The sequence below is a fragment of the Nelumbo lutea genome, chromosome 2 (assembly GCF_056320005.1).
Source record: "Nelumbo lutea isolate HS-2025 chromosome 2, American lotus-T2T, whole genome shotgun sequence".
NCBI classification, from domain to species: domain Eukaryota; kingdom Viridiplantae; phylum Streptophyta; class Magnoliopsida; order Proteales; family Nelumbonaceae; genus Nelumbo; species Nelumbo lutea.
The window spans coordinates 107,722,616-107,866,794 of NC_142685.1; the positions used below are offsets into that span (position 1 = coordinate 107,722,616).

Genomic DNA, 144,179 nt, shown 5'->3' on the forward strand with positions numbered 1-144,179 from the left:
GCTATTCCGAACTACTTGTGGCGAGCTCTACCGAGCTGCTTGTGGCGAGCCATGCCGAGCTGTCTGTAAGTGGCAAGCTGTGGCAAGCTCTATCGAGCTGCCTGAGCTGCCTATTTGTCAAGAGGCTACACTTGGTTTGCATGAGGTGTCAGGTGTCACAATTTCACTAGAGGGCCAAATCCACCCTCATCATTTGCCCCCCACTCCCGAGTTGAGAGTAACTCAGCGAAAGGAGTAGATTCCTTCTTTTGGCCCGTAAGTCAACAAGCTAGTAAGTGCTTATCCAATTCCTATGATTTTGGGAGCTACCTGTATGTGGCAAGTTGCTGGCAAGTGGTGAGCTGCCTACAAGTTGCGAGCTGCCTATAGGGTGAGGAGGTCTCTGCCAGTTCAGTACTCTTGCCCTTAGGCTCTGGGCAACTTATAGTTTACTTTTGTTGATTTTGCCCATGCTCATGAAGCGACTAGGTTTTTAGCAATAATGTGGCCCGAAAGCTTTGGGAGTGACTCGTAGTCCACTCTTCTTGACTTTGCCCATGCCGAAGAGGCAACTGTGTAGTAATGTTTCCAGTAGGCTTTGGGAGTGACTCATAGTCCACTCTTCTTGACTTTGCCCATGCCGAAGAGGCGACTAGGTAGTAATGTGGCCCGTAGGCTTTGGGAGCGACTCATAGTCCACTCTTCTAGACTTTGCCTATGCCGAAGAGGCGACTAGGTAGTAATGTGGCCTGTAGACTTTGGGAGTGACTCATAGTCCACTTTTCTTGACTTTGCTCGTGCCGAAGAGGCGGTTGGGTCTTAAGCAGTAATGAGGTGCCAAGCAGACCAGGTGCCAAGCTACCTGTGAGGTGTCAAGTTGACCAGCTGCCGAGCTACTTGTGAGGTGCCGAGCTGACAAGGTGTCGAGCTACCTGTGAGGTGCCGAACTGACCAAGAGCCAAGCTGCCTATGAGGTGATGAGCTAACCAGGTACCGTGCTACCTGTGAGGTACCGAGCTAACCAGGTGCCGATCTACTTGTGATTGCGTTGCATCAGCCTCGTAATGCCAGTCACGCACTCCTACAAGAAGCTACTAGGAGGTCGACCTTTGGGGGCAGCACTACTAAATTTAGGTCACCAGTTCACATGAGAACCTTGGAAGGCTCGATCGGCAACAACGCTCGTAGAGTCTATTGGCCGTCAACTCCCGCGGAAGCCACAAAGAGCTCATCGTAGTAGGGGGGACCTCACAAAGAGGACTGATGAGGTTTTATCCGAACTGAAAGTAAAGTTGGTAGAGTTGCTTAGTCTACTAGTTCCTTGCATGGTCTTTCAATTCATAAAAACTGTAAACTATAAAACGAGAGCTTCAATTTCTAAATTTTGTAGCATGTTCCCACAGATGGCGCTAATTGATGTAACCGGTTCTGGTCACATACCAATTTTTTGTGATGTATCAATTTTTTTTTGGGCTAAGTACCTCGTCATTTGACCTACACCCAGGAGAGGATGGTGGAGCTCCCTGGTGGTGAATTGCCTGTGGGAGAGCTATGCCGATCTGCCCAATCTATGCCGAGCTGGGGAGAGCTATGCCAAGCTCCCTGGTGGTGAACTACTTGGGGGAGAGCTATGCCGAGCTCCCTAGTGGTGGTGAACTAACTTGGTGGACTCGTCATTTGACCTACTCCTAAACGGCCTCTAACTCATAGGATGGTGGAGCTCCCTGGTGTAGTGCAACCAGACTGCCCTCTGCATGAGGTGATCTCCTCTCCTCTGTAGGCGGCGGGATCTGAGGGACTTGCGAAAACTCCATCTTTTCCTCCTCTTTGTAGGTGACGGGAGCTAAGGAACCTACAAGAACTCCATCTTTTCCTCCTCATTGTAGGCGGCGGGAGCTGAGGAACCTACGAGAACTAAATCAAAGGACCCGGGGGTATTTACACGGCAGGGACTCTCCGATGCCTAAGTTTACATTCTGATTGTAGAGAGTTTGGAGAGAAATGAGAGAGCTAGAGAACAAGGATTACCTCAATTTTTCCATTCTCCCTCCTTTGTCTTTGGGGGTCGGAGTCCTTATATACCGGTGTCCTATCAAATCAAGCGTAACTGCCTCTGTCAAGTCAAGCATAACCGCCTCTATCTCTCTATCACAGTCGTTACCACTAGAGCTGAGGTGGTGGGTGCAAGCAGTTGTTGTAGAGTACGGCTCTGCCAGGCAAGGGACAACTCTCAGGTCTGGCAAGCACGGCACCGCCTAGCGAGAGACGTGGGTGCAGGTCTCCAGATCTGTCAGGTATGGTTGTCAGGTAGGAGATCTTGCTGCGATATGCCAAACTGCTCTTCCGCGAGCTACCCTATACTGAGCTACCCTGCAAGTGGCGAGTTGTGTATGGCGAGCTGCATATGGCTAGCTGCCTAGGGGAGAGCTATGCCGAGCTCCTCAATCTATGCCGAGCTGGTTGTGGCGAGCTCTGCTGAGCTACCTGTAGCAAGTCATGCCGAGCTGCCTGTAAATGGCAAGCTATTGAAAGCTCTGTCGAGCTGCCCAATTGTCAAGAGGCTGCACTTGGTTTGCATGAGGTGCCAAGTGTCACAATTTCACTGGAGGACTAAATTCGCACTCATCATTTGCCCCCCACTCCTGAGCTGAGAGTAACTCAGCGAAGGGAGTAGGTTCCTTCTTTTGGCCAGTAAGTCGACGAGCTCGTAAGTGCTGATCCAATTCCTTAGGTTTTGGGAGATGCCTGTATGTGGCGAGCTACCTGCAAGTGGCGAGCTGCCTACAAGTGGCGAGTTGCCTATAGGGTGGGGAGGTCTCTGCCAGTTCAGTATTTTAGCCCTTAGGCTCTGGGGGCAACTTATAGTCACTTTTGTTGACTATAGGTTTTGGGAGTGACTCGTAGTCCACTCTTCTTGACTTTGCCATGCCGAAGAGGCGACTGGGTAGTAGTGTGGCCCGTAGGCTTTGGGAGTGACACATAGTCCACTCTTCTTGACTTTGCCCGTGCTGAAGAGGCAACTGGGTAGTAATGTGTCCTATAGGCTTTGGGAGCGACTCATAGTGCACTCTTCTTGACTTTACCTGTGCCGAAGAGGCGGCTGGGTAGTAATGTGGCCCGTAGGCTTTGGGAGTGACTCATAGTCCACTCTTCTTGACTTTGCTCATGCCGAAGATGTGGCTGGTTGTTAAGCAGTAATGTGGCCCATAGGCTTTGCTTGTGAAGTGCCGAGCTGACCAGGTGTTGAGCTACCTGTGAGGTGTCGGGTTGACCAGGTGCCGAGCTGACTAGGTGTCGAGCTACCTGTGAGGTGCCGAGCTAACCAAGTGCCAAGCTGCCTATGAGGTGACAAGCTTACCAGGTACCGTGCTACCTGTGAGGTGCCGAGCTGACCAAGTGCCGAGCTACCTGCGATTGCACTGCATCAGCCTCGCAATGCCGGTCACCCACTCCTACAGGAAGCTACTAGGAGCTCGACCTTCGGGGGTAGCACTACAAAATTTAGGTCATCAGCTCACATGGGAGCCTTGGAAGGCTCGACCGACAACAGCGTCTGTAGAGTCTGTTGGCCGCCATCTCCCACGGAAGCCACGAAGTGCTCATCTTAGTAGGGGGGACCTCACAAAGAGGACCGATGAGGTTTTATCCGAATTGAAAGTAAAGGTGGTAGAACTGCTTAGTCTGCTAGTTCCCTGCATAGTCTTTGAGTTCGTAAAAACTATAAACTATAAAGCGAGAGATTCAATTTCTAAAAAGTGAGGACTTAGCTTTTGGTAGCATGTTCCCATAGACGACGCCAATTGATGTAACTGGTTCTGGTCACATTCCAATTTTTGTGATGTATCAATTTTTTTTTTGGCTAAGTACCTCATCATTTGACCTACTCCCAGGAGAGGATGGTGGAGCTCCCTGGTGATGAACTGCATGGGGGAGAGCTATGCCGAGTTGGGGAGAGCTATGCCGAGCTCCCTGGTGGCGAACTGCCTGGAGGAGAGCTATGCCGAGCTCCCTGGTGGTGAGCTACCTTGGTGGACTCGTCATTTGACCTGCTCCTAGAGGGCCTTAACTTAGAGGATGGTGGAGCTCCCTGGTGTAGCGCAACCCAACTGCCCTCTGCATGAGGTGATCTCCTCTCCTTTGTAGGCGGCGGGAGCTGAGGCACCAGCAAGAACTCCATCTTTTCCTCCTCTTTGTAGGTGGCGGGAGCTGAGGAACCTGCAAGAACTCCATCTTTTCCCCCTCTTTGTAAGCGGTGGGAGCTGAGGAACCTGCGAGAACTGAATCAGAGGACCTAGGGGTATTTACCCGGTGGGGACTCTCTGATGCCTAAGTTAGCATTCTGATTGTAGAGAGTTTGGAGAGAATTGAGAGAGTTAAAGAGCAAGGATTACCTCAATTTTTCCATTCTCCTCTCTTTGTCTTTGGGGGTCGAAGTCCTTATATAGCGGTATCCTATCAAATCTGGCATAACCGCCTCTGTCAAGTCAGGCATTACCGCCCCTCTCTCTGCCGCAGTCGTTACCATTAGAGCTGAAGTGGCGGGTACAAGCAGCTGTTGTGGAGTACGGCTCTGCCATGCAAGGGACAGCTCTCAGGTCTGGCAGGCATGGCGCCGCCTGGCAAGAAATGTGGGCGCATGTCTCCAAATCTGTCAGGTACGGTTGTCAGGCAGGAGAACTTCCTGCAATATGTCAAACTGCTCTTCCGCGAGTTACCCTATACCGAGTTACACTGCAAGTGGTGAGCTGCCTGGGGGAGAGCTATGCCGAGCTCCCCGAGCTATGCCGAGCTGCTTGTGGCGTGCCATGCCGAGCTGTCTATAAGTGGCAATTTGTGGCAAACTCTGTTGAGCTGCCCGAGCTGCCCAGTTGTCAAGAGGCTGTACTTGGTTTGCATGAGGTGCCAGGTGTCACGATTTCACTGGAGGGCCAAATTCGCCCTCATCAATGACTATTCTAGATATAAAGGAACTATATATAGAGTCAGACACGGCATGGGTCTTGGGACAATCTGAACCTGATAATAAGCACCACCATCCCTTGAAAATTTGAATACGGTCAAATATTAAGTAGCTAGGGAGACAGTAAATTACTTTTCTTCTTTTTCTCCCTTGAACTTGAAATGCAGTTGGAGTAAAATTGTTGGTGTTGTATCTCGTATTTCCCAAGTATTACTTTTAATTGGTGAGAGTGGAAGAACTCTCAAATATATAAGTGAGAGTGTGAGACTAAAAGAGAATCTTTTCTCCCTAGGCACTGCTCTTTATAACCTAAGATTAGGGCTGCCACCTAAGCCAAGTTTGAGAACCACTCTCATGCAATTGAGAGATTGGTTAGGTTAACTCTTACACATGTTTTCTTATATAAGAATTAGTGGTTTTGCCAAAGGGCCCACACCACTACAATATGATATGAACCTATGTGGGCTTGTTACAAATAGATTCCTAGGCCATGAGCCATAGGCCCTCGGCCTACCGAGGCCCATATTGACCGACTTATTTGGCTTAAAAAATCACTTGTTTCCACGGTGGAGGAGTTGTTGGATCTATAGTTGATACTTGATCCCATTTACACATTTGAGAATCTTACCATTGAGTAAAACTAAAATCTTTAGTTTTTTCTATATATTTAAATATTAATACTTGGATCTCCCTTCGGAAAAGAAATGGCTAGTTGGGCTTCTCATTTAGAAAGAAAAAGTTAATTGGGTTTGTTAATATCTTTGTCCCATTTTGGTATCTGGAAGTTATCATGCGTTGGTTCCATTGTTTCATTTTATTATATTTGATATCTGATAATCAGTTAATCACACTCCACACTCCCTCACGCAGAAATTGAGGAAATAGGGAATCTAATTATCATGGTAGTGTTTATGATATGTAGATTATGCTCAGTAAGTGTGACAAATCACTTTATAAGTTGCCTTTCAATTCAGTCTTACAGCCACTTCCCTGAACTCAATTCCCTGAGCTCTACCTGGAACCATATCTCCCCAGTATTAATTCAGGCTTTATCAACTACTCCAGTCTTTGATACAACTCGATCGGCAATGGTGGTCATCAAAGTGGAACACTACGATAAGACATACACAATCGAGAAGAAATGCAAATCAGTCTTAGACATACGCTTTTATCTTCAGTTTCATGTACCCTTCGATGATCAACTTCTATTATACAACGGAAATCTTCTATTAGATGGGAGGACGGCTTTATCTGATCTGGGCATTGAGGAGGAGGATGATAATGAAGTGAGGATGAAAGTCCACAGGAAGATTCGGCCTCAGATCATCACAATCACCGTTCACACTGGGTGCGATGTGTTATTCCTTGAGATATCAAGCGTCGACACAGTTTTCAGTCTGAAAAAGATGATCGATGAGCAGGTGGGTATATCTCCACGGCGCCAGAATCTGAGAACGCTGGGAGTTCCGATGTATGACCAGTGGAAGCTGGAGAGGTATGCAATTTCCACTACACCCACTGTTTTTGTGTCGGAGACACCTCAGGACCCACGGTGGAATGTAGCCATTACTGTGGAGGTTCCATCCACTGGGCAATCAATGGTCATAAATGTGGAGAAGTATGACACAGTTCACACACTGCATGGAATGATTCGTCGTGCGGGATTAGCAGATGAGGGACGTGATTTCCATCTTGAATGTGCAGGCACGCAACTTGATGGGACACTGGACATAATTAGTTACGACATTGAATCTGGGGACACTGTGACTTTGATTTATCACTGATGAGATTAAGAAGATGGTGATTCATGATGGGCAATATGAGAATACTAGTAGTAGTATTAGTAGGAATGATGGATCAGACTGATGGGTCGAGCTTCTTCTTTATCATATAATCCTTGTAATTCACTTCTCAAAGAGGTTGCAAGGATTATATGATAAACAGGAAACTCGACTCATCAGCCTGATTCATCATTCGTTCTAATTAGTAATAGTAGTAGTAGTATATGATGAATAAGATAACATGGTGAGAAGGGTTTGATTTAAGTTTTAGATATATCAAATTAAAATATGGTGTTTTCAAATTATTAAATTATCTTCTTATTAATTGATGAAATGGTTTTGGAGCCCTTTTAGTTTGTGAACATATATATGCTCTTACAGATAAGTTTCTAATAATCCTCGCTACCCAAATAAAAATGGTTGATGATGATGCATTGATGATAATGGTGGTAAGAAGAAGATCTAATTCTGATCAGTGAGGTTCTCTCCATTCAAGGAAAGAAATTTTTTCTTAGATATACAAAAAGAAACAGAAAGACAGTTTAGAACATCTCATCTTTCAGGGATATCTCCATTCAAATAAATAGCTAAAATTGTCAATAAAACTACCATCTTTCAGGGATATCTCCACCAGTTTAGAACATATTTACATTCTTGGAATTCCCAGATGACTTATTTTGTAGTATCCTTGAAATGGCAAGGCATCACCTAGATAAATTTAGTTCTTTATTTCTTTTCAGATTTATGACTTCTCTTTAAGCTCTAGCCTAAGAAACGAGCTCCAGCCCAACATTCTCCCGCACAAATGGGTTGTTGGTTTCATTCACTGTTGATGAAACTCTCCACAACAAGCTCGTGCATTCTAGCTATGCACTCCCCTCCAATCAGCCGTTCCAACTGCAGACAAAAGGTGGTTGATGAGTCTAAGGAATTACAACTATTTTGTTTTGTCAGGAAATGCAAATCCAATGCTTCTGATTTTTGAAAATGAAAGTTAAGTCATCCGAACAATAATGAAACAGTTCTTGTATTAGACCTTTCTGTGAAAGCAAAGATCGATCCACAAAAGTAATAATTTTGAATGGTAGCTCTGTATGCCAAGCTAACTCGTTCTGGCAAATTCTCTTTTTCTACTTCATATCAACGTTTTTAAAACCGAATCAGACAACGAACTGGTCAGGGGTCCGGTTTTCAGGTCGAACAGTCTGACCGCTCGAACCAAATGGACAGCCTGTTCTGATAAAAAATTAAAAAAATTAAAAAAATAAAAAAGGCCCAAACCGTTGGATGGTTCGAATGGTATGACCGCCTGGATCAGTGGTTTGCTGACTAAATCAACGGTTTTTGACGAAATAACGATTCTGGGGTAAAACGAAACCAGTCACCTGACCGATTCCTGGTTTTTTAGGTCCAACTATCTGAAACGGTCCGATCTGGTTTCAAAAACCATGCTTCATATTATCATATACACAAGGAAATGTCGTTCAGAAAATAACAGAAATTTGAACTTCATTGCAGTGTTCTGTATCCATGCTTCATATTATCATATACACAAGGAAATGTCGTTCAGAAAATAACAGAAATTTGAACTTCACTCCAGTTTTTTTTATCGTGGTGATGCATGTCGGCCGCGGTTCTGTTTCAGTCAGTGTTTTTGAACCATAATTGACCCGGATGGTCAGACAGTTCAGCCCAGGAACCATTCAGTCAACCAGTTCCATTTCACCCTTAACCCATTCTTTAACCAAAAACTGATGACTTTGGTCAGTGACCCGCTGACCCAAGCAGTCAAACTAAACCCGTTCAACCCAAACAACAGTTATTTTTGACATCTTTATTTTTTAAATTAGAACAGGCCATCCATTTGAACCGGATGATCAAACTACTAACCCAAAAACTGGTGGCAAATGTAATTCCGGTTCCGGGTTATTTTTTAAAACATTGGTTTCAGTTATACATCAGTGCCACATAATCCCTTATGCTTAAATCTTTTCTTGTAGACTACTCAAGTGCAAACGTTTTATACTTTGACACACAATACCACCATACCAAACATGGCACCATATTTACTTAGGGCTACAACTTGAGACTAGGGCTGCAAGTCAGGCCAGGATAGGTCGGGTTGAGGCCAACCCTATCCCAACCCTAAGTTTTAAATCCCAACCCTAACCCTAACCCAACCCGACCAGCCCAACCCTAACTAAATTCCTTCAACCCAACATTCTTCCCATCCCTTAAAGCCTCATAGAATATCTCGATTTTAAATCTTAACTCAACTTTCACTACATATATTAATCCTATGTTTCATTAGTATTTGTTTGTAGACATTTTTTTTTCTTTTGGTACAAAATTCAAAAAAAAAATAAGTGTTAGAAATGACTATAGTTTATTATGAATTATGGATTACGATAGATCTTTCTTGGGCGGCAAACAACATAGAGGACATGAATAAAATTTTTAAAAAAATAAAATAATGTTATTAAGGTTTTAATCTTTCATATTAGGAGTAAGTGAAGTGATGTGATTATCTTAAAAGAAATACATGATACTATGTGGTGGGGCTATACAAATATCATGCATCTAAACAAACCAATGTATGTTATATATTACATACAACATATATTTATATATTACATGTACTATAGAGTCAGGTTTGGTTTGGGTTGGGTCGGGTCAAGTTGGTTAAGGGGTCAACCCTTAACCCAACCCAAAGTAAAGTCGAGTTCATGAATTTCAACCCTAACCCTAACCTGAACATCAACCCAACCAACCCAACTTTTTCGAGTTGGGTTTTGGCCAACCCGGCCCAAGTTGCAGCCTTACTTGAGAGGATCAAACCGGAACTTTTATACTGGTTGGGTTTCAATTTTTAGGCCCTAGCAGGGTTTGGCTTAGAAAACATGGGACTATCTGAACTCAAGTTAGGGTTGGGTTGAAACCTTGGATAGCCAATCCCAATTTGATCCAACCGTGGACCTGTTAGACATTCAATAATATACATACATCTACACATCTACATGTACATATATATATATATATATATATATATATATATATATATATTAATTATTTTAGGATACTTTTCATTTACATATGTATATGATTAACCTAAACTCATACAATGCAAAAGCATACGAAAATACACATATTATGCACATTTTTTCTCTGCACACACATATTATGTATGTTGTCTATACACAAACATCTTTATCTAAAATATGTATATCAGTATATATAGTATTGATAGTATTTGTATATATTTTTAATGTGCATTACTTCTGATTTGGTCTATAAAATGCACTCTAAAACCTTTTAAACCCAACCAACTCATACTGGCCCAAACAAGTTCACCCAAGCACAATCAAGCCAAAGGCTGGCCCAGGTTATGTTGTGTTAAGCTAAGGTTTATGAACTCAGGTTGACCCACAACCTGGTCCAACCTGGATTCTCAGTTTGCAAAACAAGGTAGACTCGAAAACCTTGAAAATTCATGAGTTTAACTCACAAATGCGCCACCTTAGGTATATTAATTGACATCCCTAACAAAAATTTGACCCAACGTGTATGGTTTTAGATTCTAGATTTAATTAATTTTGAAACTGCTTACAATTGCTTTTACTATTAGGCAATAGACATAATCCTATTAAGGGACATAGGAACTACTTTTTGGTCTTGGGCCCCCACGACTTACCACCTGTCCCATATTTTAAGAATCAGACCAGCCATTGAATGGGCAATCAAAAATTATATGGCCGTATTGCCTAATTGATGTGGCTCAATTGGTAGGATCTCTAGTTTTTTGTAGTAATAGGGGGATTCGAGTCAAGCAAAGCCAAATATTTGGCTAGTCAAACTCGATTCAGCAAAAAATATGGCTCAAACTTGATTCAAGCTATAAACATAAGTTTAAATTTGGTTTGACTCAAAAACTTATATGTTCAAACTCAACTCGGCTTGAGCTTGACAGTGAGTCAAGTTTCATATAAAAAATAAAAAACTGTACATTTAAAAGGAGAGGCATAATTTTGTGTCTTTCTTTTCTCCCTTGAACTTGTAATTTATTTGGAGTAAACTTGCAGTGAGACTCAAAGAGAAGCTTCTCCCTAGGTACGGCTATTTATAACCTAGGATTAGGGCTGCCACCTCAACCCACTTCATAACCACTCTCATGCAACTATGTAAGTGGGATGTTGGTTAGGTTAATTCTTACACATGATTTCTTATGCTAGTAATGCCCCATTCGCTTTTTGGTAAATCACTTACCCAGGTAAATGTATTTACCCATGTTCTTTTATTTTCCATGTAAATAGCAATGGCAATCTTAGCCATAAAAAATCCATTATTAGAAGGGGCATTTTTGTCCCATCCAAGTCTTGGCAACTTTCCCCTAGATGGAAAAGTTAATTTACCCACCTAGGAGATGGATATCACTTACCTAGGTAAGTGATACCAAGGAAAATAAACTTTCACTAGTCCCTACATAAATCTGAAAAAAAAGAGCATGGGTTTTTTGGTCAATGGGAATCAAAATCCCATTAACCAACTTTCCCCTCTCAAAATCCAAAAAAAGAACACCCCCTAAGTGCACATGTGCTTTGATACATGGTAATTCTAGACGATAATAATGATAGTAATAATATATCCAAAACTTTCTATAAAATTCTTGTATTTTTTGTTTTTATATTTTTTCATTATTATTTGGATGCAGATTGCAAAACCCAAATCCAATTATGTAAACACAAACACCTCATATTGGGCTGCAAAGTTTTAGGTATCAATGACAGGTCTACCTAATTGGATGAACTCTTCTTTTTGTAATTTCTTATTTTCTTAGTGTATCCTTTCTAATCATTTAAAAAAAACAGTAAGATATAAAGAAAGAATTAAATGAAATGAAAAGTAGTAGTTCAAATTATTCAAAAGAAAGTTTCACAATCTTATTCATATTTGAAATAGTAGTGTAAATATAGAATTATAGATGTGTTTAATTTTTTTTATAATTTTGTATTTCTACTTGTGTAAAAATAATTTTGTTATGTACACTTATTTTTTATTTAATATAATAAATACATAATATTATACAAGTGCCCAAATGTTTTTTTTTAATTTATGTATTTTTCCATTTTTGTGTTTTCATATTTTATTATTTTTTATTATTTAATTATGACATTAAAGGTTGACACATTTTGACCCAAAAGTTGAACTATTGATCTCCGCCAAATAGGAAAATAATTTTGTTTTTGGTTACTTTTAGATTATGTATTTTATTTTCATCGTTAATAAAAATAATTCTTGTTTATTACACTTATTTTTTAATTTGAATAATAAAAATATCATAAATGTGTCTAATTTTTTCTAAATTTTTGCAATTTTCTATGTATATTTCTATTTACAAATTTTATTATCTCACTGTGACTTCATGGATTGGTCAACTTTAAAACATATGAGTTTATATTGTTAAAAGTATTGGACATAGATCTAATTAGTAGCATTTATTAGTGTAAAGATAAATTAAGTATAGGATTTAATAAGTGAGAATGAGAGTTAATACCATAAATATAAGACTTAGTGAAAGATATTAATTGAATTACATTTTTAACCCTCTCACTAAATACATTTTTTTTTTAATTTGCTTAACAAAAATATCATAAATGTGTCTAATTTTTTCTACACTTTTGTAATTTTCTATATTTATTCCTATTTAAAAATTTTATTATTTGACTATGACTTCATGGGTTGACTAATTTGAATTCGATGGTTGAATTATTTAGACATCACTTGGATAAAGAATGGTTTTGTTTCTGAGTAAATTTTAAAATATATGGATTTATATTGTTTAAAAGTATTAGACATAGATCTAATCAGTAATATTTATTAGTGAAAAATAACAAATATTGGATTTAATAAAAAAAGAGTGGGAGTTAATATATTAAATATAAGACTTAATGAAGCGGATTAAGAAGCATATAAAATGAAATTGAAAGCATTAATTGAAATTATATTTTCAACCCTCATAATTAGAGATGGACTAAATACACAAATATGAACATTTTAGTCAAGAAAAGTTTCACATGCTCATTGGTACTTTTAATAATAGTATAGATATAAAATATTATAAATAAGAATTAGTGGTTTGACCAAAGGGCCCACATCATTACAATAAGATATGATTCTATACGGGCTTTGTACAACTAGATCTCTGGACAATGGATCATTTTAACATAGGCTTAGCCCTGGGCCTATTGAGTCCCATATTAACCTTGGAGGTTATTATATAAGTTGAGCCCACTTATTTGGCTTAAAAACCACATGTACATCCATAGGCCTTACTATCCATATTCGATACTTGATCCCATTTACTTGAGAATCTTACCATTGTTTTTTCTACACATTTCATTCAATATTAATAATTGCCAAAAAAAAAATTAATAATTTGATTCTCCTTTCAGAAAAGAAAAATGCTAGTTGGGTTTCTCATTTAGAAAGAAAAAAAAGTTAATTAGGTCTGTTAATATCTTTGTCCTATTTTGGTATCTGAAAAAGGTATCATGCGTTGCTTCCATTGTTTCATTTTATTATATTTGATATCTGATATCTGCAGGCAATCAGTTAATCACACTCCACACTCCCTCACGCAGAAATTGGGGAAATAGGGAATCTAATTGTCATGGTAGTTTTATGTAAAAGATGCTCAATAAGTGTGACAAATCACTCTATAAGTTGCCTTTCAATCCAGTCTTTTAGCCACGTCCCTGAGCTCCGGTCACTGAGCTAGCTCTCCCTGCTGGAACCATATCTCCCCGGTACTAGTTCAGGCTTTATCAACTCCAGTCTTTGATATAACTCGATCGGCAATGGTGGTCATCAAAGTGGAACACTACGATTAAAACATACAAAATCGAGCAAAGGTGCCGATCAGTCGGAGAAATACGCTTTTTTCTCCAGTTTCATGAATTCTACGATGAGCAAATCCTGTTATACAACGGAAATCTGCTAGCAGATGGAAATACGGCTTTATCTGATCTGGGTATTAACGTGGAGGATGATTATGAAGTGGTGATGAGACTCTACACGAAGGTTCAACCTCAGATGATCATAGTCACCGTTCACACATTGTACAGTGTGGTGATCCTGGAGATATCGAGCACCGACACAGTTTTAGGTCTGAAAAAGATGATCGACGAGCAGGTGGGTATAACTCCACGGCGCCAGAATCTGACTACGCTGGGAGCTCCGATGCATGACGAGTGGAGGCTGGATAGGTATTTAATTTCCACAACACCCACCGTTTTTGTGGTGGAGACCCCTCAGGACACACGGTGGTTGGTAGCCATTGATGTGGTGGTTCCCTGCAGTGAGGAATCGGTGTTCCAAACAATGGTCATAAATGTGGAAAGATATGACACAGTTTTCACACTGCAAGCAATGATTCGTCGTGCTGGCTTAGTTGATGAGGGACGTCTTTTTCATCTTGAACATGCGGGAAGGCGACTTGAGGGGAGAGTGGACATAATCGGTTACGGGATTCATTCTGGGGAAACTGTGACTGTGATTTATGACTGAGATGAAGAAGATGGTGATACTAGTAGTAGTAGTATATGATGAATATGAAAACATGAAGTGATGAAAAGGGTTGGTTCTAAGTTTTATTGGGTAGATATATCAAGTATCTGGTGTTTTCTAGATGAGAGTAGCAGTAGTAGTAATAGTAGTAGTAATATATGATGAATATGATAATATGGTGAGAAGGGTTTTTAAGTTTTAGATATATGGTGTTTTCAGAGTATTAGATTATCTTCTTATTAATTGAAATGGTTGTGGAACCCTTTTAGTTTGTTAGCATTGTTGTTGATTTACAAATTTGCACGTATATATATATATATATGCTCTTACAGATAAGTTTCTAATAATCCTCACTACCCAAATAAAAATGGTTGATGATGACGAATTGATGATAATGGTGGTAATTAAGAAGAAGATCTAATTCTGATCAGTGAGGTGCTCTCCATTCAAGGAAGGAATTTTTCACTTCAGAGAACTACACAGAAAGACAGTTCAGAACATATCATCTTTCAGGGATATCTTGTCGACAAAATTATCATCTTTCAGGGACATCTCCACCAGTTTAGAACATATTTACATTCTTTGGGAGTTTGGAATTCCCAGGTGATAAACACAGACAAAAGAAAATCACTTGGTTCTCATGAGGCCACATTTAATTATTCTTATTGCAATGTAGATTAGTTTTCTCCCTTATTTTCCTTTAAGATTGATTATTTCTTTATCTCTACCCTAACAAAAACATGCTCTAGCCCAACACAAACGTTCCCAACATGTGAATCTCTAGTTATTTGTAGCGAAGACCTGGGATCAAAATCAAATACCGGTCATGGGGAGTTCAGATCTGCTACCAACCAGACGTTCCCAACATGTCTCAAACGGCCACTACATTGGGAGCATTTTGTTGATGGCAGACACCTAATTGATTATGGGTATGAGATGGGAGTTCGGATCTCCCGTCCACACGAATTCTTACTCACGTCTACCCACAACACATTATCCCCCCTGAATTGGAAACATCTCTCCTCCCCTGCATATACTATACAGAGGATGAAATGTTTTTTATGTATGGCTGCGATAAATATGGACAGAATTTGAGTGGGCAGGAGATCCGGACTCATCAAATGGGCTATACGAATGACCTTTAACCATCTGATTTGATCTCAATTTAGTTAAAAATTAACTTAATATCCACCAAAATGCATTAAAATCAGAAGATTAGAACTTCGAACCTTCTGTCTTGTGCCCAACTTATCTTCAAAGTATGACCCATTTGATGGTAAGTTCTGATTGATGCTCCAAACATAAGGGCAGGTGGCAAGTTTTGGAGCTCCTAGAACTTCAAAGGTCTGAGTCAACCCAAAAGACCAAAACAAATCCAACCCTATAAAATAAGTTAATTTGGGACATTAACAGGCCGGTTCTGACAATACCCAATAGTATTTGGGTCAATATTGGATCTATCCTACCTCGATCCAGACCCATTGTTGCATGTATCCATAGAAACCACACCCATTATTTCCTGAATATAGTTAGGATGCCTTTGAAAGAAACAAGAACCACAGTATCATCACAATATCTTTGTGTTAAAACTGGATAAACCTGGTTAATAATAAAACTTCAAAATGGAATAGTGCTAAATTAAGGAAAAATTCTAAATATCTTCTGTAAAGTAATGATCAATGATGGTTTAGTTTACCTTTTCTGCTATGTTCTTAAGATTTTCTTATCCTTTTCACTAGGGAGTAAAACGGGTTGGATCTGGATCGGATCGAAGTAAATCCGTATCCAAGTCTAATAAAAGCAATAGAGTGAGGTCCTGATTCGGGTCCTAGTCAGATTTTTAGGAGTTGGATCTATGGTCCATATTAGATCCCATTTACACAGCATTTTGGTGCCACTGTCGCTACAATCACAATCAGTAGTTCAAACCTAAGCCCAAGAAAATCACTGCACCCAATGACTCTACACCAACAGCTTATAAATTCTTCTTTGAATGTTTAAAATGAGTATGACTATTGGTACCTAGATTCTGGGGCAATTAATCATATGATTTCAGATTTGAGCAAACTACAGTTGCACTCAGAATACACGGTCCTGATTAGGTCACTGTTGGCAATAGTGAAGGTTTGACAATTTTTAATACTAGTTCTAGTATTATACCATCATCTATTCGTTCTTTACTTTTGAAAGACATATTGCATGTGCCTAATATTCAATGAAATCTGCCCTTTGTGGCTCAATTTACTTCTAATAATGATGTTTATTTTGAGTTCCACCCTCACACTTGAGTTATTAAGCATGTAGACATTTGGCACTCTCATCTTGGTTTTGGACTTCGATAGACATTTGGCACTCTCGTCTTAGGCATCCATCATCAATAGTAGTTAAGCACATAGTGAGTTGTTTACGGCTCGCAATATCTAGCATGACTTCTTTTTGTTCAGATTGTCCACAAGGGAAAAGCCATGAGTTGCATCTTCCACCAACCAATTCAGTCTACTCTAGGCTTTTAGAATTAATTGTCTCTAATTTATGAGGACCCTCTCCTTTTACTTTTGTTCTGGGTTTCAAATATTATATACTACTAGTAATTAAGCACATGCATTTCACATGAAATTTTTTTCTTCATATTAATTACTTGAATTTTATATATAGCATAGTTAAGATAGAAATTGAAAATTAACAAAAGTAATAATATGATTAAAAATAAACTTAAATGCTTGTAGCAAATAACGTTTATTATTATTATTATTATTATTATTATTATTATTATTATTATTATTATTATTATTAAATTTTGTATTTCATTTCTATCATAAATAAAAATAACTTTTATTTTAACAAATATTTTTATTTAATATGATGAATATATAACATTAGAAATGTTTTCAAATGTTTTCAACAAAATTTTGTATATTTTCATTTTTTGTACAAAATTTTGTTGTGTATGACATGGATTAAGAGTCTCATGTTGACAACAGCTACATAAGCCTTCGATGACATGGCAGGGGTTTTATAATTTAAAATGTGGAGCCAGTTGTCAATGTTTTGTTGGTTTCAGGACCAACTTACGACCTAATTTTAAATGTACAACCGGCTTTGACTATAATTTTTTCTTTAAATTATATGTTTTATTTACATGATATCATTTGACCGGCTTTGACTATGATATCATTTGACCCAAACCACTAACTCACCATGCAAAAAGAAAAATAGTTTGATTTCTAGGTTGACATTAAATTTGTATTACATTCCCATCATTGATAAAATTATTTTTTATGCTTAATACTTATTTTTGTTCAATATAATGAATGCATAATGTTAGAGATATAACCGGTATTTTATTTTTTATAAATATATAACATTAGATACATGCCCAAATTTTTCTCTATTATTTTGTGATTCTTTGTATTTTCTAATTTTAAAAATTTTATTATTTGACTATGGTACCATTTCAATCCTAGGTAAATTTTAAATTTGGCATTCCATTTTCATCATTAATAAAGATACTTCCTACACTTAATACTTATTTATTTTATTTTTTATTGTTTAATTATTACATTATTTATTAATCCATTTTATCCCAAATGGTCAAATTGCTTGCCTACCACCAAGAGAGAAGAAAATGGTTTTGTTTTTACATTACTTTTCAAAATATTTATTTTTATACTATTAAAATTAATGTTGTAGATTTGATTACAAGAATTTAATTTTGAGAAAAATATATTATAAATATAGGTTTTAATGAAAGAGAATAAGAAAATATTTTTATTTCCAATTGGTTTTAAATTTTGCATTTCATTTCCATCATTAATATAAACATTTCTTATTTATCATACTTATTATTGTTTAATATGTATTTTAAAAATGTATCATATTTTTTCATTTTATCCATTTTTGAATTTTATTATTTAATTGTGGCAACATGGATTGAAAATGGTTTAATTTCTTACCACCACTTAGATGAAAACACTATTTTCCCTAGGTAGATTTTAAAAGTATAAGCTTTTATGTTATTGAAATTATTAATTTATTAAGTATGGATATAATTAATAAAACTTAATGATGATTGATGAGAAGAAACAAAAATGGCTTAAATATAGAATTCAATGAACATGAATGCAAGTTAATAAATTAAATGTTGGATTTAATGAGAGGGAATTGAATACATTAAAATTATTAAAATTATATTTTCAACTCATTTAATATCAATAACCAATTACCCTATTTGCCCTCATTTTTATCAATAAATTTAAATATAAAGGAGGTAAATTTTGTCCTAAAAAATTCCAAAAATATTCTTAAGGCCATTCATGCCTTTTAAAGTAGTATAAATTTATAGATTGTTATAGTTGGGGGTGGAAACAAATTGAACCTTTCACGAGTTATAAATGCTTGGATCTTAAAACTGAGCGCTACTTCATTAAATGAGTATTCATTCCCTTTCAAAGACTCAAGGTCCTCTTCAGTCCCATCCACCTCAAATTCTATGAGGTCCACAACACCATTATTGCTGCTAGCTTTATTGCCTTTGTCATCTAATGGGCTGCCCCTGCTATTGATTCAGCTAATGGGCCAACACCCAATCTGAATTTATCTTCGTCCAACCTGGATTTGTTCTCCTCCATGGGTCCATGCATGTCACCTATTGACAACACTTCATGTGATGAGCCTACACAGCCTGCCTCCATAGGCCCAAAATGTTCATCCTATGACTACATGGGCCAAAACTGGTATTTTTCAGTCCACCAAGAAGTATTGTTTGGTCTCTACTAAGTATCCTTTATCTGAGGTTGAGCCCACATGCTTCTCATCTGCTGATCAACATGACCATTGGAGAGCTATTATGAAGGATGAATTTTATGCATTACTATGGAATGGTACATGGGATTTGGTCCAACCCAAGCCCAATGCTAATGTTTGGGCTGCAAATGGTACCGTTGACTGTTACAAGGCCCAAATGGTTGCTTAAGGATACAACCAGCCTAAAGGCCTCAAATATAGTGAAATGTTTAGCCTAATTATTAAGCCTACGACACTTCAGGTGATTCTCAGTATTGCCATTTGTCAGCATTGGCCCTTGCACCAACTAGACATACAAAATGCCTTTTTACATGGATACTTATCTGAAGTGGTTTTTATACATCAGCCCCCAAGATTTATTGATCCTGATCATCCACATCATGTGTGTCATTTGTGCAAGTCCCTTTATGGACTCAAATAGGTCCCTCATTGGTGAAGGATTTGTCATGTCTAAGTTTGACACGTCATTGTTCATCTCTGCTCATGGTACTACATCTCTCTACGTATTGATCTATGTTGATGGCATCATTGTCATTGGGTTTAGCTTGCCTGCCATCTCTACTTTATTCCAGCAAATGGGCTCTCACTTTGCTCTCAAGTATCTTGGCTCACTTCACTATTTCTTGGGCATTGAAGACATACGCACAAAATCTAGGTTCTTCCTCTCTCAAAGAAAATATATGCAAGGTCTATTGCAGACCCTCCCTACGGATGGCATTAAACCAATTCAAATGCCTATGGCATCATCCACTCAGCTCTCTCAAAAATGATGGTGATCTTCTTCATTGGTGCTCTTCAATATCTGATGCTCACTCGACCTGACTTGGCTTATGTAGTCAATAAGGCGTGTCAATTTATGCACACTCCCACTACCACTCATTGGGCCTTTGTCAAGCATATTCTACGTCATATCAAGTCTACTATTGGCACTAACCTTTGCATTCAACCATGTGCTTCGTTAAAAATCCAACATTTACCAACTTTGATTGGGTTGTTGCCCCGACGATAGGTCGCATGGTGGTTTTTGTATTTACCTTGGTAACAACATTGTCTCATGGTCTTCCAAGAAGCACACCATGGTGCCACATTCCATCATAGAGGTTGTGAGTATCACAGCCTCGCTCTTGCAACATCTGAAGTAATTTGGCTATGTTCCATACTTAATGAGTTGGGTGTGACTCTCATGGGTACCCACACTCTGGTGTGATAATATTGGCACCACATACCTAGTGGCAAACCTAAATTTTCACGCATGCACCAAACACAGAGTTAGACTTTCACTTTGTGCGTGAGAAGGTCACCTCCAAAACCTTACATGTCTCTTACATCTCCTCTCATGTTAAATTGTGGACACTTTCACAAAACCAAGGTTTTAAGTTTTGATACAATACATCTAATACGGGACGTATCTTTCAAATCCCGATACGATACAATACGATTTAAAATTGGTGGTATCGTCTTTTTTCTACTATATTAGATAGTATCAGGCCACATCAAGGGTGTGTCAGATTGTATCGTGGTTGTATCAGGGCATATCGGTAATGTAACGATCGATACACTACAAAAAAGATACTGACAAAAAATTAAATAAAAAAAAAGTAAATTGAGAAAGAAAGTTTCTTTCCTCTAAAATAAGCCTTCTTTTACCCCTAAATAATTCTAAAACTTCAAACCTCATTCCTAGAGTATTAGATATGCAAAAATATGCAAGAAACAAGTGTAAATTGTTGATGTTTTTTAAAGATTTTTTTAATTTGAAAAAATATGGCAAAAGTAGGTAATTTTTTTTAGTTTTTCATAATATCTTGTAATTTTTTTTCTTTTCTCGAATGTTTAAATCTATTTGATCTACATTTTCTACATTCAAAATCACTATTTTTTTTGTAATAAGTAGATCTATGGAAATTTAGTAAAGAGACTTAGTAAAAATATAAAATAATAAAAAAATTAAAAATGTAATTTTTTATCTACCTATATAAAGACTTAATATGTTTTACATCTATGGATTTATCTATCATATCCATAGAGCAATTGAAATTTCTTTGTAATATTTTTTTTTATATTTTAGAATTAAAAAGTAAATAATATTTAATTATTTTTTATCACTTGATTAGAATGATTGAATATATTATAATTCTATGGATGACCTATCATATTCATAAAGCAACTGAAATTTCTTCTTTAATAACTTTTTTTTTTGCTTTTATATTTTTATAATTAAAAATTAATAATAATTAATTATTATTAATCATTTTATAACAAAGATTGAATATATTATAATTTTATAGATGATCTATCATATCCATAGAGCAATTGAAATTTGAATACATTATACAATGCTTATTTATTTTTTATTTTTATAATTTTTTAAAATAAAAAGTTAAATAGTAATTATTTAAATAATAAATAATTATTAATTATATTTTCACTTAGAAGTTGTGTCAATGCATCTTTTATGATTGGATAAGATAGTTGGATCATTCCCGTTGAAGAATTATAATTTATAAATTATAGTTAAGCATAGGTTTTTTAATGAAATTATAATTAACCAATGTATTTCTTCGTATAACCATTAAAATATATTAATTCAATGTATGTACTAGCGGGGACACGTGTGATGCACAGGATTTGTTAAGTGAAAGATAAATAATAGAAACACATAAGAGTATACAATTGTTTTATATTTTTAACTTTTTAAATAATTAATAATTATTTATATTTTATATACTACTCTTAATAAATTTTTTACAATACAAAAATAACAACAACTAATTTCAGACAAGGTTGTTAGTCAAATAGATGAAACCGATCAACTCAACCCAAGTTAGTTGGTTTTCTAGTATTTCTAATTGGCTCTGGTTCAATAATTTCCCAACCTGACCAATTTGGATCAGTTTCGCTTTGGTCATTTGTAAACCGACCATAATCTAACAACTTAACCATAGATATATATTAATATTTTATATTTTAAATATACTTTTTTAATATGAGAAGTGTGAAAATTCTCATATTTCTTAGTCTAAAATATTTTATACTAAATTTATTTTCTAATAATGCCACTATATTTTTTTTAATTTAAATTTCAGTTTTTAAGTTTAAATCTTTTGAACCGAATGACCAAACCAAAAATCAACCCAAATTGACATAACCCAAGTGAGTCAGTTTTTACAAATGGTCAATCAATTTCGGGTGACCAACTCCTCAACCTAACCAGGTCAATTTGGTTAGTCAAACAGCCTACAACCAAATCAAACCAACCCACGAAGACTCCTAATTTCAACTAAATTAATAGTTTAATCTCTAATACACAATAATAGTTTAATCTCCAATAATTATTAAAAATATATTGATAACGAAAATACAATAGATAACAAATAAAAATACAATAAATACTAAAAATATATTAAATTAGTAAATAAACAGTATAATCTCTAATAAATATTAATCAATAAATTATAACAAAAATAGAATAAGTTAAATTTAAAAAGTTACATAATAGTAGTTTAATCTCCAACAATTATTGAAAATTTTCACCTAAATAACAAAAATAAAATAAATCTAATTATATAAATACTTAGTGTAATACAATAAATATAAATTTTAGTATACATACTTATATAATAAATATCGATTAAGATTTTCAAAGTATTATTAATGAATATTAATTTTTTGAAAGTTATGTTGTAGAACTATTAATTCATATAAGCAAACTTAGTTATTTACAATATTATATAGTTATTTAAATAATATAATCATTTATATTTTAAAATATTAATTATTTAATAATCTGTAAAATTATAATTTATACTATTGTTACATAATTTCACTTTATTTTTTAAAATATTAATTAAATATTGTTATAATTATTTTTCTATTTTTAATATTTTTTTAAAATTTATTAAATAATTTCGTTATTTTAACTATTTAAAATCTTGTTATCTTAAATATTTTGTTATATATAATATTTAGTTATTTAAATATTCAAATGCTCTATAAAATCTATATATTTATAAATAAATAAATATTTATATATATATTAAAACAAAGCGGTCAATAAATTTTCTCATTTTTTTGAATTTTTTGTTTTTTTATTCTATGTCCTTTTTGAAATAACCAATGAGAAACACTTTCCCAATAACCTAAATAATCTCTTCTCCTAAAAATTATCCTAAACTACCTCCCCCATTTTCTCGAGAATTGTCTCTAATTCCTATTTATCTTCTAAATTATCTCTAATTCCTATTTATCTCCACAATTATCTCTAATTTAGTAGAGAGTTTCTCTCCTAAATTATCTCTAATTCCTATTTATCCTCTCCCAAAATTTTTATCTACATATCTAAAGAAAGTTTGGATTGAAAATTTTAATAACTATTTAAATATTCTAACAAAATTATATAATAACTTTAAAATATTTATTAAAAACATAAAAAAATAACTTTATATTTTTACAAAATATATCAGGAAATTATGTACTAACAATTTAAGTTATGTTTTTCCAGATTATCAATTTAAATGATTTTCAAATATTTAAAAATATGTAATAGCTTCAAATAAATAAAATTCAAATAAAAATAAATAAATATTTTGTAAATTATTTAAATATTTAAATTACTAAATATTTATCATTACTATTTTTTAAATAGTTAAAATAACGAAATAATCTAATAAATAATTTTGCATTTGTATAGAATATATCATGAAATTATGTACTAACAATTAAAATTATGTTTTGTTGGGTCATCAATTTTTCAAACATTTAACAAAAAATTCTATATATTTTATAGATTATTTAAATATTTAAATAACTAGATCTTAAATAGTTAAAATAACGAAATTATATAATAAATTAAAAAAAATCTTTAAAGCATAAAATTAATTATAACATAATATTGAAATTAATAATAATTTAAAATATTACAAAAATAATAATGGAATTATGTAATAATAGTATAAATTATGATTTTATAGATAATTAAATTCTATAAATAACTAATATTGTAAATTTTAAATATTTTACATATTAGTTAAGTATTTAAATAAATGGGTGTTTTAAATCCATTGTTTAAAATATTTTACATATTATTTAAGTATTTAAATAAATGGGTATTTTAAATCCATTGTTTAAAATATTTTACATATCATTTTCCAGTGTCATGTAAGGGAAGATTGATTAAATCCATTTCAAAGTATAAGTGTTGTTTTAGTAAAATGCTAACTATAAGGTAGATTTTAGTAAATCCATGAAATTATAAGGGGTAGTTTTGTAAATGACCATTTTCTATTATTTAGCTTTTGCTTAATAAATTACGTGCATTGCACGGGTCCTCACTAGTACTCTATAAAATATTTATAATTCTTTGTTATTTGAATTTATTTTTTAAACTATTACATAATATTAAATCTTTTGTTATATAATTATTTAGCTATTTTAATATTTTGTTATATAATTATTTATCTATTTTTAATATTCTGTTATTAAGATATTTAGTTATTGAAATATTTAAATAATATTTTATTTTTTAATATTAAATTTTTATTATTTGAATTACATTTAAATTGAACAATCCAAAAAATCATAACTTTGTGATGAATTTTAAGTATTATTTGAATTACATTTAATGTTAAATTTTTATTATTTGAATTACATTTAAATTGTTAGTACTTAATTTCGTGATAAATTTTGTAAAAATACTAGTAGGGACCCGTGTGATGCACGGGAAAATCTAAAAGATTTAATAATTTTATTTTTCATTTAATGTTGATTTATAAAAATAATTATTGTTAATTGAATATGAACAAATATTTTTAATAAATTTAGTTTTATTGATAATTTGTAGTAATTTTAAATTCTTTTTATTATTTTTAAATAAAATTTTGATTAACTTTAAATAAATAGAAATAATTATAAAAGCTAACATTTTTATTAATTCCACTAATAATTAACAATTATATAGGAATGACAACAGGGTGGGTTCAAGGCAGGGCACCCCATCCCTTTCTCTGCCCATAGTCAAGACACTTTACCCCATCCCTGCCCTGTCCCTAGTGTCACGTGGGTTCAGGGCAAGGTAATCACTCCTCAATGTTGGGCGAGTTCAGGGACAAGGCACCCCACTCCTCATCAAGGATGGAGAGTCCTCGAATTTTTCTGCCCCGTCCCAAGTATTGGGCAGGTTCAAGTTGAGGTGTAAATTGGGTTGTACTGGGTTGACACAAGACAACCCGCATGTGGCCCGCACAAAGTGCGAGTCGTGCCATGCTGGCCCACAAGGCGTTCCGGGCCATGCCTCCCTCTAGGATAATTTGGGGGCCGATTTGGCATGGCCCACAACCTAAGCCCGAACGAGCCCGTGCCGTACCGTGGGTTGGGCTGAGCATTGGGCCAGGCCATGCCGTATACCAAGCCAAGCTCAAGGCAAGGCACCCGCTCCCCATTCAAGGTTTTTAAAATTGGACCAGATAGGGAACCGTTCTAGGGTCGAATGGTCCAACTGTTCAGTCCGAATGAATGACCCGCTTTGACAAAAAAAAAATAGAAATATAAAAAAATGACAAAAACTATTGTCCAGGTTGACGGTTTAACCGCCCAGGTTAGCAATTCGCTAACCAAATAACCAAATAAACAGTTTTTGCACAAAAAGCGATTTTGAGGTGAAATAGTGTCCGGTTCCCAATTTTTTCTGTCTAACCATCTGGTTTGATGAAACCAACCCAATTAACTCAACCCGAGTTAGTCAGTTTTCTAGTATTTTAGGTTGGTTTTGGTTCAAAAATTTCCCAATTCGACCAAGTTGGATCAGTTCCACTTTAGGCATTTGTAAACCAACCAAAATCGAATGACCTAACCATGGATATATATTAATATTTTATATTTTAAATATAATTGTTAATATGAAAAAGTAGGAATTTTCCCATGTTTCTTAGTCTAAAATGTTTTATATCATAAATCTAATTTTTAAATTTATTATTTAATAATCATATTGTAATTTTTAAAATTAAATTAATTTTTTAAGTTTAAATCTTTTGAACAAACTAACCAAACCAAAAAATTGACCCAAACCAATATAACTTGAGTGGGTCGGTTTTCACAAAAAGTTAGTCGGTTTAAGCTAACTAAGTCCCTAACCTGACCAGGTCGATTTGGTTGACCAAATAACCTACGACCGCACTGAACCAACTCATGAACACTCATATTTTCTGATAAATTAATATTCTTATCTTCAATAAATAACAATAGTTTAATCTCCAATTATTATTGAAATTTTATAGCAAAAATACACAATTATTGAAAATATATATAATTAAATCTACAATAATTACAAAAATACAATAAGTACTAAAAATATATTCACTTAGTCAATAAATGATATAATCTCAAATAATAGTTTAATCTCTACTAAATATTAATCAATAACTTATAACATAAACACAATAAATACAATAAGTACAATAAATTAAATTTAAAAATTTCAACAATAGTAATTTAATCTCATTGAAAATTTTCTATTAATTAACTAAACAAAGTAAATTTATACATGCTTATTGAAAATACATTTTTCACAAAAGACAATAAATCTTAATTTTAGTATATATAATTATATAATAAATATAGTTTAAGAGTTTCAAATTATTATTAATAGATATTATTTTTTTTTGAAAGTTATTTTCTCAAATTATTACTTGATATAAGTGAAATTAATTATTTACAATATTATGTAAAAGTATTAAATTATTATTAATTTAAATATTATGTTATATTTATTTTTCTACATTTTATATTTTTTTAAATTTATTACATAATTTATTTATTTTAACTATTTAAAATCTAGTTATGGTAAATATTTTGTTATTTAAAATATTTAGTTATTTAAATATTTATATAATATTTAAAATATTTAAATTTTAAAATATTATTTGTTTATTGAATTTAATTATCCATAAAATCATAATTTATAATATGATTACATAATTTCATTATTAAATTTGTAATATATTAAATTATTATTAATTTAACTATTATGTTATAAATATTTTTGTACTTTGAAGACATTTTTTAAATTTTTTACATAATTTCGTTATTTTAACTATTTAAAATCTAGTTATGATAAATATTTAGTTATTTAAATATTTAAATAATCTAAAAAATATTTAAATTTTTTTGTTATTTGAATTTTATTTATTTAAATCTATTACATATTATTAAATATTTAAATTGATAATTTAGAAAACCATAATTTAAATTGTTATTACATAATTTGGTGATATATTTTGTAAAAGTATAAAATTATTTTTTGTGTTTTTAATAAATATTTTAAAGTTATTTTATAATTTTGTTAGAATATTTAAATAATTCTTAATTTTTTAATCCAAACTTTCTTTAGATAGATATAGATAAAAAGTAGGGGAGAGGATAAATAGGAATTAAAGATAATTTAGGAGAAAAACTCTTTACTAAATTAGATATAATTTTGGAGATAAATAGGAACTAGAGAAATTTTGAAGATAAATAAGAATTAGAGATAATTTTGGAGAAATTGGAGGAGGTAGTTTAGGATTAATTTTAGGAGAAGATGTTATTTAGGTTATTGAGAAAGTGCTTCTCATTGGTTGTTTCAAAAATGACATGGAATTAAAAAGATAAAAAATGAGAAAAATGAGAAAATAGATAAATAGCTTCTCTCAAAGGAGACACATGTTGTTTTTAATATATAGATAGATAGATAGATAAAATTAATAATAATAGGAATATTATTAAATCTATTAGAATTATTTTTATGTTATTAATAATTATTTTAAAGCTATTATATACTTTTATTGAATATTTAAATAATTCTTTTTTTTAAATCAAACTTTCTTTGTAGACAAAAAGTGGGGGAGAGGATAAATAGAAATTAGAGATAATTTAGGAGAAAGTAGGAGATAGTGGGGGAGGTAGTTTAGGAGAAATTTTAGGAGAGGGAAGTGTGTGTGGGGGGAGAGAGAGACAGGTTTTAGGTAACTTTTTATGGGGAAGGGGAGTATATCATTGGTTGTTTAAAAAATGACATAAAATTAAAAAAATAAAAAAAGAGAAAATTACTAAAACTTCCTTCTATATATATACACTTCATTGAGGTTTTATATTTAGTGTTAATGACAGACTTTTATGTTTTATTTAAGTATTTATAGTGTTTCCATATGTATCTTTGTGCATAGTAATTTTTCTCCAATACACATGCATATCCAAGGTGTGATACTTCCCTTAAAATTATTTTCGAAACACTTGTGTTTCTCATACTTTGAACCACAAAACCTCTTGGCGGTCCTTGGTTTTCCTTCCTCCGTTCCAAGCTTTGAGTAGTTTCACCCACCATCAAGTTGCATGGTGGTGTTGAAGATAATGGGCCCACGCCCAATCCAGCTCAGTCCAAGGCGCCCGCGTAACTAACTGGATTAACATGTACAGCTTAAACTTGTATATCAGCTAACCAACAATAGTAAATCTCTGAGATTAATTTGTTGTAACTTATCTACCAATACCAATATAAATACATCATCAACCGAATCACCATTTTCTGTGATCGATTTTCACTCCAAATTCCTTTGTCTTTCAGTCTTTCAATCCAGTTACAGCCACATCCCTGAACTCCGGCCATTGAGATCCTTTTCCCCATTTCAGGCTTCACTTCTGGTCTTTGACATAACTCGGCAATGGTAGTCATCAATGTGATGCACAACGATAACATATACAGAATCAAGCAGAGATGCAAATCAGTCAGAGACGTAAAGTATCACCTCCAGGATCATGTATCCTACCACGATCAACTCCTTGTTTACAAAGGAGAACTGCTAACAAATGAGGAGGCTCTATCTGATCTGGGTATTCTGGAGGATGAAGATTATGAAGTAGAGATGTATCTTTACAGGAGGCTTCGCCATGAGATCATCACAGTCATCGTTGAAACAGAGGATGGTGTGTTATACATCGACATACCAAGCGACGATGAAGTCTTAAAACTGAAAAATACGATTGACAGGAGGGTGGGTATAACTCCAAGGCGCCAGAATCTGACTACGCTGGGAGTTCGGATGTATGAGCAATGGAAGCTGGAGGATTATGCAATTGCCACTAGACAAACCGTTCAACTCAGGGAGAAACCTCCAAACCCAGAGTGGTTTGTAGCCATTGATGTGGAGGTTCCCAGCACTGGGCAATCAATGGTCATTAAGGTGGACCGATATGATACAGTTTACACATTGAAAGGTCTGATTCGTCGTGCTGACTTTGCTGAGAAACCTGACTTCCATCTTGAATATAAAGGCAAGCGGCTTGATGGAACAGTGGCCTTAATAAGTTATGGTATTATTGAAGATGAGGATACTGTAAATTTGATTTATGACTGAGATTTGGAAGATGGTTACACTTAGTATGATTTGAGTATGACAAAAAGTGAAGATAGTATGCGTTTGATTTCAAAATCCTTCTGTCTAATATCTTCAATCCCTTCAGTAAGTAGAAGAAATTGTTAGATTTTCTGTTTTTCAAGAGAGAAACTAGCTGATTGTGTGAGTTTCTTCTCTCCTTACCTCCTGAAGTGGGAAACAAAACAAGTCAAAAGGTCACAAATTTTCTTTTCTAAGGCATCAATGCAATGAGAAAGAAAGACAACAAAATTCAGGCCACTTTGTGATTTTCTTGGTTACCCTAATGTAGTTGGGTCCAGTTTCTTTATTGTCACAAATCTTGGCTACTCTTAGATGAAATTGTATACCCTTTAACTTCAGTTTTATTCCTGCAGAATCAACTAAAATACTGCAAATTAAAACTGGAAGTCACGAAATTCCTGCAAAACCCAGGTTCTGTAAGCATGTGTGGAACATGGAAAGGAACCCAATCGCTGGGAATTGGGATCACCTACTTTAATTTCAACCTGGGATGTTCTTCAGGATTCAGGAATCATGATTTAAGAGGGTAGCAACAGAACTAGTTCAGATGACAAGGAGGCACTATATTTCCATGTTTGCCATTTGAGAGAGTCGCTCTCGATCACCTCTAACACTGCAAGTTGTGTAAACAACCTTTCCAACCATATGACTCAGTGTATTGAATGAATAGTTTGTCATTGAGAAAACACAAAAGCTGATGACTTGCTAGCTGCCTTGGTTGCCAGCTGCTTACAGGGAGCCTTCCTCCTGTTGATTTCCTTGCTGTCTGCTTTTCCAGGATATCTCTGTATCTCTCTGAGCGGAAGAGAAGAAAAGAAAAGTTGATAGGTTTGTCAAAGGAAATGAAATGAAAGCTCGAAGAGAGACTGAAGCCGAAAACAGAAAGGGCCATCCTTGTGCACTTCGCACGCCGAAGTAGTCCCGCTTCCACGCCGGGACCTTGTTAGGAAGATCGTGCAAAAGCTTAAAACCCTGGCGAGGAGTAAGGTAATACGCCCGTCTCCCCCCAGGAAGAGGACCCGCCTGTCTCTTGAGCATCAAGATAGAGGAGAATATCTCTAAGTCCAAGGGGAAGTTTTGCTCGCAAAAAAGGGATATTGTCCCCACCAGGTTCCGAATAGAGTTCGGATGAAGCTAGCCAATGGTGACACCGAAGTGGTTTATGACTTCGATGAGGAGGGGATGGAAAGGAAGTCGCAACCCTGCAGCGAGCTGCTCTCGAAAAATCACGATCTCGTCGGAACCGTGTTCCCAAGGAAAGCTACCCGAAGGAATGAAATATGTGTACCCCCCAGGAAGATTGTAGGACAGAAGTATGGATTGAAGCCCCTCAGGCGTCATGGTCGAAGGACCAAACCTGTCTAGCAGCCGACCTCGGCGGGAGGTATACGCCAAACTGCCCAAAGCGACTCGGCCCACTAGTTCATAGTCTTCAGGCTCCACCTCAGGATCACTGAGGCAGTCTGGGGACACGGCTCGGTTGGTGGAACCTACGTCGGCCCTACTCGAAGAATCGTCTAAGCTATCAAAGCTAGACATTGGGGAAAAGATAAATTCAAGAAAGTACTCACCGGAAAGTTTGAAGAACAAGCCAAAGAACCGTGAAGACTGTATAACCAGCCTTGACGCGAGCTGGAAAAGACTTGGATGCAAGTTGAAAGGTTGGACGCGAACTCAGTAGACACCGCAGAAGTGACAAACCAACTGGGGTCCCCCACTATTTATAGCTACAGTAACCAAGAATCGATCGTGCAGACTGAAGATGACCCGACGGCCCACGTTCTTACCGACCGCACAACCCTTATTGTCGAGACGTGATTGGCGCACGTCTTTCCGAAAAAAGTGAAACGTCAGCACGTCTTTTTGAAACCGACGTCGCTTCGACACGCGTCTTTTCGAAACTGACGTGCCGCACGTCTCCCTGACAGTCAACTGCGCACGTACAGCAGTGGTGTGCCTTTTTGAAATGACCCGCTGTCACGTCCTAGCGGCGCGAGTTGGTTTGAAATTTAAAATGCACGGTCACAACCACCAGCGTTCTTGAGTAAGCACGTTTCCAGCCTTCTCAAAAACTGAAAAAAACCTAGCAAAAGCGTCTCATACAGTGAAGGTTTGAAGGACGGGACAAATCCACCAGCTACCTCGTGAAAACTCCCCGCACCATGGCAAGACCCTCGGCGCAAGGAGTGGGGGGCAATTGATGAAGGAAGATTTGGCCCAACCTCTTTATTATGAGACACGTGGCAGAAACGACAGCTCGGCAAAAGGGGACCAAGCCTAGGCGGGAACAAGGGCACACTTCGCCGAACTGACCCACCTTGTAATAGCTCGGGATACACTTCGCCGAACTAACCCACTTTGTAACAGCTTGGGATACACTTCGCCGAACTGACCCACCTTGTAACAGCTCGGGATACACTTCGCCGAACTGACCCACCTTGTAACAGCTCGGGATACCTCCGAGCTCAAGACCGCCTCGCTCAGCACTTCGCATCATCTTCTGGGCACCAAAGCCAAACAAGTCGTACCATGCCTGACACTAGGGAGGTCCATGCCCGAGGGCGCCACGCCTGACTGACTTGGATCCGACGTTTGGCAGCAACACTCTAAACAGCCACCTTCCACCGCCACTGACGCCGCCATCTCCAGTTAGACGGTTAGGCAGTGACGGTTCTGTCTCAGCAGAAGGGACGACGGCCGAGTTGACAAGCGCAAGGGTAATCATACCCGATCTGACAAGGGCCTCGAGACGAGTACACGAAGTGACTATAAGAGCCCCCTGCCCCCCGACAACGGAGGTATGCAAACTTTGCGCTATCTGGTATTTCCTTGCTTTTGAAGGATTCTAACTTGAGCTTCGAAGCCTCTACACCGGGTTCCCCCCAGAGCTTTCCCATCTCTTCCATTTCAGGTTCCCTGCTACCCTGTTCAGAAGCAAGGCAGCGGACAGCTAAGACTAGTCGGATCGCGCTCCATCACTTAACAAGCAATCTATGAGAATCAATTTATCCAAGCTCTAGAAGATCAACATCCAATTGATTCTTAAGGCCCAACAAAAGATAAATAAGCTCTACCAAGTCATCAGGTCAACACCATGCAACAAAAGATCCATCCATTTGATCCTACCAAGTATATAAAGTCCATCCAATTAGTAGAAGTTGTATCAAAAGCCAAGAAAGATGAGGCTTTTGATCCGATCCAACTCATCAAGCCAATTCAGAGGTCAATAAAGGAATCCTCCAAAATGGTAATGCACATTATCATTGTAATGCAAAAGAAGATTGAAGAAGATCTGCCCTTTGATCTAACTCAGTTCATTAAGCCTATAAAGCATATACACAACAATGAACTTGTTGAAAATGAAGAGAACGGTGTGCAAATTTACCAACTAGAATTAGAATAAGGTTCTATTGCTTCAATTCAAATAATTCACATAAACCAATGGCAAGAAGACCCAAGTGTAGATCTAGACCAAGGGCAAATTTCTACTTTGAAATCTTAGCAATCCACCTCTAAATTTGAATCAAAAGACTAGATAAACTTAAGCCAGGTCAATCAAGACCCTATCATTGAATCAAAAAGCTAACATGGTGTATGGCAGGAAAAGCTAGGGCCTAAACAAGGTGACTTAGAGCCTATCTTAAACATATACACTGAATATTGGCATGACACATGGTAGGTAAAACAAGATCCTCAACAAATAAATTTAGAGCCCAACCCCATCATTGAATTAAAAATCTGGCATAGCACAAGGATTTTCAAACAAGACATAAACTAGGTTGATGTGGACGCCATCATTGGCATAGAACCTGAAGGCAAGCAACATTAAGAGTAGGTTAACCATGACCTTAATCGGCCTAACTTAAGGGTAACTTTCAACTCAAGTCTAGAGATACAACATGGTACCCATCAGGATGTAGAACGAGCTAACCAAGGCTTGGATCAATCCAATCTCAAGCCCTATGACTCAAATGTAGAAGAAATGACCATGGATCTCCTATAATAAATTAAGCAGATCAAGCTTCTCCTAGGCTGGACTCATTCAAATCTTGTCATTAACTTGGACATCAATGTAGAACTCTTGGATCACCAACAATGTGTGCCTCTCAATCCTCCTGACTCACCATGGATGACTCCTAAGTCCATCTTTGATCAAGGGCCAAGTCTAAGGCCTCTAAACTCTTTACAAATACCAGAGCAAGGTTGCCTACTTCTTGACCTAATTATGGGTAATCTAGACACTGATGCACCACAGGCTAACCTTAAGACCACATTTGCCTTTGGCCTAAGCCAAGGAAGGGCCTCATAATTTCTCACAATCACTTGGTTCAACTGATCCACAATGGGTTAGTCACCATCCCACATTTGACTTCAACGCAAGTCTAAGGCCTTACAATTTTTCACAAGAAATTGATTCATTAGACCTACCATGTCTATCTCTACCATAGGCCCAAATCCAAGGCTACATAGCTTTCATCTACATCAAAACTTCAAGTGAGACTCCCTTTACACAAACATGAAGCGGTACACCCAAAGAGCCATTACTAACTTAGGCCCAAACTTGGAGCCTTCACACTTTTTGCAACATGAAAATACTATCAATAAAAAAAGATCAAGATCCAACCGGATTAGAATCATCAAATACAAATACATCATCATTGCCAATCAAGCATAATGCAAACTCATGCATGATCTCATTTTTCTGGTGGTTGTTTCTTATCTTTACTTTCATCCCTTTATGAGGCATAGTCAACAACTTTCATATTCATATTGTTTTTGCATTTCTTCACTATTTTTCTTTATCTATTATGCAGTAGTCAACTTGGATCCCTCATTGAGTGTAATGAGTTAGTTATTCCTCTAAGTATAGATATCTTCAACTCTAGAGACTCATTTCTTGATTTAAAGTGGTTGAATTTCCTCAAGCATCCCCCAAGGGAATTCTTCATCTTAATCTTCAAACTAGGTGGTTACCATTTTCTGAAAGGAGATATTTTTTTCTTACCATTAGTTTCCCTCTTAAAAAACAAAAAAAAAAGCGAGAAAACTACAGGGCATGCTAGCGCCCAACCAAGGTAGGGGCTTTCTTTGCATGCTTTCATGCCTTGCTCTCAAGCCACTGCACGTTAGTGCGGCCAACAAGATGCGACTGAAAAGCTTTATCGTGCTAGTGCGCTCATGTTTTTTCAATAGGGTACCAATCATTATGTTTTCTTCACTCCTTCTCGGCCCAGAAGTTTGCTTCTAGCGACTAGCTTCTACCACTAGTGCTTCCAAAAGGTTTTATAATACAAAAAAAAAAATCAAAATTTTTCAAAATAAAAAAAATAGAACAAAAACCTTAAAAACAAAATAACATGACAGTCATCGATCATCAATCCAGTCATCATCAGATCAACATTCAACACAACAAGTCATCAATCATTATTCTAATCTATATTATCACAAGTCATCAAATTATTTCCCAACATGGCAAGGCACCTTGGTTTGCATCATGACAAAATCACCAATCATCAGCACATTCAACGTTTGATAAACACTTGGCATATAATCAATCATCAGTCTAGTCCACATCATGGCAAGCCATCAAATTTCTCAACATGGCAACATGACAAAACATCCTATCAGCATGATAGATCAGCATTCCAATCACAACATCGTGAGATCCTCAACATGACAAGTCAACCTATCAACTTTCTGTGCAATTCCTCAGTATGACATCTCAATCGAGTCATTTGCAGCAAGTCTTAAGCTCAAAGTGCCTAGAAAAAAATGAAAAAATAAGAAAAAATTAAAAATTAAAAAATAAAAAAAAATAAAAGATATCATTTCCATCCCTTCCCAACTCATTTAATACTAGAGGCAAAGTAGTTTATTAAAGTTCACTAAAAGAGAAGCCACCTTTGGTCGATTATTACTCCCACTGAGCCACCTATGTTTACACATTCACCACTTGCAACCCATGATGGACATTAGCCCTTCCTTAATGAACCGTAAAATATGACGCCTAAACCTTTTTCCTAAGTGAATAGATCACCTTCTCAATCTCTTTAAGCAGCATGGAAAAAAATCCAAAAGAAATTCAAGTGATACAAGGATTCTCTAATTTAAGCACCTATGTCTTAGGCAAGGGGCAAAGAAAGGCTTGAGGGATCCACAAAATGGGAGGCCATCTTTAGCCTAACACTTACTCGGAGTCACTCATGATCACATATTAATCCCTTGTAAGCCACTTTGGACCTAACCTTTCTTTTCTAAAACATCAAAAATTTTCAAAAAAAATAAAAACCCAAAAAAAATCCAAAAATCTTTTCCTTTTTATACCCCTTTCACCTTCCCTAAAGTCCTTTTGAGGAATACTCACCCACCTCCATCCAAACTAGGGGCAACATGGTCATGAAAAAAATAAGTTCTAAGTCTTAACCTTATTTTAAAGAGAAGCATAAAAAAGGAAAAAAATACAAGCAAAAAATTCAAAGAAATAAAAGAAAAATACAAGTAGAAACTAAGTCAAAGTTGCAATCCATCATGACCCCAACTATCCAATCACTCAAGTGAGGTCATACAATGCACTCATAACCCCTTAAAAGGCCCCTAAGTGTCACTCTCAATTTGAGCATTTTATCCCTTCCTTTATTCACCCAAGCCTTGTGCCACATTTCATCATAAGGAAACATTTTCCTCAGATCCTTGGGCAACAAAAGCCTCAAGTCAAAGAAGATAGGTGGTATAACTTTGAGAAACCCCTTATTCAAAAAAAAAAAAAAAGGCCCTACAATTATCAACAAGAATGTGAGTCCTAAACAATTACACCCCATTGTCCTCTTCATAAACCGACAAACCATCAAAGCAACTTTATATCCTTTGTTTTTTAGCATTTTTATCCCTTCCTTTTCTAACCTAAATGCCAAGCCACATTTTATCTCAAACAAAGTCATCTCCGAATCTCATCAAACTATCCCAAGAACTATGTTGGCTTAATCCCACATTGGGTACGTATGTAGTCTAGACCCTTATTCTAGATGTAGTCATTCCGAAGGAAGGGGATCTCCATAGCCCGTTAAGTTGAAAACCCGAATGGGAAATTCAAACAAAAGATAGGGCACAAAACATAAAAAACAAAAAGAAGAAGAAAAAAAATGGAGAAATAAACCTACTAAATGAAAACCTAAAAGGGCATCTAGGCAAAAGATAAGGCATAAAAAATAAATGGCATGAGAAATGAAGTTAGTATCCCTTCAAGATGAGCTTACAAAGGATAAATGATACAAGCTACATATAGTTGCGGATGAAAGAACCTCAATCTAAGGGTGTGACTTATGTTGAGCTTTGCTACATGATACAAAATCAAAGAGATCATCATGAATAGCTAATCTTGTGACAAGGCCTAGACTTAGATAGAATTGGTGACATTTATATCTTGAGGAAGTGGTAAGATCCTAAGTCAATAGTTTTAGATCAATTCTTTGTGTGCAACATGTGTTCTTGGCATCTCATGTAGTCCATCACCGCCATCTACCCCATCATACATTTCCAAGGCAGATCAACTACAATTAATGACATCAATACCAATCATCGAACTTCAACCAAGGTAAGCACAAGGTATGCAATCATTAACTACTTCATCTCTTACATTGCAAATCATGCACCTTTTCGTTAGAATTGCACCATCTCATCTTCACTTCAGCATTATCACAATCATTGCATTACATCCATTATGGGATGTAATCATGCATCCCAAAATAAATCTCAAGGAATTGGCCAATGATAAATTCCACGCAATTCCTCTATTGCAAGGATGGGTATAGTCCTAGATAGCCACACAAACATTGTGGGTGAGAGATTTTATTTCAAAATCCCCTTTGAAAAGATCCAAGGATTGGCTTGCATATGACAATCCTTCTATTAATAGTCGAACAAGTGCTAGATAGCTATGGGAGCATACTATAGGAGGAGATTCCATGGGAATCATTTCAAGTCAAAACAATCAACATCTTTCAATCAACCAATACTTTTGTCATGAAAAAGTTTTTCAAACAGCATTCTTTTGAACTAAGAGTGTCATTCCATCACATTTCTATGCAAAAATGAGTTCTCTCCTCAAGCTCTATTGTTCAGATCATCATCCTCCAACAAAGAGGGGCAATTTGTACACACCCCATTTTTGCACTCTTCAATCATACTACAACACTTCGAGCTTCAACCATGTTTCAGCTAATCTCTCAGCTGACTTAGGGCATTTTTAAAATTTTACAAAAGTTAGGGCCTCAAAGATCTAAGACCATAGGTACATAGAGACCAAAAATATGAATTTGACAACACTAAGATCACCAAGCTCTGACACTATTTACCCCTCCATCTTAAGACCCAAAGTTGGAACTGATTCTAATCATCCGATTGGGACCATTTTGATCCTAACCTTATCTCACATCAAATCAAAAATCCGAGACCATAGGTATGTAGAGCCTAAGAATCCAAATCCGACGACACCAAGATCACCCAAATCCGATATCGTTTACTCCATCTTAAAACCCAAAGCCGAAACCGATTTTGATCATTTGATTGGAGTCATTTTGATCTTGAACCTCATTTCACGTCAAATCAGAAATCCAAAACCATATGTACATTCCAGCGACACCAAGATCCCCTTCTAGGCTAGGTAGCCACAACCCTCAAACCGATTTTTGGCCCAAAACCATTGATTTGGTCAACGACCCGCTGACTCAAGCCGTCAAACTATCATCCCATCAACCCACATAATGGTTTTTGTCTGTTTTTTATTTTATTTTTTAAGTCAGAATGGACCATCCGATTGAACCAGATGGTCAAACCATTCAACTTAGGAATTGGTCCCAAAACGGTTCTGTGTCCGGTCCGATTTTTAAAACCTTGGTTTAGTTTACCTTTCTCTGCTATTTTATTAAGATTTTCTTATTCCTTTTACTAGGGAGTAAAAGGGGTTGGATCTGGATCGGATCGAAGTAAATCCGTATCCAAATCTAATAAAAGCAATAGATTGAGGTCCGGTTTCGGGTCCTAGTCAGATTTTAAGGAATTGGATCTATAGTCCATATTTGATCCCATTTACACATTTGAGTGGAAAATCCGAAAATGTATACATGGTTGCAACACAAATTAGTAATCGAATTAAAATCTTATCATCAATAAAATTAAAATCATAAGTTTGTTTCTATTTATCTCATATTAATAATTGGATTTCTCCATTCAACAAAAGATAATCAGGCTTCTCTTTTTTTTAATTAGAAAAAGATAATTAATTGGGCGTGTTAACATCTTTGTTCTGTATCGTGCGTTGCTTCCATTGTAACATTTTATCATCTCTGATAATCACACTCTCTACACCTCCTAACGCAGAGATTGGAGAAATAGGGAATCTTATCATGGTAGTTTTATGTACATTAACGCTCAATAAGTGTGACAAAATCACTTTATAAGTTTTCTCTCAGTCCAGTTACAGCCACTTCCCTGAACTCCAGCCACTGACCTCCTTAGTCATATTTTCCCCAGTTGAGGCTTCAACTCTGGTCTTTGATATAACTCGGCAATGGTGGTCATCAATGTGGTGTACAACCATAATATATACAGAATCAACCAGAGATGCGAAACAATCAGAGACGTAAAGTATTTTCTCCAGCATCTTGTACCCTGCCATGATCAGCTCCTTGTGTACAAACCTGAACTGCTAACAGAAGAAATGGAGGTTCTATCTTATCTGGATATAGATGAAGATAGCGAAGTGGAGATGTTTCTTTACAGGAAGCTTCGCAATGAGATCATCAAATTCACCGTTGAGACGGAGGATGGTGTGTTATACATTGACATACCAACCGACAATGAAGTCTTAAAACTTAAAAATACGATTGACAAAAGGGTGGGTATAGCTCCAAGGCGCCAGAGGCTGACTACGCTGGGAGCTCGGATGCGTGATCATTGCAAGCTGGAGGATTATGCGATTTCCACTAGACAAACCGTTCATCTCAGGGAGAAACCTCCAAACCCAGAGTGGTTTGTAGACATTGTTCTGGTGGTTCCCAGCACTGGGCAATCAATGATCATAAGGGTGGACCAATATGATACAGTTTACACATTGAAAGGTCTGATTCGTCGTGCTGACTTTGCTGAGAAACCCGACTTCCATCTTGAATATAAAGGCAAGTGCCTTGTTGGAAAAGAGACCATAATTAGTTATGGTATTGAAAATGAGGACACTGTAAATTTGCTTTATGAGTGAGGTTTGGAAGATGGTTACACTTATACATGGGCAAGATGAGTGCTATTAGTATTAGTATTAATATTAGTATTAGAATAATTCTGTTCTTGGAACAATTCAAAGATGGTATGTGTTTGATTTCAAAATCCTTCTGTCTAATCAAGTTTAGTAATTCCACTTATTATATCTTCAATCCTTTCGGTAAGAAGAAATATGATGATTGATGACTATGCTTTTGTTATGAAATGGATAGATTTTCTTTTCCCAGAGAGAAACCAGCTGATAGTACTGTGAATTTCTTCTCTTCCTACCTGAAGTGGGAAATAAAAAACAAGCCAAAAGATCACAAATTTTCTTTTCTAAGACATAGAATGCAATGAGAAAGAAAGACAACAAAATTCAGGTCTTGGCTAGTTGCCCTAATGTAGTTGCACGGGTCCAATTTCTTGTAATAAATCCTGGGTACTATTAGATGAAACTGCATACCCTTTAGTTTAATTCCTTCAGAATCAACTAAAATACTGCGAAATTGGAAGTTATGAAATTCCTGCAAACCCAGGTTCTGTAAACATGTGTGGAAAATAGACAGAAACCGAATCATTAGGAATTGGGATCACCCACTTTAATTTCAACCTGGGATGTTCTTCAGAATTCAGGAATCGTGATTTAAGAGGGTGGCAACAGAACTCGTTTAAATGACATGGGGGCACTCTATTTCCATTTTTGCAATACAACCTTCCAATCATAGAATTCAGTGTTTTGAATGAATAGTTTGTCATTGAGAAAACACAAAAGATGATGACAGAGGGAATGAGATGAACTCTTCCAAGATCTAATCCCCTGATAGGAAGTTGGGACCCCATGCACACCTGAGTCCATTTCAGAAACGTGTAGGCATTTATAACTTTTAAGGCACGCTTTTTCTTGTATTTGTATTTGTACTTCTTCCAAACTGAACCTTAATATAAGGTTTTGCATTCTATATATAAAATATAAGGTTTTGCACTCTACATACAAAATATAAGGTTTTGTATATTTATATTTGTACTCCTTTCAAACTGAGCCTTAATACAAATACAAATACAAATATGTATAGAAATACATACAAATTAATACAAAACGCAAGGTTTTTCTGCCCACATATTTGTATTTGTATTTGTATTCTTTCTAAACTGGGTTTAATTTGCTTAATTGTAAGGGTGCAACTTGGGCATACTTGGCGGGAATGGAGACGGTTCCCGTGAGGACTCGAATCCCCAAATTTTTTTAATCAATATTGTTTTTAAGAAAAATAAATTTATCCAAAATAAAATAAATAAATAAAATATAAATAATATTTTAAATATATTTTGATATATAATATAAATAATATTACATACATACAACAATGTGTTACGCAAATAGAGACTAGCAGAGAGGAGAGGGCTAATCTACTTCCTACAAACTTGACCTAAAAAATAGGACAGATGCCAGAGGGACAATTCTTCATAGCTTATCCGTACAAGTGTAAGGCCCCCACAATTCCAGTGGATTACTAGCAAAGGTGAAAACCCAGCGGAGCACATATGGTGCTACATGGACGCCTTGGGACAGTAGTACAAATAGGGAAGTTGCGCCAACCCTCCATCAGTGATGGTAAGGATATCAAGGGCGAGGATGATTGGCGTCGGGGACTGATTATCTCAGTAAGCTATATTACTGAGATAAGGGAGGCGTTTTATTGTGTTGCATTGGGCTAAGAGCATAACCGATGTGTTGAGAGAAGCACACCAAGCCACTTGCTCCATCGGCGCATTCACCGGTTGGGGGTTTATTGGCCAACACTTGTGGAAGATTCACGATTTCTATAAAGAGGGTGCCCCGACTTGGGGGTTGGATTTTATAGGGCCAATTCATCCCACATTGGGGCAGAAGCAATGAATTCTTACGGCCACATAGTAATTGACGAAATGGGTAGAAGTAGTAGAACTGGCAAAATCGACAGGAGAATCAGTGTGGTATTTCATCAAGGAAAACATTATTTGCAGATTCAGAGTCCTTCCTTGAACGAATTGCATCTGATAATGGGATGAGACCCCGTTTGTCAATAGAATAGTCGAAGCCTTTTTAGAGAGCTATTGCAATGCATTGGCAATGGACAAGCACAAGCAACAAACAGGGTGTTGTTGCCATTTCTTAGCCGATTAGTAAAACTTCAAATGGAATTCTTAGTCAAATATTTTTGTGTTAAAACTCGATAAACCTGGTTAATAATAAAACTTCCAACTTGGAACAATGGTAAATTAAGGAAAAAGCCTATATTTTATGTTAAAAGGAATGACTAATGATGGTTTAGTTCATGGTTTTGAAAACTGGACTGGACCTGGCAGTCCGACCAATTTACCCAGGAACCAGTCAAGTAATTGGTTCCATTTTACTCAAAATCGTTGATTTGGTCAATGATCCGCTGACCCAAACAGTCGAATCGTCGACCAATCAACCCAGATAATGGTTTTTGGTTGTTTTTTATTTTTTTTTTAATTTTTTTAATTTTTTTAAGTTCGAACCAAACGGTCAGACCATTCAACCTGAGAACCGATCCCCAGAACAGTTCCATGTCTGGCCTGATTTTTAAAACCTTGGTTTAGTTTACCTTTTTTCTGCTATTTTCTTAAGATTTTCTTGTTCTTTTTACTAGGGAATAAAACGGGTTGGATCTGGATAGGATTGAAGTGTAAATCCGTATCCAAATTTTAAGGAGTTGAATCTATAGTCGATATTTGATCCCATTTACACATTTGAATCTAATAGAAGGAAAATCCGAAAATGTATACATAGTTGCTACACAAATTAGTAATTGAACTAAAATCTTATCATCAGTAAAATTAAAATCTTAACATTGTTTTTGTTTATCTCATATTAATAATTGGATTTCTCCATTTACACATTTGAGTCTAATAGAAGGAAAATCCGAAAATGTATACATAGTTGCAACACAAATTGAATTAAATAAAATTAAAATCTTTAGTTTGTTTCTATATATATATAATCTTTAATAATTGGATTTCTCCCTTCAACAAAAGATAATCAGGTTTCTCGTTTTTTTTTTTTAATTAGAAAAAAGGTTAACTGGGTTTCTTAATATCATTGTTCTGTATCATGCGTTGCTTGCATTGTTCCATTTTATCATCTCCGATAATCACACTCTCTACACCTCACGCAGAGATCGGAGAAATAGGGAATCTTATCATGGTAGTTTTATGTACATTAATGCTCAATAAGTGTGACAAAATCACTTTATAAGTTGCCTTTCGGTCCAGTTACAGTCACTTCCCTGAACTCCGGCCATTGAGCTCCTTTTCCCCATTTGAGGCTTCACTTCTGGCCTTTGATATAACTTGGCAATGGTGGTCATCAATGTGCTGCACTACGGTAATATATACAGAATCATGCAGAGATGCAACTCAGTCAGAGACGTAAAGTTTTATCTCCAGGATCATGTACCCTACCATGATCAACTCCTTGTGTACAAAGGAGAACTGCTAACAGAAGAAACGGAGGTTCTATCTTATCTGGGTATTCTGGAGGATGAACATAACGAAGAGGAGATGTATCTTTACAGGAAGCTTCACCATGAGATCATCATGGTCATCGTTGAAACAGAGAATGGTGCGTTATACATTGACATACCAAGCGACGATGAAGTCTTAAAATTAAAAAGTATGATTGACAGAAGGGTGGGTATAGCTCCTAGGCGCCAGAAGCTGACTACGCTGGGAGCTTGGATGCATGATCATTGGAAGCTGCAGGATTATGCAATTTCCACTAGACAGACTGTTCATCTCACGGAGACCTCTCCAAACCTAGAGTGGTTTGTAGACATAACTGTGGAGGCTCCCAGCACTGGGCGATCAATGGTCATAAAGGTGGACCGATATGATACAGTTTACACATTGCAAGCTCTGATTCGTCGTTCTAATTTCGCTGAGAAATCCGTCTTCCATCTTGAATATAAAGGCAAGCGGCTTGATGGAACAGTGGCATTAATTAGTTATGGTATCCTTGACGATGAAGATACTATGAATTTGATTTATGACTGAGATTTGGAAGAGGGTTACACTTACACATGGGCAAGATGAGAAGGGGGAGACAAGGGTTGGCATTGGAATAATTCTGTCATTGGAACATGTCAAAGAAAGTATGTGTTTGATTTCAAAATCCTTCTGTCTAATCTATTAATTCCACTTAATATCTCTTCTACCCTTTCAGTATGAAGAAATCTGATGATTTAAGAAATCTAGTAATTCCATATTTCCCATTCACAACAGTGCAAGTTGTGTAAACAATCCTTCCAATCATATGACTCTGTTTTGAATGAGTAGTTTGTCATTGAGAAAACACAAAAGTTGATGACAGAGGGAATCAGATGAACTCTAACGAGATCCAATCCCCTGATAGGAAGTAGGAATCCGCATTGCACGCCAGAAATCCATTTCAGAAACGCCAGGGATTTATAAGGCACTTTTTCTCGCTTCTTCTGATACTCCCAATTAGACTATTCACAATCTATCTCAAAGGCATTCATCATAGATCAATTAGAATTCTGTTGCCTCTTAAACATTTCAACAAAGAGAGAAAAAAATTATGGTTCCACCGAAACAGGAGGTATATATAGTTAAAAGGTTAATCAAGCGACAAAAGAGAAGGACCAGTTAATCAACAAAAGCGAATTTCGTATTTTTCATTTCCCACAAACGGTTACATACGCCGATATGCATCCCAAATTTACAGTCCTAGGCATTGAAGCATGATCATGAAGAACAAAGAAAAAGACGGCAAAGAGAAAAAAATGATCGACAAGAAGAATGGCCTCAAGAAACTAGCCCAATCCACTTCTAGGCCCTCTCACCACGGATCCTGCGAGCAAGCTGGATGTCCTTTGGCATAATGGTGACCCTCTTAGCATGGATAGCACAGAGATTGGTATCCTCAAAAAGACCAACCAAGTAAGCTTCGGCAGCTTCCTGGAGAGCGGCGACAGCGCTACTCTGGAAGCGGAGATCGGTCTTGAAGTCCTGAGCGATCTCACGGACAAGGCGCTGAAAGGGTAACTTTCGGATCAAGAGCTCCGTGCTCTTCTGATACTTCCTGATCTCACGAAGAGCCACGGTTCCGGGCCTGAACCTGTGTGGCTTCTTGACTCCTCCGGTTGCCGGCGCCGACTTGCGAGCTGCCTTGGTTGCCAGCTGCTTACGGGGAGCCTTTCCTCCCGTCGATTTCCTTGCTGTCTGCTTAGTTCGGGCCATCTCTGTATCTCTCTGAGACGAAGAGAAGAAAGGCTGATGGGTTTGTCAAAGGAAAGGTAGAAGAGAGACTGAAGCAGAAGGCACAGTCGTGATGAGAAGAGGATAGCAGGGACAAGATGTGAGAAGGGTATATGTAGAAAATGAGACGGTGACGCGGGAACTTCAACTCTTGTTTTGGTTTTTGAATTTTTTCGGCATAATGGTCCATCAATCATGACCGTTCGATTTAGGAAAGCTGTTGACGGACTAGATTCGAAATTGCGGAGTGACACGGATTGCGGTCCATGTTTAATTGTTTACCTCCTTGCTCATATGCTTTATGCTTCGGGTAAATTACAAAGATACCCCTGTAATATGGGATCAGTGTCAGTGACGATGACCCCTGATCCTGAACTTTCATTGAGACTAAACTTTTTACTTTGAGACAAATACCCTGTCAGCTGTTTAAAAATTTTAATAAGGGCTCTATCACCAAAAAAAAAGTTTACAATTTTAAAATTTCTAAACTACCCTTTTCTTATTTATTTAAAACAATTTATAATTTAATTAACTTTTTTAAATACAGCATTAAGTCCTCTCCATTGCTCTAATAAATCCTTGCAAATTTTTGTTGGATTCAATATAGTGGAAATTACTTTTTGATAGATATAAAGGACAATAACGCAATCCATTCAATAAATTTTAATCCCTCAAAAAATAATAAATTAAATAGGGAGCCGCTGCAAACCTCCTCAAATTTCAAAATGCCTGACCCCCCTCCGGTTCTATGTCATCAATAAATTAACGCAACCCACACAATAGACATTCCATGCCATCTCTATAATTTTTTGGACAAAATTATCCCCAAATATTTTAGTCATATTTTCATGGTGGTTACGTCTCCAAGACTCCAACCTCAACTATACACAACTCCCTCCGGTTCGAAGCCAACTGCCAGAGTATTCTACGTTGACAACCCACTTCACAATTTTCAATGTTTATCCCAAAATAAAGGGCAATGGAGAGTAGAATGTTTCAATTGATCCCTCTGTTATACAACATTGTCAACAGCCTTCATGTTCGCCATTTTCAGTGTGCCTTCCCACAAAAAGAACCAACAGAGAGAGAGAGAAAGCCCTTTGTTATAAACCATATTCACATTTTCAATGTTCCTCGGCTTCAATGTTTCCTCCCAGAACAAGAGGCAACAGAGAGATACGTAATTCGTCATGCAAGTATCTTCATTTTCCTTGGACTCTCTCCATTGACAATAGCCTTCACCATTTTCACTCTACCATTCACTCTTTTTATTAGTTTTGAAAGTTGAGATGGATTTCAGAACGGTTGGGCGAATCGTCTAAATATTCTTCATGTTTTTATTGTTTCACTACATATGCCCCTCAAGGTACCCCCACTCCTTTTTTCCATCCAACTTCGGCCCTTTCAGCTTCCAACTCTGTCTTCTTTCTACTCTATTTGAGAATTATAGGCACCTAGTTTTGATTTTTTTTATCTGATTTGTTTCGTCACTGTGGAATCATTAGATAGAGCTTCTTTCTGTTTGATATTATTCAGCTTCTATTTTGAGAATTCGATATACCAATTTTGTTATGTTGGGTTCTTTGTGTTTTTCAATCCTTGCTAGTTCGAGTTCAAATTGGGTTCCTTTTCTTTTTGATGGAGAATCTACAATTATGTGCCAGTGTCTCTGTTCTTCTACTTTTTTTTTTTTCTTTGTATTTTTTGGTTCAAAACTTTATTTTTAGTCACTGGGGGTAAAAGGGAAGGGATAGTGTTGTTTTTGTTACTTTGTTATCTTTGGAAGCTCAAAAAAATGTGAAATTATTAGAAGACTAATATTCAGGATTGATTGATATTAACCCCCTTGTGTTGTGCAATTGTGTTTTATATGAATATGCATGATGATTAATGAGATTTGTCGTTATTATGGATAATGTTTGGGATTTATTCGTTCAACTTATTGCTTTTTGATGAATTAAAATTTGTTGGGTGATTTATGCATCATTTTTATCTATTTTTTTATAATTTTGCAAGACTAATCATATCTTTTTCATGTTTTTTTTTTCAATTTGAACTACAAAACATCTTAGATTTTCTAAATGGGAATGATTCAATCAATGTCCATTGTGCTATGCCATTTTCAACCACTTTTTAGTTCATCATTATCATTATTTCCCTCGAGAATACAAGGCAACAAAGAGACAAAGCAAGTCCTTCTGGAATCTTCATCCTGATAGTGGAAGAGGAATTTGTGATTGGGTTTGGATCCCAGGCTATCATTAACCAAGTTATTTCATCTTGGTTTGATCCTTCACTCCAAATATGTTTCTTTCATGATGTACTTGAGTTGCGGTCTTATTTATAAAGATCTCCATTGAAGTAGTACAACAAGATTTTATATTTATGAAATTTATAAATATTGCACACTTTTTTACTCTAATAAAATTTCATTTCTTACTTATAAGGAAAAAGAAAGAAAAGATATGTGTGTGTTGTTACATAGAATTGTGTAACCATTAAGTCTACACACAATTTGTGTATTTTTTGTTTATTTATGTCTATATTGAACCAATATGTATAGAAAAATAACCCTCAGACTAGAAAAATAGAACCTGAGCCACTTGAATGAAAAATAGAAAAATAACCCTCAGAATAACTAGCATTGTTAGTTAAGGGGCTATTTTCAATTTGGTAGTCTAAAATATGATACGAACTTTTGGTCTCTTTTTCTTTGGCATTTTTACTTGTCTATAATACTTGTTACATGCCTCTAGTGTTGGTTTTTCAAGGGCATTTAATATTTTCTCTTTCATCACGTGTATTGCATCTTTTACGGTCTAAGTATGTGTCTTGTTTGGATCTTATTCATAGTAGTTTCAAAGGAGTAGAACTGAAGAAGATAAAGAAATAATAAAAAAACAAGTGTGCCAATTAAGCAAAACTAAAAATAAAAATGAAGGTGAAGTATGGATTCGCTAGACGTTGACAACAAGAAGACTCTCAATGAGGGAAAATTTAATATATGAAGAAGTTTGGGCACTTAAGGGCATTTCAATAAAAAAAAAAATGTTTTATAAGACTAACTCATTTAAGGATAGTTTTGTTTGTATCCACATGAATCCATAGCACATCCTAATACATCTCTTAAAATTACCTTTCCAATACTGTGTTTTCGATACTTTAAACCTTGTTTTCATTACCCATTTGTGAGAGAAGTGCAAATAGATCAAATCGAATTGGATAAGATGCATGTACATTCAAATTTGGATATTATCACATGAAAAAATCTATGATGTGGAAAAGATATGATATGAAAAGAGTTTTGACCAATCAAAACCCATGCATGAATTTTGATATACAAGTAAATAACACCTTATTTGCTACCATGTTTATAATTTTAATTTATTGGCCGGTTGTTTTTTCGATATGATAGTGGAACTCTATCACATCCATCGGATTTGAATCAAACCAAACTTTATAAATAGATACAAAATAAATTCTAAGCATATATGAACATATTATATTAAATCGAATGGAATTGGATTTTATCGAATTGTACGGGTGGATCCATATTCCCTACAATTATAAACAGATGGAATTAGGATCACCTTAATGGTGACATCTCTGGTCGTAGCAGAGATTTGGTTTCCAAACCCTTCCCACCTTAGGTCCATTCCCAATTTAGAAGTATTCCACCCGATACTTTGAACCTTGCTCAGGACAAGATAACTGAAAAAAATGGTCACATTTATAGAACTTTCACCAAAAATCTTAAATTAGATGGAGAAAACAACCTAAACTATATAAATTGCAAAAGGAAACATGACATTCTAATCCACTATCTTCTTGGAACCAATAAAATCATATCATTATATTTACATGATACATACACAAACAAGAAATCATAGTTCTGTCTGGCAACATGGAGGAAAAAGATCCTCATTGATAAGTTGGTTCAATCACCGCAAAAGAATATCGAACCAATTTTTCTGTAAGAGAAGCAAAATCTACCATATGAAAGAAATATTAATTTGTGTAAGACAATTCTCAGAGAGCAGATATTCACAGATTATTGCTAATCCAGTCCCATATAACTTCATAATGGTGAACGTCGTCTCTGTAAGACTCATCCACCTGATGCAGAGGCCCTCTCCTAAAGACAGCAATCTGAGATGCAAAACCTGGTTCCACGTCAGCAGAACCGCCTACACCACTGAACTCAACACTATAACCGTGTCTCATGGCAAGGTCTAAAGCCCAGCTATTAAACTGTTCTCGGGTCCATTCAAACTTATGATCATGGTTACGAAATCTGCAAGGCAGAGACTGTGTTTTCTCATCTGCATCTTCCTCTCTGTTGGCAAGAGTCGTTCTCTGGAGTATTGAGTTGTACTCATAGTTTGGCGTGGAGACAATAAGAATATGTGGGCAGAAAGAGCTAAGCACGATATTCCCAAATATGCATGCTTGTTCCTCTTCCATATGCTCAATTACCTGTAGTTAGTGTGTAAGCCAACTGTTAAGACTATATGAAAGTAGAAATGTAACAGTCTCAACATCTACATCACAAGCGTATGGAACTCAGAAATGTAACAGTCTCAACATCTACATCACAAGCGTATGGAACTCAGAAATGTAACAGTCTCAACATCTACATCACAAGCGTATGGAACTCAGACCAAAAAATGACACCATCCACATCTTCACGAATTTCCAGTGCAAGTGATACCACTAGATTACACCAGCAGATTAGTCGAGATGATATCTTCCAACTTTAGTATATTATACACCTGAGACTGGGAATAAAGTGCTTTAACTTAAAATGCTGGAAGGTTTCATTTTCAATTTTTCACTACACATGGATGTGGTTCAAGCCATTTGATCAGAATATATTCTGCAGAGATGAACTTCTAAGGCAGTCTGAAAATTTTACATTGTTACGGATACACTTGCAAAGTTGAGTAAAATTAGGTTAAGCATACGTTAAAATTTGAAGCGCCACAGGCTGAGATACCCTAACCATTAAAGAAAAATAAAAAGAAAAAGAAAAAGAAAGAGGAGAAGTTTATAAAGCTTCCTACATCTCATGCCATCAATTCCCAGTCAATCCAGTCAATCCCTTTTAGTGATACATGGAAAATTGTGGTATAATAAGATTAACCATCAAAACTGGTTTTATCCGGGGCTAGGGCTGCAAGTCTGCAACTTGGGCAGCATGGGCAGGGCTTAGGACATCAACTGCTGAACTTCAGTCATGGAGACCTGTTGACATCATGCTGTCACCAGATGATGTCATTAATCCATATGTTCGATGGCAGCTGAACTTGGTTTTGGTATGGTTTGATGCACCCTTCTTTTAGGAGGTTTTTGGTACAAATATTATGGTCATTTAAATGTGTTCAGGTATTTTCTGTACTTTTTGGACTGAAATTACAAAAGAAAAATGGATATAGGATCTAACTTCTCTGAAGATGGGGAGTGAATCTCATGCTTTTCCAAGCCCTAGAAAATATTTGGGGATTTTTTCTTCCCTTTTATTTTGCTACCTGATGGAGGCGCATGTGGTAGGGTTAGGATGGCACCACGTGGCAGGGCCAAGATGCAATCTCGACCATCCACTACTAACAACCTCCAACTCATCCCAGGCAAGCTCAAGTATAAATGTGTCATTCCCTAGGTAAGTTATCTTGGCTCTTTCTGCTTTCAAGCTCTCTAGCTCTCGGGTGACCTCATCTGAGCAGTCTCTCCTCAGGCCTCGTTCGACCCCCTGTTCGGGACTTGACTAACTTGACCGTCAGAGACTCCGCCCCTGGGATAACACCTGGGGCCTTTGACATGCTCTCTTGCTCCCAGGTCGGACACTTCGGCCCTCGAACACTACTAACCCTCAGCTAAGGAAGTATATTTACCTTGTTGCCCTCAACCCATCCTTGGTAACAACAATTGGCTCTGTCTGTGGGAACCATTGCTAAGACTTTCCCCCTAAGTGAACACTTAATTCCAAACTACTAAGCTTCCAACAAATGGTTGATAAGCAAGATAACATGTCCAACGCTCAAAAATTGGTTACCATGGACCAATTTAGGTTGGTCCTCGACAGGCTTGACAACATCACGCAGAGATTGGACAAGGTGGGGCACCTGACAAGAGGCCACCCACAAGGCAGCCACCCCATTGGAAGCCAAGGGCAGTGGACACTCCACTTGTGCTCCACTGGTCCAGCACCCCTTTGGCCCTAGGAAAGCTGACCCCTCCATGTCCAATAGTAGTCAACGTGCCAGCAAGCTGTCCAAGACTTCCTACCTCCCCCCCAACCAGGGGGGTGATCCAGTTAGGTCCCGCAATAACTGTCGAGACCATGAACATCATTACCGTGTTGAGAACCCCTGGGACAAAGCCGGGCACTCTGGCCACTACGGTCCTCCTCCAAGGGTTGGAGGCCAACACCACACCTCTCCCTCACTCGTGTCGGACCACCGCGACCTCCTCAATGATCGTCGAGTCCAAAGAAACCAAGATATACCAACATCAGAGAACTATGGGAACCAATCTGACCCGTTTCACGTCCAAGAGGACCAGGCTCCCAACGATAGAAGAATTGGCAATCTACAGGTGCAGATCAGCACCATGAAAGATGAACTTCGACAAGTGGAGGGCCAAGGTGATACCTCCACCAGTCAAAACCCCTCGTCCAACAAAATGGATGCCTTCACAGACTCCATCACATCAGAGCCTCTCCCACTTCACTTCAAAGCTCCCACACACTAGAGATGTACGATGGAACAACCAACCCCGACAACCACCTGGAAAGCTTCTGAGCACTCATGCTCCTATATGGATACTCCAACGCCTTGACGTGCCGAGCTTTCCAAGTGACATTTAGGGGAGCCATGCGCAAATGGTTCTCCAAGCTCCCCACTAGCTCCAACTCATGGGAACAGTTCGCCAATCTTTTCCTTTCCCACTTCATCAGCAACCGACGGTGCCAGAAGATCGTTGTCTCCCTCATGTCCATCCGACAAAAGCATGGAGAAAGCTTGCAGTCCTATATCGACTGCTTCAAGAAAGAAGAACTCGAGGTCTGAGACCTCAACCCCTCGGTATCAATGCACGTAGCAATCAACGGCCTCCAGGCCAAACCCCTCAAGTGGTCCATCGCCAAGACACCACCCAAGAACAAGATGGAAATTTTGAAGAAAGCTCAAAAGTATATCACTACCGAGGAGGCCTCAGCCGGCAAACACCAAGAGGGCAAGGCCGACCCCAACCAAGGGGCATCAGAGAAAAAGAGGAAGGACCGAGACAGTAAATAAGTAAAACCAATATAAACGTTGGGATTTGAGAAACACATGCGTGTAAAAGTAAAAAGAGTTTAACGTTCAAAAAGTTGGAAATTCAATGCAGTTTACTCTTCAGTTAACTGATTGAAAGGGTAAACAAGTAAAACCATTGGTCAACCCGAGACTATCAGTTTGGTTGGTGTAAATAAGTAAAACCAAACCAACCCGTGAACAACCCTACATTACATATTTCAACTCATTTATGGGGAGATGCAGCTAAAACAGTTGTGTACCTTATTAACAAATTTTTTTTTGATAATTTACCTTATTGCCAAACTTCCTTCAATGACCTTTCATCATTTGTCTCCTCATCAAATCCTCTTCCTAGAGGATCCAATCTTTCGTCTTCCTATTGCTATTCGTAAGGTAAAAAAAAAATGTACTAATACCTATTACTAATTATGTATCTTGTGATGTCCTTTCACCATCCTACTATGCCTATATCTCTGCCCTTTTCTTCTATGTCCATCCCTCGCAATGTTAAAGAAACAATGCAATCATCTTAGTGAAAGGATGCTATGAATCAGAAAATGGAGACCCTTCTAAAGAATTAGACGTGGGAAATAGTTCCCTCTTGTAAGGGTATAGTTCTTATGGGATGCAAGTGGGTGTACACTATTAAGCACAAGGTTGATGGCTCAATTGAGAGATATAAGGCTCAGTTAGTAGCAAAAGGATATATCCAAACATATGGCATTGATTATTAGGAGACCTTCGCACTTGTGGCTAAAATGAAATCCATTGAATTAATTTTGTCTCTTATCACCTATTTGTCATGGCCCTTATATCAAAGGGATGTGGAAAAGTCCATTATCAATGGTGACCTTCAAGAAGATGTTTACATGGACCTTCCTCCTAGTGTGACCTTCCTTCACAATAAGGGAAGTATGTTGTTTAAATAAATTTCTCTATGGCCTTAAGTAGTCTCCTAGAGCTTGATTTGATAGATTGAGGAAAGTTGTAGAAAGATCAAATTTCCTTTTGCTAAGTCAAAAGACCAATTAGTTGATAGTATGACAAAGGGAATTCCCAAATCAAAGCTTGACAATAATCATGGCAAGCTGGGCATGATAGATATCCATGCTCAACTTGAGAGGGAGTCTTGAGAATATGTTTTGTTGTAGGGGTTTCCTTGTCTTTTTATCTGTTTCTTTTGGATGCCTATAGCTAAGGGCATTTATGTAATTTGACCATCTAATATAAAAGCTTCTTTCTGGGAGTGAACAATAACACACCCCACACATACAAACATCTCAATCCATGGCTTCTAATAACATGGATATAATCAATGTGCTTAAAAAACTCAACTTTTACTACTAGTTCATCTCAATCCATGGATTCTACTACCAAACACACTGAAGTTAACAAGCATTTCATTAGAGAGAAGATTGAAAAGGACAAAGTCTGTACTCCCTAAATTGGCACTAAAGATCAGTTAGTTGATGTCCTTAAAAAAGAGTTTCAATTCTCTTTGGCATAATAAGTTGTGTTGCAAGTTGGGCATGATATATATTACCCAACTTGAGGGGGAGCAACGTAACATGTGGTTTTTTTATTGTATCTTTTATGTGTAAGGGCATCTATGTCCTTTCACTTTATTTTTTAATGTATGTTGCCACCTTAATATAAATAATATCTAGTGCACCACCTATCCAATCTTGTTGGCTGTCCACTCTTGTTCTATCTCTATTCTCTACTCTCTCCACCCATATGGTACCGATGGCCTCCATATCAAGCCAAAAATTTCCTGAAGACATAGAAACCTTGCTTCATAAAATTGCTTTAACCAATCCACTAATCCTAACTTGCAATACTTCATGAACTCAATATTCAAGGAATAGACAATTAAGACAAAATTTAATACCTCCAAGCAAGTCCCAATGTCAAATCCATACAGCCGTGAGTCAAAAGCTGTGATGGAGCCATCATACAGTGTTGCAAATTTGATGTTTGCGCTTGGTTTAGAAGGATCAGAATTTGAACTTAATTTTGAATGAAGCACCTACAGTATCAAAAAACAAAATATGTAAATAATGCAATGCTTTCTGTAGCACTAAAAGGAACTACAAAGAAACAGTAAATAGAAAGAACAAACTTTTCATCATACGCAATTTTGTTGCAAGCTTAGACAGAAACACAACAATCTTACCATCTTTATATAGGGAAAAATTCAAAACAACAGCCTTCTGGAACATGAGAAAGGAACTTATTTTGTTGCTTTTGTTTATTTGAAGTTCCAAAGAAAGAATGTGACAATACCTTGGTTATCAGGGTGGCAAGGCTATAAGGTTGATTTGGTATTCACCTGCTGTGAAAACAATTGAATGTAAGACTTGAATGACCAAAAGGCAAGTCTAAGAGGGTAAGGATGGGTTTATGGGTTAATTAGGACTAAAGAAACAAAGAATGGTTAGGTTAATAAGACTAGGATACATAGTTTGTAGAAATATTGGGCCAGATAGGCCATAGTTTCTTTGTGTTCTGTTTATTTGTTTCTTGAGTTAACTGACCTTCCTCTTATGGGCCTCTTAACCACTTTCTGTGTTTTTATTAGTAGTCGACCTATTGAGAATATTCTTGTAATTACTCTCACTTATTTCTAATCTTGATTAATACAAGTAATTCGGAACTGGAGAGCAGTCAACGGTAGACTCTTCTCCCTCTTCCATGATTTTCATCTTCCCTCCTCTCGCACTGATTTTCTTCCTTCTTATGTTGTTTTTTCATTTATTAAACACAAAATCTATTCCCCAATGAACGCTACCAGCAGTATGTGGAGTACAAGAGAACATTTCCACAACATATTTCCATTTCCACTTCAATAGGTAGTGACATCAAATGTTACTGGAATCAACATATTCCCCAGTTGAACAATACCAGCACTATATGTAGTGCAAGGGATAATATTATAACATGAGTTGGTGGCAATATTGTAGATTTGTGAACTACCAATCACTTTGAGGTAGCTTAATGTTCATTTCAAACATGAAGTTAAATATTAATTTTTTGTTGTAAAAGATTATTTGATTGATCCATTACAACCATTTACATTTTCTGAGTTTAGATTTTCTTTAACGCGTTCTACCAATGAAGTTTCTAATCTTAAGGTTTTCATGACAACTACAGAACATATTCTTTTGTCCATAACCTTAGTTTCTTAGCATTGTTTAATGATTTAGAACAAGATAATAAGTTAAAAAGGTGTGCCAATGCTTCTTTTATCATTTTATAAAATATCATTCTATATTTTGCATATTTTACAATGTTTTACCATATCTATAATTTTTACAATATTTCCACACAATATTTGCGACATTTCCTTACATACTTCCTATATGTCCTGTCACCACCAGCCAAAGGTTTTTCATCCTCAAATACTTCAATCTACCTTTGACTTACAAAAACAAGAGGCACACACTTGATCACTACTACTACTTCCCAAGGTTGTTACTATGTTCTTCTTTGACACCGCACACAACTAGCAACCATGTTTCAAAAGAAATTCACAAAATAACCACCAAACATCCCTCTTGAACTGAAAAGCTGCAGTGCTAAAGGGTTCTAAATACACCACCTGCACCACAACTGTCCAGGGCTGTCCAATTCACAAACACTGAGATGCAAACAGAAAACAAATCACTGATCCATTGCTATATGCCTTATTCAACACAGCACACCATCCCTCTTGGTAACTACCAATAGAGGGTTCACATCACCACACAACCACCAAGATTACCTATTCTGTTTTATCAGACAAAGAACCAGAAAATAGATGGAGAGAGAAGTAAGAGAGATCGCAGATTCCTCTAGATCAGATCACAGCCCTCTAGTACTCTTCTAGGCACTCCGATAATGCCCAGAAAATAGAAAAGGCCAGCTAAGATATATAAATAATTCAAAGAAATTACAATGTCCAATATGCCCACAATTAAGTATGGGACACTTAACTAAAGATAAGACAAAGGTCTAATTGTATAACATTAAAACATAAAGTAAAGATGAAGTAAAGATGGAAATGCCAAACCATGATTGTACATCAACATGCAACTTCATTGCATCTTTCATCTCATTAGAGCTAATACCCAAGAAGATGGAGGAGAAGAACTTCATGGAGGCCAATCGATGGAGGAAGTATCTCAAGGTGGAGGCAAAGAACTTTCTGTAGGAAGAACTTAGAATCAGAGGGCAGATTAGCTTGAAAATCAGGGAAGCTAAGCTGGCTACGGTGTTCTTGGTAGGACTGAATGTGGTAGAGTGGTTCATAGACTTTGTAGTTGCAGCAAGTGCAAAAGGAAAGGATAGATGCTGGAAAGAATTCCTAACAGAGGTGGAAAGGAGGTATGTGGTGGAATGCAGGAAAAATCATAAAGGATCCTTCATAACACTTTCAGAGCATTATAACACACCTGTTCGACTGAGAAAAGGTGAGAAAGGGGCAGTAAAATCCTTTGAATTGAAGTCAAAAGAGAGTAGGGGAGCTGAAACGTCAGGTCCTTAACAAATAAATAGGGCCCAATCTCTACCCAATCCGGGTCAGGTAATTGTGAGTGGGCCTTCTCAAATAGGTGCGCCCCAGGTTCTAAAAATTGGGCCAACTAATAGAAAAAGGGACATAACTTGTAGTGGGCCGACCATTGTGGGCTTATCTAAGGTGGGACAGGGGGAACAATATGTTAAAACAATATATGGGCCAAACCTTACCAGCCCATCAAAGGGACCCAAGATAGTTAAAAGGTCGTGTGACCAGGGGTAGTGTCTATAGATGGTAAGCACCATCTATCTTCTTCTTCGTTGAGCTCAATGAGCCGAAAACCACGAAGATTGAACTTTGCCCATCCTGGAAACTCATTACAGTGGGTTGCGTCAGAAAGATCGAACAGGATGTCACCGGAAAAACGCAACCCGAGGAGTATCAGGCAAAGTGATTAAGAGCTGAAGCAATATGATTGCTCTGAGGAGGAAGATTCCAATGATACTGATTCAGACGACATAGTAAGCTTAGGGAGCATCGACTTGAGAAGCTCAAGGAATGTTTTTGATGAAGATAGCTTGGGCACGGAGGTACTCTTTCAAGAGAACAAGGAAGAAGATGATTCACAAATAGTTAAGGAAGACGTGAATTTTTTGGATCACCTGGCAAAGGTTGTGGCTCAGGTGTTGCCTGCACTCGCAAGGGAAGTCAGTCCAATAGCTCAGGAAAAACAGGATATGAGGTTGGTAGGGAAAAATTCACTGTTTTATCTGTAATGTAACACCAAAAGAAGGGCAGCATGGGAAGAATAGTTTAACCGTTAAAGCCGACAGGGTATTGAATCCTACTGTAAACTCTCTAATGCAAGCTCAATCACAGGGAACAGATTTAGACCTACCTCCTGATGCGAGTCCCCCTCCCTTGAAAGATGTCCCCTCGGTCCCCAACAACACAAGTAATACTGTCCATTCAGTTTTGGTTACTAATGTGCCTTCTGTGCTTGAAGCAGATACTACAGCATCCCGAGCGGAAGTTCCAGTTAGGGAGAAAAGAAGAGAGAATGGCAACTTTGAGAGTGAACTGAGAGAGGGAGAAGTGGCACCTAGAGAGAGACAGGATGAGGAATTAGAGAGAATTTGGGAGAGGATCTGCGCATTGTTGGAGAAGAATAAAGAGAAGGAGGAGGAATTAGATCAAAGGGAGAGAGCAGCAAATTCTCAAGAGAAGGACTACTATAGAAGTTCCAATTTGGGGGGAGAGGTGGCTGAAGCTAATGCATTATCTAGGAAGATTGAGGGTAATAATAAAAGGAAAAAAAAATGAGATAAGAAGTGGAGATATCAATTTCAGATATTGAGGGTGACATTGAATTTAGTGGGAGAGGGGAAAGAAGAAAGATTCTGCCGTAAGATGGATTCTTTTGGGAAGGGTTTTTTGAAAGAAGAGTTCAATGAAATCATAAGCTAGAATGTGAGAGGATTGAGAAGTGAAAGAAATAGAAGGGCAATTAAAGACTTACTAAGAAAAGAGAAACCGGACATAGTGTTGATACAGGAAACCAAGTTGGCAGAATTGGATAGGTGGGTCAGAAGTGTATGATCAAGAGGAGTTTGTTGGACTTCGGCTCCTTGGGGAGCCTCTGGAGGTCTAGTAACATTATGGAGGGAGGATGCTGTAGAATCGGTGGAGAAGCTAATAGGGAGATTTTCTGTGTCTTTAAAGGTTAGGAATGTGGGGGATGGTTTCACCTAGGTTCTAACCAATGGTTATGGGCCAAACACTTATGGAGAGAGGAATGAGATGTGGGAAGAACTATATGGCATACGAGATCTATGGGAGGGTCCTTGGTGTCTTGGGGGGGATTTCATGTTACAAGCAGCATGAGAAAGTTCAATGAATTCATTAATACTTGTGGCCTAAAGGATTTACCTCTCATGCAAGCCTCACTTGGTCTAATTTCCAAGAAAACCCCCTTTGTTCGAAATTAGATAGGTTCCTCTTTAATGAAGAGTGGGAGAACCATTGGAAGAACCTGATGGCTAGAGCCTTACCTAGAGTCACTTTTGATCACTGCCCTATCCAGTTAAGTCCTGAACAATAGCCTCTGTTCCACAGCCATTTAGATTTGAGAATATGTGGTTAACTCACCCAGATTTTGTGCATCTGATTGGGGATTGGTGGAGAGAAGAGTTAAGAGGGGTGAAATGGAAGGGAGTGAGATTCCACAAAAAGCTGAAAAGGTTGAGATCCAAAATCAAGGAGTGGAATAGGGAACACTTTGGAAGGACAGAAGAGCAAAAAATTAATTTGGTATCTAGGATTGAGGAATTAGATTCCAAAGAAGCACAAAGGATGATGAGTGAGCAAGAAAGGGTTTTGAGAAGAAACTTAAAGAAGGATTTGGAAGAGGTTCTTTTGAGAGGAAATTTCTTGGAGGCAAAAGTCAAGACACAAATTGACTAAGGAAGGGGATGGAAATACAAAATTTTTCCATGAGTAGGCTAATGGGAGGAGAAGGAAAATTTTCATGGATAAGTTAGAGGTGAATGGGGAGAAAGTCTCAAATCAAGAAGAGGTAGCAAGATTGTTTGTGGATCATTTCAAATCAATCTATAGGAAACCGTTGAATAATAGGCCAACATTGGAAGATTTGGATTGGACTAGGATATCTGAAGAGCAAGTAAACTGGTTAGGAAGGGGTTTTAGTGAAGAAGAGATCAGACAGGCAGTGTTTTCAATGGATAGATCCAAAGTACCTGGTCCAGATTGCTTCACAATGGCTTTTTATCAGGACTATTGGGATGTGGTTAAAGAAGACCTTTTTAGGGTGTTTCAGAAATTTGCAAATAACCTGGAGTTAATGCTACCTTCTTAGCCCTAATCCCAAAGAAGATAGATGCAAAGGACCCTAAGGATTATAGGTCGCTTAGTCCGGTGACAAGCATCTATAAAATCCTGGCTAAAGTGTTGTCTATTAGAATTCGAGTAGTACCACCTTCTATCATTAGCCAAGCACAAGGTGCTTTCATGCAAGGAAGACAAATAATGGATCATCTCTTAATAGCAAGTGAATGTGTGGAGGACATGAGAAAGTCGGGGAAACAAAGTTTTGCATGTAAGCTAGACTTAAAGAAGGCTTATGATCTTGTGGATTGGAGTTTTTTACTAGAGGTCCTTAGGTGTTGTGATTTTGGAGATAGATGGTGCAACTGGGTAAAAGGCTGCATTAGCTCCTACCATTACTTAGTCTTGGTTAATGGGGTGGTCAAAGACTTTTTCCCAGCTTGTAGAGGCCTTAGACAAGGTGACCCACTCTCCCTGTTTCTTTTCACCTTAGTTGCAAATGTCTTCAGTAGATTAATCTCTAAGGTAGATAGGGATGAGGAAGTCGGTGGTTGGAGGATAGGAAGGAACAATGTCCGAGTAATCCGTCTATAGTTTGCCAGCGATATCATAATATTTTGTGAAGGGGGTGACAGGCAAGAAGTGAGGAACCTCAGAGCATTACTACAACACTTTGAGAATGTCTCCAATTTGAAGATAAACCTGGATAAGAGTTGTGTTGTAGGTGTTAATATGAATGAGGGGATTCTTCAATTTGTGGTAGATTGTTTAGGTTGTCTTGTCTCTTCTTGGCCCTTGCAGTTTTTGGACCCCAGATATGGTAAAGTTTGAGAAAAAATTAGCTTCTTGGAAAAAGAACTGCATCTCTATAGGGGGTAGAGTGACTTTATTGAGAGCTGCCCTAAGAAACCTACCGATATATTTTTTCCATTTTTAGGATTTCTAATAGGGAGGCTAAGAAGTTGGAGAGATTAATGAGAACTTTTCTTTGGGAGCCAGGGGAGGAAAAGAAAGATCACCTAATCAATTAGGAAATAGTTTGTAGGAATAAAGAGGAAGGTGGGCTGGGATTAGGAAGGTTAACTCTCAAGAATAAAGCTCTCTTAGGAAAATGGTTATGGAAGTGGCCTAGAGAAAGGGAGAGGTTATGGCATGAAGTGATAACTAGTATACATGGCAGACTAGAAAATAGATGGGATGCGGGTTTATCACGCCAAGCTACGTTGGCATCTCCTTGTAAATAAATCCAGAGTATCCTCCCTCAATTTCTCAACTTTGCAAGGTATGATGTCAATTCTGGTAACTCTATGTTATATTAGGAAGACACTTGGGTGGGTACCGTTGCCTTAAGGACCAATTCCCGCCTCTCTATTTTCTTTCCCTTTACAAGGAAAAAGCTATCTCTTATTTTCTCCCATCTCCTACTTCACCCTCATCCTTAAGTTGGGACTTTGGCTTTCGGAGAGGTTTGAGGGATGATGAACTTAACAGTGTTTCAGATGTGTTGTCTCTTCTTGGCAGTGTCTTTCTGGACCCTCTTAGTTTGGATGTGAGATTATGGTCCCCTCATCCAAAAAGGTTACTTCACTTGTGCTTCATTTTTTAAGTCCCTTTTGTCTTCCCTGGGACAGTTGGGTTTCCCAACCAAGGAGATATAGTCTAGACCTGTTCCACCTAAAATTATTATTTTCTGTTACAAGGTGTTTTATAGAAAAATTAATACCTTGGACAGCTTGCAAAAGAAAAGGCCTTTCATGTGTTTGTCCCCTAACTAGTGTGTACTTTGTAGGGCTAGTGGTGAGGATTGCTCCCACTTACTTGTATCTTGTTCCTTTTCTAGTGCTATTTGGAGTTGGATTTTTTTCTTTGTTTAGGTGCAGGTGGAATCTGTCCACAGATTTAAGTCAGCCGTTTGATCCTTCCTTTTTTGCGTGGCCTACAAAAAAAGGAAAAATGATGTGGAGATGTATTAGAACAACCGCCCTGTGGTCATTGTGGTCAATCTGGGAAGAAAGAAATGCCAGGATATTCAAGGAAAATGAAAGAAGCATTCAGGCTGTTGAGGATTGTATCTTGACAATGCCCATTCATTGGTTATGAACTATGGACTTCTTTAATATATGTTCCTTTGATGACATTTGGAGAAACTGGATAGCGGTGGCTAACAGCCATACGAGGAAGGACAGGGAATCTACAATGTGGATGCCTCCGCCTGAAGGATGGGCAGAGCTGAACTTTGATGGAAGCAGCCAAGGAAACCCAGGCCCATCGGGGATAGGAGGGGTGTTGACAGATAAGGAGAGCAACATCTTAGCCTTGTTTTCAGGCCCCGTGGGAATAGGAGACTCCAATAGAGCTGAGATTTTAGCAGTGGTACAAGGTATTCAGACTGCAGAAGAATTAGGAGTTCAGCACTTGCGAGTTGAACTGTTGAAGGATACTCTAAGATTGTTGTGGGATGGCTGACAGACCCAGCTTAAGCTATATCGCGACATAGAGACTTATTGAGGAAAATCAACTGGCTCCCAAGAAACATGACTGCTACCTCTCTTTGGGTGGGAATATCAGCAAATACCTTAGTGGATGGGTTAACTAAGCAAGGGGCTTCAAGGGAACATTTATTTTGGGCTGCTCTGTAACTTTATTTCTGGTTATTTCTATTTTTATTTTTTTTAATTTGATGTAATACTGTGTTAGAAGAGGTAACAGTTCGTGCCTCTTCTTGGGTTTCCTGTATTGCCTTATTTTTCTGGATTAATAAATTATCTTCATTCATCAAAAAAAAAACATGGAAATGCCCCTAATAAATTGACTGCTAAGTAAGTTAAACAAATGACCTGTGTAACTGAAGACTAAAACTTGTAGCCATTTTAGATTTGGAGCAACCAAGGAAAATATACTTAATGCACAAGCATACAATTTATTAAACCCAGAATCAAGTTTTGGCATAATACATATGGAACCAAAAACAAGATAAGGAAAAGGTGATAAAGGAGGAAACAAAAAAAGAAAGGTGATTACTAAAGAACAAAAGAGGGAATGTAATTTATAAGATAACATTAAGTAAAAACTGCAACATTCCGGTAAGTTTTAACAAGGTTCTATAATATTGATGTTTCTTCCTCTCAACCACCCTATTTTGTTGGGCTGTGATTATACAAGAAGTTTAATCACACTATGCTAATCATAGTAAATAGAAACTCCAAACCAATTATAAATTTCAGCATGAAAAAGACAGATATAGAGAACAATTCAAAAAAAGGACAGCCCAGTGCACGAGGAACCCGGCAATGCGTGGTCTGGGGAGGGATAGATGTATGCAGCCTTAACCCTGCACATACAGAGAGGCTGTTTCCAAGATTTGAACCCTGGCCACCTAAGTCAGAATGGAGCAACCCAACCGTTGCACCATGACCCACCCTCATAGAGAACAAATCATGGAAACAGCCTCTCTGTATGTGCAGTGGTAAGGGTGCATACATCTTTCCCTCACCAGGCCCCGCATTGGTGGGAGTCATGCACAAGGCCGCCCTGCTGAGAAACTATAGTCATTAACTAGTTCAGACCTTAGCTGCATGTATGAGACTCTTCTTTGAAATATCAACTCCAACAATTTTTTCCAAAGCGGTAGGATGATCCAACAATGCATCCAGTAGACTGCCAGACCCACATCCAAAGTCAACCTGTGAAGCAAAAGATAAATACAAAACTCAAACATTTTTTTCTAGAAAGAATGGTTGTGTATGTTGAGTAGGTACCAGACTAGTAGCACAAGATTCATTGATGTATCGTAAAGCATACTCCACTCGCTGTTTTGAAAGAGGAGGGTTGAATAGGGCCTGCTCAATTCTGTCTTCCAAAGGTTCCATTACCCGCAACAAAGTTACAGAGTACTCCAAAAAGCAGCCTTCTGCAAGAGAAAAATGTTCAAAAGATCATATTGCACATCTAGCTATCTCACACATTCAGGAAAAGGATAAGACCTGGGTAAGGTGTCACAAAGAGTATGCAAAAAAGTGAAAAAGTGCACAGGTTGCGGGTTCAGTCACCAACAACAGTAAAACAATGCCCTCGACCATATTGACAATTAATAGTTTTGTATGAACCCTGCACCAACCATATTGAAGCAATGCCCTCAATGTGACAAGTGCACGGGTTCAACAATCACAATCTTCTAATTAACAGAAAAACCAAGAAATAAATTGGATCTTCAGGTGATCATGACTTCGTAAGTTATGAGGACTTCCATGAATGGATCAGATAGCACAAATGTAAATTAACTATGAAGAAAGAAACAAGATGGCAAATTCATCAAAAAAAGAAAAGAAAAGAAAATACATGGCATGATGTTAGATAATCAGATGCATGTGGTTCTAGGTTATGGAACTTCCAAAGTGGAGGCTGCTTTCATTGAGCTGAGCTAAGGGTGAACCTTGGATACCTGATTTGAAAAAATTGCACTACAACAGGCATAGGCTTTCAGTCCAGGCCCATTCAAATTCTAACAAATTCCCAACATGAGCCCACCCAAGTTGCACCCAACAGACTGATAAGCCTAGTAAGCCAATTGCAGATAAGGAAGCAAAGACTTTTCCCTCACGATATGGATTTATTTACCACACTATATTTCCACATGAAATAGAAGCCAAAATTACCTAAAGATAATAGAGAAAGACACTCCACAGAATTGCCAGCAGCAGCAAAAATCAAGTCTTGATGAGGTAGAACTGTACTGAAACATGCTGACTGGTTCACAGACATCTGGTATACACATGCTTCAAGCTGGGGAACAACAGCTGCAGTGCCTATTTCAAACTCAAACTCATCACTGCTTTCAAGAATTTCTTTCATATGATCCCCTTCTCTCACTAAATAGACAACATAACTTATGCATGCCAAAGATCCATTAGATGGGAAGACACCAGAATCTGGACCCTCAATGTTAAAATGTTCCTGCTTCATATTTAAATGATCCATGCAGTTCATTGCTAGTAAACTGCATTTTCGAAGAACACTTGTCCGCTGAACAGAATGAACAGATGGACACAATTCAAATTCTTTCAAAAAGTTCTCATGATGAACACAAACACTGGGACTATCTTCCAAGGAAAGCCTTGCTACAGACATATACAATTGCTTGAAGCATTTGCTTAAACATGAGAGAACCTTTAATGCAGAGTTTTGAATGGCATCATTTTGCTTTCTATAAAAATCTTTTGGTAAATACTCAATAATCAAATCTTGGTTCTTTGACAGTATTCTTACTTCACATCTGAAAATGCTTGCCAGTGTCACTTTTTCTCTTCCAAAAGCATCAACTGATTCTCCATTTGCATTTGTTTGTTCTTCAGTTTGATTTGTTACATTTGACTTGAACTTTTCCGATATTCCATTGGGAGAGTCCAAAGAATTATCCATACTTATTATAGAGAATACAGGTTCTGATAACCGATGCTGTCTGCAGAATGTACAAAGGAGATCCCTGGGAGAGGAACCCCTCCAGTTTGAACGTGTAGTGTATGCTATAGGTAATTCTGCTACAATAATTGCATCTCTGGATAATTTGTAACCTCCATCTGGTAGTCTGCCAACAAGCATCCTGTAGGAACAGATGTCAAAAACTGAGAAAAGACAATTTTTTGAAAATTGATGCCATGATGTGATTCTGAGTCTTCTGACTCATACTATGCATAGAAAGAACAAATTTCTTTGCCACCTCTAGGGGACAAATCATCTGGTTAAATAGCAGGTTGGAAGACTAATTATTCTTCTAAGCTCAAGCTTTGAGGAACTGAGCATTCTTTTCGCTGGTCATCTAGACTTAAATGGTTGATAAGATGTTTAGAAGATAATACACATCAACCATCTGCAGAGGCCAAATATTTAAGCACATATAATTTCCTAGGTATAACAGGAGGCTCTATAGATGCATTTATGCCAACGTTATTACAGATTCTAAAAACTTCTGTTAGAGAGCCACCCAGAAAGAAGCAAATTACAAATATGCTCATAGAGATGATGTGCACACATGACTAACTTTATAATACATACATGTAAATCATGGGCTGAAAATTTTAAGAATTTTCTTCTTTCAACCTATATTAACAAAATTTAAAGAAATTTAGCCTTGCAAATCTAGGTAGAAAATTATAGCATCAGACAGGACAAAGAGAGGATTCCACCAGTTCCCAATAAAAGGAGCCCTTCTTGACAAAGTCTTAATATTGGAGGTGAATGTCCTAGTTACTAAGGAAACATTACAGAATTGATTAGCAAGAAAGGCACCTGTAATAGGTATTTAGAGATACATCTTCATAGAAAAGGTCAGAAGACTTCCATGTATATCCAATGGCTGCTAGGATTGCATCCCCATATATATGTTGACCAGACAAACAATATGCCCTTGCATTAAAAATTGAACTCTTTACTGCCTCTTTGAATTTCAAAGAATCTTCCAGTGATGAACTCAAATGAAGAGGTAACTTCAGTGCATAATAAAGTCTCATTTCAGAAGAAGCCTTGCCAACAGTCCTGTCAAAAATAAACAGCAGCAACAATAAAGAAATAGATCATATAAAAATAGTATATGAATAAACAGAAGCAACAATATTGTCTATTATTTTATTTTTTTATCAAAAAAAAAATAGACAATAGATATATATATATATATATATATAGAGAGAGAGAGAGAGAGAGAGTCCAGGTCTTGAATGGAACAAGAAGCAAAAAAAAGGCTTTTCTTCCTAGCCATGCAATACATGTGACATACACCCATCAAATTGGGAACCAGCATTAGCATACCATTTCTTAGTCAAAGTTGACCCCATTGGCTACTAAACATCTGGCCTACTGATTTTCCTTTTATTCTCCTTGTGTGTTCCTCAAATCCCTTGGATCATTTTTACATAAATCCAAGATCATAAATGGCAGACAATCATAAGAAGAAAGCCATATAACACTGCAATGTTCAAATATGTATGCTTCTACTAACCTCGAAACTAGGACCTCAGAAGCATCTGTAACACCAAGTTGTCCTGCCATAACATCCATGTAATATTCATCAGAAGAAACATTAAGAGTGACTGGTTCAACGAGCTTCTCAATTGAGCATGGAATACGTATAGCTTTAATCCTTATGCCTTCAATGGAGCTAAATTGTTGATTACTTAAAGCCTGTATAGTCTCTGGAGAGAATGAGTTTTTCCTCCAAATCCAAAGCTTTTCCTCAGATGTAACAACAGAACAGGATAATCTAGCAGCTCTCATAACAAGTGATAGAATCAAAAAAGGATCCGATTCCACCTTTGGGTTGATGGATTTGCATAAGCTATTAAGCTTTGCATCATAGGAAGCAAGGACAGAAACAGGAATGGCACCATATAAGTCGCCCACTCTCTGGATTGCTGCTCTGAAGTGACCACTCAGTGGGTGAGTTGATGAGAGGAACTTAACCAATGAAACAAAAAATGCAGCAGAAAAAGTGTCAAGGGCATGCATATTCATCAAGAGACTTGTGCAACAATGACAATGTAGTAAAGTCAGAAAGTTCAACTTTTTATCAGTAACTAAAAAGCAAAATTTTATTAATGGGAAACAAAAAAACGAATACAACTGAATTAAGATGTCAAGGTAATACCTTGTTACAACTTAGTTATAAATACTCAAACATACAACAATCAGATTTTCAATGGTTTCCCAAAACCTATCTCCAAACTCTAATGAACTTGTGTGTGCAGAATATGGTAGAACCAGCACCCAATACATAACTATTTTGCTTATATCAGTCAGCCACAATTCTTTCAATCCTTCTAGATGTGTTCTTGAAGAATCTTCTATTTCTCTCCTTCCATATTCCCCAACATATTGCAAAAAGGATACACCTCCAAATTTTATTTTCAAGCCCATTTGTGTTTTCATCATGGGAAGAGCTTAATAACTGCCTGTTCATATGAAATGAGCTTAGCTTTGTAAATTGAGAAAAAAAAGAAGCCAAATAATGGAGACGGGAAATATTCATTTAAGCTCAATTGATCCATCCCCCAATAAGAAATCTACAACAAACAGATCAACTCTGTGATTCCTCGAACACAATAATAGGATCATCCAACAAACAAAAACGCTCAAAGAGATCTCTGGAGCTCTTTTCACACCCAATTGTGTTTTCATTGTGGGAAGAGCAGTACTTGGAAATAAATGTGCACCATTGTCCTTCTGTCCCTCCCCCCTCTCGTTCGTTTGCAAAACTTTAGTCATAATAGCAATAAATACTAAGACAAGCAACAAGAGATGACTAAGAACAAAGTTGGATATTGAAGCTCCTTAAAAAAAAGTCATGCTGAAAATGGGGAATAAAACCAAATTAAAAATAGATTTTGTGTTTCCACTGCTCAGGCCAATTGCTCCATCTAGCTATGGGCAGAGTATTGCATTTCTGCTAATAGGGGAGGTTTAATTTCAATCCCAACTTGGCCTTTGTTGTTCATTCTATGAAGTTTGTCATGGGAAAAAATGGGATTTTAAAAGTAAAAAACAATATGTAGTAATTTAAGTAAGGACAATTAACAGAAGGGGTGTGTTTGCAGATTTTTTTGAAATGCAATGGAAAGGTTTTAGCCGAGATCAAAGTATAGAAGTTTAATTGCTTGTCTAAAACATAAGGGAGATTTAAGTAAGTTTTCCCCATTTTTGTTGCAATCCATTAACCACATCCATATAGGAAGTAAATCACTTGAGCATTCTCAAGTTACAACCATATACACATATTTAGAGCAAATGAAGCTATTGCCTCAACCACTTGACACAAAAGGCTAAGGCTATAATGTATAAGCCTCTTGCCACAAGAAGCCTAAGCATCATACAAGTAAAAGGAGACTATTAAGGCTAGACAGTTTAGACACAGCTTCCATCTTCCTTCCAAATTATATTTTTGCCCTCATCTTCTTCCTCAGATTCTATTCATTCGACTTCACCCTCACAATAGCAGGCTCCTGGACAGGTTGTCTTCTCTACTCCATTAACAGAATCCTCTCTTCTTATATTCAGCTCTAAATGAACTAGGGCTCTTAGGAATGTTTGATCTTCTCCTTCAGTCATCACTCTAAGGTCATAGGCTTCACCTGCAAAGAAGAGCTTGATAGAATCTAGAATTGAACAAAAAATGTTCACCTCAATCAATAGTCTTACACTATCAATTTTCTCCCAAGTTTTGTTTCTGGCATCAAATTTCAAGAATCTTCCACAACAACAACCAATTGCTTTAAACATGTCTGTGCACCAAGTATGTAAAATTATTCCAGAGAAACCAATCGCCACTACTCTTCTGCCTTGTGAGTTACCAACTTCCCTAACTGTTGGAAACCAATAGCTTAACCACATTTCTAGACCTCTAATCTAATCAATCTTAAACTGAAGAACCCAATCAGTATTATCCTTACTATGAAACATGAATAAAAACAAGCCGCCATTAAGCCATTAGAGTCTTATCAATCGTCCCTTTCCCCACTCTGAAAATGTCCATCTCTCTGCCTCCCCAGCATCTGGATTAGCACCAACAAATCTTCCAACAAGACAAGCTTTCAGCACATTCAGCCTATCAAGAACCTTACCTGCAACCTTCACAATCACTCTTACAACATGAGCATTCCTTCAAAGCTCCTATGAGACAGAGTTCAGTAGAGATTCAAACTCTATTAAGAAGTTTTGATGCTAACAAGGTTGATGATCCATCCACTACTAATCATTGTGCCCAATATCAAGTATCAAGGGATATCTAGTAATCAAGTTGGCGGGTACAAAATTTAAATTTCCAATATATTGCTTCAGCACCCTTGCAATGGGCAGATACTTGTTTCTACAACACAAATGGTGTCAGGTCAGTTTTCTTGCTTTGTCAGTTATCACATGCCAAATAAACTCCTTATAGGGAGCCTAATGTCCCCAGAAAACTTACGTGAGACCAAATGTATTGATCTTGGGCCAAGCAACTATTAGCTGAGCCTAAATATACTCTGAGGTCCCATTTTCCCCTATCTTCAACCTACGACCACCCACCCCCTAACCTTTCAGCTCCTCTTCCACCTCTCAACAATTCAACTCCCATTTTTTAACACACTTATATCTCATACCCATTAAGTTAGAGCAATGGAAGACAACCCGTAGCACCAACCTTAAGTTGAACCACTCCCTAGCAAAGTCTATCGTCATGGATAAAGGGACCAAGTGGATCTCCTCCACTTCAACCAAGATTCGGACCATTATCAGGTTTTTTTTTTGATAATTTTCGCACCATTATCAGGTTCTTCATCTATTCATGTGGGATTGATTTTCCTAAAACTCCCACAGACACCCCCAACAGCCTAAAATGTCCACCATGCACTAAGAGGAATACCATAGACATTAATTCACACAAGGCTTCTAACACCCAATTCTTGTATTACTCCAACTAACAGATTCCACCTCCCCAACCTTAACTCTGGAGACCAAACTTGACCAGACTCTCGACTTATCAGCCTCATACTTACTATTCAATATAAAGATGATATCAGGAAAAAAAAAACTGTGTTTAATTTTCTAACTTGGATACTTTTCTTCATTACCAATCTTGTGCGTCCCATTAATTCATCATGAACATTTTCACTTCTACCCTGAATGATCTTCTCCATATTGTCACCCATGAGAAGTTATCTCTTGAAGCTTTTTTTGTTAAAAGCTAACTTCTCTGTACTTAATCCTTTAACTACTAGCCATTCAAGCAATCCATCTCTTCATTAACAAAGAAATAGAACATAGTAATTTACCAAATAACCACACAACTAGGATGCACGGTACCCAACCCAATAGTAATTTACCAAATAACCACTACGTGCAGTTAGAAAGTTTGATATTCAAATAATCATAGATCATTATTTTAACGTAGAAAAGAGTAGCCAGTGCTAGAACAGAAGAGAATGTGATACATTAAAGAAAAGAGAGGAGAATTGCAAGTGAAAGTACCATCATTAAAGCAGGAATCCTGTTTAATCCTTATCCCAACCATATGGGACTGGCCACAGGAATCCTGTTTCCCATTCCATTCTGTTAAATAGTACCATATCCATTGTTAAATTATGATTTATGAAAACTTAAATCATTTCTTACCAATTCAACCCTTATCCTTTTCAGTCTGCCCCTAGCTCTTCTAGCCCCTTCAACCTTTGTCCCATATTAACATATATAATAAAAGACACCAAAAAAATAGACCACTGGAAAAAATACACTCTAACTGATTCATTCTCAATATAAATCATAGATAATAGAAAGAACAAATGACAATGAGCATTTGTGTACTTGTGAGCACATATAAATTCTCTTTGAATCTTCTACCATTTCCTAGGTAACTCAGTCAGCTATTTTATTCCAATTTATGATGCAACAGCTGGTTGGAATATAAACAAAAGAAAACACCTTACTGATAATTCTAACCACCCAATCAATTGCCTGATTTTATGGGCCTATAGTCCAAAAATATCATTATTCCACCAACAATAAAATATTACAGAGAATCCAGCCTCAGAACTAAAGTTGGTCTATCAAATATCAATAGGGCCATCCAACTCAATCATATTTACACTCAAGAGTTAAGGGTCATTGGATTAACTCTATGATTCCCCAAATAGTTAAAAACTAACAACACAGTCTTCTTTATTGCTTATCTAATGCATCAAAAGGCTCAGTTGTAAGTTGTATTAGTTGAATGCAGAAATATGCAACAATAATTTTAAAACAACAAAAAAGAGAAATGTGACATTAATAGAGGGAAAAATCACCTCAATTATAGCACTGGTTGTAAATGTTATCAATGAAAAAGTAAATAGGATAACTGAACTATTTGAAATGAAACCATAGAATTTACAACATGTTGCTAAATGCATATCAAATAGCATTGTATATTTTCCAAGCTATTTGTGCTTACTATGCATTAACCTTGAAAATGATAAATAACAAACCTCATTTGAAAATAGATATGAAATACGAGCAACCATGTCATCCCATGCTTCCTGTATAGTAGGATTAGTTGTTGCAGGCTGGATACCTAACTGCAAGAGAAACAGAAGAAAAAAGGTCATTAACAAGGGAATGACTCATAAGTTGTCTCAGATGCGCAGGGCAAAACTTTTCAACAAAAAGCAAGGGAAAAATAAATAGAGATTCTTATTAGGGTTATCCCTCTTCAAAATATTATTGATTAGTTATCATCTATAGAAGTAAAAGAAATAGAGCACTAAGTTCATCTGAAGAATTAATCAGGTGATGAAAACTTCATCCAAGGATAAGGCCACTCCATGGCCACTATCTAAACTTTTCACAGTGACACGGGCAGGATTATCAGTTATCACGAGGATAAGAAGGGTAATTTTCAAGTCCAAAAGCCTCAACATAGCTATCTGCTCTGTCAAATTCATTGGAAGCAGCACATAGTTATCTGCTCTCTCTTGGAGTTATGGTAATCTTTACCAGCTCTGAAGGAATTTCTGTCGTTCAATTTGTTGCCTGTCTCTAAGGGGGCCAAATCATAAATCATGACATTCAAAAGAGAGAAGAAAAAGAGTTAGCACCAGGGACAAGGGAAAAGAGAGAGGTAGCAAATTTGGTACACTTGCCTGTTAAGGGCTGGCAACGGGGGGAATGGTTCATACAAGGGGCTATTTGTATATGTGAGAGCTGGCACATGTGACATCTATTAGGAGTTTCCCTTTGGGCACTGGGTTGAATTAGGGTTGTCAACGGATTGGGTCTGGGTCAGTTCTAGGTAGAACCAGTCCCAAACCGATATTAATTGGGACAAAAGAATGAACCCAGAACCGTCCTAATTAATATTCGGGTCCTATCAGGTTTTACCCAATAGACCCGATTATTCTCAAAACTATATTTATTTCTTTAAACAATAACTTAAAACATAAACTTTCATAATATATAATCTTAATAAAAATGACAATAAAATACTAAATTGTTTACAACTTTATATGTTAATAAATTAAACATTTTAACTAATATTATCATATATATTATCTATCAAATTTACCATTTCAGACATGAAAAATAATAAGAATTATAATAAAATTACGAAAACATTATATATTTAATAAAATAATTGGTTTGAGCATTGATCAAAAAAAGAATCAGTTCGGGACAAACATGAAGCAGAACCGACCCGACTATTAATCAGGACAAAACCATGGAACCAGGACCAACATAAATACATAATTGGTTTGGTTCGGGAAGTCAGGCAGAAACATCACAGGCCTAGGTTAAATCAGCAATTGGATGCCATCTTAATTGTAAGGTTGCTTTAGCATTTCATCTACAAGATTTTATGGATTGGGTTTTAGGCAAAGCTTGGGAGATGCCACTACTCTTGTTTGAGACTTTGAGGATCAAAAGTTTTTGACAGATGCTACACTCAGGCAGTTCTTGACTGAAGGCTGAGATTTAGAGGCTTATCTAATATATTTCTTCTCATACCTAGGAATTTATTCTTTTAAAGTGTGGCACTCTAGCCAGGAAATTGTGCAATAAGTTGAACTATAGCTACCTTTTTCTTTGCTTGCAACCGCTGTATCCCTCTTGTATACATCTACCATACTTCCTCTGTTACCCTTTCATTTTATTACATTTAATACCAATTAAAAAAAGAAAGCAATCTGAAGGCTTCTGCTAACAGCCTTATCAGTTTCACCATTTCCCAACGGAGGTAAAATAATGCAGCTAAATGTGGAAAATTACGAGTATAAATATAGTGCAAATGTGAAATATTTAATACAAAAGGAATATAAAAAGTAAAAATACCTTTTCTAGAGCCAATTTGGCAGCAGATTGCTCCGCATCTTTCTTTCTTGTGAAGATATCTGAAGTAACAGAGAGCTCTGGAAGCTGCAAGGTACAGCGAAACATGCAGGGACCATGTTGGGGGATAACAAGACCTGGACATCCATTTTGGGAAGATCCCTGCACTTCCTCTGTAGTATAACATGCCTTGCTACCATACTTCTGGTGTATAATAGCCTTAGGTGTAAGAGTTGGGTTCCTTGCTGCAACAGCTGGTGCTCCTCTAACTTCCATTAGTTCTTTAAACCAAGATGTTTTAAGTGGCTATAAATTACAAACATAATAATTTATTGGTCTCTTAATCAGCTCCTGTTCAACATAAAAAATATCAAAAACTGTCTCAGTTCTGCATGGAACATAAAAGATTAATATCTTTAATCTATAAAACAAACTGACTTCCCTCTAAAAACGTTTAGAAAGATTGAGCTTAAACTAGAAAGGGGTCTCTATCAATTTCACATTTGAGGCGTTATCAGAAAGTAGAAACAGAACTCCATGAAATTTCTATTTTTAGCATCAAAGATTCTATGCACTATACATCCCAATAATCAAACTAAAACATAAATTTGGAGACTAAAAAAGGTAACTACAAAATCTTTAAAAAAAAAGTAATAAATTAGTACAAGAATGTTTGTCAATGCAAAATTGACAACTAATTAGTGGGTCATAATCACCCTGGCCCTCACCCACCCATATTGACCCACTTACCCACCCATAACCCTCACCAAGTATAGATACGTGTTTCCTTTTTTCTCCCTATCAACGACATAACTGGGTCGGGTCAACCCATATACCCAAAAGAGAAATCTTAGAGAAATATTCATCCTTTTTCATGACTGCCATGTGGCAGATACAGGTCAGGTCAATCTGTATACCAGAAAATCAAAAGAGAACCACTTCACTCTCATGATTGCCATGTGATAGATATTGATCAGATCAACCCACATAGACAAAAAACAATTTTAAGAGAACTGTTTTGTCCTCATGACTGCCACACAACAGATATGGGTCAGGTCAGACCATATACCCAAAAACAAATCCAAGAGAACTGCTTCGTTCTCATGACCACTGCACAACAGATGCAGGTGGGGTCAACCCATATACCCAAAAATCAGTTTTGGGAGGGTTTTTGTTCTCATGACTGCCACATGGCATATACCGGTCAGGTCAACCTGTATACCCGGAGGTTGTAGAAATACAGAAAGATTGCACAAATTTTGCAGAAAAATTACAGAAAATGCAGAAAGTGCATTAAAATTCAGAAATTTTGCAGAAAACTGCAACAAAATGTAGAAAACTACAGAGAAATTGCAAAAAATGCAGAAATTTTGAAGAAATGCAGAAATTGTGCATGCAAAATCGCACAAGAATTAGTTTCTAAAAAGCTGGAATTAACTATATAGTATTTGGAAACTTGACACATACTTGAATTATGATTACTGTGGCATGAGTGAGAAAATAGAATTTAATATGTTGCACCTGGAAAGTTTGCAAGGTATTGCAATATGATCTGAAAATCCTGAACAAAAACCAAAACAAAAAGTACACAAAAAAGGAATAGTAATAATCTATAGGTATAACACCATTTTACAACAGCAGATAAAATGAACAGAAAACAGACATATGGTTTCTACCCCCCAAGTCATGGCCTCAAATGCTCTCAAGATTCATTCCCTAAGAATGATCCACAAAGAGGTTCACCCGAAAATGCAGGCCATGGACAACAAATGGTTAAAATAACAATATAAAGGCACACTGATAAAGCTGTTATAAGAAAGAAAATACCAAATAAGAAAGAATAGCACCCTTGGTCCATATTGTTGAATAAACCACTCAGATATCTTCAGGTTGCATGCTTCAGTCATGGTCATCTCACGTCATTGGAAACCAATCATAAACATGTCTGATACAGCTTCCAGCACCTTTCAACCCTTCCGATCAGCAAATCAACATCTTCAACAATTTCTGTTAAAACAAAATAATGGTGACACCAGTAAATAAGTTAGTTTTGGATATCTGAGGCTAACTATATTGTGAAACAAAGAGTACTTTCTTCAATGTATTTATTGAGGCTGAAGTGTCTATTATGCAGTTTACTAAAATATCATATGCAGAAGAAACAAAATATTGCTAAAGAAAGCACAATGACTCGTAGTAAAATAAGTGTTGAAAAAATATGAGGAAATTAAAAATGCTAAATTCAGTAACCAGTGCACTCACTTGTTGCCTTAGCTTTTCTAAATCAAAGCCTTACAAAATGCTTTGATTCATATCATCTGACAGTTTTTCCAATTATCTTTTCAGAGATCCCAATATCACACAGCCAGTTGTGATTTGAGAAAGTTAAATCCAAAATCTAAATAGCATATGGGTTTATGACAGAAATAACTGTTTCCAATTTAGCTATGTCAGTTGTCTGTTAACTGTTATTTCCATTTTCTGTTTTCAACTCAACTCTACAAAGACTTGCCCAACCATTTGGGTTCAGCTACATGAGTCCTGTTCCACCATCTCATCTTTGTCCTTCCCCTTGCTCTTTAGTTGGCTTCGGAGTTGGAGACTGGCGGAACAGAGAGCAGATGGCTTAAATGGCTAAACAGAGAAAGGTTTGCAACCCTAACAGCGCAGCCAGAGAGATAGTTGTTGGAAGTACAACAATGGCACCACAAAAGAAACTTGGCAAAGCCTAGACCTTGCGTCGTGGCTACTGTAACAGCGTCTGCAATGGCTTCCTCTTTAACCCTAGACCAGCTTTCAACCCAACCGAGACTCTGAGATGAGAGATGAAAGACTTCAACCCTCCCTTAACCGACCCTGACCCTTTACGAAGCTATAAATGCCAATTTTCAAAATAAATTTGAAAAAAAAAAAAAGTTAAGTCCTAAGACCGTGAAGCCCGAAGAAACAAACTGCAAAAGCAATGTAAAAATTCAAGAATGCTGCGTGTGGTTGTGCAACGTAACAATGAACCCAAATCAGAAAACGCCACCAAGAGAAACAAATCCCTCCATGACAAGAGTTAAAAAGCAAAACAGTCAAGCAATGCATTCAAGGACACGATAAAAAAGTACACAAAATACTCGAATGAGAGCCAACGGGTTATACGAGATAGCAACCAAATATAAACACACATAAATATCAATGCAGAAACCCCTAAAGAATGCCAAGTTCCAGTGATTTAAATGTTTGCAAGCATGGAAAACCAACAATTAATTCATAGCACCGCACTAAAGAATCAAAAATAGATGGAGAAATCAACTGTAACCTGGCGATATTACATAAAAGGAAACAGTGATCTCATAAGTAATATATATCGATTTTCTGTTCTATCTATCCATCGTACGTCCAGACATCATTCTGTGTTTCTCGGTGGTGTTGTGAAGAGTGTGACTGAGAGCGTACACCGAGCGGGGGCTTTCCGTTTGGGCAGCGGCGAGACGGTTTCGGTGTGACTGAGTGAGTAGGGAAAGTCAAGTTAAAACAAAGACCGGAAGGGTGGTGCGTTTCTTCAGAACGAGGACTTCGCGCCTTCCTTCGGAGTCAAGGTTTCGGGTGTAAACAGAGAGACTCGGGAGTCTCGATTCTTCCAAAGGCCTTTCAATTTTCTCGTTGGAAGGGTGGTGCGTTTCTTCAGAATGAGGACTTCGCGCCTTCCTTCGGAGTCAAGGTTTCGGGTGTAAACAGAGAGACTCGGGAGTCTCGATTCTTCCAAAGGCCTTTCAATTTTCTCGTTGGAAGGGTGGTGCCGTGGCGGTTTTACGGGACCCTGTGTTTGGTTTCCTAGAAAACAAGGGACTGAGGGAGACATAAAATTGAGGAGAATCACTAATATGGGTCTTGTAGCTTGGTAGTTGATAATCTATTCTGACCTATTTTATTTGAAACCATTATTAACTTATGTTTTTTTTAATTTGATTTAAGATATTAAATGAGATCTTATTAGTAAATAATAACCCACTTTATTTGGTATTTACTATTTATCTAATAAATCTATTTTGAGTTATTTATTTTTAAAAGTTAAATTAGGTTGCTTCTTAAAAGTTAAATCAAGTTTGTAATTAATAAAGTATTTTTTTTAATTTATTTAAAAACAAACACGGGTTTATGGTAATCTTTTAATGGGTCCCACCATTTGTATTTAATAGATTATAGACAAACATGTGTCAAGCTAATAAATAATTGTCTATTGAGAATGTTTAGGAGTGAAACTATCCACCTTTTGAATCTTATTTTTTGAATTAACAATATGCCACGTGTCTGAATAGTGGTAGTGGGTTGTGGGCTTTAACAGCTTCTTAAAAAATGTCACAATCTAGCTTTTTAGAAAAATGAGAAAGCCACATGTTTGAATGACAGGGGGCTATAGCCTGATAATGGGTTGTGGGTTTTAGTACGAAAATGAGAATGTCACATGTCTGAATGGTGGACTGGTGGGGTTGTAGCTTGAAGATATATATATGTATTAGATTTGGTAGGAATAGGATTCCAATTCTCATTCTTGGGGAGCATCCATTCTAGCACCCCCGGGAATGGGATTTCCATTATAGAGAACGTGTAGAAGTAAGGTTGCATTTGGATGAGGTGTAAAAGTACACCAAAACATCAATGTAAAACCTCACCTTTAAAGACCTTTTACTTTGATAACTAATGTATAAAATACATTGATTTTTTCGATGTAAAACTCGACCAAAAGTGACATTGATGTAAAAGCAACAACTTTTTCTCCTCTAGCACCATCAAGTTTACTTCACCATTGAGTTTCATTTGCCATCACTATCCACCACCGTTGTTTCCATCTTCTTCTTCTTCTTCTTCTTCTCACTATCCATTCTCCTTGTGACAAGCTTGAACGTAGAACACAAGACAAGCCCAAGCATCTCATCATCCCCATCTCGCAATGAACAAGAAGAAGGTACACACTGAGCTAGATCTAGATGTTGTCCTTCAAATCTGAGGGAATGATGTCAACTTGTTCTAGATCTGAAAACAACCCAAAATATATTTGTTTTTCTGTTGTGGTTTGCTTAGATCTACGATTTTTTTTTGTGTGTTTTGGTTCTTAGATCTATGATTTGGTTTGTATTTATTAGATCTATGAGTTGTTTATTTATTTTTTTTTTTTGGGGGGGGGGGGGTGGGGGGTCTTAGATCTGCAATTGATATTGTATTTCTTAGATCTGGATTTTTTTTTATTCAATTGAATTTGTATTCCTTTGAATATAGGGTCATTTTTTTATCTGGATTTGTATTCCTTTAATCTTGTCACTTTTTGCATTTGTATTTCTTAGATTTGGGTAATTGTGTTAGCCCTTGCTACCCTTTTTGTATTTCTTAGATTTGAAATCTTGACTTTTTGTAATTGGTAGAAAGAAACCATGAGTTATTTTGTCCATCTAAGGATAATCTAGTAGAAAATCTGTCAAGGAATGAGTAGAAGAATCATCATATCATGCTTTTTTTTCTAGGAAAATTATCTTTTAATATGTGTTGAATTAGTTAGTCTAAAGAAAATATATATGTAAAACTAAGACAGCAAAAATCTCAATGTAATTTTTACAAACGCAAATGTTTGTCATTGCTTGTAGTGTACATTATTTTAAAATGTGGGTGAAGTCCTATGATCTACTACTAAAAGATGTATAAAACTGCAATAAAGGACCACATTTGTTATAAGAAAGCATATATGGAATATTCATCATATAAACAATGGCTAAAAACTAGTAAAATATTTTAAGAAGCTCTTAATCTAAATCGAAACCTTAAATGAGTGTTGGAAGCATAGATGTTTATACAAATAAAAAATACATTTGAAGGTCACAGAAATAGTCTCTAACTTATTCTTTGATAACTAATAAAGGTTATGTTACATTAAAAGAACAAAAAATCAACCCAACTTTAGCTTCATCATAGAGGAGCTCCCAATCTTCTTAATAGCTTATTCACCAAAGACATGATAACCAATAACCTCAGAACTGAAAAACTTACAAGACTAAATGAAGGGTTATGATTCGTGATATAATAAAGATGGGCATTCTGTTGCAGCGGAAGGGGCTCAAGGAATGTCATTACTTGGGTTTCTAGACAGGCTTCCCAACCCTGGAACCTCTAATGGTTTTGGCAGAAATTCATGAGATCTCCTCTCGCTTTCTAGTTTTAGATGGATTCCCAAGGAGATAAACCAAGTAGTTGACTCTTTAGTCTCTAGAAAAATCTGCATTATAGTGCTAATATAATGCCAAGAAACTAATGGGCTGGGCTTTGCCTTTTATTTTTATTATCAAGGCTTTGTACATCTTCTCATGTACATCATTCCTCTCTTTGAATAAAATCCGTTACCCTTTTTCTCATAAAAAAACCATTCTTTGATAATTAATAAAGGTTATGTTACATTAGAAATAAAAAAGATCAATCAAGCTTTAGCAATAAACTCCCTCTCTATCATATCAATTTGTAAGAGTATTAACTAGGGCTGTAGTAAGATTTGATTCAGCAAAATATATCAAACCTTACCAAGTAAAAAGAATTGGACTCAATATGCCAATCCATGCCAATCTTGATGCCAGTCAGCCCTTGCTACTCTTCCTTTTGCTAGTTCATTAATAAGGAATTAGATAAATTTTCTCCTCATTTGAATTAGATGTGCTTATTTGGGTAGTTACATATCTAGCTTCTTGAATTGAGTGTAGCAACTACCGGGACCATTGAATTCATAGCCCGAGTTAGATAAGCCAAATTCACTAAATTCATAGCAACCTATTTCAACGTGTGAGTAAGTACCTAGTTTACATTTTCACGTGCTTATTTGTTATTTTGTGACTTGCAGACATGAGGGTACCATCATACATTGAACAACACGGGTGGGTTATTAGGGCCTTTTCTGCAATTCTTAGTGTTCTCATTACCCTCATAATGGTTGGGTACTACACACTCTATGAGCATCCAGGAACAAGGGAAATGAAGAGCATAGGAAAAGGGAAGTTTTTAAAGATTATTTTTAGCATTGACAAGACATGCCTCTCACATATTAGGATGAGAAGGCAATGTTTTGATTCTCTGTGTGATCTACTGAGATTATATGGTAACCTCACACCAAGCCCCTATATGAATGTGGAGGAACAAGCTGCAATGTTTTTTTACACTATCAGGCACAATGTGCGGAGTAGTACAATCCATGCTAGGTTTGGTCGACCATAAGAGATCGTACCCGGTATTTTCACAAAGTCATTTGCAATGTGATTAAATTATATCCCCTATTGGTTATGCAACCCACTAGAGATCACAGGCCATCGGAAATCAAACATGACCTATGATTCATGCCATACTTCAAGGTGTGCTCTACTATGTGTTTATATCAATTAATCATGTCAACTCAATCCATCAATTAATTTGACATAAATGCAGTGGACATATAGGACTGCATAGGTGCTATCGACAGAACTCACATCCCATGCAAAGTGCCTATTGAAGAACATGCTAGATTTCGTGGTAAGAAAGGGAAAACTACCCAAAATGTGATGGTTGTAGTTACATTTGACTTGAAATTTACATATGTATTAGCTGGTTGGGAGGAGTTAGCTACTAATGCAATAGTTCTATATGATTCTTTACGGAAGGAATATAGTCTTAGTGTACCTGATAGTAATCTGTGAAATCTTTTTTTCTACACCATACCAATACATCAAATGGTTTGTATGTGAACTAATTCATACTTTCTTCGATATGAATGTAGGCAAATACTATTTTGTAGATGTAGGATATACAAATATGTCAAGTTTCTTGGCTCCTTATCAGAACACACGATGCCACCTTAATGAGATTCAAAGTTGTGTGCTTGAATCCCTAAGAGAAATCTTCAACCATAGACATTTCTCATTGAGAAATGTGGTTGAGAGTGCTTTTGATGTACTGAAAAGTGATGGGCCATCCTAAACTCCACCCAACACTTAGATTTCAGGACACAAGTCAAGATTGTCATTGCATGTTGTGTCCTTTATAACCACATAATGGGAGTTGATCCAAATGATGCATTAACCCAACAAGGCATTCGATGCACAATATTTGACTGTTGGGAGTAGTGATGGCTTGGATGATTTATCAATATGGAATAATCTAATACGACAACTACAGAGAAATGAACTTGTAAGGTGGTCCTCATTCAAAGATAGGCTTGGAGTATAAGTATTTCAAGACTAGCAAAGAATAAGGTGGTAACTTCGATTAGATGAACAACGATGCATGTGTTATTAGTATTGTTATGGACATTGTTATGATGTTAGTATTGTCTACTTCATGTATGCTTAATTAATGTTGAACCCTTTGGATTTCACCATTTCCAAGTTATTGTATTGCTTATTGATACTTCTACTTTCACCACCATTAAACATGATCTCGCTTTGATTTTTATTGGTAATGTGTTGGTTGGTGTTGTTCTTGTCAAATCTACTATGTTAAATAAGTTTATTATTTACCTTTTGTTATCCAAATTTATGTCCACTTTATATCTTATTATATATCTATGTATTTAAATCCATTCATGGTGTGGGCATTGTTAATAAGAATGGTGTTCGGAAAAGAAACACAAAGCTCATCTATTGGTCACAGGGGAGACCAACAAAGGGTGAAGCCATTGTTTGTGTCACGTCCACTAACTTCGAGGGCAGGTCATAGTAAACAAATGATGCCATGGATAAGGCCTTGATAGAGTTACTAGCAAAGTAGGTTTCCCTAAACAATAAAATTGGCAATGGCTTCAAGACATCAACATATACCTATGTCTGTAGAAAAATGTCTCACCAGTTCCTAGTGGATCTCAAAACCCACAACATAAAGACTAGGATGTGCACACTAAATCCAATTTATATGGAGGCAAAGAAACTACATGAGACATCTAGGTTTAACTGGAATGAAGCTAGAAATCAAATTCAAGCAGACGCACAAGTGTGGGAGGTGTAGATTCAGTTAAACCAATGAAACCTCACTAACATGGAATGCAATATGATTGGTATCACAATAAAAACACTGGTTGTTGAATGTAGGCAAACCTACTTGCACATGTTGTAAAAGGAAGAATCATGGAGATGTACAAGTTGATGCAAGTGGTGCTAGGTAATGACCAAACTACGAGAGAATATGCTTTGACAAGTAGGTAATGACCGAACACGGGTGATGATGATAAGGGTGGTGGCATTGTTGATGATGATGCATTAACACCTATGGGAGACACCGTTGTCATCAATGACAATGGGATTCAATCATAGAACACCATGTGTTGACATGTAGTTTCCTCATTGGGTAATCGTAAGAGAACCCAAGGTAGCTAGAAGAAACCGCATATGCATTTTATTGAGGTAATTGATTGTTTGAATCATACCATTAAGGACATGACCGCTACCCTGATCATTCAAATAGAGCAGGATATGGTTAACAACTTGTACCAAAAAGTTATATATGGACCTCGCTTCCAAAGGCTTTGATGTTCGTGTATTGAATACGATTTTTGGGTACTTGGTGGAAAATGAGAAAGAAGCAAGGATGTTCATTGCTAGGGATAAAGTCTTGTAAGTATAGATGATTTATACAATTCTAACAAAGCTTCTTGGGTTTAGTAGAATGCATTAGATAAATAATTGGAATGGACCTACTAACTACATGTCACCACTTATTATCTCCTTTTTTTGTTAACTTATGGAGTAGAAATGACATTCTGTATATGCATGTTGGATTGGTGATGGTAAACTTGTTGCTGACATTACCAATTGGTAACCTACTATTTAAGTTTGTAGTTTTGAACTTTATCATCATGGTATATATGCTTGTTATGGTAGTTTAAATGAGATAAACATGTTGACAAAGGTTTTTCATGTATTATAAGATGAAAAAATATCATGTGGTTTTCAAGGGTCGCAAACCTGGGGTATATGATTCATGGCCAGAGTGTCAAAAGCAAGTAACACAATTTAAGGGTATTTCATACTTCTTTTACACAAGTCATGAGGAAGCCGAACAAGTGTATTCCACATTTTGTTCTATAGACTCCACATGTGGTGAACTAGAGTTATAGGTTAAACCAACACTCAAAAATCTTAGGCCTTTTGTGGTAGGTGGCCTTATTGGATTCATCATGGGCATAATTTTTAGGGAGAAATGTGGGTTCAGGGGTAATAAGTAAACCAATAATGGCTTGCTATTATTGTTTTTGGTTTTTTTTGGATAGGTATAGTCATGTGGATAGTGTTGGGTGTAGGTTTAGGATAAATGTGTTTATATGGACAGGTTTAGGTACATATTTTGACAACTTGAGAATTGATCATGTTTTTTTTTTTTTGAGTTTGATTCTATTTCACCATGTGTGCCTAAAATGACCGCTGGAGTTATACATAAGTAGATATTTTTCCCCATGAGTGCCTAAAATGATCATTGGAGTTATGCATTCTATTTTGCTGAAGTGATGCATTGAGGCCATTAATTTTTAGTTTCCTTTTTCTGGTATAATCACAGTTTTGAAACCGAATGAAACTTATCTGGAGAAGTCGCCATGTTCAAGGATTCAAGCTATCCTTCATTTGATCAACCATCCACCAATATATCTATCTCAGTGTAAGTCATAAATATCAGAAAAATACAAGCATCATTGTTCAACCGTAAGGAACTATTCATTCATTATTTGGAGCTTAGTTATGTCAAAAATCATTTTCTCGTTTTCAAGTTTTACCCATTTCCAACTTGTCAAGTCATGATGAAAATAGTAGATTTTGCATAAATACTGGTATCTCTTCCATTTTTTTTCATGTATTGCTATCAAAGGAAGTGAACTAGATGATAAGAGTGGATTTAGATATGGCCTGAAATGAGTACCAATAAGATTACAAGTGTAACTACTTTTTGTGGTTTTAAAGATTTATTTTTTCTTGTTTTTGGTGCTTTATATTTTTATTTTTCAAACTTCCACCATCATCGTCCTTCCTATCATCACTAAACATTCTATTTGGGTCATAAACCATATTCATAGTTTACTGATTAAATCGTTTGATTTCTTTCTATACCTCCCCTTGTCCATTGACATCTTTAACTTTGTAGAGCATGTCATTAGTAATGTTAATCAGCATAACCACCATCCACCACCGTAAGAAAACTAACTTGATGAAATGATAGAAATATTTGTTTTGACATATTGCAGGATTGAGGTTGTCCATGGTGTTGGAAATGCATGTTATTGTATATGTAAGGTGATGGTGAGTAGAGGAAATGGGCCTTGGATCCTTAGACATCCTATTTGAAAGGCTAGACACTTTGTTTTGAGATTCAATTGAGTACAGTGGCGATAGCTGTCCAAGAAGATGGAATACAAGCTTTCTCCTTCTGTTTAGCCCACGAACCCCTCGAGACACCTTATCCTTGAACTAGACGAATTTAGATATGCAAAACAAACAAACAAATAAAAATTAAAATTAAAAGATTGCTAGAATAAAAATAATATAAAAGAAAATAAAGAAAATGAAAATGATGGTTGATCAAATCCAGTGGCGGTAGTTGCAGATTGGATGGACTGCTTGCAAGAACCCCTCCTGACAAGATCTGGGCGTCCTTCCCTTTTATAACCCTTGAACTTCTCAAGAAACCTTAGCCTTATGAATTAGGTGAATTGACCAACCTTTTCTCCAAGGCCCCTGGGGTCCTTTTTATAGAGAAGGGTGGACATAACTGGGATTAGAGAGAAAGATGAGGGGTGGAAACTAGGTTTTTGCAAAAATATGGGTGCCCTAGGGTTGAGAATAGAGGGTTAGGATTGTTCTAAGGTGATCTTAAGGCTGAAAAGAAAAGGAGAGGGCACCCAATATTATGTAGGGCTGAGATTTGGGTGCCCATAATTGGATGGTGGAGATTAGGTGCCTATGGTTGAAAGGTGGAGACTAAAAGGAGTGGGTGGCGCCCTAGAGTGAATGGCTGAGATAGAGAGTGAAATAGAGGGCTGATATATAGTGGCTAAAGGCTGAATGGTGAGCATTAGAAGTTAGGTGGTGCCCTAGGGTTAGAATGTACTCAAAAGAGGGTGCCCTAGAATGAAGGGTCGAGATTGGATGTTAGGAAGGGATGGAAGGTGAGGATTTAGTAGTTAGGGGCGACTAGGATTTGTTAGAGATGAAAAGAATGAGTGGAGAGGCGCCCTAGGGTTTACTAAGGAGAGGGGAGTATGCTAATACAATATGATGGGCGCCATTATGGGTTTAGCAGACAGGAGATGCCCTCTTGTGCTTAGTTTTTCACAAAAAACCCCCTCTCTCAGCTGGAATTCACACTAGATTTCCAAAAATTGCATTTCAGCCTTGAAACTTCCCTAGTTTTCCCCATGATTTGTACATAGACCCTCAGAGGTCACATTATTGAATTTAACTAGGAAAATAGAGCATTTTGACTATTCTAAGGCCTAAAATACCTATGAAATGATGCCCTTAAGGCATCAAACTATAGAGTTATCACACCCCCAATTTAACCATTACTAGTCCCTTAGCAATGCAGCCTTAAATCTACATCAAGTAAAGAGATCATTCCATTGCAAGAACATCTTTGGCAAAATTAGCCAAGTATCCTGATTTCATAATTCTCAAACTTTGTATAGATCGATATTGGGCTTAAGGGGCAAAATTGTTTTGCTTTGAACATTACATAAACTTGGCTTGAAAATCTTATATACCCTTCCATTTGCAAACTGTCTCGATAAGTTGAGATTGATTTTTTTAAATCGGGCGGGTATTTTTCTTATCATTTATGACAATGAATTTCTACCCCTGAACTTGATATGCACACCTATTTATTTTGATTGCTACCTTCCATTGTTTGATGCAAATCTCGATACTTGCCTTAAGTGAAGAGACCCAGTTACTGAGTGTTAGTGATTGTCTTTGGCATTCCCTTTTCCGTTTGACATGAATATTGATACTTAACTTAGGTGAAGAGATCTGGATACTAAGTGTAGGGTGTCTATTGACCTTTTATTCTCTCTCTCTCTCTCTCTCTTTGCAAAACTATTCAAGGTAGTCCATTGTCTCTAACAATTTGAAGAATTTCTGTCTAATTTCTTAATCTTTTTCTTCTTGTCTGTCCAGGGTCAAACTTGGGAGTATTTTCCAATTTCTAAACGGTTTTGACAATATTCAAATAAGACTAATTTTGGCTCCTATCACTTGCTACCAATTTCTATAAAATTCAATATTCTTCTATCAGTTTCCTCAACTTTTGCTATTTGGTAATCTCTTTTAATGGAAAGATTTTTTTTTTAATTTTTTAGTGAAATTTTTAGTTCTGTATTTCTAAAGGCTTACTTCAATTTCTCTCTCTCTCTCTCTCTTTCCTCACCCCCAACTTAATTGCCATTGTACCCAATGGCATGACTAGACTGATGCAAAGGGACTTAGGCCAAAGGGAATAATCAAGAGTTTTTTTTTTTGCAAGGGGTTCAAAGGCTACCAACTGGTCTTGAATCAATAAAAGAAAAACTATGTTGGGTTGCCTCCCAACTAGCGCTAAGTTTAACATCTTCAACCAGATGCAACTGAATCACTCAGACTAAAATTCTCAACTCCTCTACTCTCAGATATTCCTTCTATGTATGGTTTAAGCCATTGGCCTTTGACCTTGAACATGGTTCCATTATTGGGATCAACTATTCTAACCGCACCATGCTCAAACACTTTATCAACAATAAACGACCCATCCCATCTGGACTTTAATTTACCTAGAAACAACCGCAATCTAGAATTAAAGAGCCAAACTTTTTGACTAGGTTCAAATGTTTTTCTTGAAATGTTTTTATCATGGAACACTTTCACTTTGGCTTTATAATTGCAAGAGCTTTCATAAGCTTCATTGTGAAGTTATTCCAACTCGTTTAATTGCAGAGCTCGGTGGGATCCAGCTTGGGTTAGATCGAAGTTAAACTTTTTATTGGCCCAATAAGTTTGATGCTCTAGTTCTACAGGAAGGTGACAATCTTTGCCGAAGACTAGCCTATAATGAGACATTCCAATGGAAGTTTTATACGCCATTCGATAAGCCCAAAGAGCATTGTCCAATCTGCCGGGCCAATCTTTCTAGTTTGGCTTAACTGATTTTTGCAGAATACTCTTAATTTCCTGATTGAAGGATTGGGGCTTTGGTCAGTGCCTCTTTCAGATAATTGAAAGCCTAAGACAAGCCTCGTCAAAATTAAATTGGACATCCTTCGCCAAAATATTGCATAGAGGCCTAGAGATCTTGAAAAAGTCCTTAATGAACCTACAATTGCAACCATCATGTCCGAGAAATGAGTGGATTTTCTTGACAGAGGTGGGAGTTTAATGATCAAGTCAACTTTTGCCTTATCTATCTTGATCCCTCGTTTGGAAACTATGTGGCCTAAGACAATACCCTCTTGGACCATGAAGTGACTCTTCTCCCAACTGAGTATCAAGTTTGTCTCAATGCATCGTTGAAGAACTTTTCGTAAGTGTTCAAGACAAGTTTCAAAGGAATCCCCGAAGACAAAGAAATCATCCATAAATATTTCCAAAAATTCACCTACCATTTCTAAGAAAATTGCCATCATACACCTCTGAAAGGTTGCTGGTGCATTACATAATCCAAATGACATTCTTTGGAAAGCAAATGTGCCATATGGATAGCTGAAGTAGTTTTCTCTTGGTCTTCAAGGTAAATGGGTACTTGGTCATACCCAGAATACCCATATAAGAAGTAGAAATATTTCTGTCCTGCAAGTTTTTCTAGAATCTGGTTAATAAAGGGCAGAGGGAAGTGATCCTTTTTTGTAACGGCATTGAGTTTCCTGAAGTTGATGCATACTTTCCATCCCATGGTAAGCCGGGTGGGGATCACTTCACCTTGATCACCGGTGACCACGGTGAGTCCACCCTTCTTAAGCATCACTTGCATAGGACTTACCTAACTGCTATTTGAAATTGGGTAGATAATACCCGCATCCAACCACTTGACTCTTCTTGCTTGACCACTTCTCTCATATTTGGGCTCAACTACCTTTGCATTTCCCTACTCGGTTTGGCACCCTCCTCCGTATAAATGTGGTGCATACAAATGGATGGACTAATCCCTTTTAGGTTAGCCACCGACCAACCAATGACACTCCTATACTCTTTTAAGACATTAATCAATTTGTCTTCTTGTATAGGGGTTAAATTGGCTGCTATAATTACTGGTAGTGTTTGGTTAGGTCCTAAAAACACATACTTAAGGGAGTCTAGCAAGGGTTTTAATTCTAGTTGCGGAGGGGATTCAAGAGAAGGCACGAGTGGTTCGCTCTTTAGCTTAGGGAGAGGTTCGACAATGGGCCAAGACCGTAATGGGTGTGGAAAGTTTGTTAAAACATTATCTTCCTTTGCTGGGTCATCCGTTGTGATCGGATCGGTTTCTCCAGGGTTTCTATTTACATTCATTGTATAACAATCTTGTTCTGGGTAGGCAGGACTTCAGGACTCACACAGGTCTTCAAACTTTCCCACCCTTTGAAAAGTTGAGATTTCTTCAGCATTTTCTACATATGGGGCATTAGAGGTTGTAAGATCTTGGTATTGGGGAAGACCTAGGGATTTGTTTCTGGGGTCTACAACCGACTGACTAAGCATTGAATCATTCTCCCACTATATGTTAACTTCCATGAGCTGAATTACTTGGCTCTCTAATCTTAGGATTGACTGTTGTTGAGCTAAGATAAGCTGTTGGAGCTGCATAAACCTATTATCAAGTGAATCAGTTTGATAAAGCTGAGGGGATGTTTGATATGGCTGATCTGGTTGAGTCCCAGGGTAATCATTGTGCTTACAGTGAGTCTGAGCTTCAGACCATTGAGAGTGCACATTTGGCAGGTGGTTTCTTGGGCTCGGGCCCAATAAGCGAAATTGGGCTGATAGAAGAATCTATTAACTGCATGTACTAAAGGATGGGTTAACATTGGGTTGGAAAAATCTATTAACTGCATGTACTTACTCTGGAATGACTAGTTGACATGGGCCCGCTACAGGGCACTGGCTAACATGATGGGTCGGGCTTGTACAAATGGGCATGTTGGGTAAGATGACAATGTTGGGTATGGGCTAAATTGTAGACGACATGCAAGGACTTGGTTAAGTCTTTGGGCCATCCCATTAATCTTATCCAATTGTTGAGAAACATGGTTCCAATCTATCTATGGCTTAGGTTGGAAGTAGTTTTTCATTCCACAAACTTTAACCATTAAATTCATTTTGTTTTTATTTAGATTTTTTTTTAAAATTTAAATTTACATTTTTGAAGTTTAAATTCAAATTTAGATTTTGAAATTTAAATTCAAATTTAGATTTTGAAATTTAAATTCAAGTTTGATTTTTTTTTTTTAACAAAAATGCAAGAAATTCAAACACATGACCTACGGGCTGACATAAAGTTTCCTAAACTAGTGGTTCAGCCAATGTGAATCCTTTTAGATTTACTTGGAATCACACCACTTCCTTTGGTTAGCCAGATAAGATGTGGGGATGAGGGAGGTTCTCCTTGATCTCGTAAGGACTTAGTTAAGTAACCACAAAACCCGCTTAGGCTTAGCCTTTTAGCCTCTTTTCTTAGATACCAACTGCCAGTTATGGAAAGTAATTACAAGTTTCCCTAAAATTCAGCACATTTTTGAACTAAATGTGAGGCTTCCTAAATGATCTTGCTATCCAAATTTTAAATTAAGGTTTAGGGTGAACCGCACGTGAAGGGTGGTGATTTTTGGGCCAAGGAAGGGTGATGAAATCCCCACCGTATCTTATTTAAATTGGATTGCCCCTAAATGGATTAACAAAAAAAAACACAATAAACAAAATAAACACAACTAATTACAATGCATGAATGATTATTTCTAATATGCAATTCAGCAATTTAACATAAAATAATAAAATAAAACTAATTCAACAAAAAGGAATAATTAAAATAATAAAAAAAAGAAAACCTAACACATTCACAACTAATAAGATAATTTCAACATTTAAATAATCCTATATGATGCATGCTCTAGAATAACAAACCCTAAATGTTAATGCAAAAACTTTAAAATATTAATTAAAAATTATTATTATTATTATTATTTTTAAATTCAAATTCAAATTCAGATTCGAATTAAAATTTAAAGTTTGAATTCAAATTTGAAATTTAAACTCAAATTCAAAAATTTGAATAATTTCCTATTAACAATTAATTGTTCAATTTAATAACTAATTGAAGGGCAATTAAATAAAGCAACCAATAATTACAACAAACCAAAAATAAAATGATTAATTATGTTAAAAAAAATTAACAACCACAAAAATAAATTCTAACAAGAAAAATCGGTTCTCAAAGGATTAAACAGAAACGCAATCCAATTAAAAGAAAAAAATAGATCTAAGAACAAATCGAAAAAGAAATAATACTAAAAAAAATTAATTGGATCTAAAAAAAGAAAGAAAAAAGTAATTAACTAAGAATTCGAAAATCACTATTTTACAAAAAAAGGAGTTTGAAAATAAAAGTACAAAAAACAAGACTAAATTAGGACAACTACACTTGAAACACAATCCAATTTCTCTTCTCTTCTCTTTTCTTCAGCAATCTGGCAATGCTCCAATACCCCACCTTTTGCTATTATGTCCTACAAAATCAAAGAGAAATAAGAATTAAAATGAGATTACAGATCAAACAATTAAACAGAAAAAAAAAATAATGAAACGACTCTAGACAAAGCAAATAAAAAAGTTTCTCCATTGCTTCCTTGACAATGATGCCAAAAACTTGGTGTATCCGGAAACGTGTTATTAACCACTTTGGAACACTAATTTAGAGATTTATAAATTTTTCCAATCCTCACATAACCTTAAACAATGTAGTACGTGGTGAGGAAGGGGTTGAACCCATAGGGTAGCGAGGGAAAATTATTATTTTCTCGTTCCAGACAAATAAAAACAAAATGGAACTGGGAATTGTAGAAAATAAGAAAATAAAATTTATTAATGCTGAAATTAAATGTTTAGAATTAAACAAGACAATAATCAAAATTCAGAAATAAAAGAACACTGAAATCAACAAAAGAAATAAGTAAAAGTGATCTAAAATTCGGATCCAGTGGTGGTAGTTGCCCGGGAAGACGAAATACAAACTTTGTCCTTCCGTTCAACCCTCAAACCCCTCAAGACACCTTAGCCTTGAACCAGATGAGTTCAAATCTTCAAAACAAACAAACAAACAAACAAACAGAAATTAAATCTAAAAGATTGCTAGAATAAAAAAAACATAAAAGAAAATAAAGAAAATGAAAAGGATGACTGATCAAATCCGGTGGCGGTAGTTGCAGATTGGCTGGACTGCTTACAAGAACCCCTCCTAATAAGATTTGGGTGGCATTCCCTTCTATAACCATTGAACTCCTCAAGAAACCTTAGCCTTGTGAATTGGGTGAATTTACCAACCCTTTCTCTAGGGCCCTTGGGGTCCTTTTTATAGAGAATGTTGGACATAACTGGGATTAGAGAGAAAGAGGGGGGTGGCAATTGTTTTTTTTTTTTTTGTAGAAATATGGGTGCCTAAGATTGAGAATGGAGGGTTAGGATTGTTCTAAGGTGATCCTAAGGCTGAAAAGAAAAGGAGAAGGCACCCAATATTATGTAGGGCTGAGATGTGAGCGCACAAAATTGGATGGTGGAGATTATGCACCTAGGGATGAAAGGTGGAGATTAAAAGGAGAGGGTGGCACCTCAGAGTGAATGGCTGAGATAGAGAGTGAAATAGAGGGTTGAGATATAGTGGCTAAAGGCTGAATGGTGAGGATTAGAAATTAGGTGGTGCCTTAAGGTTAGAATGTACTCAAAAGAGGGTGCCCTAGAATGGAGGGTGGAGATTAGATGTTAGGAAGGGATGAAAGGTGAGGATTTAACAGTTAGGGGTGGATAGGGTTTGTTAGAGATGAAAAGAATGAGTGGAGAGACACCCTAGGGTTTACTAAGGAGAGGGGAGTATGCTAATACAGTAGGAGGGGCACCATTCTAGGTTTAGTAAACAAGAGGTGCCCTCCTGTGCTCAATTTTTCATAAAACACCCCTCTCTCAGCTGAAATTCACATCAACTTCCCAAAATCTGCATTTCAGCATTGAAAATTCTCTAGTTTTCCCCAAGATTTGCATAGAGACCCTCTGAGGTCACAATATTGAATTTAACTAGGAAAATGGAACATTTTGACTATTCTAAGGCCTAAAATACCCCTGCAATGATGTTGTTAAGGCATCAAATTACAGAGTTATTAGAACAGTGGCTATGTTGGCACTTCCCAACTTCACATTATTAGCATTCTTTTGTTAACGAGGTGGAAGGAGTTCTGGATGTAGTTTCTAACATTTATCTTTTGTATGTTTTGGTTTTTTGCAGTACTCACATACAACTTCCTTTTTTCTTGAACCATCAGAATTGTTTGTAGTCACATTCAATTTTAGCCCCATATTAGCAAAATGGTCACTTGGGATGGTCCCTTGAACTTGGACTAGCCTCCTGCTCTCTTCACTACTCACCATGGCATAAGCTTGAGACAATGATATATTATCCTTTGCTAAGATATTCTGTCTAGTGATGTCAAACTCGGGATTTAGCCCTGTCAAGAATTCAAATACTCTATTTCTCTAACTAATTTCTTGTAAGTTTCAATATCATCAGTACTTTCCCAGGCAACAATTTCCATTAGGTCCATCTCTTGCTACAAAGATTTCCACATTGAGAAGTTATTGACTAAAGGTCTTTTCCCTGCCTTAAATTATTTACATCACTCCTTAACTTATATGCCCTACCACATTCAGTTTTTGTGAGTAAGTTTCAGCCACACTATCCCGTTTTTCCTTGGCTGAATTCATTCATAAATAATGTTGACTGATTTATGGTTGCATTGAGTTCACTAGCCATCCAATGACGATATAATTCTCTTGCATCTATTGTTCATAAGATAGTCATCTTTCAGAGGTATTTTCTTGCTCCCAGAGATATACCACCACTTGCCTCTACTGCAAACATGAATTTTTACTGACAGGTTGACTGTGGTCACAACCAAAAGTAAATTTACAGGAGCTCTCGGAACCTGTCTGGATTTAACCCCACACTTATTTTCGACTCCAAAAATATCCATCTTCCTCGAACAACTCCAAAAGAATTTCAAACAACTTGAAGACAAGAAAAATCAAACATCAAGTACTAACCTTTATGAAGTTGAATATGCAAATTACGTCTCACCCGGAACATGGGAGAAATTAGAAAACAACAACTGCTCCTTGTAGGCTTTACAGAACACCACAAGACTTGAATCGATCTTCAAGAAAAAGAGAAAGAACCCCTTAGTAGAATTTGTTGATAATAATTTTAAATGAATGCCTTGTGAAGAAAAGTAGAAGAAGATGACAGTAGTAGAGAAGAAGAAGAGAGTGGGTTGTTGCCAGATTTTAATTGATCTGGCCGCCAACCCCTCTTGATTTATATATTTAAAATTAAAGAATGGAAAATTACATGAATACCCTTAGTAGGGCGGCTACTTTAAGTAGCTGGACAGTCACAACTTAAAATAACATAAACTAATGGGCCTAAGGCCCAATTACTTCCAAACTTAACAACTTAAGAGCCCAATAACTTAAATTCGGCCCAACTCAACACTCTCCCTTATGTTGGGAGTAAATGTCACACATTCCCAACTTGTGTAGATCATGCTTCTAACTTGTTCCTTTAAACACCTTTTGTAAGAACATCGGCGAGCTGCAAATCAGAAGCAATGTATGGGAGACAAACTTCCCCTGAAGTCTCAATTTCTCTTATGAAATGTTTGTCCACTTCAATGTGCTTGGTTCTGTCCTGATGAATTGGGTTGTGGGCAATGTTAATTGTTGTCTGATTATCATAGTACAACATCATAGGTTCTTCTGCCTCAACACCAATCTCTTTTAACAAGGAACAAATCTAGAGAAACTCTGAAACTCCATGTGCCATGGCTCTGTATTCAATTTCTGCACTTGACATTGCCATAATTGTCTATTTTTTACTTTTCTATGAGACAAGATTACCCCAACAAGGATGCAAACTCTTGATGTAGATCTCCTGTCATCAAGGCATCTTACCCAATCAACACTTGTATAAGCCTTCAGCTTCAACTGTCCATGGTCAACAAAAAGTATGCCTCTACCTAGTGTCCATTCAAATAAGCAAGAATCCTGTCAACAACCTCCCAATGCTAAATTCATGGGGCATGCATGTATTGGCTCACCACACTCACTGCATAGGAGATGTCTGTTCTTGTCATACATAAATATAGTAGCCACCCCACAAGTCTCTGATTTTGATGCATTACCTTTTGATGCATTAATTAATGATTTTGATTAGTAGGAGTATTGGCTGCTTTTGTTCAAAGTTTCCCTATTTCTTGTAAAAGGTCCATAACATACTTCCTCTAAGAAATGAAAATTCCATACTTTGATCTTGCAAACTCAATGCCCAAGAAATACCTCAACTCCCTAAGATCATTTTTTTCAAATTCTCTGTGTAGATTTTGTTAGATAGTGTACGCCTTTAGATCCAATAAGATTGATGTACTTTTGACATTTATTGTAAATGAATAAAGTACATAATTGATTCATGTTATTATGGTGTGTTTCTCTGTAATACTCTTAAATTGGACACTTATGAGACTCGTGTTAGTTTAGAATCTTCACAGCCGTTGGATAGACCTGGGGAGGTTTATCCTGCCGTGGATGACACTGATGTGTTGCTAAATGGGTTGGGGTGGCTTGTCTTAATTACCAGGGTGAGACATGAAGCACATGCAGTGTGGGTTTTCTATAAACCCTGAACTAGATTATGGTACTGCACTATGTGTCGGATTTGGTTGTCTTTGATATGCCAATCAGTGGGATCCTTAGAGGGGTTCAAAACCTAGGTTTGTTGGAGCAATACAAGAATTCACCTGAGTGGGTGATCATAGTGACAGGATCAGCCCCTTTGTCAGACAAAGTGAATAATCGGGGAATGTACTCTCTTTGATGGAAACCTAAATTGCTAGTAGTTGATTTCAAACTTGTTGAGATTTATTTTTCAGAATATATTTATATAGAGATATACATATGTATTATTCTTTCACAAATTATTTGCAAAAGGTTTTAATTCCTGGGATCCATGTGAGTAGAGAGTGCAACACTATACCTTGTAGCCGGGGGAGATGTCCTCTCTTGTCGGGCAGTGTACGATCATTAAGGGCTGAGAAGTTAAGTGTAAGATCATTTAGGGATAATAAACATGATGGGCTAATCTCACATCTGCCCACAGTTCTTGGGTCTTCATAAGATGGCTGGATCCAATGACCATTTAGTGTAAATGTTGGGCCCATTATGAGCCCATATTGATGGACTTAGGGGTTCATTGTATTCAATTGTGAATTTGACCCGTTCTTGTAACAGAGGCTAGGCTGAACCTTTGTGGCTTATGTAGAGATCAATGATAGGGTCCTACGCCATACAAAGAGAGCCAAGCTAGCCAGCATTAAAGGAAGTGAGCATGAAAGTTTAATGGGCCTAAAACCCATTTCAAACTAGGTTAATTTGATTAATTAAATAAGGGGTGAATCTGGGTATGGATCAACAGATAAGGATAAGAGGATAACTCTTATTCACTTAAAGAGTCCAGATCCAAATAAAGATTTGGATTAGGAAACTTCTAATTGGATTATGAGAAGCTGATCTTGATCTACATATAAGATAAGGGATAAGGCTTATCACTTAAAGAATCCAAATCCAAATAAAAATTTGGATCAAGAAACTCCTAATCAGATCAAGAGATTAACTCTTTAAGGTCTATATAAAGGAGGAGGGCGAACTGGAATAACACACACAGTTTGACTAACTTTTTTGCATTCAGTTCTCTCTCTCTGTTCTTGGCGCCCTACTCTGTTCAATCATGGAGTGATCAAGATTGGATCTTGATATTGTTTCTTCAAGGAAGAAACAATATTGAAGTTGTGCTCACATTCTTACACAATTCTTGCTGAAGAATTGGGGTTTTTGCTGAAAAATCCATTTGTTGATCATGCGTCACCCTAAGCTATGTCATTTTCAGTGGAGGAAGAATTTGGTGCCCTATTTGGGCATGAAAACCTACATTGGAATGAGCTTTTTGCATGGATTCGGTATTAGGTAATCATCTCCATAATCTTGGTTTCAGATTTGGTCTAGTTTGTTTCAAGAACGAACATTGAAAAATGTAGTTTTTCTAAATCAAGGAATAGGATTCCCGGATGGGAGAAAGAAAATTTTTTGAAATTTCGCCCAGCCACCCTGCATGGTTCGGCCATCCATATGATGGATCTCCCATGCCTTTAGATTTTTCTTTGAACTATTGATTTCATTCAGGTCATTTCCTATAACTACAATATCATCCACATAAATAATCAGAACTGACACCAGGGACCCCCTCCGCTTCACAAACAAAGTATGATTTGATTGAGTCTAAGTGTAGTCAAAAGTAATCAAGGCCTTCTTGAACCTGTCAAACCATGATCTAGGAGACTGTTTTAAACTATAAAGTGACTTATTCAATCTGCATACCTTCCCCTTTTCAGCATCGCTGTAGAAACCAACAGAAAGATCCATATACACTTCTTCTTGCAAATTCCCATTCAAAAAATCATTTTTTACATCAAGTTAGAAAGTGGGCTAAGAGTATGTAGTAGCAAGAGAGAGAAGGATTCGAACAGAAGTCATCTTTGCAACCAGTGCAATGGTCTCTAAGTAATCAATGCCATAGGTTTGAGTGTACCCTTTTGCAACCAGTTTGGCCTTATACCTTTCTATACTTCCATATGCCTTGTATTTAACTGTATAAACCCATTTACATCTAATAGTTCATTGCCCTCTGGTAGATCCTTAATCTCTCATGTATGATTCTTAATTAAGGTTTCCATCTCTTCTTGCATAGTTGTCTTCCACTCAGGTTTGGAGAGAGCCTCACTGACACCCTTGGGTATAGACATGGAGTCAAGGCAAGAAAGGAAAGCACGATAAGAAGAAGAAAGTCCATTGTAGGATAGGTACTGTGAGATACAATGAGCAATACACTTTCTCTTCCCTTTTCTGAGTGCAATAGGAAGGTTCAGGTCATCTGTAATGGAATTAGTGGAATCAATAGAAACTGAATCATTAGAGGGATTAAGAGGAATACCTGAGTCCATGTTAGCCAAATCTAGAGTCTCCAAGGAACCGATAGGAAGTGATGTGGGTTCTGCTGTAGTGGAATCAATCTCCTTGTGAAGTTGTAGGTGTTGTCATGAGTAACATTGAGAAGTAGGACACAAGGGAGGTGGTAAAGTAGGTGATAAAGGAGGGTCAGACAAAGGGGTGGACACAGGGACTTAAACTAGAAGAGAAATAGACTGCTCAATCATTTCCCTAAAATACTATCCCTGAGAAGAACCCATCGAGAAAAAGGACATGGACTCAAAAAAGGTGACATCCATAGTAATGTACCAACTCCCAGAGACTAGGTCATAGCAGTAGTACCCTTTTTGATTTTGTACATACCCAAGAAAAATACAGTTCTTGCCTTTGGACCGAGTTTTGAGCAATGGGGACCAAGCAATGTGTAAAGCAAACACAACCAAAAGCCTTGAGAGGGATGTGGAACATCTCTCCCTCAGGAAAAAGGAGATTGAATGGGGTGTTGAATCTAAGTACACTAGAGGGAACTTTATTCATCAGAAAAACTACTGTGAGGACTGCATCACCACAAAACTGAACTAGAACAATGAATGTGATCATCATGCTTCTTGTAATCTCAACAATGTTTATGTTCTTTCTCTCTGCAACACTATTCTGCTGTGGACTGTAAGAACAACTACTCTGATGGATAACTCCATACTTTAATAGATACGAAGCAAGGCTCTTCTTAAAATATTCCTTGGCATTGTCTGACCTGAACACCTTCACTCGTACCCCAAATAGTGTTAGTACCATCTGATGAAACTATCAAACCAAGGATGGTACCTCATCATGGGATCTCATTAAGTAAATCCTAGAATACTAAGAAAAATCATCCATAATTAAAAGAAAATATTGGTAGCCACCCATAGAAGGAACACGGTATGGTCCCCACACATCAGTATGAATAATAACAAAAGCACATGAACACCTTTTATTACTATCTTTAAATGAATGTCTACAATGTTTTCCAAGCAGACAACTTTCACACTTTAAGCTAGATAAATTAACAAACTTAAATAACTTTGGAAATAAGAAATGCAAAGAAGAAAAAGATAGATGTCCCAAATGATTATGCCAAGGCATAATTTGACTCACAGACTCTGACTCAAAAATCCTTGCTAACGTGATGACTCTGATGATGAGGAAGTGCATCTAGGAGGTAGATTTCATTCATCTCATGACCACTCCCAATCGTCCTCTTTGAAACTAGATCATGCAAAACACAATGGCCAGGAGAAAAAATCACTGAGCAATTCAAGTTCTTATTCAAACTATTAACAAATAACAAGTTAGTAATCAAAGCATAATTTGACTCATAGACTCTAACTCAAAATCCTTGCTAACATGATGACTCTGATGATAAGGAAGCGCATCCAGGTGGTAGATTCCATTCATCGCATGATTACTCCCAATCGTCCTCATTGAAACTAGATCCTGCAAAACACAATGGCCAGGAGAAAAAATCATTGAGCAATTCAAGTTCTTAGTCAAATTACTAACAGATAACAAGTTAGTACTCAATCTAGGAACATGAATGATAGAGGGTAGGGAACCCTTTCCTAGCAATGGGAATATGAAATTCATCGGCTGTGGAAACTCTATCTCTGCCATAACAGAGTTGGCAAGAAGAAAAAATAGTTGAATTATGGGTCATGTGTTCTTATCCAGAACCTATAATCCAAGGAGGTCCCTCCTTATCTGTAGTATAATCCAAAACCACCTGTACCTAGCTGTCTCACCTGTTACCGGATTAGAGCTGGCTGTATCTCGTTGATTTAGTAACTTCTCACATTTCTCAAGTTCGGCCCTAATTACAACAGTTGCAATAGACTCCAAAGTAGCTGTAGTATGGGGGCCAAGTAAGTCACCAGTGGCTGCTGTGTTAGCATTTCCCTTCTTGTTTTTTGAGTCTATTCGACATAAGGTGAGGATGAAGCTTCCAACAAGTATCTCTTGTGTGTTTAGGCTTCTTACAATAGTCACAAATTAGATCATTCTTATCTTCCTTCCTGCTTTCATTGCCACCCCGATCTCCACTCAGTTTAGTTTTCACAATATTGACCATGGCTGATTTTTCAAGACTTAAATCCCTCATCATTACATTCCTCCTACTCTCTTCATTTAATACAAAAGCATATTCCTGAGAGAGTAACACTATCCCTAGAAAGGATTTGTTGCCTTGCAATGTCATACTCGGGATTGAGACCAACAAGAAATTCAAAAACCCTATTCTTCTCTAAGAGTTTCTGGTAGGCAGCATCATCCTTAGTGGTTTCCCAAACCACTATCTCTAGATGGTCAATCTTTTGCCATAGGGTTTTAAGGGCTGAAAAATAAATAGCAATAGGTTTATCTCCCTGTCTAGTAGAGATAACCTAGATTTTCAACTGATATGCCTTAGCAACATTTTCATCATGTGAGTAGGTTTCTACAACTCCATCCCAAATTTCCTTAGCTGTATTTGCCCACAAAAAAATATTACTTATATGGAGTAGCATAGAATTGCACAACCAAGTCATTACCATATAGTTTTCCTATACCATCAAGAATTGTTAGTCTCGGGTTTCACTTCCTCACCAATGATATACCCCAACTTCCCACGAGCATCAATGGCCATCTTTGTAGATTGTGACCATTGTAAAAAATTTGTATCATCCCACTTAAATGTAGTGATGGTTCTAGCCCCAAAAAGGTCTCTGACACCTCCTTCCATAATCCGGTTTGTTCTCAACTTCGTGACCCTCCATAATCCCCAAAAAAGAGGTAAAAGATCACTTTAAGATGAAAGGATATGAAATAAAACCCTTTAGGCACCACAAACACCTTTAAGGTACCCTAGACGATCTTCCCACAAGAGATTCCCTTTCTGTGGGATGGGAGAAGAGAGAGAAGAAGCAACCACTCCCTTTAAAGGCCTCCAAAACAGATGGGACTTGAACTGCCCCCTTCAGAAAACTCGTAGGAACCTTAAAAAATTAGGGTGCCACTTCCATGGTCAAAAACAAGACTTTCCCCATTTCTCTAGTTTTTCCTGAATTTGATGGGAAACCCTAGACCAGCTATAGGGCAAAACAGATCCACAAAAAAAAAAAAAAAAAAAAAAAACTAGGCTTACCTGAGGTCTTCGATTAGCCTCTCATATCACATACAGTCGGCCGATCTAGGGCTGGATAACAAAGCAGCTCAAGAAACCTTTGGCTTGGTTTGATACTGATGGGTTTGTCGAAGCCCTCAAAATTAGTACTAGTCCCACAATAAGATATTTGCAGTAAAAGTGGTGCTAGGTCGAATCCCACAGGGAGCAAATCAATAATATCTTAGCCGAATGGATACTATAATTTAGTAGGGAAATTTAATAACTAAAATTAAAAGAATAATAAATCACTTAAACAAACAAGAGAAAATCAGTCTTACCGAATTCTGGTTCAAGGGTTCGGGTTGAATCGATTGGCCATCGATCCTAGGTAAATTTCAGAATTCTTGCAATTCAAGCATTTAACCTTAGATTTATTAGGATAGCCATAATAAACCTTGTGTTTTCCTAATTCAGTTGGCCAAACCCAGCATTCGATCAACACTTATCATCACTCAACTGGGTACGATTGCATTCCATGTTAAACAGTGATAGCATTAAGATTTGTGAAAACAGTTAAACAAAAACAATAATAATTGAGATAGCTGCAATTATTGAATCTTATTCCATCGATTCCCTTTAGGTTAAACCATGTCAATACATTGGTCAAAGGCTATCATGAACAATTGACCCTGAAAGATATTAACCTAATTGCTACTTGTACCACTATTCGCAATAATTACGGATCACCGAAATCATGGATAGCAGTAGGAAAATCAACATTAATTCAGTTTGCCAGACTAATTAACATTAACATCCAATAAAAATGTGCACAAGAACCAATGAATACTTGAATTAAAAAGCAAGAAAATAAATTAACTACAGAACCTCACAATGACACAATCGAACATCCCCCCTTGAACCAGAAAAAAAAGCTTAACTACTCATGATTTGCAAAACCTCCATGCTCTGCTTCTCCATGGCTGAACTGCTATCTTGAGTTTCTTGAGTTGCTTGATGATCTCTTGGATCTTGGAGTGAGTGATGTCTAGAGCTGGTCGCTTCCCTCTTTATATAGCCAAATGAGATGGCTGTTTTCCAACTCCTTCTAGGAGATCATCTTATCTTCAGGGAGTCTTGATCTTCTTTGAACTAATCCTATCCTATCTCTTATCTAATGATCAAATCTCAATCTTCTTATCTCTCTAGGATTACATTCAAGACTTTAGATCTAATAAGACTCTCTCTTTGGAGATTACATTCGAGATTTGGACTCTTGACTCTTGAATTCGAGTTGGACTGCTTTAAGGTACTTTTGCGAGTTGGGCTTAAGTTGTGAAATGGGCCTGACTACGAACTTGCTCCGAATTTGGGCTCATTTTCATTCTCGATGCGGGTCGAATCTGTCAAAATCCAAAATATAAAAGTTGTGGACCTTCCTTTCATCTTTCTAATGCTTCTTTAATTGTCCAATTCAGAGTCCTGAATTGAGAGTTAGGCCTAGATTACTGACTGTCGCCGAAACTGTGCAAAATCACCCGATTTGCCTTGTTTTCTTCCAATTGCCTTCTTATTGCCCTGAATCGAAATACAAGAGTAATGAATTCATTTAAGTGCTAAAATAATGTAGAAAGATGAAAATTAGGGGGCAAAAATAGGGTTCTTTTCAGTCTCATCAGATACCAAGTAGAATTTGCTGATAATAATTTTAGATGAATGCCTTGTGAAGAAAAGCAAAAGTTTTAAGGTTTTAGTAGTAGAGAAGAAGAGAGAAGAAAAGAGAGTGGGGTGTTGCCAGATTTTAATTGATCTGGCTGCAAGCTCCCCTTGATTTATATACTTAAAATAAAAGAATGGAAGATTACATGAATACCCTTAGTAGGGCGGCTGCTTTAAGTAGCTGAATAGTCACAACTTAAAATAACATATACTAATGGGCCTAAGGTCCAATTACTTCATAACTTAGCAACTTAAAAATAAAAATAAAAGACTGGGCTCAATAACTTAAATTTGGCCCAACTCAACACCCTTCAATCACTAAGTGCCAAGGTGAAGCTTCCTATGAGGCCTGTCAACCGAAATCTCCAGTTGATTAGGGTTTTGGGAAAAAAATTCCATGGACTGTTAGAATGACGACCAAGATAGCATCCTTTTCTCCACAAATTCACTAACAACTGGGTTGAAAAAAATTCTTCAATCACTCATTCAATTCAACTCTCCATACACATTGTGTATGAGAAAAAAGAGAAAAAAGTGGAGAAAGAGAGCCTGCTCTGATACCATGAAGAAAAACAGTCCTAAGAAATGAGATGACTGATTTAAAAGTTATGAAAAGTGTTAGATATCAGCAATAAAGAGAAAAGGAGAGGAGAGAAGAAGAAGAAGAAATTGGCGGCAATAGGGTTTAGAGAGTCATCAATCAAATGTTTTCTCTCTTCCCTAATCCTTTTCATTAAAACATACTTTACAAAGTTTTGGTATTTACAGAGATGCCCTCAATTGGGCGATTAACTGAATTAAGCACAACATAAAGAAGTATAAAAAGGCCCATGTGGGCCATTAAGCCCATTCTCTCTACAGATAGGTAAATGCACCATTATGTCAAAAAAAGGTGGAAAGATCCTCTCCATATTACAAAGTACTACTACAATTTGATATTCTAATCGAAGGAAATCCCCTCCTCTTGCAATGCTTGAGCACAACTCTTTAAAGAAGTTATACAGTTGTATTACAATTGAGCTTACATAAGCAAGACTCTTCTTATGGCTATTTATAGCAATTGCCTATGAAGACACGATAATCATGACTCTTTATTCCAATGAGTTTATGCTTGTTTTCTTGTACTATTCATGAAATATTAGATGCATATCCATCTAGGACTTTCACATTCTACAAAACCTTACAAAGAATAGCTTACATTCGACTAGGGAAAGAACTAGACACTAGATGAAGTGCTTTCCTTATATCCAGGAGCGATAAATCAAGATGAGATTTCAAGTTATCCTTCGTCTTTCCCTCAATATTCAAAAGCGTTCCCAATAAACTTTCACACACATTCTTCTCTATGTGCATCACATCCAGGTTGTGATGCAACAACAAGGTTGGCCAATATGGCAACTCAAAGAATATGCTTTTCTTCTTCCAATTTAATTTCTCCTTTGAATTACCAACAACTTCTGCCCAGGAGTGCATCTCTTTTTACTCTTCCTCCCACTAACAACTTCATCATTCTACCCAAGAGTGCTTATCTTTTTCCTCTTCCTCTCACTAATAACTTCATCATTCTGCCCAGGAGTGCTTCTCTTTTTACTCTTCCTCCCACCAACAACTTCATCATTTTGCCTAGGAGTTCTTCTCTATTTCTTCCTTCCATCAACTTCATCTTTCTTTCCAAAGGTAAAAGTAAGGCCTTACAATTGCACTAACACTTTTTTACCAGTTAAAGGAATAGGTGCAATCCTCCACTCTTCATTCCCATCAAATGATGTTTTATCACTACGAAACTTGTGGCCTTCATCCAAAAATCGACGATGACCCATATAACAAAATTTATGGCAATGCTTTAATTTTAGTGAACAAGTATCCTTATTACATGAAGGGCATGCCATTTTTCCTTTAGTGTTCCATCCTGACAAGTTAGCATAGGTAGCAAAGTCACTAATAATCCACAGAACAACTTTATATAGTGGGAACATTTCATTACTTGATGCATCATATGTTTGTATGCAACGTTCCCATAGTTGAAGTAATTCATCTATCAAGGGTTGTAAGTAATTATCCAGTTCATTTCCTGGTGCACATGGTCTCAGAATAAGCAATGACATCATCATATAAGATTGCTTCATGCACATTCATGGGGGAAAATTGTATATTGTTACAACAACAAGCCATGTGCTGTGAGTAGAAGTCATTGTCCCAAATGGATTAAATCCATTAGTTGCCAACCCAAGCCTAACATTACGTGTATCTGCAACAAATAATGGATGAATGTTGTCAAAGGTTTTCGATGCTGGAGAGTCTGAAGGATGCCTTAACACCCCATCCTTGATTCGCCCCTCATCATGCTATCTCATGAATGATATAGTTTTTGATGACATGAATAATCTTTGTAGCCTTGGTATCAGGGGGAAGTGGCGTAGAACCTTTGCTGGAATTTTGGTCTTACGTTTAGACGAAGGATTATCACCATGACCTTTCAAAGTAGAAATAAGTTCATCCCATCTAGCCTTGCCACATACTTTACATGTTTCCCTATTTTCATCGTCCTTCCAATATAGCATACAATCATTGGGACGTGAATCTTATTGTAATTAAACCCTAAGTCCCTAATGATCTTCTTGGTTTCATAGTATAAAACCAATAACACTTCACCCTTAGGGAGTGCCTCTTTCAGCAATTAAAGTAACATAGTAAATGACTTGTTGGACCACCCACAAAAGGCATTTTATTTGGAATAGCCTCACAATAAAAGATAACTTTGTGAATCTTTTACATTCTGGGTAAAGTTCTTGTTCAACATCTCTTAATAAATTCAAATATTTGTTAGCTATTGTAGTAGGCCCTCTTCTACATATGTATATGATGCACTAACCCCTTTTCCATCAAGATTTGGTAAACCAAATGATTCTCTTAGCATCTCATGAATGTAGCATCCAAAGTTAGCCCATCATTACAAGTAGTCTTATCAGTAGATGTACTATGCTACATCTTTTCCCCATGACAAATCCAATCAGTGTAACTGAGGAGGAACCCCTTCCATAACAATTGCGCTTTGACCCCTTCTCTATCAAACAATTTAGAGTTGGCACAACTCTTACATGGACATAAGATCTTACCATCACGGGAATGGTGAGAGAAGGCAAAATTAAGAAATTTGTTGACACGTTCAAAATATGTTGGAGAATTCCTAATTCATAAAATAACACATAGGTATGCCAAATTATTTTGTACTAAAATGTAGGACTTACATATAGAAAATAGGATTCGTACTAAAAGTACCCTGAAAGACTAATCCAACTCTTATCCATAAGTGCAGACCTGAATGATCCAAGGAATTATCAGTCAAAAAATGAATGCAAGGAATTGCCAAACATTATATCCATCTACTTGTGAAATCAATCAAAAAAAAGTTAGGCTTTGTGCAATGCATAGAGTTGAGTAGAGATTTGGTTAGGTTTCAATTGGTAAAGTTGAGTAGAGTGGCCAACCATGGGAGGAGGAGCAAATAAACATGGATGAGTATCAATCATCCATGAAGATTTTAGGGCATAGGGGGAACCATGGCTCCCCTGCCCCACTCCCCAGTCTCCGCCACTGGTCTTGGGCCGACTGTTAGCTCGAACTAACCTATCTAATTTATGCCCCTACTTTCTTGGAGAGGTCTAAAAGGGGTGACTAGGATTTTAATAGGAAACGATGGATTTAATGGGGGAGGGACATACTACAAACATTGACTATTGGAGGGTTTATCTTCTAGTAAGTGCTCCTTTTTCCTTGTTTCTTCCCAATCTGGATAGACTTTCACTGGAGGGTGGGGCTCTTTGTACCTAATATCAAAGGTATTGCCAGGTTATGGGCACACGATTTTATCATCTCTTTTTCTCTCTCCCTCTCTCTCTCTCTCTCTCTCTCTCTGCAGAAAGACACACATGTATACACATGCAGTTATTTTTTATTACTGAAATGAAAAATCAATATAGAGGAAAAGAATTATAAAAATCATAATCCCAAACTCTATGACCCTACATTGGTGGGAGCCTTGTGCACAAGGATTCCCTTCTATAATCCCAAACTCTAGCTATCTACTATGTGTTTTGGATCACCCAAACAACCAACTAGGTGGATAGTATATATGCAAACATTTTACTGGGTAACAATAAGTAATTAGGTCTCCATTTAAATTGACATGTGTGTGTAAGTCGATATGAGTATGTAACAGTTCATGAGCATATAGCCCTCCAAAAATTAGGATTTTTGGTAAACCAATGAAGTTATTCATAAAATCTTCGTCTTTCTAATCTGAAATTCTGATGTTATTGAACTACCATTCAACCATTAGTAATTTGATTTGGAGTTTAATAGTTTACAATTAACATATAATTTAGACTTTATGTATAGTAGTTATGTATACTTGATCATTGACATTCTCAAGGAGATTTTATTAGGATTTTTAGAGCCTGCTAAAAATAAGTTAGCAGGGGTTTAATACATTACAATGGTAAAACGACCAAACAGGTTAACCAAAAGGAGAAAAAAAATTAGTACAACTCTATGACAGGCATAACTACTTGATCATTGACATGCTCAAGGAGATTTTATTAGGATTTAGAGCCCGCTAAAGAAAAGTTAGCAGGGATTTAATACATTATAGTGGTAAAACAGCCAAACAGGCTTACCAAAAAGAGAAAAAAAGAATTATTACAAGTCTATGACAGATTTTGCTTGTCACAGTCCACGGGGTCAGTTATGCCCCAAACTAGCTCCTGCAGGTTTGCCCCTTCCCTAGCTAGTGCATTAGCAAGAGAGGGAGCCAATCTTGTCATCCATTTGAATGAGATATTCAACGGACTGGCTAAAACTCTTACCACTTTCTGTTGAGGACATCCAATCTATTATAGCTTTGCAAAATACACATGCGTACAGACATGTATGTGTGTGTGTTTGTAAGTTTTTTATTCCTTGGACTGAACCTATGTTCTCAACGCCTTTTTTGTATCTTGAAAAATACAAGTGGCCGATCCTTAAATGGCCAAAACCACCACCTTTTTGTTTCAACTAGCAGAAGCCTATATTACATAGATATGGCTAGGACACAACTAGACAAGGCGGTGGGTACAAAATTTACACTAAATATTCAAGTATCCGATGTGATATGGAACCTATTTATAGGTACCTGGGTATCATAGGTAGGGCAACAACCTTTATCTCTCTCTATCTCTATCTGCCTTTGTTTTTCCTATCTGTTGAACTAAAATTTGGAAGCTACTAGCCCTGGATTCTTTGTTGACGTGTTATTCTTTTTATTGGTAGTTACTTGCCATTGCTCTCTCTCTCTCTCTTTCCTAGTTTTTGATTCTTTTGTATGCTTCTCTTTCTCTTTATTCAATACATCTTCACTACCCATGAAAAGAAATAGAAGTATTTTAGAACTGAGATTAGCAGGGATTTTGTAGGTGAAAGAGGAGAAAAGGGTAATCAATTTGAATGGATATCATATTTCCATTTTCTGTTAATAGTAAAAAAGGGAATAGAGAATTGGTATCCATGGTATAGTCATCAACATTAAGATATTTTCTTCTCAATCTTTTAGATTTCAATTATCATGGTTCCAACTTCCAATAACACTTCCTCTGAGGATGTATATGCACCAAGGTGATGGAATCATTTTGCTGGAAATTGGTTATTTGTCCTTTCTTGTTTTATGTTCTTAAGATTGTTGGTGCAACTAAGGAAGAAGATGGTATTGATTAGGAGGCTGTGATAAAGGACAAAATGAGATTTATAGTTGGGTGGTTCTTTTGCATCATAAATATCCTCAAATGTACAGTCTTTTCAATAAATAATACAATCGGTAAAATTACTTTCTATCTCTCTCATCTAGAAAATATATAGATACTTTGTAGTGAAAAGTTTCAATTGTTTTTGGTTTAAACACAATAGTGCTGATAGACGCATTTACTCAAAGTTTATCGAAAGTTATAGTGTAATTATATGTCTTTATGTTGATGACATGCTCATTGTAGATATTAATATGGTTGGCATAAATGAAACTGAAAACTATTTATCCTCCGTCTTTAAAATGAAAGATTTAGGAGAAATAGATACCATATTGGGAATAAAAGTTAAAATGCATAGTTGATGTATTAAGCCAATTACATTACATTGAGAGAATACTTGAGAAATTTAAGCATTTAGGATTTAAAGAATATAACACACCATATGATTCTATTATAAATCTGGTAGAAAATTTTGGTAGAGCAATTGCACAACTTGAGTATGCTAGTATAGTAGAAAGTATAATGTATATTATGCTTTATACTAGACCTGATATTGCATTTGTAGTAAGTAAACTTAGTTAGTTTATAAGTAATTCCGGTGTAGAGCACCAAAAGGCAATTGGTAGAGTTCTTGGGTACTTTAAAAGAACCTTAGAACTTAGCTTATTCTACTGTGATTATTTACCTATTCTAGAAGGGTACACTGATGCGAGTTGGATTACCAATAATGGAGATAACAAGTCCACTTCTGGATGGATCTTTGTCCTTGGTGGGGGGTGCTATCTGTTGGGCATCCAAGAGACAAACTTGAATATCTCGCTTGACCATGGAATCTGAATTTATAGCCTTAGCGGTTGCTAGAAAAGAGGCTGAATGGATTAGGAATTTACTATTGGATATAAAACTTTAGCCTAGTTCTATGCCTCCAATTTCCCTTTACTATGATAGTGAGGTAACTTTATCGAACACCTATAGTGGTACCTACAATGGTAAGTCTAGACATATAAGTTTGAGACATGAATTTGTTAGGCAATTGATTCAAGATGGAGTCATTACTATAATTTATGTGAGGTCAAGTAAAAACTTGACTGATCATCTTACTAAATGTTTGCCTAGAGAATTGGTAAGAACAATAACAAAAGAGATGGGATTAAAACCCTTTACTTAGTCACCTGAAATGGTAAACCGATTTGAACTAAAAAAAAAAAAATCAATATTGGGTTTTATGGGTAACAACAAGTTACAATGGTGTGACTATTAGCATTGACATAGAGAAATTTCCCATCAAAACATAAACAATGTTGTCTATTACGATGAGAGGTTGAATTAAACTCTTAATGAAATTCTGAAATGTGTCTAATAATGAAACATATAGTGAATCTTCACCTATGTATGGATGTATGGGAACCAAATGTTCCTTTTTTGTTTGTAAGTAAGCCTGCAATATCACTACCAGATCAAAAGTCAGGGTCAGTTTCGGTTCTAGGAAAAGATCCATAACCACTAGTCCCAACTCCTTAGCCAACATACCCAAAAAGTGTTTTTGCTCCCAAAATATGAGCTTATGCGCCTACCTCTGCTACTGGGACTGAACTTGACTCCAACAATAGGTGATCTTAGTGCTTAAACCAAAACAACTTCTCAAACTCCGCTCTCCTAAAATTGGATATGCTTTCTCTATTTCCGTGCCCATCGCCGTTGCTCCAACTCGATTTGCCTTATAGTGATAAGGGCTTACGAGGAGGTTCAACCTTCTTTATGAAATAGCAAGCAGGGTCACTTCCGCAAGCAAAGGAAAAGACCCTTCCGGTGAGGTTTGGAGCGCAGCAGCCAATCGCTTCTAGTAACATAACGTACTGGCATTCAAGCAAGCGCAAGCATGAGGCAGCGTCACAAGGAACCCAGTGCCTGTGAGTGAGGCCAAAAAAAAAAGTCAAAACAGTAGAAGAGCCCTGCCTCGAAAAACCAAAAGCACGGAGCAAGCAAATAAGCAACAGAGTGAGGGCTGAATCAACAAGTGAGAAAATGTCTTACTCTATAGGGGCAACACCGCCAGCTAACGAACAAGCGAGAAAACTACTTATTGGACAAAGATAAGAAAGACTCGGGAGAGTCCTGGCTTGATAGTCTTTATCTGAATCTGTACCTGTACTGATCTGTATAGAAAGTAACTTTCCAGGAATTTTGTTTTAGAAAGTCTTGGGAGGAAGGAACTCCTCCACCGCATGTATATAAATACTGTAACGATCAATGGAACGAGCATCGTTTTTAGGCTTCCGAAATTTTTCATGGTACCAGAGCAAGGTTCTGTTTCATGGAGACATGATCTCTCTCTAGGTCGGTCAGCCTCATTCTCATTCGAGGTACTCCGAGCCTCAGCTCCCTGTTCTCTCTTCACACAGAGGCGTAGTTATCTCTTGGGGAGATCGCGCTGCTGCCGGTGCCACTGCTTGAGTGTTGGGGAAATGGTCGTTGATTGAACCGAAGAAGAAATGATTGTGGCCTCCATTCATTGCATTTCGAAGTCTGATCTGCTCGAAGTACAGCATCTGGACGGCCATTTACACCGGCAGTCTTTCATTTTGATCTGCATGGCTGTAGGCTTCCTGAGATAGCTTTTGACAATTGATGGTTTTACACAGTCGGTAGCTTTCAAAATCCTTGATGCCATCGAAGTTCATCGTTCTACCAGAGCTACTCCCTGATCATGCCCGGATCGTGAGTGATGGGTTATACAGATCTGTTGATATTTGTTGATATCATACAATGGATGGTAGTTGTTGCCGTGTGAGTTTGCAGGTATATGGATGTCTTCAAGGATAGCTTGATCTAGCTGTAGACCAATCCGCCTCTCTAAATCAGCTCTGCAAGCTGCAGAAGCCGACCTCATTATTGCAGTTTTCAACAGACTGGAAAGGAAGGCTATCGGTACTGAACTCTTTCTTGACTGAGTTGGTAGCAAACTTACGATTGCTTCTACAATCACTCTTTGTTTGTTCCGCAACTCTGTATCCAACGAGCTTCCTTTAATCGATTGGGGGTCTTTGACTATGACCCCCTGAAGAGAGTTATGTGTGTCGTTTATCAAGATCCTGTTGATTATGTCCTGCTTAAGGCCCTTCGACTTCACTGCAGACAGAACCCGTTGGAAGAAATCCAGACTCAGAATCGTGATTGATTTTCCCCACCAGTCTGATGGTAAAAAATTTCGGGTACTTGACGATCCCAGCGACCAAGCAGTGACTGTAGGGATGATCTCGAGTGCCCTCGTTGAAGGATCGAATGATGACGGCTTTCCTTCCGGCGTAACGCCCCTGCAAGATTATTAGTAGGGACTTCACCCTTTTTTTCTCGGTCCTTCCGCTTCACCTGGTTCTCGCTCCGCGTTGCAGGATCGGAGGAAACCAGGCAGGAGCTCGGGTTTGACTCTGAATCGGCAGGCTCGCTTGTTCTGATTTCTTCGTAAGCCTCATCCGTCTTCCTCTTTAGAATCAAACTCGACGTGTTTTAATCAGCTCAGACGAATCTTGCTGATCGGTCACCACTGCCAACGAGAGGAACGGTAAGAGCTCGAATAAGTCTACTGGCCCTCTCAGGGATGTGGCCGACGTACGACAAAGGCTCTTACTACTCAGTCAATAGTAAAGCATGAGGTGGCTGCTAATGCGGTTGTGCCTAACGAAGACAGGGCCAGACTTAACGGATTTAATGACGAGCAATGCATACTCTTATAAGTATGTTTATTGCTTATATAACCATGACTAATGAAAAACTCTTTGGTAACAACTATGTTAGACACTTTTGTATGCCCTTATCTTCAATCGAATTGATGTACTTTATGAGTTTATTGTAAATGAATAAAAGTGCATATTTGATTCATGTTCCATTAATATGTTTCTGTGTAATACCCTTAAACTGGATACTTAATGAGACTCGTGTTAGTTTAGAATGTTTACAGCTGGTGGGTCGGTCTAGGGAGACCTATCCTGACAAGGCTGACACTGTGGTGCCACCAAGTCGGTTGGGGTGGTTTGTCTCAACTACCGGGGTGAGACCCTAAGCACATACAGTGTGAGATTAATTGAATCTTTGAACTGGATCAGATTTCCAGTATTGCCTTGGACCTTGGAGATTGATGGGCAAAACTGGAAAGTTACACCCGACCCCTATACTCGATTATGATACTGCACTAGATGTCGGATTGGGCTGTCTTTGATGTACCAATCAGTGAGATCCTTAGCGGGGGTCAAAACCTGAGTATGTTGGGACAATCCGAGAATTCATCTGAGTGGGTGATCATAGTGACAGGATTAGCCCCTTTGTCGGACAAAGGTAATGATTGGGGATGCACTCTCACTGTTGGAAACCAAGATTGCTGGCAACCGATTTCAACCGTTGAGATTTGTTTTGCAATGTATATTTTATATGAGATATAAAAGTATATATATTATGGTTTCTAAAATGTTTGCAAAAAGGTTTTAATTCTCGGGATCCATATAAGTAGAGAGTGCAACACTGTTCCTTGCAGCCGAGGGAGAGGTCCTCTCTTGTCGGGCAGTGTATGATCATTAAGGGCTGAGAGGTTAAGTGTAAGACCATTGAGGATAATACCTGATGGGCTAATCTTGCATCTGCCCACAGTCCCTGGGTGTTACAAGGTGGTTTGGCCCAGGGACCACTTAGGGTAAGTGTTGGGCCCATAGAGCCCATTCGATGGGTTTCAGGGGGTGTACTGTTTTTAACAGTGTATTCGACTAGGCCTTGTAACAAAGGCTGGGCCGAAACCATGTGGCTGATGTGTAGATCAATGCTTGGGTCCCATGCCATACAAGGAAGCCCAACTGGACAGCAGTTAGGAAGGTTAAGTAAGCACATAAGCTTAATGGGCCTAAAGCCCATTTCGAACTGGGCTATTTATTTAGTTAATTAAAAGGGCGAATTTTGAGATGGATTAGCAGATAGGATAGGGTCTTAATCCTATCCACTCAGAGAGTCCAGATCTGAATGTGATTCAGATCTAGAAACCTCCTAATGGGATTAGGAGCTGATCTTTTAAGTTAACAAAAAGAAGGAGGGGGCGGCAGCCTTTAGGAGATATACATCAGATCCTCTTTAGTGCTGAAATCAAGAAGAGAGAATTCTGCACCCTGCGAATACTCTCTTGCCGCCTCCCTGTTCTTGTCGCCCTGTTTGCCAGTTCGATCTCCAGTTGTGGGAGAAGTCAAGATTGAATCTTGACATCAGTTCTTTGAGAAATGATTGAAAAGGAAGTTGTGCTCACGTACCATTCTACTGATTCTTGCGAAGGACAGAGTTCTTGGGGAAGAACACTGCTGATTCTGCTCCATCCTGCACTGCGCCATCTTCAGTGGGAGCAGTCTTTGGATCATTCCTTGGGCGTGAACACTTTCGTTGGGAGGTATTACTTCTCCGTATCAGGTATAATTCTCTCCTATTCCTTTTGGTTCAGATCTAGTTCAGTTTAAGGTTCAAGAATGATCATTGAAAATATGATTTTCTAAATAGGGAATGTGATTCCCAGTTGAAGGGAGAGAAACATTTTTGAAATTCGCCCCCTTATTCTGCAATCTTTGGGCGCCCATGGGATGGATCTCTCATCCCTTCAAACTACTCCGCTAAATGGATTGTTGACTCTGGGGCGTCACACCACATGACAGGTAATTTGAATGTGCTCGTTGACACCTATGATGTTGCACCTTGTCCTGTTAGCTTACCCAATGGTGTACACACCGAGGCCGTGAAAGAAGGCACTGTTGAACTTGGAAATAATTTTAAATTGCTGCACGTATTATATGTCTCAAAACTCAATTATAAATTATTGTCAGTAGGTCAGTTACTTCGTGACACAGATTGTATTGTGACGTTTACTAATAAGTTGTGTGTGATACAAGACCGCATCTTGAGGACTCTGATTGGTGCAGGTGAACAGCTTGATGGAGTCTACGTCTTCAAGAGTGTGGCGTCAGTTCGTGCTTACAAGACAGACGAAATTGGATCATGTGATTTATGGCATCGGAGATTGGGACACCCTTCTTATCAAACCGTTAGTTTGCTCCTTAATACCAATAATAGTAAGAACAAAACCTGTGATGTTTGTTTGAAGGCGAAGCAAAGTAGATATGTTTTTATTCAAAGCAGCAATAAAGTAACTAATTATTTTTCATTAATTCATTGTGACTTATGGAGTGCTTATAGAGTACCTACATCTTGCGGTGCTGTATATTTTTTGACAATTGTTGATGATTATTCTCGAGCGGTTTATATTTATTTGCTGGCTGAAAAAAAGTGAAGTTAGTTGAACACTCAAAAATTTGTGTCGTGATTGAACGACAATTTAATAAGAAGGTTAAGGTGGTAAGAACTGATAACGGAGTTTAAATCCTTGAAGCCATATTTTGATGAGAAAGGAATTTTATTTCAAACTTCCTGCATTGGGACACCACAACAAAATGGTCATGTGGAGAGAAAGCATCGTCACATTTTGAATGTAGACAGAGCACTCAGATTTCAAACACGTCTTCCGATTGATTTCTGGGGTGAGTGCGCTTTAATCGCAGGATACTTGATTAACCGGACACCTTCGACCCTTCTTGGTGGTAAAACACCTTACGAGATGCTATTTCGACAAAGCCCTTCTTATAAACATCTCAAAGTTTTTGGTTGCTTATGTTTCTCACATATTAGAGACCGTGACAAGTTTGCCTATAGGAGTAGGAAATGTGTCTTTGTTGGGTACCCTTTTAGGAAAAAGGGGTGAAAATTGTACGACCTTGAGTCTGGTGATTACTTTGTCTCACAAGATGTGGTGTTTAGTGAGGCCGAGTTTCCCTTTGCCACTCCAGAACATCAACCATATTTAACTAGTTCTCCCATAGTCAAAGAAAATATTGGGTTGCCTTGGGCCACTCCTCTTGACATTGTATTTGAGTCACCTCTTATAGAAGTCAGGGGGAGCGACACGATCAACGAAGGACATCCGAACATGGGTAATGATGAGGAGGTAGGCCCCCTCGATGAGACAGGGAGCCATACAAATTACAGAGATAATGAAACTCCAGCTGCTCCTCAACCCACCACGGAGTTATTAGGCCACGAACATCGAGAAAAGTGGCCCCCTAGCTATTTACAAGACTTTGTCACACACTCAGCTCGTCGTACTCCTTATCCCATAACTAATTATGTGACATATGATAATTTTTCTATGAAACACAAATATTTCTTGGCAGCTGTTACTGCAGGGCGAGAACCTACTCGTTTCTCTGAAGCAATGACTGATGTTCGGTGGCGCGAGGCTATGCACCAAGAGATACAGGCTTTGGAAGACAATGGGAAATGGACCTTGGAAGATCTCCCACCTGGAAAAAAGGCAATCGGGTGTAAATGGGTCTATAAAATCAAGTACAACTATGATGGATCCATTGAAAGGTTTAAAGCATGGTTGGTAGTCCTGGGCAACACTTAAGTTGAAGGTCTTGATTACAACGAGACCTTTTCCCCTGTGGCTAAAATGGTCACAGTTCGAACCTTCCTAGCAGTTGTTTTGGCCCAACATTGGGAATTGCATAAGATGGATGTCCACAATGCTTTTCTGCACGGTGATTTCCATGAGGAGGTCTATATGAAACCTCCTCCAGGTTTTTCGGCCTTCGGGACTAGAAAGGTATGCAAACTTCGGAAATCTTTGTATGATCTACGGCAAGCCCCCCGAAACTAGTTCTCTAAGTTAGGTGCTGCCTTGAAAACTTTTGGGTTTGAACAATCCTGTTCCGATTATTCCTTATTTACATATCGCAAGAATGAGCTTGTCTTGCACGTCCTGGTTTATGTTGATGACTTAATCATTGGTAGGAATGACCCGACATTCATCCACAAATTTAAGCAATATATGAACCGATGCTTTCACATGTAGGACTTGGGTACTCTTAAATACTTTCTAGGCATCAAAGTAACTCGCGGATCATCGGGGATATTCCTTTGCCAAAGAAAGTATGCCCTTGACATTATTGTCGAAACTGGCTTGTTAGGGTCCAAACCTATTCACTTTCTTATTACTCAGAATCATAAACTTGCCCTTGCCGACGGCAAGCTCCTGGATGACCCGGAACGGTATCGACGTCTTGTGGGCCGTTTGATTTATTTAACCACTAAACGGTCCGAGCTCAGTTATTACGTCCATGTCCTAGCTTAATTTATGCAGAGTCATTGAGTTGATCATTGGGATGCACTCTTACGTGTGGTTCGTTATTTGAAAGGACGTCCTGGTCAAGGAATATTTTTGCGCTCTGATAGTGATTTGCAATTATATGCCTACTGTGATTCCGACTGGGCGAGTTGCCCTCTCACTTGTCACTCTCTTATTAGGTATTTTATCATGTTCAGACATTTCCCCCATCTCCTGGAAAACCAAGAAACAACATACTGTCTCCCATTCCTCTATTGAGGCTGAATACCGGTTAATGGCTACTGCCAGTTGTGAGTAGACTTGTTCATGAGCCAGGCCGGGCTTTCACTTGTCACTAATGAAAATATACTAGGCTCGAGCCCGAGCCTGGCCCGACCAACAGGCCTATAACTTGGGCCCCCGGCTCTGGTAAAAAGCCTGAAGCCCGACCTAATTGAAAAAAAAAACAATTTTCCCTATTCAAATTTGAATTAAAAATTCAGATAGTATTTTTTTTTCTATTTAAATGAACAATGGGCCTACAAGATGGTATTTTTCCCTTTCTTTTATATTTTAAAACACAATTTTACAATCTTAAATCAAAAAATTTATTCAAATGGACATAATCACATAACTAATTTTAAGTTTAATATTAGGTCGGGTCGGGCTGGGCTTGGGCCGGGCTATTTTGACAAAACCTGAGCCAGGCTCGAATTTATTGCGGGTTGGGCTTTTTGGCCCGAATTTAAGCCCGCGGGCCTATAAGAATGTCCAAGCCCGTCAGGCCACCCAACCCATGAATAGGTCTAGCTGTGAGTTGAAGTGGCTAAAAGGTCTTCTATCATCTTTAGGTATCTCTCATCCTCAACCTATACGCCTGTTTTGTGACAATCAGGCTGCTCTGCACATTACCGTGAATCCTATTTTTCCATGAACGGACCAAACATATTGAAGTTGATTGTCATTTCATTCACAATGAGCTCCAAACCGACACTATTGCACCTGCCTATGTCCGTATCAGTGAACAATTTGCCGACATTTTCACCAAGGCCCTCGAACAACATCAATTTTCCTAAATTGAGCATTCACAATCTTCATGCACCACCTTGAGGAGGAGTATTAGACGATAAGAAAGACTCGCGAGAGTCTCAACTTGAAAGTCTATCCGAATTTGCACCTATACCGATATGTATAGAAAGTTTCTTTCCTTTCTAGATTAGGAAGTTTATTTTAGAAAGTATTGGAGAGCAAAAAACTCCTCCACGGGATGTATATAAATACCACAAGGATCAGTGGAATAAGCATAGGAAAGGACTGAGCGCTTAAGGCAGCTAGTGAGGACAGCTATTAGCAGCTAGTTAGTATAGCTATTCATAGTGAAGCAAGAAAGAGCTCTTCTCGAGCTGGATTGGCAAAGCAAGGGTAGCTACTAATAAGACAGAGCTAATAGTCGGTAAGGAAGAAGGTATTAGTACGGCTATTAGTACAGTTGATTAAGGAGGTCACTGATGTAAGGAAGCTATAGTGGCTAGTCTATACGGTTAGGCTAGCAGGAAAGGGAAGCAGAAAGAGACAAGCAAAGAAGTCTGTCTAACCGGATAGTCGAACAAAACAGTAAGGGAAAACTAGTAAGACAGAAAAGAAGAGGAATAAGGTCTTATTCGTAGAGTCAAGTAAGAAAGGAAAAGAAAGGTCTTTAGTTACAGTAGTCTGTCAGCCTAGTACCAGTAGTCAGAAAGCCGAAAGCCGCTCTTTTATTAACTTGGGAAGGGTATTGCCAACTATTAGCCAAGTAAGAAAGGAAAGAACAGTCTTACCGGCTGGCTAACCAGACAACTAGTCAATAGAAGAGGCCTTTGCTAGCTTGACGAAATCTTTTCCTCTTTAACATGGAGCAGTACTACTACGAATATCTAAATAAACATATATTTATATATCAAAACCTAAATCAACGAATCTAAATCCAACTTCTTATAGTCTCGAAGAAAACATGCATTTTTATTTAATAGATTAAAAAATAGTAGCGAATGCCATTGATTCGCGAGAAGATCCTCGAGCACCCTCTGTATTGAGGGCTTCCAACAAAATAAATTCCTCTAGACTTTCGTTTACAGGGATAGCAACAACTTCACCATCACACTCAAAGCCAGAGTCACATAAGAGCTTTCCTATCAGTTTCATTTTGAGAGAGGAAGTAGAAAGCCACAAGTACCGTACCCCATATTCATTCCAGAGGTACTCACATTGAACCTTTTCTTTTTAATAATAGGTAAACCAGCAAACGGAAGAGCAAGTTCAGGCGCCCGCTAGTCAGAAGCCGTTTTCCTACGTGCGCTAGCAGCATGATGAAAAACTACTGCGCGCGCTAGATCGAGCGGTTCGGCCCGCTAAGGCGCCGCAAGCGCTGCAAAGCCCGAACAGAAAGAAAGCCGGATGCAACTTGTTTGTTAATAAGCAAATTGGTAAATAAGCGCAAAGAGTACGAATCTCTTTTTGTATTGAAAGTTGAAACCTGTTCCTAGCCGCTCGGACTCTTGTAGTAGTGTGAGCCTTAAAAGTACCCGAAGTAAGGCAATCAGCACGAATTCCTTTAAAAGGATCCCTCCCTCTTAATGACTCTTCTTAGGGAGTAGGATCTGTTGCCTAGGAGCTCAGAGAACGAAGTAATATTTTCTATTTAAAGCAAAAAGAGGAGTGGAGTGGCGGTGGTGCAAGCAAGCCAAGTATAATAATTCTTCGAAGAGGCATTATGTTGACGGATTTTGGTACTGTTCTTCGGTTATATTAGCCAGAAAAAGATGGAAATGACTGTACGGAATGATCCTTGTCTACGAAGCAGAGCACCTCGACTTTGCCAAACCCTGTTGCTTTTCGAATAGCTGTCAGGGGCCTATGCTATGGGAAAGAAAAATTGGGGTTGTTGTTGGGAGGTCCAATGCTAAGCTTACCTTAGGTAAGCGTAAGTGTTTGTTATTTTCAAACATTTTATTACTTTCTTTATTTGACATAGTCCCTGTCGCTGCGCGGATGATTCTCTCCATCTCGTCCCTATTGGCTCGCTCCGCTCGCTTAACTACGTGCACTACGCTTACCATGCTCGGAGCATCCAAATCAATTTGGTTTCGAGCATGTGAGTTGATTGATCACAGTTTTATCTTCATGTGTAAAACACATTGCCCATTTAGTAATTTGGGTTGCTTTGAGAGCCCTATCGGTCAGCTATCCAAACAATCGAGTCGACTCCTTGCCCCAAAGTGCGGCTTTCTTTACTCTTTTTAGTTCAACTTAGATAGAACATAGCCGCGTCGTGACCAAGCTACCTCAATACCAGGGAAGTCGCGAAGATGTTCAAGATATCATCAACAACGACGAGAAGAGCTGTGAACCCGCGAGAAGAGGAATGGAGAAAGAAGTCGGAGTCAGTTGCACTCTGCCGAAAGCCAGAAAGTTAAAGTAAAGAGCGAAAGCGATCGAAGCCCCAACGGCGAACGAACGAACAAAGACGACAGGAGCTCAAGCGCACTAAGGAGCTCATTTCTATCCATTCCAACTGCCCAGGTAACCACAGCTTCAGCCTTCCTTTTCTCTCACTCCAAAGAGAAAAGTAGTACTAGGTGAGCTATCTCCTCCGTCGTCTTATCGACACACCTTTCTAGTCGATTAACCTTTGTCACCTTTATGAGCTAGGGTGCTGGGTGCTCTTAATGAAGCCAGGGGCTCACTCGCTCCTTGGTCTTTGGATTCAACAGCGTTTGGTTCATTTCAGTAACCCGAACGAGAGTCGATTTATTTCAGTGTAGGTCTTGTCGAGCCTGACTTCTCAGAACATTAAAATGCAGAAGTTTTGATCTGTCGTCAGCGACTGACAGATTTCCCTTATCCTTTCAGGGAGCAGTGATTACTGGACTCTTCTGTTTAGAAAAAGCATTCCCATGGGTACTCTCTACTCCGGATTATACGAAAGGTGATCCTCAGTTTATTAAGTTTAATACGGGTCAACCTTTAGGGTCGTCTTGACCCTTGTTCGCACTGTCCCCCACTTCCTCCAAGGTTACTCATCTGGAGCGGGTGAATGTGTTATTCGCGTGGGCGAATAAAAAAATTGGCCTGGAATGGCTTTTAATTCTCAACTGGAACAAAACTGCCTTTCAAAATGGCATGAAAGTAATTGAAATGTTTTCTCCTCGTCCTGTTCTATTAATCAAAATGGTTTTGCGCTAGCGCGCGGGGCTTAGGTCCTGATTCCGGGATGGAGCCGTATGACGCGAGTGTCACGTACGGTTCCTTTGAGAAGGGTGTGATACCACCACCTATCAGGCCCGACGAGCGGTCCACGGAGCTGCATCCCTACTCACCTGGTCCACGCACATCGCTCTCTCCAGGAGGTTGGCCGCCTATCTTAGATCTTCCGATTTCCAAGAAGATCCCGAGCTCGATCCAGTTTAGTATCGAGGTTTCCTATATATTTGGGCCAGAGTCCCGCGAAGACTACTAGGCCATCAAGATCAATGGTTGTGCGCGGCTCCCTCCTTCCATAGTGTCAATACCCTCACTTCTCGACATTCCCTCCTCTCCACGTCTCTCCCCTTAGTCTACCCTCCTCTTATGGGTTTGAGAAGTGGTTATCAAATACACGCGGTAAGAAACTCGGTTCTTGGGCTTGATGTAGGTTCACCTCTCTATGGTAGTGTCGTAGTGTCACGGGGCTAATCAATGAGGCCCTGTGTGGCATTTGATGAGGTTGAAAAAGCCTACAAATGCAAGCAACATCACACAAAAGGCAACAAGAATGCACACAAATTAGACAAAAAGCAACTTGTATTGCATTAATCAGTGGTAAGCACAAGCACACAGCAGGGGATCTCGTACTTAACCTTTGCACGCTTATGACTCACTCGACTATCTACTTCCCCTCAAAGAGTACGTTAAGATTTTGGGGGAATGACAAGTGAAACATCAAAAGAGTGGAAATTCATACTAAGTAATTATAGTAATGCCATTGGCAGTCCCTCTTTACAAGATACATACATAGTCCACCCATGACACACATGATGACACCATGAAGGCATGCGGTAGGCACTCTGTTGGCATGACTGAAGGTAGTTAATGGCGAGGTGAAGGAGTCACTTGTGACAGTCTCCCCCACTCGATTCGATCTACGTCCTCAGAGATCAGCTTCGGTTGGTCCCTTAGAATCACTGGTGCGGAAGGAAGGTTCTCCTGTTGTTCCACGAACCGACTGTCGTCCAAGGCCAAGGTGTAGATTTGGATGGCATGGTTGGGTTATCATGTTCTATTGGGGTTTTCTATGGCTAAGTCCTTTCCTGGCAGCCTCAAGGTATGATAGTGGCTGGTTCAGCTTGGCCATAGGAAAGGTTTGGGCCAGGTAAGGGTCAAAATGATGTTTTGGATTGTTGGGGTGTTAGTTCCCATTAAATATTCCCCAAGAGTAACTCACAGGGCTACTACGTGATTCAGTCTGAGGGATGGTGTGAAAGTGGTCCCTAAATGGCTTGGGTGGCACTCACTCTCCCTGGTGGTTGTGGTAGTAGGTGTGGGCGAACTTGGACACGATCTTGGGTCTTTTGCTTTGCTTGACGGTTGTCGACGCGCACACACTCTGTTGCTGGAGTGGTGTAGATAGCTTGATGGCCTGTTGTTTTCTACTGTTGTTGAGGTTGGCTTTAGGGGTGGCTTCTTCAGCTAGTGGAGTGGGGAACTTCTCTGCTTCCTCCATGTTGGCGTCGAACAAGGCTTCTTCATGAAAAAGTTGTAGTGTAGAAACTTGCTTCCCATGAACCCTAGTAGAAGCCATAATTGGTACCATGCAAGGGGAGCGCTCGTCCAAGATGCACAGAGAGTTGATATGAGGCATGAGTGCTGCTTCCGCCTGTGTCAAGAAGTCCATTCCCAAGACAACTTGGAAGTCATCTAGGGGTACCATTGATAGATTAATCTTGCTTGTCCACGGCCCAACTTGGAGATCAACCCCATGAGCCATGCCTTCAATCGCTTTGGCCTCGGAGTTCACGGCCTTGAGCCACCTTGTCTCTTTCACAATGTTCAGATTGAGTCGCTTGTCCTCAGCAACCAATATGAAGTTGTGGGAGGCCCCTGTATCAACAATGGATTGAGTCGGCTTCTTGCCGAGGAGGATGTCTACATACTTCAGCTCCCTTTTGGTTGTCTTTGGCATTCTATGATTGGCCTCTTTCTTCACCATGGCGTTGAAGAGTTGAAGGGCACCCACTCTTGGCGCCTGCACATACTTTTCCTCATCACTTCGCTCGTGATCACTGAGCTTGGCGACAAGGGCATTGATCTTCTTCTTGGTTGGGTAGTTGCGAACGAGGTGATTCTCCCCACAATGGAAGCAAGAATGTGGGGACCCAACGGTTCTGGGCTTGTACTGGTGCTGAGGGCCTTGCTCTCCTTGTGGCTTCTTCCCATAGTCTTGTCTTGCTGGCTTGTTGAAGCTGGAGTTGTCATACAGAGGGTGTGGATGATTTGCTCCCCCAATCAAATTTGGGGCACACGGGCTTTCTGGCTTAGGGGCTTCTTCATATGACAAGCTCGTCTCATTGAGTTGCTCTGCCATTGCCATTGCCGTGGCGAGGTCCAGCACGTTGCGGTATTGGAGCTCTAGTTCAACCCATGGCTTCAGTTCATCTATGAAGTTGAACAGTAGATCCTTGTTGGACATGTCCGTGATCTCCAAGGTAAGGGATGAGAACTCTTTGACATAGTCATGGAGTGAGTCCCCATGCTTGAGTGCTTTCAACTTCTTCCACGCCAAGCACTCCACATTCTTTGGGTAGAATTGCCACTTTAGTTCTCGCTTGAAATCAGCCCATGTCTTAATGGTGCACGTACCCCGTTCTATGTCTTGGCTTCGCCTATGCCACCATAGCATAGCAATGTCAGTCAAATACATGATCACTGTACAAATATGAGTTAGGTCATCATCAATGCCAGCAGCAAGGAAATATTATTCCATTTGCCACAAGAAGTTGTCAAGTTCTCTAGCATCTTGGGAGCCAGCATAAGGTGTCGGCTCCCGAATCTTCACACGAGTAGGGGCCAGTGTTGTGGAGGGGCTTGGAGTGCTGGTCACTAATCTCTTGAGGAGTGTCATGTCTCTTAGTTCATCTAATTGTGTCTGAAAGTCAGTAGGAGCGGCCATGACTACTTTCAAGGCCATCCATTCAGCTCTCATCTCATCAACCTGGTCTTGGATGTTGGATCGAGATGAGCTCCCTTCTTGTTGGGATGTTGTGCCAAGGACTCTTTTGAGGGTGCCATTCAAGACGTCTTGGACCTCGTTCATAATGCCATTTAAACGGGCTTCTAGCTCCACCATGGAACTCTCAATTGTTTCTACGTTCAGGTGGATTTCTTCTACTCGATCACGTATCTCCCCAATGGTCACTTCGCAACGAAGGATGCGTGTGTTGAAGGCAGCAAGGTTGTTAACTAACTTGTGCTTTATCGCTTTGGATGTGCGACCCTTTGGGGCCTTCTATGTAACGGCTTCATCGCCTAAAGCCTCATTGGTCTCTCTAGCATGGGCAAGGCCATGCTGAATCTCGTCGGTGAGTTCCTTGTGCTTCATTGCACCACCACTAGTGTTGCTATGCAAGGGTCACGTGCGTTGAAGAGCAACCCACTCTGATACCAACTGTCATGGGGCTAATCGACAAAGCCCTATGCGGCGCTCGATGGGGTCGAGAAAGCCTACAAATGCAAGCAATAATACACAAAAGGCAACAAGAAGGCATATAAATTAGACAAAAGACAACTTGTATTGCATTAATCAGTGGTAAGCACAAGCACACAGTTTAGTGTCGAGGGGATCTCGTGCTTAACCTTTATATGCTTATGACTCACTCGACTATCTACCTCATCTCAAAGAGTACGTTAAGCTTTTGGGGGAGTGACAAAAGAAAACATCAAAATAGTGGAAATTCATACTAAGTAATTACAATAATGCCATTGGTAGTCCCCCTATAAGAAACATACATAACCCACCCATGACACACATGATGACACCATGAAACATATATAACCCACCCATGACACACATGATGACACCATGAAGGCACGCGGTAGGTACTTTGTTGGCACGGTTGAAGGTGCTTAATGGCGAGGTGAAGGAGTCACTTGTGGCAGTAGGCTCACTGACCCAAGATTTGATGCCTCGATAGTGGTTTCGATCTTCAATAGGTTCTTAAGGCCTGCTCGGCATGTTCCTCCCTAACCGGAGATGAGCCGTTCAGGTACAGTGGTTTGGATATGATCAGGTAGCTTCATCGGCATCATTTCCTCTTCCCCTTGCCGGCTTGACTGAATCACCTTCCTCATCTGTCGCTCAAGCTCTATCCTATCTAATCAACCCACCGAGAGCTCTCATTTGTTGAAGCGAAGCATAGTGCGCTTTGGGTGCCGAGCGAGAAATGTCTCTTCTTTCGTTTTGGTTTATTCACTGATTTGAAACTTAGCACTTGTTTTCTTATTGATTCCAGGGGTGGCGGTGTTCTTGAATGAAGTCTATCCGAACCAAATTAGCACTTCTTAGATTAGGCTAGGCCTCTCCAGTTGAGATGGGTTCCGGGGCCTTGGATGCGCTAGCAATCGGCACATAGGGGAGTGGTTGCCTGGGTTTCTCGGCCTGGTATCGTGCACCTCGCATTCATGAAATTCTCTCATTTCCAAAGCTGCGCAAGGCGCCCCCCTAGAACAAAGCCCGGCCCCTCTTTCCCCCCTTTAATGAAAGATGTTGTAATCGTTTCTACCCACGTACCAATGTTTTGTGATGTAAAATTTTTTTGGCTAAGTACCTCGTTATTTGATCCGGTGGTGACGTGCCTTAGTGATGAGCTACTTGGTGGCGAACTGCTTGGTGGAGAACTGCCTGGGGGCGAACTGCCTGGTGGCAAACTATCTGGTGGCGAATTGCCTGGTGGTGAGCTCCATGGTGGCGAACTGCCTGGTGGCGAGCTCCCTTGTGGCGAACTTCCTAGTGGCGAACTGCCTGGTGGAGAGCTACCTGGTGGCGAACTCCCTACTAGGCGGCCTATGCCTTAGAGAATGGTGGAGCTCCCTAGTGCAGTGCAACCCGACTGCCCTCAGCATGAGGTGGTCTTCTTTCCTTTGCAGGCAGTGGGAGCTGAGGGACCTGCGAGAACTCCATCTTTTCCTCCTCTTTGTAGGTAGCGGGAGCTAAGGGACCTGTGAGAACTCCATCTTTTCCTCCTCTTTGTAGGCGGCGGGAGCTGGGGGACTTGCGAGAAATGAATCAGAGGACCTAAGGGTATTTTCTCGGCGGGGGCTCTCCGACGCTTAAGTTAGCACTCTGATTGTAGAGAGCTTTGAAGATAATACTGGAGAAACGAGAGAGCTAGAGAGCAGGGATTACCTCCATTTTTTCCATCCCCCTCCCCTTTGCGGGGTGAGGTCTTTATATACCAGAGTCCTTGTGGGTTAGGTGGGTGAAAAGCCTCCAAACGGTAAGACTCGTCACATCCTGTTAGAACCGGGGTACGGTGGTGAACTGCTCGAGGTCATCAAGTTGGCACTTGTGTCAGGCGGCTAGGTCAGCGCCTGGGCCAGGTTGTCAGGGCGGCGCCTGCGTTAGTCAGCGGGTCGGTGTCTGGGCCAGGTTGTCAGGTCGGCGGGTCAGTGTCTGGGCCAGGTCGTCAAGTCAGTGCCCGTGTCAGTCGGCGGGTCGGTGTCTAGGCCAAGTCGTCAGGCAGGAGATCTTCCTGTGATACGCTAAACTACTCCTGTACCGAGCTTCTCTACAAGTGACGAGCTGCCTATGGTGAGCTGCCTGTGGCGAATTGCCTGTGGCGAGCTGCCTATGGCGAGCTGCCTGTGGCGAGCTACCTGTGGCAAGCCGCTTATGGCGAGCTGCCAAGAGGCCATACTTAGTTGGCATGAGGTGCCACGTGTCACAATTCCACTAGAGGGCCAAATCTGCCCTCATCAATTGCCCCCCCACTCTCGAGCTGAGAGTAACTCAGCAAAGGGAGTAGATTTCTTTTGGCCCGTAAGTCGACGAGCTAGTAAGTGCTGATCCAATTCCTACTGTGGCCCGTAGGCTTTGGGAGTGACTTGTAGTATACTCTTCTTTGACTTTTGCCCGTGTCGGAGAGGCGACCGGGTCTTTAAGCAGTAATGTGGCCCATAGGCTTTGGGAGTGACTCGTAGTCTACTCTTTTTTTTGACTTTGCCTGTGCCGGAGAGGCGACTGGGTCTTAAGTAGTAATGCGGCCCATAGGCTTTGCTTTGTGAGGTGTCGAGCTATGATTGTGCTGCATCAGCTTCGTAATGCCGGTCACCCACTCCTACAAGAAGCTACTAGGAGCTCGACCTTCGGGGGCAGCACTACCAACTTTAGGTTGCCAGCTCACACGGGAGCCTTGAAAGGCTCGACCGATAAGGATGCCTATGTAGTTGGTTGGCCGCCAACTCCCGCGGAAGCCACGAAGAGCTCTTCTTTGTAGGGGGACCTTGCAGAGAGGACTGATGAGGCATTATCTGAATTGAAAGTAAGGTTGGTAGAGTGACTTAGTCTGTTAGCTCCCTGCATAGTCTTTGTGTTCATAAAAGATGCAAACTATAAAGCGATAGCTTCGATTTCTAAAAAGTGAGGATTTAGCTTTCTGGGAGAAGAGGACTTAGCTTTTGTAAGATGAGAACTTAGCTTTTTGTAGCATTTCCCACAGACGACGCCAATTGATGTAACTGTTTCTGGCCATGTACCAATGTTTTGTGATGTAAAAATTTTTTGGCTAAGTACCTCGTTATTTGACCCGGTGGAGACGTGCCTTAGTGATGAGCTACTTGGTGGCGAACTGCCTGGTGGAGAACTGCCTGGTGGTGAGCTGCCTGGTGGCGAGCTCCTTGGTGGCGAACTGCCTGGTGGAGAGCTACTTGGTGGAGAACTCCCTACCAGGCGGCCTGTGCCTTAGAGAATGGTGGATCTCCCTGGTGTAGCGCAACTCGACTGCCCTCAGCATGAGGTGGTCTTCTTTCCTTTGCAGGCAGTGGGAGTTGAGGGACCTGCGATAACTCCATCTTTTCCTCCTCTTTGTAGGTGGCGGGAGCTGAGGGACCTGTGAGAACTCCATCTTTTCCTCATCTTTGTAGGTGGTGGGAGCTGGGGAACCTGCGAGAACTGAACCAGAGGACCCAGGGGTATTTTCTCGGTGGGGGCTCTCCGACGCTTAAGCTAGCACTCTGATTGTAGAGAGCTTTGAAGATAATACTGGAGAAACGAGAGAGCTAGAGAGCAGGGGTTACCTCTATTTTTTCCATCCCCCTCCCCTTTGCAGGGTGAGGTCTTTATATACCGGAGTCCTCGCGGGTTAGGTGGGTGAAAAGCCTCCAAACGGTAAGACTCGTCACATCCCGTCAGAACTGGGGTACGGTGGTGAACTCCTCGAGGTCGTCAGGCTGGCGCTTGTGTCAGGCGGCCAGGTTGGCGCCTGGGCCAGGTTGTCAGGGTGGTGCCTGCTTCAGCCGGCGGGTCGGTGTCTGGGCCAGGTTGTCAGGTCGGCGGCTGTCAGTCAGTGGGTTAGTGTCTAGGCCAAGTCGTCAGGTCAGCACCAGTGTCAGTCGACGGGTTGGTGTCTAGGCCAGGTCGTCAGGCAGGAGATCTTCCTGCGATACGCCAAACTACTCCTGTACTAAGCTTCTTTACAAGTGACGAGCTGCCTATGGCGAGCTGCTTATGGCGAGCTGTGGCAAGCTACTTATGGCGAGCTGCCTGTGGTGAGCTGCCTATGGCGAGCTGCCTGTGGCAAGCTGCTTATGGCAAGCTCTGGCAGCTGCCTGTGGCGAGCTGCCTATGGCAATCTATGGCGAGCTGCCTGTGGCGAGCTGCCTATGGCAAGCTATGGCGAGCTGCCTATGGCGAGCTGCCTGTGGCAAGTCGCTTATGGCGAGCTGCCTGTGACAAGCCGCTTATGGCGAGTTGCCAAGAGGCCATACTTAGTTGGCATGAGGTGCCACGTGTCACAATTCCACTGGAGGGCCAAATCTGTCCTCATCAAAAGACCCTCGCCCCGCTTTCTATTCATTTGTGGGTCGGGACCCTAGGGCTTTTTTTCTTCTCAAGAGGTGATTTCGAGAATCCGTAGCCCACGGTGACTCACAGCCTCCCTCTCGCCCAAATGAATTGGAATGAATCAAAGCAATAAGCTTTTTGATTGATTTAGGGCGCAGCGAGGCCAAATTCAATCAAGGCAAGGGCTTTTCCTGACGCTGAGTCATCCGAATCTTAGAATGTGCTAATGGAACAGGAAGGCTTGAAGATGATTGGCGAAACCCCATAATCCAGTACTTCAAGAACCCTTCTTCGGATGCTCCAAGGCCAATCAGATAGAAGGTATTGCGCTATGTGTTGATTGATGATGCTAAGATGTGTTGGTTCAGCTATTAGGCGGGTGCTCCATCGTGGATGTCTTACAAGGCCGAAGAAAGATAAGATAATGGATGGATAGATAGAAGAATATATAGAAGGGGTAAAGGTAGAAGGCTAGCTACTCCTCTGAATAGCGGCACCTAATATTGTCGGATCTGCTTTGAGCCAGACTCGACGTCTCATCATCAATAGCGGATGAAGTAATGTCAGGCATCTCCTCGTCTCGCGACTCGTGAACCTTGTCTGAAGCAACGCCAACGTCGACGATACGGGGACAGGCTCTAGGAGTTGAACCCCTACCGGGGTCTGAGGTTCGACTGACAATGCTGCACCACCAGAAGTGTCAGGCGGAGAGGAGTCCGAACCTCGCATCTCTTCATCACGCAACTCTTGAATCTCAACAGAAGAAGCAGTAGTTTCAGGAAACGAAGCTGGAAGAGCCGGCACCGGAACAACCATTGCAATTGTCGCTGCTAGAGGCTCTGCAAAGACACAAAAGTAGTACAAAGAGAGCGCAAAATCTTAAAAAATATAGTACTCTTAAAGCCTTACCTTTGACGGGAAGGCTCAAGGTGGGCATCTTCAACCCTCTAACGGTGAAAAAGCGAGACGCCCCCAACAGTCGAGAGTGGGTAACTCCGGAAGCCGGAGCTCAACTCGCGCTAATATGATGGCCGGTCATAGTTCAGTAAAGATTTTAAGTGGATCCGCTTGGACTATGCTATGTATGAATGATGTTTTGTATTTCATAGGAGATCCTGGTCCTTTATTTATAGTTCTTGCATTAACCGGTCCGGAATTAGGTGTAGCTATATCACAAGCTCATGTTTCTACGATCTCAATCTGAATTTACTTGAATGATGCTACAAATCTCCATCAAAGTGGCTATTTATTTATAATTGAACAAAAGCGAGGAGCTTTGACTACTCTGCTCCCGAAAGAGAAAATCGAGAGACTTGTTCTTGCCCGAGCGGAGACGGTTGGGTTGGTCCCTGTGAATGGGAATCGAAGCCGGTTTTAGGCCGTGCTATGTAGTAGACGGCTTATCATACAAGGGCAATGCGTTATGCATATCGAGAGGCTCTTTGAGGGAGCGGCTATTGAAGGAGTTCACGGATTGGGAGCGTTGGTCGTGACAAGAGTTTTGCCCTTTTGAATGACAGCTTATATTGGCCCAGATCGAGTCGGGACGTTGAGAGGTTTGTGCAGAGATGCATTTTGTAGACGTGGTTCGGTTATTCCCATTTGTCTCTATCTATTGGTGGGAAGGTATATGAAGGAACGAATCAGTGGATTGAGGAATGAAAGCTCGAAGACAAAGAGAACCGGGCTTTTCCAAAGACTTACTGCAGCTTTCCCACTTCCTTTGATTATCATATACAAAAAAGTATCTTCCACTTCCCTACCAAATCTCTCTATATTCTGGCATATAAATGAAGGGATCGAAGAGATTATGGCAGATCATGTTCACCAAGAAATGATCCGAAATTTGATCTTGGCCTATTTGAGATTGTTCCTTTTAATCGTAGATGATGTAGCGCAATCCGGTCACTCCTATCTGGTACCCTCGTGGCTCCTGAGAGACACCTAAGATGAAGAAGAAGAAGAAGAATCCCTTGGGGGTCTGCCCGCCGGGGACACTCCGATGCTTAAGTCAGTACTCGGTAGAAGCAAGGAAAAGGCAAAGGGCTAAGAGTGCAGATAGCGTGCTACCACTATATTCAAAAGATCAGAAGTTCAAGAAGAAGTTTCCCCTATGCCGTGAGGGATTTTATAGGGGTGTTCGTGTCAGGTTGGGCATAACTGCCACTGGGCTCCTATCACAGTTGTTACCTGCCAGGGCTGCGCAGGTGGTCGTCGTGACGTACCTCTCGCCCGGGTGAGTGACATGCCCCCAAATTGGCAGGCACGCCTTCGCCTGCCGAGAGACGTTGATGCAGACTGTCGAAAAGACAGGGACTGCGCCATCGGTATGGATAGTGGCGCAGTTTGATCGGTACGACCTGTCAGATAGAAGCTTCCTGAGGAGTGCTCATACAGCTTGTTCCCGAGCTACTTGGCCGCGAGCTTGGGATGCTTCAGGATCACCCGTGATAAAATTGGTCCCCGTGATGACTTGTTTGAGGGCTTGGGCAAGCTAGTTTCCCTAGCTCACGAGCTAAAATTGCCTCGGAATATCCCTTTTGGGGTAGCTCAGTGAACCCAGAGCTCGCATTGTGGCAAGCCCTTTCTCTTGCGAGCTACGGCGTAGCAAGCTACTCTATGGGCTCGCTACTTCGTGCGGAGCCACGATGTTGAGTTGTTACCTGTGCTGAGTCAGGTCCACGTGTCACTGTTTTGTAGGTCGGGTCAAATCATCCTCCATCAATTGCCCCCCCACTCCTCGAGGTGAGAGTGTAACCTTAGCGCGAGGAATTCATGAAGTGCGATGGGCTGATTTGACCAAAATTCAAACTTGATTGACCACTCACATTAAATGCATTCACGGGAATTAGGAGATTTTCTAACTTTTCAGATTCCAAAAACGTGCTGAAGTGGTTCTTAACTCTGGGCATCATGCGGCCATCATTACCTTAATCGCAAAAGACGTGCTGTCAATCACTTTCGGTTTTCAGAAGGTGGGCGGTTAGTACGCCTGTTTACCGTTGGATTTGCTTTGATCTAGGCCGTCGATTCAGGGATGTGGAGGCCATAAATAGGAGGGCCCTCTGGGTCTCACTTTCTTTCACGCCATCTTGTTGTCTTCGGATCCTGAGGTTGCACACTCATCTAATCTGCCCAGAGTTCCTCAGTTTACTTCATTTCGTCTCTTCTGGTGAGTCACAATTGTTGTTAACCATGTCTGGGTACCCGTACCATGCCTACCACATGGGCGATAACCAGGATGACAATGCTCCCTTGAGATTGGGAAGAGGTTGGGAACAGGTCCCGGAGGCCTCCGGTGATGTAGCGTCTACCTCTCGGGGGAGGGAGCCTGACACTTTTGGCCCTTCCTCTATGACGACGGAGAGACTTATGTCTCTAATTCGCTACTTTCGCCTCCCTAGGGACTTGGCCTACAGTCTTCCCACTAGCAACTTCCCTTGGGAGCATGGTCCCAATAAAATAGTCATCTTTCAGGAACAACTCAAGGCTGGCCTACGTCTTCCCCTGCACCCATTGATAGTGGAGGTGCTAAACCATTTTAACATCACCATAGACCAGCTCCACTCCAATGCCATTCGGAATATGGTTGGGACTATATCTTTATGCTATGAGTACTGCCTTCCCTTGGACATGGTCCCAATGAAATAGTCATCTTTCAGGAACAGCTCGAGGCTGGCTTGCGTCTTCCCCTGCACCCCTTGATAGTGGAGGTGCTAAACCATTTTAACATCACCATAGACCAACTCTACCCCAATGCCATTCGGAATATGGTTGGGACTATATCTTTATGCTATGAGTACTGCCTTCCCTTGGACCTTGAAATTTTTGTTTCTATTCTCTGTAAAAAGAATGCTGCTCCCGGGATTCCACTGGAGAGGCGCTTTTACTACCTTTCTCCCCACCACGGCTATAAGCTCTTGTATGAGCTTTCGAATAAGATTCCTACTTGGAAGCGAGATTACTTTGTAGTTTGTAATCCTGAGGGATGGCCCTTCCCAACTTCTTGGAGGGGTGCCAACCAAGATCCTGGGGCCGAGCTTGACCCCGAAATCCGGAAAACGATGTTGTCCTGGGCATCGGTAGGCTTCCTTTGTTTGGACTACTTGGCCGAGGAGAAGCTCGTGCAGGCCGACCTGAGCCCGGGTAGGTTGTCCTTTTAGGTCGTGTAGTTTTTTGCCTTGACACATGATTTATTGTTACCGAACTAACATTGATTTCTTCTTGGCATCCATCATGTCAGGCATCAACTCGCGCAGTCTTCTCTCGAGCAACTGGAGGCGCAAAGTGAAGAGGTCGCGCCCTGACCGGACTCCCCCTTTGGGGGGCGCTGAGTTCAGTACTGCTGCTCCAGTTTTGTCCTCTCCTCCGCCTGAGATACCGGCTCCTCCGCCTGAGAGGACTAGTGGGGCCGGTGTCGGGGGGGACGAGCTCCCTCAGCAGGGGGTAGCTCCCAGTAACCCCCTCTAGCCATTCCCTTACCCCCCATTTCCGATGGGGAACTGGGAAGGGGTGAACGACTACCTCGTGGACCGCCGGAGGAGCCGGAAGGCGGTCAACAATGATGAGGTCGCTCACTGGGGGAATATGGAACCCAAAGCTCTCGCTGCGCTTGCCACCTCCCACTGCATGGTGGTAAGTAGTCCTTCTTTCCCTCTCATCTTTTCTTTTCTTTTGCTGTTTTTTGACCTTACTCTCTCGTTCGGCAGGTGAACACTGCTATCCACGCCATGGCCCTCCAAACTAACATCCACTATGGCGATGCTCGTAATAAGAGGACCCTCGCTCAGAAGCTCCAGGGCAAGCTCGACCAGGCCCGAGGCAAGCTCCTTCACACTCGCAAGGGGAGCGAGGCCCAGGAGCTGCTCGTTCGTGACCAGAAGGCGCAGATCACCAGGCTTTATGAAGAGAGTGCACGCTACAGGGTAGAGTCGTCGTGGGTGGCTACGGAGAGTGACTCGTGGTCTACTCAATAGCTACAGGTAATACTGCCTCAAATTGACAATATTCCATGCCCGAGGTACTTGTTTCCCTCAAGGGTTTTGAGCTCGTATGTTCCTTCCCCGAGCACCCGTTTCACTCGGTAGGGTCCTTCCCAACTTGGTCTGAGCTTGCCAGCACCGGGCTAAGGCACCATAACTTTATGAAGGACTAGGTCGCCAACGTGGAGGTTTTGCCTCTTGACCCTTGCATTATAGTACCGAGGTACTCTTTGTTGGTAAGCTATGGTCCTGATATAAGCGAGGTCCCTTACTTCGTCAAGTAGGTCGAGGTTGGTACGTAGCTCGTCTTCATTTGCCTTGTCATCATATGCTTCCAGTCATAGCGAGGGAACCTCAATCTCAACTGCGATGACTACCTCAGTGCCGTAGGTGAGGTTGAAGGGAGTCTCTCCTGTGGCGGTCTTCATTGTGGTTCGATAAGCCCATAGAACACTGGGTAGCTCGTCTGCCCATAGTCCTTTAGCTCAGTTCAGTTGTGCCTTCATTCCACGGAGGAAGGCTCTGTTCATGACTTCTGCCTGACCATTTGCTTGAGAGTGTGTGACTGAAGTAAAATTCTGTCGGATTCCCATGTCTTGGCACCAGTCTTGGAATCCGTTGTAAAAAATCAATACCCGAGGTAATTCGAAGCAGCACACGATGTTCTTCCAAAAGAAGTTTTGGACATTTCAGGCTGTGATCGTTACAAGGGGTTCAACTTCTACCCACTTGGTGAAGTAGTCGACTGCTACTACTAAAAACTTCCTCCCACTCATTGCCGACGGGAATGGCCCGAGTAGATCGATGCCCCACTGTGCAAAGGGCCACGGGCTAGTGAGATACTTGAGGTCGACAACGGGTTGGTGGTGAATATTGGCACGTTTCTGGCATTTGTCACATTTTCTAACAAGCTCGATAGCATCTGCCTTCATTGTTGGCCAATAATACCCCTATCGAAGTGCTTTTTGGGCAAGGACCCTACCCCCCAAGTGCCCGCCGCACAAACCCTCATGAGTGTCACGGAGTACGAGCTCGGCTTCTGTAGGCCGCAAAAAACGTAGATAGGGGAGCATGTAGGATCTCCTATACAACCATTCATCTATCATGACGTATTTAGATGCCTGGCGTTGCACTTTTCTGGCTGCATTGCGATCTGCAGGGAGGGTCCCGTGTAGTAGGAAGCTCACAAGTGGGTCAATCCAGCTCGGCTCTGCTTGAACAATGGGAGCAACCTCCTTTGCCCCCTGAGAATGCTAGGCCGGGGCTCTATGTACACGTTTCTCATGGTGATATTGCTAGCGTTGGTTAGTCTGGACAGGGCGCCGGCCTCAGCGTTCTCCGAACTTGGGATTTGCCTGATGAAGTGTGACTGGAAGTTGAGCAGGGCCTCTCTGACTTTGGTCAAGTAGGCCATCATGGTTGATTCATGAGCTTTATACTCACCAATGACCTGGTTGACCACGAGTTGGGAGTCGCTACAGATAATGATGTACTTGGCTTTTACTTCTCTGGCTAGAGCTAGTCCAGCTATCAACGCCTCATACTCCGCTTCGTTGTTAGATGCTGTGAACTCGAAGCGTAGCTCGTACTCCAGTTTCATGCCACTTGGGCCGTACAGGACTATTCCGGCTCCACTGCCCTGTTGGTTCGAGGAGCCATCCACATGAAGGATCCAGGGCTCCTCATCCCAGCTCGCGCTTAGCCGAAGTAGGAGAGATGCCACACTGGCTGCTACATTACGAGGCTTGAACTCGATTGGCTTGGGAGCTTCGGGCTCACCCGAGCTGGTAGCCTCGTGCTCAACCGGCCTGGGGACTTCAGAGTTGAATGTGCACTGGCGATGAAATTCTGCTAAGGCTTGGGCCTTAATGGCAGTTCGCAACTTGTACTGGAGGTCGTACTCGCTGAGCTCAATGGCCCACTTCGTCAACCGACCAGAGATCTCGGGCTTAAGTAAGACTTGCCTCAGAGGTTTGTCGGTGAGAACGATAACATTGTGAGCCTAGAAGTACTGGTGGAGCTTCCGAGCTGCAATTACCAGTGCTTATGCTAGCTTTTCTATCTCTGGGTATCTTGTCTCTGCTCCTTGCAATACTTTGCTAACATAATAGATGTGTCACTACAATTACCAGTGCGTACGCTAGCTTTTCTATCTCTGGGTATCTCGCCACTTGCCGTTGGCCTTCTTTACTAGGAAAAGGTTGGCTACCCAGCTCGGGTAATGGACTTCTCTTATGAAGTCAGCTGTGAGGAGCTTCTTGACCTCCTCGTCGACCGCTTTCCACCGCTTCGGGGCTAGGTTGCGTTTCTTCTGTCTAACGGGCCTAACTATAGGATCAATATTCAGCTTGTGAGTTATGAGGTCGGGGTCTATACCGGGCATCTCTGCCGCGGACCATGCAAAAATATCCAAAATTTGAAGTAACAAACTTATTAGTTCGGATCGTAGAGGTTCCTGGACGGAAGCACTGATCTAAAGCGTCTGAGTTGGGTCTGCCACTGAGGTCGGGACTGCGACTGTTTCCTCTGTGGGTGCGACTCATTCTTTGCCTTGCTCCGTAGGCCGCTCCAGTTCGAGGTCATCGGTCACCTTGGTCTTCCCCTTCAGGGCGGCGACATAGCACTTGTGGAACTCGAGCTGGTCGCCCCGCGCTACCCCCACATCGAAGTCTGTAGAAAACTTCATAACCAAATGGTAGGTAGAGACCACCGCCCGCAGGATATGGGTGATCAGCTGACCTATTATGGCATTGTACGGGGAGGGGGTCATGACCACCAAGAAGTCAAATTTGAGTCTGACTATGCAGGGCCATGTGCCGACTTCCACTAGTACTGTTATTTTCCCAAGGGGCCGGACTTCTTCTCCGCTGAAGCCCACCAAAGGAGTGTCCGCAGGCCTCAAGTCACTTTTTTGCAACTGAAGCTGGTTAAACGCAGCCTTGAAGAGGATGTCTGCCGAGCTGCCCGAGTCAACGAGTATGCGCCTGACCTCGAAGTCGTTGATCCTCAGCTTTATCACAAGTGCGTCATCGTGGGGGTAATGGACCCCTCGCGCGTAATCTTCTATGAAGAAAATTGGCTCTTCTGTCTTCGGCTGTTTCGGAGGATTCCGTTCTTCTTGGGCAGCTTCACGAACTGACGTCTGAGCTGTTGCTGAAGTGCAACCCGCGACGATCGAACCTCCCACTATAACGTGGATGGTGCCCTGAACCGGCCTCTCTTCCGGAGGCTGCCTCTGTGACTGCTCGGCTGGCTTGCTACTGGACTCGGGAGCGTCCTTACCGTGCTCCCCTTGCCGACCTGTTTTATTATTATTATTGTTGTTGTTTTGTACAAAGTTCTTAAATATCCACGACGGACGAGTTCTTCAATCTCGTCGCAGAGATTTTTACAATTTTCAGTGCTATGACCGTGATATTTGTGAAAGCTACAATACAAATTCTTATTTCTTTCATTGGGATTTCCCCTCAAACGGGGTGGCCACTTCACATACGGAACGTCCTTGATTGCCATCAGGATTTTAGCCCGCTTCGTGTTCAGTGGGGTGTAATCAGTTCGATCCGCTGCAGGAGCTCGGAACAATTGACCTGGCTTTGCCCCCTGAGCTACATCCTTTATCTTTTGGCTATCCCCATGGCTGGAAGGCTCTCCTTCCCTTTTCCTTTTTTCAGGCGGGCTCTCGCACTTCTGGTTGATCTCCTCTTCGGTGGCTATTAACTTGTCCGCGAGCTTAAGAAATTCAGTTATGGTCACTAGTTGGTTGACGACCATGTGCCTTTTGAACTCTTTGTGCGTCACGCCTTTCTTAACTGCTGCAAGGTGCACGACAGGGTCCAGGCGCAGTATCTGCATGCAAGCATTGTTGAACCACTTGACGTAGCCCCGGATGGATTCTCCTTCTCTCTGCACTATGTTGAGGAGGCTCTCTTCAGTTCGCGGGCACCGCTTACTGGTAACAAAGTGGGACGTGAAAGCCTGCGTGAACTGCGCCCAACTTCTTATTGATCCGGGCGTCAGGTTCCGATACCATGTGCGGGCTACTCCTCTAAAAGTGGTGGAGAAGGCCATGCACATGCTTGACTCACTTGCTCTTGCTAGGTGCATCTGCGACTGGAAGGCATCTATGTGATCTTTTGAGTCGAACAACCCGTCGAACTTATCAAGAGGGGGGAGCTTGAAATCTTTAGGCATTGGGACTGCCAGTAGCTCGGGAGATAGGGGATTGAACTGAAAGAATGGGCGCTTTGACCTTGCCCGAGCTTACCTCTTCTTTGCCTCTGAGCTCGAGTAGGTCATGGGTAGCTAGCCGGCAAGCTCGGTGGCGGCGTCTCTGCTTCTTGGCGGGCTCAGCATTCGTGCTGCTCACTTTTGTACTATCAGGAATGGTGTGTAGGAAGTAGCTCGGGCCGCTGGTGATGGCTTCGAACAGAGGGCTCCTGCTTGGAACCTACGGCCAGGACTTCGAATTGGTTTTCCAGGAACAGAGTACAAAGCCTTGAGGGCTGAGGCGACGTGGGCCTAGCGAGCTGAGGTCGTCCCGACTTGACTGCCCGTGGTGAGGTCGGGGCGGCTGGTCTTTCTTGTTTGCCGTGGGTGGAGGCTTGGCTCCTTGGAGGGTTCTGGGGGGCCTCTCCTTGGCGAGATGGGTGCTCCTCCTGTCGACGAGACCTAGCTCGTTGTGAGACTAGGTGCCGAGGGGGAAGCTGTGATTGCTGAAGCTGAGGTTGAGGTAACTGGGGAAATTGCTGCTGATAGTGATATTGGGAGACATGGTGCAACACATGTTGTTGATAGAGCTAAAGTTGCTGGAACTATTGCATTTGGGCCTGCATGGTCCGCATGCATTGCATCAAGTCCTCTAGTTGGTTCGGGCTGGCCGCTGGGGGCACGACCGAAGGTTCGGTGAATGTCGCTTCGACTGTAGCAGGGAGTGGCGCGACGACAGGTGCCACTGCAAGAGGCACATTCAAGCTAGGGATTCCGTCTGCCGAGAGGGGGACGGTGAACTGTCCGATACAGACAGTAGGAAGTTAGGGTTGTTCCCTGGAGTTATCCATTTCCGTGCTTCGTCCAACGTTTCTAGAGGAAGCCATGGGTGTTGGGTTTCTGAAGAGTAAAGAGACGTGGAAGTTTGGAGAAAGGCTTTTCGAAGCGTTTCCCACAGACGACGCCAAATGATGTAGTGCAATCCGATCACTCCTAGCTAGCACCCCCATGGCTTTTGAGAGACACTTGAGATGAAGAAGAAGAATAAGAAGAAGAATCCCTTGGGGGCCTGCCCGGCTGAGACACTCCGATGCTTAAGTCAGTACTCGGTAGAAGCAAGGAAAAGGCACAGGGCTAAGAGTGCAGATAGCGCGTTACCACTATATTCAAAAGATTAGAAGTTTAAGAAGAACTTTCCCCTCGTGACGTACCTCTCGCCCGGGTGAGTGACACATCCCCAAATTGGCAGGCACGCCTCCGCCTGTCGAGAGACATGGACGTAGACTGACAAAAAGACAAGGATTGCGCCGTCAGTAAGGAAAGTGGCGTAGTATGATCGGTATGGCCTGTCAGATAGAAGCTTCCTGAGGAATGCTCATACGACTCGTTCCCGAGGTACTTGGCTGCGAGCTCGGGATGCTTTAGGATCACCCTTGATAAAATTGGTCCCCGGGATGACTTGTTTGGGGGCTCGAGCAAGCTAGTTTCCCTAGCTCGTGAGCTAAAATTGCCTCAGAATATCCCTTTCGGGGTAGCTCGGGGAACCCGGAGCTCGCGTTGTGGCAAGCCCCTTCTCTTTCGAGCTACGACATAGCGAGCTGCTCTATGGGCTCATTACTTCTTCGTGCGGAGCCACGATATTGAGCTGTTACCTGTGCTGAGTCAGGTCCACGTGTCACCGTTTCGTAGGTCGGGTTAAATCATCCTTCATTAGTAGACACCATCTAGGTGTGGGTGTCTACTAGGGTATGGAATAGTTCAGCATGTTTTGGGGAGGTTTTAAGAAGTTCTAAGATTGAAATCTAAGCATTAATAGATCGTAAGTGTGCTTTTCAGTCATTAACTGTTAATTACCTTTTGAATAATCACAATGTTTGAAATTGTGACTGTTCAAAGTGTCTTTCTCTGAATCAACACCTTTCTCTTTTTCATCTCTTCAGAAACTACTTAAGGAGCATGAATCAAACATTTCACACACAGCTTTGAAAATCACTTTCTCTCTCTCTCTCTCTCTCTCTCTCAGTCTGGTCTGCTATTCTCACAGAAGGTTTCTTCAGAAATTCTTCAACTTTGTTGATTGTAGATTCTCGCCAAGACTCTGTTGTATCTTGGGAACAGATTTGCCTATTACTCAACAACAAATTCATTGAAACTGAGTAGGGACAGATAATATTTTAAAGACATTATTTTTAAACACACCTCAAAACTTTTCCTCCAACTTTTAAAGACCCCATTTTCCAACAATTCTCAAAAACATAATAACTACTATCTAATACAGCCTAACAAGCATTAAGTGAGACGGGATAGGTTTCCACACATATGACAGAGCGCGCCCCACAGCCCATCCCGTGCATTGGGTGCTTGTCATTTATCACGAGGAGATTTTCAATTCACCGGAGGGATGGCTGTAGGGCTTCTCTGGGGAGCCCATCCCAAGTTGCATTAAGTAAAGCAGAGTTGAGGCGGTAACCAATGACAATGAGTCTCCCAATGCAAGAATCAATGTTTTGGATTGATAATCCAAAGGAGAAATGAACATGTTCTTCAGTTCTTGGGTTCCTCCAACTTCTGGAGACAGCAATTGCGACTCTGCTGCTGCAGTGTTTTGATTCTTGAATTGCTAAACAATGAGTCCTTTTTCGAGGTTTGGGCCTCCGTGACCATTCTACTCGTAATAGGTAAATCTCTTAATGAAGCTTGAGGCATGGTTGGTCGATCATGATTCATGACACTTCAACCCAACATTATCACACAGACAGCAGCCCGCTCCCGGCTCCGTTGATCTTGATCATGCAACTGTAAGTTATGGTTGGACTGACGTCATTGGCTTGACAGATGCTGATCTTTGGCAGCCGGCTTGCTGGAAAAAGCTAGGTTCTAAGAAGGGTTTTGATGGGTCGGATCAAATCAAACTAGGAATAATCTTTTGACGGGTAGAACCACCAAAATCCGACAAATTGCCAGCGGTCTACGAGGCAACGAGGAGAGTATATGTTATAGATCATAGATCCCCATTTCTACTTCATCTTTTATATTGATTTTTGACTCCACTTTGGCTCCAATCTCGCCCTTATGAATAAAATTAGGGCCATTTCTTGTCATTACCCTCCGCAACCAAATAATGTTTTTGACCTTAATCTTCCCTTTCTGGTTCCTAGAAGCCTACAATTTCAGAAAATAAATACTAATTTTGTTTTTTGAAACAAAACAAACAAATAAACACAAAGACCAGCTGCAATGGCACGAAAATTGATTGTGGCATTAAATACAACACGTATCAAGCATTTGAGGTGAAAAAAAAAAAAAAAAACCCATAACCCATTCTTTTTGTAGGCGTTGGGCCAGGTTTTTTTGGTTTGAAGGATGGATTTTGAGTTGGAAAACCCGTACGGATAGGGTATGGTAATAAATTAAACTTGACCCTTTCCAATCCATAAATTGTTGGAAAGCATATATATTTTATGTATTAGGTGTTAAATTTAATAATATTTTAAATTTTATATAAAAAATAATCGATAGTTATGTGTTTTTACATGTATTATTCAAATAATTAAAAATTTTGTTGTTTGTTTATATTATTTTATTTGTTTATTACTTTTGCATAAAAAGATATAATAGAAAATTAGATGTAGGTTCTAAACCCAACCTGCCCTATGCTTGAATGCAAGGAGGGTGAGATTGGAGAGAGTCTTGCATTTTTCAAGTTTAGGGAGGGTTTAGATTCTTGAAGTCCAACCTACTATGGGTTTTGGGGCAGGTATGGTTTGGGACATTTAGGTATATAGGTAGGGCTTAGAATTTACAAAACCCTCCCTGAACCCACCCTATTATCATCCATATCCTTTTGGCCTGTTTTGATTGTTCGATGGCATTTGTTCTTTTTGTGGTGGTAAATCGATCATACCAGAGCAACAACAATCTGGATTGAAAGAACCATTGCATTTCTTGGCCAAAATGCAGGACCCAATTGATTTGGGTCATTTCATACCTATAGAGACAACACCAGATCTAGTTATAACTACCTACAAGGTATTCGAATCACACATTGAAAACATTTCCTCATGAACAACAACATAAAAGGGGGCCATCTGACTAGTTGGTAATTGGTAAGGTCTTTGGCTGGTTGTAGGGGAGACTACTTGGACTCCGGATCTCCTGCCGACGAGAATTTTGCCCAGGCCTACCCACAATACATAACCCCCGTGAATTGAGAACATCTCCCCTACATAATACTATACAGAGAATAAGATGTTCTTCATGTATGACTACAATAAACATGAGCAGAATTCTTGTGGACAAGAAATTCGGACTCGACTACCTGAGATTCAATCCCACCTTCACTTAGCTATAGGGCTGCAAGTAAAGTTGCCCAAGAATTTCAACTATCATAAATCTCGAATTAAAGTTTCGGCCAATTGAACATTTAATAAATTCTCAACTTGCATTTCCTATGTGCAGCCCCATAAAATTAAAAATCAATAAGTATATAACAAAATTCACGAACGAGAGATGTTCCATGTATGCGGCTATAGACGGAGATTGATGTGGAATCGACCTTCTTAAGAACATTAAGGATAACCTTAATAGTGGGCCCCTGTGGAAAACAGCCTTCGCATATATGTGTAGTGTGCTCCAAATCACAAACTAAGGCGGGCTTGTTGAAATCAACAACTTTAACTAAGGCAATAACTAGTATATAAGGCTGTAATCGGATCCGGTTTGGATCAGATTCAGCAAAATCTGCATCTGATTCGATTATTGAAGATTTTGTATTCGGAATCAAATTCTAAAAGACTACAAGATTTGGATTTAAACCGATTTTTCCTTAATTTTAAATATAAAAAGAAATTAATTATTTTCAACTTTTATATATAATAAATTAAATTAAATTTATTTATATAAATACATATATAATTTAATAGATATAATATCTTTTTATAATTTTAAATATAATTATATAATTTATTATATAAAAATCAATAAATATTATAATATAATCGGATTCGAATTTTAATCGGATGAAACCTCGGATTATTAAGTATCAGACCTAAATATGTAGTTATAGTTGTCTTGGTTGAAGACATGTACATTCGAGGAAGAGAAATAATTAATGTACATGGAGTGACAAGGGCAGACAATTGCCTTTACTTACATATGATTAATTGGACAGATCATGTATGTGATGGTCATAATGACTCGTGACCCAAACAATAATGCCCATCTCATGGTCCCAACTCTCAACTCCAAGCCACACCGTAAAAGGTGAATGGTGCCAAAAACATGGGGGACAATGATTCTTTTCTCAGAGAAAACATCTATTAGTGTAGGTCTCACTTGTAGCTTGGGTTTGAGTTACTTTCGGAATTAATACTTTTGACCCAAGCCTTAACCCTATGGAGTGTCAATGGACTGGTTTTAGGTTGTACTTCATCCAAATCAAAATTCATTTGGATGGATTGGACGGACTAAATAAGACATATATGAATATGGACGGATTGGACAGACCAATATGAAATATGGATTGGACATGGTCCATCCATAATGAATTTATATTGGATTGAGCCAATATCTGGTCCATTGATAGAAAATAAGAACATAGGTGTCAATGGACCAGATTTGAGTTGAAACCAATCTAAATTAATAGAAACTTGAACAGATTGGGCAGTCTCTAGACCGGTCCAAAATGGTACAAAATATTCATTGGACTGGATTAGACCAGGTCCATTTATAATGGACTCACATTGGACTGGACCAGATTGGACCAAATCCAGTCCAATTGACACCCCTACTGAACCCAATTGGTGTTAATTGACTTTTAGAATAAACCAATGTGGCATCGATGGTCTAGGTTGGGTTTGTGTTAATCTGTCTCAGAGCCAATGCAAATTTGTTCAATTAGAATGATATAATTAATTAATAAGGTTTTGCACTAAGAAATCTAAGATGTATTGTTTAGTTGCGATGGATGTAAGTATGAATCTCAAGGTTGAAATCAACTTATTGAAGCAAGTTTTGCTTTCATTGTGAATGTAAGAGGGTTAACAAAAAATTGATAGGAATAAAATGCAATTGGCATGGCTGAGTCACCAGTCCAGCTCATGGATCGAGTGTACAAGGCAAAGTCAGCATTGGTGGCTTGGTGCAAGTTAGCAGATGAACATGCCACAACAGAATCCCTTCACAGGGTTGACTTGAAGTGATTTTCTAAGATTTAATGGTGACGATTTCAAGGGCTGGTTGTATAAGGTGGAGCAGTTCTTTGAATTTGGTAGGACTACAATTGAAAACAAGATCAGAGTAGCCTCAATCCACTTAGAAGGTAAAGTCCTACAATGGAATCAAACGTATGTTAAGGGT

At 39.1% G+C, this 144,179-nt stretch overlaps 6 protein-coding genes and 2 long non-coding RNA genes across 16 annotated transcripts; 5 read left to right on the forward strand and 3 right to left on the reverse strand.

Annotated features, from left to right (window-relative positions):
- The first annotated feature begins 6,027 nt into the window (after positions 1-6,027).
- Positions 6,028-14,283, forward strand: LOC148872592 (polyubiquitin-like). Its single transcript, XM_088970143.1, has 2 exons — positions 6,028-6,702; positions 13,666-14,283. Exons 1-2 carry the CDS (start codon positions 6,028-6,030, stop codon positions 14,281-14,283), a joined length of 1,293 nt encoding a protein of 430 aa, XP_088826269.1.
- Positions 14,284-28,778: 14,495 nt separating this feature from the next.
- On the forward strand, positions 28,779-29,471 carry LOC148872593 (ubiquitin-like domain-containing protein). The gene has a single exon (XM_088970144.1). It carries the CDS (start codon positions 28,779-28,781, stop codon positions 29,469-29,471), a length of 693 nt encoding a protein of 230 aa, XP_088826270.1.
- Positions 29,472-39,078: 9,607 nt separating this feature from the next.
- Positions 39,079-39,765, forward strand: LOC148872594 (ubiquitin-like domain-containing protein). Its single transcript, XM_088970145.1, has one exon. The coding sequence runs from the start codon at positions 39,079-39,081 to the stop codon at positions 39,763-39,765; it is 687 nt and encodes a 228-aa protein (XP_088826271.1).
- Positions 39,766-43,127: 3,362 nt separating this feature from the next.
- Positions 43,128-43,823, forward strand: LOC148872595 (ubiquitin-like domain-containing protein). The gene has a single exon (XM_088970146.1). It carries the CDS (start codon positions 43,128-43,130, stop codon positions 43,821-43,823), a length of 696 nt encoding a protein of 231 aa, XP_088826272.1.
- Positions 43,824-44,435: 612 nt separating this feature from the next.
- LOC148872596 (histone H3.2) lies at positions 44,436-45,144 on the reverse strand. The gene has a single exon (XM_088971286.1). The coding sequence runs from the start codon at positions 45,027-45,029 to the stop codon at positions 44,619-44,621; it is 411 nt and encodes a 136-aa protein (XP_088827412.1). The 5' UTR covers positions 45,030-45,144; the 3' UTR covers positions 44,436-44,618.
- Positions 45,145-48,852: 3,708 nt separating this feature from the next.
- HEN1 (double-stranded RNA binding protein-related / DsRBD protein-like protein) lies at positions 48,853-77,273 on the reverse strand. Of its 9 annotated transcripts, none has more exons than XM_088971290.1 (11): positions 76,950-77,273; positions 75,333-75,512; positions 73,509-73,856; positions 71,669-71,758; positions 66,676-67,130; positions 65,970-66,215; positions 64,340-65,283; positions 63,443-63,594; positions 63,251-63,367; positions 54,234-54,371; positions 48,853-49,523 (listed from the first exon to the last, which is right to left on the reverse strand). In XM_088971290.1, exons 3-11 carry the CDS (start codon positions 73,779-73,781, stop codon positions 49,092-49,094), a joined length of 2,847 nt encoding a protein of 948 aa, XP_088827416.1. In that variant the 5' UTR covers positions 73,782-73,856; positions 75,333-75,512; positions 76,950-77,273; the 3' UTR covers positions 48,853-49,091. The 9 variants fall into 9 exon arrangements, with proteins under 9 accessions (XP_088827416.1, XP_088827419.1, XP_088827413.1 ...); XM_088971293.1 differs by having other exon boundaries at positions 63,443-63,591; positions 76,813-77,239; XM_088971287.1 differs by having other exon boundaries at positions 76,813-77,239.
- A 753-nt stretch (positions 77,274-78,026) lies between these two features.
- LOC148872598 (uncharacterized) lies at positions 78,027-119,561 on the forward strand. The gene is made up of 3 exons (XR_016107040.1): positions 78,027-78,459; positions 84,045-84,143; positions 118,834-119,561. It is a non-coding gene; the product is annotated as an uncharacterized LOC148872598 (long non-coding RNA).
- On the reverse strand, positions 109,604-111,420 carry LOC148872599 (uncharacterized). Its single transcript, XR_016107041.1, has 3 exons — positions 111,351-111,420; positions 110,417-111,253; positions 109,604-110,290 (listed from the first exon to the last, which is right to left on the reverse strand). It is a non-coding gene; the product is annotated as an uncharacterized LOC148872599 (long non-coding RNA).
- Positions 119,562-144,179: the final 24,618 nt, after the last annotated feature.

Bases quoted from the DNA above. Each gene is read 5' to 3' on its own strand.
- LOC148872592 (XM_088970143.1), top strand. From the start codon at position 6,028: ATGGTGGTCATCAAAGTGGAACACTACGATAAGACATACACAATCGAG. The intron at 6,703-13,665 runs GTGACTTTGATT...TTTTTTCTCCAG, and splicing joins ACATTGAATCTGGGGACACT to TTTCATGAATTCTACGATGA.
- LOC148872593 (XM_088970144.1), top strand. From the start codon at position 28,779: ATGGTAGTCATCAATGTGATGCACAACGATAACATATACAGAATCAAG.
- LOC148872594 (XM_088970145.1), top strand. From the start codon at position 39,079: ATGGTGGTCATCAATGTGGTGTACAACCATAATATATACAGAATCAAC.
- LOC148872595 (XM_088970146.1), top strand. From the start codon at position 43,128: ATGGTGGTCATCAATGTGCTGCACTACGGTAATATATACAGAATCATG.
- LOC148872596 (XM_088971286.1), bottom strand. From the start codon at position 45,029: ATGGCCCGAACTAAGCAGACAGCAAGGAAATCGACGGGAGGAAAGGCT.
- HEN1 (XM_088971290.1), bottom strand. From the start codon at position 73,781: ATGGAAGTTAGAGGAGCACCAGCTGTTGCAGCAAGGAACCCAACTCTT. The intron at 66,216-66,675 runs GTTAGTAGAAGC...TATTTTTGACAG, and splicing joins TCTGAGGTCCTAGTTTCGAG to GACTGTTGGCAAGGCTTCTT. The intron at 65,284-65,969 runs GTGCCTTTCTTG...CTGTTCCTACAG, and splicing joins TCTCTAAATACCTATTACAG to GATGCTTGTTGGCAGACTAC.